General features: G+C 49.5%; 1 protein-coding gene across 5 annotated transcripts; it reads right to left on the bottom strand.

The window, feature by feature from the left end:
• Positions 1-24,705: 24,705 nt before the first annotated feature.
• PRICKLE2 (prickle planar cell polarity protein 2) lies at positions 24,706-131,234 on the bottom strand. Of its 5 annotated transcripts, none has more exons than XM_054838123.1 (9): positions 131,118-131,234; positions 130,700-130,785; positions 56,982-57,165; positions 45,171-45,284; positions 43,265-43,402; positions 42,687-42,890; positions 40,814-41,000; positions 37,713-38,576; positions 24,706-27,476 (listed from the first exon to the last, which is right to left on the bottom strand). In XM_054838123.1, exons 1-9 carry the CDS (start codon positions 131,157-131,159, stop codon positions 26,608-26,610), a joined length of 2,688 nt encoding a protein of 895 aa, XP_054694098.1. In that variant the 5' UTR covers positions 131,160-131,234; the 3' UTR covers positions 24,706-26,607. The 5 variants fall into 5 exon arrangements, with proteins under 5 accessions (XP_054694098.1, XP_054694101.1, XP_054694103.1 ...); XM_054838126.1 differs by lacking the exons at positions 130,700-130,785; positions 131,118-131,234 and adding exons at positions 83,578-83,730; positions 83,825-84,017; XM_054838128.1 differs by lacking the exon at positions 130,700-130,785 and having other exon boundaries at positions 131,118-131,226.
• Positions 131,235-137,628: the final 6,394 nt, after the last annotated feature.

Genomic DNA, 137,628 nt, shown 5'->3' with positions numbered 1-137,628 from the left:
TTTGTGTTTGCTCAGAGACCTATTAGATTTTTTTTTTTTTAATGACAGATGCTTTTAGGTCTCTTGCATATTTTTCTTTTGAATCGTGTCCCCAGCTATATTTCTTGGGCAGTGTGCTCCAGCGCTGCGGTATGCTGTTTATTCTTAGTGTGCCTCGTTTAGGAAGAAAAGGACGTTTGGGGTTTTTTCTGCTACGTAAGGCTGATGTTTCATACGCTCAGGCATTGCACACGCGGGTGAGTGTTCCTTGTGTGAGCAGTCGAGCTGGGATTAGCTCACAAAAATTGAAGAAGAAGAAAAAAAATTGAATCAGCTCCAACGTCCAGTTATTGCAGCCAGTCTCTCCGGCGCTGGGTGGAAAGTATGTGCAGCTCCCTTGTAAGCAGATAACCTGGCTGTCACCTTCACTCTTTTCCTAATCCCTAATAAAGATTGGTTTGCAACCACAGCTAGAGGTCTGCCTCTCTTCCAAAACTCGTGTCATTCCTAACTGTTATAGCTCTGGCCATTCTTACTGTCCGCAGAAATACCCACGCCCTGTCAGCGTTGCTGCGTTTTTGGCATCCCCAGTTCGTCGTGGCAGTAAAAGCCGCAGTTTCGTTATGTACTGTGGGAGAAAAAGTTTTTCATTCTCCCCTTTCTGGATTTGCCACTTTTTAATTGGCCCCAAAATAAGTTGCTAGGTGTGAGAAGAGTAAGGGAGCTGAGTTTTAATTTTCCTGGGTTTGGTTATTGCTAAAATGTTGTGTTTTGTTTTGTAACCATATGAAACACTAGTTAATTAAAAACCCCCTGCATTTATTGTCTGTAAATATTTGCCCACATTTTCATATTTATGTATATTTAAGCAATAACTGGGAGCAAGAGAGCCGGCTACACGCACGTGACGTTCACTGCTAAACATGAAAGGAAATACAGAGAGAATATTTATATCTCAAATATTTATATGAAGAATTAAGGCCTTGTGGTGACTGTAATTCTCACGTGGCCTTACAGCATTCAAAACGATCTAAATGAGTAAATACTTTCTTTTTTTTTCTTTTCCAAAATGGACATTAAATGATTGTTTCCTTCCCAGCAAGATGCAGCGGGGCTGCGAGGTGCCCTATGGTGGCTTTTTAAGTAACTCGAATGATGCTCTTGCTTGGCGAGCGACAGTACGGATATGCTGCAGGTTGTTTTAGTAGCGTAATACACCCTGGTCATCCAGCTGAAAGTAGGAGCCGGCCCCTTTAGCAGCTGGCAGGAGCTCCTCAGCACCTCCCTATGGCTCTGCACCTGCAAAGCACTAATCCTGTCCGCCTTCCTGCTCGCACCAACCCCGGGAGCAGCTCTGGCGACATTCGGGGCATCCAAGGAGGTGTCCTCTGCCAGATGGTGATTTTGGAGAAGGGCAGGTTTGTCAGCCCCTTTAGCCGTGCAGTGAAGCTTAAAAATAACGAAATATGGTGGCATTTGCCATTGACAGGCCAGTGCTGCCTGCCGTGGAGCTGATGGCTGCGCTCGGCTCACAGGGAGCGGAGGTCTGCTGTTCGCTTGTTAAATCAAGGGGTATCGCAGCTCTCGGGTGTCTAAGAGGAGCAGACATGCTGACTTTTCCCCCCTCTAGCAGAGGGCTCCCTCTCCCAGGGCGTTACGGAGGACGGTGCAGACACCACGCTCCCCCAGCAATGCTCGTGCACACGGGGAGGTTTGGTTGCTCCTTACAGTTCCTCGGCGGACACATCTTGCGTGGTCAGTACCCCAGCAGTCACAGGTGATCATGGGCACCCCAAGTAATGCCACCCTCCCTGCTATCGTTTTTGCAGCCGTGAGAGGCCGTAGACAGAGCTGGAAGCACAAATACAGATTTCCAGACCTCCTCCTTCCCCAGAACAGGCGTTGCTAAATGCTACCCAGAGCAAAGTGGCTTTCCATGCCTCTGTGCGAGGTTGCTCCTTGTTGTGTCCTGGCCAGCCCTCGCCCTCGGAGCCGTGCCCAGGCCACCCCGATGTCCAGCGAGATGCATCAGCTGCGGCGCGTCCGACTGTGAGCAGCCACAAGGTGACAGTGTTTCAGAGCAATTACTGCGCCGTGTCTCTGACTGCTGGGTGTTCGGTTTGCTGGGCTTTTTTTCCCCCAGTGTGCATAGTGAAGCCCCGCTATTGCTAAATGCTAACCGAAAGCTTTGGGGACCGCCAGCCTTCTGCAGGGGCACAGCTGGGACCGACCACCCGAAACCTGCCATGTCCCTGTCCCCAGCCTGGTGTCCAGGCTCCTCATGCCCAGCCGGACACTGACTTGCTGCTTGCAGGGAGTCACCGTTATGGCAGCGTCAGGATACAAGCGTTTTGCTTGCGAGTGCCATCGATGGAGCCAGGGACCCCTGCTGTCACCGCTCCCTCTCCTTGCCCAGCCCCGCCGGACGTGGAGGCTCCTCTCTCCCTGCCTGCGGAGGGAACAGCTCACGTCACCTCAGGGTACGTGGCACTTCCAGCAGCAGGTCACAGAAATGCTCTGGTTTCCTCTCCAAGGACGTCCTGTGGCACTACCTGGCTCTCCTGGGCTTCAGAGACAGGGACCGCTGCGGCACTGTGAGCATCCTCTGCCAGCAGATCAGGATCCACGGCAGGGCCCCGGGTTAGACCCAAGCGTTGCTGAATGTCTTTGCTTTCCCAGCACCAAAGGTGTGAAGGGACTGGGGGGCAGGTTGGCGTGTCCGTGCTGTAATGAAGAGCTCTCTGTGCACAACCATCACGCCGTGAGCTGCAGGCTCACCTCAGTAATACCAGTTACGCTTTCTTACCTTGCTGTGATCCTCAGACGTCTTCAAGGCCGATGCATTTGTTTCATTTGCAGGGCTGTTTTAGCTTAATTTCGGAAGAGATGGTACTTGAGTCATGTCTGGCTTCATTCTTCACCCTTCAGTAGTGGAAGTGTTGACAGCGATACTCAGATCTGCCCTAGAGCTGCACTACATAAACCTACAGGTGTTAGGCATTGATTTCTTCCAAAGAAGCTCCCAGAAGTTATCTGTTTTCATAAGTAATTATTGTTGGCATAGATATGGCTCTCATCTCTGCAAGCCTGGCTCTCAGAAATTACAGTCTGTACTAGTGAGGAGTGAAAGGCACAGGGTCAAGCCCTCTGCCAGCACAGCTCCGCTGGCCAGCTGGCATTAAACAAGTGCTGGCACGAGTGTAAGGACACTTAGAAAATGCCCTTGGAGTGGGATTTCTCCATCTCTTGACCTCCCTGGGGTTGTTTTGTTACCCTCGCTGTATTGTTAATTGCATCTGATCAGCCAGGTGTCTGCTTCACTGCAATTACTAGTGTCTTTTATTTATTTATCCGGATATTTTCAAATCAGTAAATCCTTCCTGTTAGCGCATCAGGATGCTTTGAAGGACAACATTTCACGTAGTCCCCAAATTAAGTCTTTTACAGCATTAAAATCTGTTAATTGGGGTGTTCCAACAACCACGTTAGGGAGAGGTTATTACTCTGGGAAGACAGGATGAAACCGCATCATTAATTAGAGATCTGAAACGCTATTAATATCTAACGGCCGTGAGAAATCAAACTGGCAGGTAGGGATGGGATGGCAGTGAGCCTCTTCCTTCACCCCGTACCTGCGGCAGCCCTGGGCATAGGGGAGGGTGCCAGGTGTATTTGGTGCCATGAAAACGTATAGGAAGAGACAGCTCCTGCGTGAAATGGCCTCTAACGAGGGGTGGGAGAGATCACCGCCGGCACGGGGAAGCGATGCGTGCGCCGTCTGTCCCGTCATCAAACCAAGAGACACCGCAATGACATTTGTTGAGATGCATAAATATGTACAGACGCAAATGATTTACGCTTGACCCTTGTAGTTTAGGTACTGTATTCCAGCCTCCCTGCTTTTAGTGCCATCGGGTGTACACGAACGGTGAATGGTCTGTACAAAATGGTAGCCTGCGAGCCTGAATTTTGCAGTGAGGTCTGTTTACTGCATCTTTTCTCCTAAGTACAGATTTACTTTCAAAAATTGGTACTCTAGACTAACCCGCTGGTGCATTTGTTTCAGGCACAGCAGCAGCACCCAGGGCGTCACTGGCGTTTCCCAGAGGAGCGGTGCGAGTATTCTCACAGACTGGTGCTGGATCTGGCCCTTCCTTCCCCACATGAAGCACAACTATTCATACCTCCTCCAGACTGATGGGACAGTTTTTGGGGGGTACCATCCACGGGGTAAGGTCTGCTGCTTTTTAAGGTATCCTTTTGCACGTAGAAATCCGCTAATCTTAATAAAGATTTGTCAGCTCCAGCTGTGTGTCTGTATCTGCCTTTGTTTTTTAGGTAATTTGTGCTGTACACTTTCACCACATGATTGCTTTTATTGTATACGGTTCCTTCTGTTGGGCACTTCTCTGTTGACTATGATTACTACCACATCAACTGAAAATGCTCCTGTACCGTATAATTAACTTTATCTGCTTTGCTACAATGCCTCTCACTGGTAATTACACACACTTCAGCTCTTTCACTACGTTTCTAAGACTTTAAGAAGTGCTGATTACTCTTGCCCGGTCTCTGTCCAAACTGGAGGGTTTTTACTTTTCTACAATTAAATCTTTTTCCTTGCAAGAGCCCTGCTGTAATCTGGATATTGATTATAGTACCTATAATGTGATCTTTAAATAAACCATCTGTTTGGAATTCATTGGGGTTTACATGTGCTGGTAGCAAAAAGCTCATTTAAATCCTCAGGTTGTTGGCCAGTTGATGTGATAGTTACCAATTTACTGAGATAATTTAAAAAGGAGATCAAGGATTTGAAATCTTTGAGTCCTTTGGGGACTTACTCCATTTCCCTTCTCCTTAGCTCAGCCTTGTCAGCCTTCCCTGTGCTGCCTTAATGATTTTTGTCCTTTGATGATTTTTTAAAGCCTCTTTTTCTAAGGTAAGAGCCTCATGCAATTATACCCTCTGCCCATCAGTCTGCGTTTCTGCGCTCTAATGCGTTTGAACCCCTTGGTCAACTTGACCCAAGTTTGGTAAATGTCATGAGCTCTCAATGACATCCAATTCCTTGAAGTTACGTGCAGATCAGGTAGGGCAGATCCAAACTGGAAAGGATCAGCCGTTCTGGCTAACCAATGCCATCCTGACCTGCAGTGCCTGCATCCCAGCGCCTCGTGCTAGCAATGCCATTTGCTCAGCTGGTGCTGAGGGAACGGGGCCAGCAGCGAGGACTGCCGCGTGGCCATCAGAGGCTACATGGAGGGATGGGAAATACGTAGGTGTGAGGCACGTAGGAAGGAAGAGCTGGGAGTATTCCTGGGATGGGGATGGGGATGGGGATGGGAGTGAAGTGGGGAGAAGGGATCCGTGGGAAAGCAGCCTTCATCCATAACTGCTCACAGAGCAGCAGCTGCTGCTATAATTACAAATATTGATGTATTTTCCACAGCTTCTTTTCAAACACACAGCCTCATTTTGTTTTTTTTCCCACTCTTTATAACACAAGTTGTTTTCACATCACACAAAGAAAAGCTCTTGGCTGAAAAGTGTTGTATAACTTGTATTGAGATCTCCTAGCAAACCCGGCACGCGTTTATTAACCAAGGGAGCTGGCATTTGATGCAGACACCAGTGTGATGTTTTAACTTCGTGTTGGCTTTTAAAATAAACCCAATGTGGTGGAGTGAATGCAATCTGAATGTCCTGCTAAGTTCACAGAGCAAGGTACTTCCCTAAAACGTATGGGAATGTAGCTCTGGCCATTGGTGCAGACTGTTGGTGTACCTGGAGAGCATCTACCAAATGCCCATGGACTTGAACATCAATTGAACCGAAGAAACTGCTCTTTTTGCCTTCTGAGTGCGCTATGAGTCCCAGAGCGAGTGGGATTTGAGGGTAGACACAGCACTGTGCTGAACTGCTCTGGCACCAATCGTCCTAAGTGGTGTACTTTTACTAATGGGCAAGTTGCTAGCCTGAGAAACTTCAGTTTGGGTGAAAATAGCTGGATTATTACTTTAGGAGGTTTTTATGTCGGCTTCAATAAGCATACAGAAAATTCAAACCATCTGGAACTGAGAGTCTATCTCTGTGTGCAGTGCTGGAGGGTGCTCCTCAGCCGATGGAAACTGCTTTACCATTGCACAAAGGTGTCTGAGCAACCTTGGGAAACGGGGAACTCGCATGCCCAAGGACCTCCAATATCTTTCTTTCTTTTATTTGGAAGAACTAGCCCTGCTTTTTCAGAATAGGAATATCCTTCATCCGGCAGAGGTGAAGAAAACTCTCCAGATGATTTACATCATGTCTCGAGATCAAACCTTCAAAGGTCAGAGAGAAGGGCCTTAAGCAAGGGAAGCGTGATTTAGCCCTCTATAAATGCTAGTGTTATTAGTGGTATTATGGCAATGTAGGTAACTTTTGGTTGCATATTTAATTTTCTTCAGATGCGATTTGATATTATCGAGTAAAAAAACCCCTGTGTAATTAGTTCCGTTTGGTGTCTTGCTATGTTGCAGCCGCTCAGAAGCAAAGAAGCCTGTGCCTCGACGGTATTTCATAAATACCTGGTTAGTGCCCTGTAAAGCCCCGGCTGCAGCGTTCAGCCTTCGCTGCCGTGGCAGTTACCGCCCGTCTCCACGGCACACTGCTCTGAGCTGGGGCTGCCTTTAACTCGCCTTTGGTAGCTGATTAGAATTGCCTCTTAGTTGGGGGTGTTTTTCTCCTGATTTCTATTTTCCTTTCCCCTCTCCCCTGATTTTCCCCTCCTCATCTCTTGCTCTCTGGACCTTTCTTTTTTACCCTGTTCCTTGCACTTGCTGGCAGCAATCGCCTCCTCTGATAAATGAGATGGTTCTCCCGCTGACACCTCCTTTCGGGGTGCAGTTTGAGTTTCTTATCATTATATTTTACATGGTGTGGATGTGAACAGCTTCTAAAACCTGCCCCCCCCCAACTCATGTGAACCCGGTGCGATGCCGGAGCACTTCTCAGGTACTCGCCCTTGAACCAACCTCTTTTCGTCTTGCCTGCTGAGACGAACCGCTTGGTAGTTACTAGTGCACGGACACCATTTGCTCTCACAGGGTTATTCCTGTTTATTCACTGCTTATTCCAATGTGGCATAAAAAATGGAGTGAGATTATCCTGGCCCCAGCCAGCAGCATGTGCTGGTGAGTGATACAACATATATTCTGCTGCTTCTTGTGTCTTCCAGCTAACATTTTTCCCTGTTACAACTCAATTCTTTCCTCTCTAAGTGCATAAATTGCCCTTTAATGTTTTCCTAGTGTGACCTGCGTGACAGTACCTCCACATCTCATCTATCTTCCTCTGCGTTCGCGTTCCCAGCGCTGTCCCACGACGGTTGTACCTGCTGCTCTGCTCTCTGGGCTGGCACTCCATACTCCTTCCCCTGCGCTTGCAGCTCATGTGCATCAGCCCACCGGCAATTTTGGCTGGAAGAATAAGGCTGTATGTGCCACCGTCCGTCTGGCACGGGGAGGTGTTCCTCACAGCAAAGAAAAGGCACTTTGTGAAATGCAGTTTGCTGCTCTCTTGAGCAGAAACAAAGGTGTCCTGGTTTGTGGCCATCAAATGCTTGCTGTTAATTGCAGAATACCTCCCAGTCAGCTGGAGGCTGTACCCCCACTTTCCGCCCATCGGGGCTCTCTGCAGACACGCTGAGCTCCTTGTTTCGTGCATTTTCTGATTGTTTCAGCTCTTTGGCACCCATCCATTCTGCTGTTGGGTGGCTGGATCTCACCCTCAGTGTGTATTTTCTGGTCATAGCCATCCTTGGTCAGATGCCATTCAGACACCGCTCCAACTCATCAAACAACTTGCTTCCCTGCTCAGGGCCTTGGACTGCAGTCAAATTAACCTCTGAGAAAGCCTCTAGGAAGCATTTGGTTTGTGCTGGCTTCTTTTTTCAGTATTATTTTTTCAGTAATGTGTATATATATAGTGTATACATATATATACACACACTATATACAGTTATATATATATACCTATATGCACACTATCCTGTATATATGTAATCACATACACCTGCATGAGTTTATCTATCTATACATATGTAGGTATGTCTCTAATAAAGCTCGCAGGAATCTTACTTGCATTCATTTTGCTCAGAGCTCTTTTCTCCTGGAGTTTTCGCTGGGTCATAATTTTCTGGTTTGCCCCATTTTGCCCTTTAAAAATCCAAGAACATCTAAAATTACTAAACTGTTTATTCAATTGACTTTTAATGTCTAGAACCTTTGCAAAGAAACATTCCTGGAGCAGCTATTTTCAGCTACCTTTTTCATACCTACTTGTGTTTTGTGCTACTTTACTTCTTGTTTCCATGACAGTTATCCCCAGAGTTAGAGGCAGCCTTGCCCTTGGTTGCTGTTTTGCAAAGCTGCCCTTGCTCTTGCCCAGCTGAGAATCTGACTGCAGAAGTTCATGCTCAATTCAATTTTTTATTTTCATATCTCCTGTATGTCCCGCTAGCACTCTACGGGTGCTGCAGGCTACCGTAACATATATTGCATTCCGCATATTGCTATGGAAATGATTTGGAGGGCAGAGTCATCTCATCCTCGAAAGGAGCAATGTATTCTGGCTGGTGGAAGAGGACACGTCACCCACAGAAGGACTTGTACAAAGGATTATCTTCGCCTGGCGCAAGGTAACCCACCGCCCAGCACGAATTCCCGACAGCGCGGTATAGGCAGGTTTGGCACCCGCTAGAATGAGAGAGGAGGCTGGAAAGAGCAGGTCCAGGCTCTGTGTGGGTGCTGGCTTGCCCAGAGCCTGAGCCCTGCCTGGGTCCTGCCCCACTGCCCCCCAAGACCAGCCACCCCCGGGCACAGCCTCTGCCCAGCCACATCCTCCCTCCTGCGCACCTTTCCCGACGGCTGCTCTCCTACTGCAGAGTTGTCCAAACATGAAAAAAGTATTTTGAATGTTTTGAACTGTATATTGACTATTTCAACAGCTTTTAACATTTTTAGCATCATCTTGGTGTTTTCTTCTGGCTCATTCTCCTTTTCCTTGTTTTCTCCATCCCACCTCAAGTGACTGACAGCCATTCCTGAAGTGCCGAGCAGCAATCGTTTCATACATTATCCATATATATTTCCTTATTATCCCTATCTATTCAGTCTGGTACAAATAACTAAGCTTTCTGTATGATCCCTTCTCAACCCTACCAGTACCTCCTCACCCTTTCTGCGCATTGTTTTTTTTATTTTAGTTGACCGTTTCCTTCTATTTTTCCATGCGTTGCCTCCTTTCATTCTTACCTACTCATGTCCTTCCCTCCCGCCACCCCCGGCTTCCTCTCGTGAATCCACTTAAGTGTAATCTAAAACATACTGCATGAAAGTGGAAGCCCAGAGAAATATTTGCTCTGGCTCTCGCTAGCACCTCGCGATGCCAGTGAGCTCTGAGACAGTGGATTCTCAACCCTGCAGTAAAACGAGCCTTTCCCGTAAGTTTAAAACTTGAGTCTTTCTCACAAACTACAGTCAAAATGATTGTCAGCTTAAAAAGCACCTTTTAACTAAATTCAAAGGAACGCATTCAGAGCAGATTTTTTTTTTAATTTCCACCCTGATCAAACTAATTACAATTACCAGCCTGTTACTGAAACAGAAAACATCCAGAATGCCACAATATTTGAAGTTATATTTTAAGGAACAAACATACCAGATCAGAGAAAAAAGCTTCAAAGTCCGAAGTGATCCTCTTAAACAGTCTTAATTGCTTGCAGGATAAACGGGAGTGAAGAACTAGGAGAAAGAGCGAGCCTCGCAGATAATCCACATGGAGAATGTGATCTGCTATAGCAAATGAGCCTTGTGTGATCCGGTACTGAATCATCCCAAACTACCAGCCCGCCTGCCCAAATGCCACCACCCACCAACTCGGCTCGTAGCGTGCAAGGGAAACCGAGAGGTCCCGTTTCAGGTAGTTATGGGATAATGAATGCCACTGCTGGCTACCCAGAGCAGCTCTTCAAAGCTCCTGAAGTGTTTATTCATCCTCGTAGTTGCTCTTAGTCATCTCATCCTTATTCAGATGAAACGCAGAGTTTTGCAGCCGTGCTGGGTGAATCGCTCTGCCCTGTGGGAACGAATTATCCCAGTTCTGGGAAAAGCTTTGGTGCTTGCCAGCGGTGTGTGGCCCTCCTTGGGTGGGGAGGGAGATCTTGGTGATAAGTCAGATTGAATTGCTGTGTGCATTTTTTTCCAGCTAGCTCAAAAAGTCCACTTCTCCCTCTGGAAGGCTTTTTTTTGGGAAATGTTATTTTTAAATAACTGACCGATTAGAGCCTTGACTTGTTCCACTGTCTGCTGGAGGTGAGTCCACGGGTGCGCTTTGCTAGTCCAATCCTTGCGATACATATTTTTCACCGTCAGGTCTGGCCCAGCCATGGTGGGGTCTGGGGTGATATTCCTTATCCAACGTCTCTCACCAGGACCCAGACACTCCCCGTTGTTTGATGCTCTTTTGATTTCGTGCTCTGCTGTGTGTCCAACCCCAGCACCTCGGGACAAACCTTGGTTAGAACAGCATTTCTGAAATGCAGCCGCTCATGCCGAGATGCCCAGCTGGGCTCCTCCATGTGCGGTGGCCAGTTGCCTGGTTTGCACAGTGTCTATCTGCCCCTCTTCCCGGGCCAGCCCGGGCGGTGGGATGGGCTATGGAGAAGTCCAAGGAGTGGCAGATAAAATTAGAGGAAAGGAAGCAGTGGAGGACCAACGCCTACGCTCACCACCCCACCATGCACTACAGCTTTGCCTCAAAGCATTAGCCAGAGCGGGGCTGGGAGTGGGACCCCTAAAAGCAGGGATGGGGTGAGTGATAGGGAGCAAGAAAGAGAAGGGGAAGGTGGCCAGGATGGTGAGATGGGCCTGGGAATCGCAGCTGGAGCTGTAGCTCCCAAACTGCCTCTTTCCGCACGTGGTTGGACTTGCCACGGTGCCCTGGGGATGTGGCTTTTGGGAGCGGTCACGGCTCGCTGCTTCTCGAGCAGTGGTGTTTATGGCCAGCTGCGGTTTTGGCACATGGTTCCTGTTTCAGCTTCTCCCCAGACGCGTGGTTTGGGTATGACGGTTCCCTGCGGCACAGGGGTCTGCTCCCAAGGTCCGAGGGCTGGGAGGACATTGTCAATGGTGGCTTCCCCAGTGTCCCTTTCCAATGACGATGGAGCCAAGGTGTGACTGCTCTGCGGTCCCCTTCTGTCATTACAAGGCAGCTGATATTTTATTCCAAGTTAGACTAACCATGAAAATGTGCCGGACACTGGAAAGTGATGTCTTGAGCACACAAAGCAGCTTACAAGCCTGAGAAGAGAGGAGGGAATTTTTCATTTGGCAGAATGATATGCATAGCGAGCGCTCTTGTTTTTAATAAGCTCACAAAGCTTTCTTGAAAGCCAGGGATTTTTTTTTTTCCATCCTGAACACATGAGGTATTTTCATTTCATAATGAATGCATGTTATGTCCAACTTCCACAAAGCCTTTCACGTGAAAAAAATAGCAAAGACTTTTTCAGATGCCGAAGTGAACAGGGTGGAAGTAATCATGAAACAAAATGCTGGAATATTTGCTTTGTGCTCAGAGATTGTGTGGCATCTTGTATTGTCTGAAACAGCACCAGATAATAATCATACGTGCAAATCTCTCAGACTGGAGCAACAGGGAGAGGAGCCAATCTCTGTGTCTCCATAGAGCTGGAAGAAATCTCAGATATTTCTGTTTGTCTGCAGAACAGCTGGGGACTTCTCAGACATGAATCTAATTAAGCATATTCCTCGCCACAAACACTTCAAGTCCTATTTCTGAGATCCAAATGTCTTTCCAAAGTGAAGCCTTAGGAATATTGCTTTCATGCAGTCTGCTTTTTTTTTTTTTTTTTTTTTTTTTGGTGTGGGCAAAATTAAATTACAGTTATAGGCTCAGAGCAAAATTTACTGAAGTCAATAATATTGATTGATATCTGGGTATCAGCAGAATGTCATGCATTAATAATAGCTGAATTTAATCCACAGGCCCAAGAGGGCTCCCGGCAGTGATGTGGGTATTGGAATCTGCCAGACTGGGATGACATTTGAAACGCCTGGTCCTCTCCGCTCAGCGACGGGTGTCCTCCCTGCTGCGGGTACCGGTGCCCCATCCCTGCCTCCTGCCCGGCCTAGGGTTTGCAGGGCATCAGGTTAGGACCAAAATTAAAATACTGAGCCTTTTTTTTTCTCTGCTCACTATATCCCAAGCTATAAAATAGAGTATTAATTTTTTGGGGGAGGGAAAAGGGCTTGGTACGGCAAAGGGCTTAACTGGAGCCTTTTCATTCTGCCCGGGATGCAGAGCAGCGCAAGCCTGGCTGCCCTGGTGCAGTGCGAGCAGCCGGGGCTCCAGCCCGTCCCTGCTCCCTCCGGCACTGGGCACCCTGAGCTCCTTCAGCTGCTTTTGTGGCACAAATCCCCTCTGCGTGACTCCGCGGGCTGGCTGACGAGCAGGCAACCGTGTCCAGCTCAGCACCACTGCACCCCCTGCCGAGACCCCGTGGGAGCCCCTGCCCCAGCTCCACCACAGCTCTGCAAACCACTGATTTCCAGTCTTGCAGCCACTTTTTGGTTTAAATCCTGGCTTTCGAATCAACCCAAATGAGAAAGAACATTGCTGCTTGCTTCGCTATCGGCTTGGTTCATTTTGTAGCACAAGATTGCCACCGACCTCTCTGCTGTGTCTGAAAGCCCTCTCTGGATTTCTTGCAGATTTAGAGGAATCTTTTCCTGCTGATATTCCAGGGAATAAATTCATCTGATGAAAATCCCAGTATTGATGCATTACAGTTTTTATCCATCTGCTTTTTATTCCTGCTCTCTTTAATTCCACTCTTAAGCCAGCTGATGCCAAGCACAAGGCTTGCAGGAGGCTGGTTCTGGGCTTCAGGTCCTGCTCTCTGATGCAGATAAAATACAGCGGTGGGAAGGCTTGTTGGCAAAGCCACATACCCTAAGACCATCTAATACAACTGGAATAAACAGATAAGCTTTTGGGCCCATAAGCTCTTCCTTGGGTCTCTTAGATGTAAAGTTATTTTTCTGTGCTTGATTTATATTCATTTGCATATACCAAGTATAGCGAAAACCAGTGAATTCTCCTGGTATGTTTTCACTCCTGTAAGAAACATGATGGGAAGTGGAAGATATGATCATCTCTCTCCCTAGTGGCATCAGTAAATATCACACATATCAGATTAAACCCTTGACATTTTTCCAACAGTGTGAAATTTGCTTGAAGATGTTGGAAAATGAGTTATAGATGTGAAAGCAAGGCTTGGAATATGAATGCAAACACGTTAACCCTAAAACCGATATAATTTGCTTTCCCTGATATCCTGCCGCATAGAGCTGGAGGGGCTGTGGGGGAGAGCTCCCACCACGGCAGCAGAGACGGGGGGTGAGTGGGAGGTGAGCCGTGAGACAGAACTGCCTTTTGGCTCTTGAACAGCACTGAGAGGCTAAATCCTGCGCAGTGATCCTCAGGGATGCGCCCCAGCAGTGAGGTGGGACATCACCAGCTCGAGCAGGTGCCTGGGCGGTTTCAGGTGTATTCCTGCCCCGAGGTCGGGGCGAAACCTCTCCCACGGCAACGTGGCCCCTGCAGAGAGCTGCCCAGCAGCTTGTGCATGAAAATACACTCTTCACTTAGCTGGAAAGACAAAAAAATCCGTCAGGGGTTACTACAGCGCAATAACCCACCTGCAAAAGACTTTGGAAAGGCGAAGGTTGGGGATTCGAGGTGGTGCTGTGGGCAGGGCTCAGTCTTTGACCTAGAAGTTAAGGTCAGGATGCTCATATGTCTTATAATGAAGCTGCTTTTAGTTTCTTATTGCAAAAATGCTCCAGCAGGTTTTCAGATGCTTCTGCCTCCGGTATGCCGCAGTTGAAAGGTGCACTAGGTTAACGATGTTGGATTTTTCATCTTGCGTTCGGGGTCTTTCACGTCCTGCCAGTGAAACCCAGCCCTGGTACAGCGAGCCCGACTGAGGGCAGCACGTCATGCTCGGTCCCCTTCAGCCTCCTCCCTGGGCGTGTGCAGGGCATCGGTGAGCAGCAGTAGCAGAGCCAAAACTGAGAGACGGGAAAAATACGGAGCAGTTTACGGAACAGACTAATTTTAATCTGGGGGAATTGTTGTGGCAATTACACTGTTCAAAGCTGCTCCGATGCCTCTCATTAATTTCCTCTGTTGCCCCCTTGGAGATGACCAAGACAGAACTTGGTTGTAACTGCTGCTTGTGAGTGCGGTGGTTCCTTATGAGCCATTAGGAGTGCAGCATCCGCTGGAGTTGCCATGGAGATGCCAAGGCTGATTGTAAGCCAGGTGAATCACTCCTGCTACCACCACCGGCTCATCCCTCCTCGGGGACATGGTTGCACAGCCCGAGACTTGGCGGGAGGGAACAGCAGCCTCAGAGCAGGCGCTACACCTGCTTGGAGAGATGGTTGTTGAAATCAGAGTGCGGACCAGGTGCTGGGTGGCTTCAGAGGGATCCATGCACCAGAGCGCTGAAGCTGTTGGGAGCAATAGAGATGAACCCGAGACCTACGTCTGCAAATGGAGATGGGCTGACAGGAGGAGTTCACCATGCCAAATCTCTGTCCCAAATACCCTGGGTCCAGTCTTTTGCAGAAGCTTTCAGGTTGGCCTCGCTGACCTGGCCAAGAGCCGCTCGGAGGGAGCTGCAGCCATCGCTGGGTGTTGATGCTCCTGTCAGAGGAGGAGGAAGCTCTTTCTGGGATTGTGTTGTAGCACTGAGAAATCTAGTCTTTCAAAATTTGGCAAGCACGGTGTAACTTGAAGTACATTATTAGCATAAATTAGCTGAGAACACATTTATCTGTGGCAGAGTGACGGTTGTTGTTTGGCAGCAGGTGGCTTACTTTTATGCAACAGCTATTCTGTCTTCACTTAATAAACATCTATCAGATAAAAAGGTGATGCGGTTGACATTCGACTCATCTATTCTTAGATTTGGCATTTGGGAACATGTTTTCACTGCTCGGATCTAACTGGAAGCATGTACCATTTCACAGGCAGGAAGGATCTTCACTGTTAATGAATTTTGACTCTGATTTAAATGCAAGATGAGCGTACGTCCTCTCCGCCCTGGCTTAAGGCTGCAGCGTGTGCTCAGCCACTGCCTGCATTTTGTATGCTTAGGTTTGCGCAGAACATCAGACTTCTTGCACCCAGTGCTGCAGGGTGTGGGGAGCCCTCTCCTCTCAGAGTCCAGTTTTGGGAGGCCCATTGGACTACCGGGGCACCGACTGGTATGTATCTGTTCTATGGATACCATTACTTTATATATATCCTACTTTATGTATATATATATATATAAAAACTATATATGTGTCTCCTGCTTTATAGATATCCTACTCTGACATCACGATTATCTCCTTCAAAATACAAATTTAGAGCAGTCATCTGCGTGATCAAAGTTACAGATCTCAGTCATCTGTGTGAAGGTCAAGAAGCCTTTTTTTTTTTTTCCTTCTTTTGAGAGTGGTAATAGAAAAAATATTACCAGATACAGAAACAAGGTCAGAAAGCTGCGGATAAATGGGGCAGAGCATCAGATGAAGTGACAGGAGTCCTAATTATGGGATTGAAGCTCTATGGGATGAAATAGGTAAAAATCTCACAGGAACTTGTATCTCCTTGTATTTTTGCAAGAACTTGAAATGTTCTTTCCTCTTCTTGCCTGAGCCTTTTAGAAATTTTACATTTTTAGCTGAAAGTTGGAGACAAGGACCAAATGTCCTTGGCATTAAACAGAACGTTTCAGTTGCCCAGGAACAGTGTTCGCATTTCCCTCGTCATACTCGGGATTGAGTGGCTGACCTTGGACATGTGGGTGAAGTCAAGGGAAACAGTTGGGCTTATTTTCCCACTTTTTCAAACTGGAGTTTATAATCACCACCACCACATGTCCAATAGTACTTTCTACCATCTACCCACTTCATGTGCTTAATTTAGAAAGACAAAATTATGTAGTATTGAGATACTACATCATGATTGCAGCAGTAAATTCAGCCTAGCTGCTTGCCTTGCCCAGTTGGGATGGACCACATTTGCAGAGTCATCTTTGCACACCTAGGAGTGAGCGTTCAAGTTTTTGCTCAAGTGCTTGCCCATCCCAAGGCTCAAACTTGCTCGTGCAAATGGCATTTGGCAGGACAGATGGGTCAGCTGGCCATAAACCTCAGAAATTCAGGTCCCTGAAATACAGGGACCCACAATCTGAGGGAGGAAATCAGCAATCAGGTTAAGGTTGTGTTAAGCAAGTGTCCCCACGCCTCGTGCTGTGCTCTGGGAGAAGAATAAGGAGCGTGTGCTCTGCAGGTGGGCAGAAGGCTTGGGATGCTGCTGGGCAGCGTGCTGCTGCTGGCTGGCAATTCATTTCCTCAGTCCTTTGCTGGGAAAGTAACAGTAACGTGTCAGTGAAAGGAAAATAGGAGTTTGCGGGTAGGTAGTCCACTCCCACTGTTCATGAGGCTCTTCCTTTCCCAAGGCGCTATGAATAAATAATGCCGTATGAAAATGAAGCCAATGTGGTTATCGGGGCTATTAGATGAAAGCTGATTTAGATCTGGATATTCTGCCTATAGTTTAATGTAGTGGCTACTGGAAAAAAAAAATCCCTTCTCTGCAAGGCCACGTGTGCCGGTGGGGAGAGGTTATCACACCGGTCCCGGGATGTGCTTATCTCTAGGAAAGAGTGTTTTGGAATCTCACCCCACGTTAGTGAAACTTGATTACTGCCTTATCATTCAGAGCTTGAGGGATATATTCATGCTGTTATTATAATATGTTATTTCCTCACAGTTCCTCATATAAATGATGGAGGCTGTGATGCAGAACTCCATGTGGGTACGGGAGAGGGAGATCCTTGTGCCTCTGTGAATGAAAATCCATCTGCTTTCCATACTGGAGGTGGATGCTCCGTGCAGAACAGGGGCTGCTTGCTTTGGCTTTTGCAGTGAGCAACGGTCAGTGTACGAGCTGGACACACCGGGAATGGGAACTGTTTGAGGACAGAGATGTGGCTCCTCCGGCAGCCCCCCCAGATCCCAACGCTGCCCAAAGCAGCAGCTCAGGGTCCCCTGGACATTCCTGCAGCAGTGCTCGTCGCTGCTTCTGTGGGGAGGCGACAGAGGTGGGAACAGACCAGAGCTGTGCCGGGGCGGGGGGCTCACACTGCCCGGCCGTTCCTGGTCCGCAAGCCGGGACCCCCGGCAGCCTGCTCCCACTGGCTCATGGAGAGACACCGGTCCCAGGCCAGACCCTTAAAGCAGCTTCTTTACTCCCAGCAAACCCAGGGACTTGAACCCCGCTTTGATACAACCAGGCAGGGAACCTGCTGGTGGTGCTGGGGGAGATCCCAAGTCCTCCCAGTCTTCCCAGTCCTTGGCCAAGCGTGGAGCAGGAGGCAGAGCTGGAGGTGCGTTTTTGGTCGGTGGTTGTGCTAAAGCTAGTCAGTCTTCAGCTGCTTCATCGGTGAGAAACGGGTGGGGGGGGGTTTACCGGGAGAACTTTTTGCCTTCTCTGCCAAGAGCAGAGTGACGACCCCCTCGCAGGGACCTGGGGGAACACTGCAAGCTCTCCAGCGGGTTGTTAAAAAATCATTTTCATTAGGAAGCAGAAATCCTGCTGCTGAGAAAGATTGCTTCATGTGAGCAGAGTTGGGTTGCTAACCAGCGTTTTCCGCTTCCGGCCAACTCAAGTCATATGGAGAATGCTCCGGCGGCCTTGCCAAAAGATGGGCCCAGGCCACACCAAGGAGTAAGTGCTCTGTGCGCAACAGTCCTTTTTGTTTTCACCGTGAACAAAACCTCCGACCTCCAGAGTCCATGTGCGCAGGGACAGCAGCATGGTTTTCTCTCCGGAGAGAGAACTTACCTCCTGGAGAGGACCCTGTGCCCGAGCACTTGGCACTTACAGCATCCCTGCGAGCATTTGATCTCAGAGCCTCGCTCGCTGCGTCCAAGCCTTGGCACAACCCACTACTTCATTTTCTATTATTTTTTGCCATTCCTTAGCTTGTTTCATTCCTCATCCCAGTTTTCTCCTGCACATGTGACTGAATCCAATACTGCTCACTGCCCAGTTAGGGAGAGCTGGAATATTGCACTGAGTTATTCGATTTTAAAACTTTGTCACCAGTGGAAAAAAAAATACATTGCATATGGAAGGAAAATAAAAATTAAAACTTCATTGAAAGGAAAAATGATTTTGAACAATTTTCATTTTACTCTTCATGTCTTTAAACTGCCTCAATATTCTAGTAATAATTTTGGGTTGCTTTGACCTGAAAGAATCAAAGTATTTCTTTTCTGACAAGGCTGACAGATGCTTTGACTGATGCTAGCTAAAAATCAGGTCTTTCAGTCTAAGAAATGTTACAACATCATTTGCATACAAACAGGGACCTAGACAAGCACTTGAAAATTTCTTGCACTTGCAAATCCTGACACTTGAGACGAATAAAAGGAATTTTACTCCCTGAGCCCAGCAGACTCTTAGCAATAACGACATTCTCGTCAACATTAGTTTGAAACTCCAAATTATGAAAGTGATACTGGGAGATATTCGCCTTTCTTCCCCTCCCGACACTCTCTTGGCTGTTAACAAGCAAGGAGCATTAAAGGCAGCGATCTCTGGGGCTGCAATAAAGCCTCCGTGGGGAGCGATGCTTGTTTGCTCCAGTTCTCTGTGCATCCAAAATCAACTTCCTCTCTCTGTATCTTTTGCCATAAATGATTACATTCATAAATATGCAAAGATTTTCTTTCTCTGAGCAAAACCCTCCACCGTCACAACTGGGCCAGGTGATGAAGTCAGGCACGCTTACTCCCATCATTGCAAATTCTGAAATAAACTGCTGGAAGCCCAAGTGTCAGGAGAGGAGGCTGCAGAACAGGGCACACACCTCCTGCGGGAGATGCTCTGCCCCGGGGGCTGCCCACCGCTGCTGGGTACCCAGCGTGGGGGGACCTTCCCCCCCTTCCCCCTGCCCTTCCCCTTGCCCTTCCTCTGTCTTCTCTCTTTCCCTTTCCTTTTTTCCTTTTTTCCCCTTTTTTTTCCTTTTTTCCTTTCCCTTCCAGGTTGGGGCCATGCCAGCACCTCTGGAGGGGCCCACCGAGGGACCCCACGCTCACAGACGCTGCCGCGCTGGGGTCTGGCCTCCCCTGGCACATGAAAAATTACCATTTCACCCATGTCTTACCCAAGGACGAGGTTTTAATTTAACTCGTCTGTGGTGGGGGTGTGGAGATGCGGGGGGCGGCACAGGGCAGCATCGCATCTTGCAAATGTGGGGCCAAACCATGAAGATTTTGCGGCAGCTCTGCCTGGGTCCCCTTTCCTCCCCTGTAGCCATGTGAACAGTGTGCAGTGTGATACGCAAATATTTCACTCGGCATTTTTAAACTTTTTTTTTTACAAGAGTCTATGAATTTAGTAAAACTTCCTAAATACTCATAAACTGGTCACCAGCCACATGAGCTGATGAAGGATGGAGCAGGCTGGGGCCGGGGGCGGGGGGGCAGGCAGGGATTTACTGTTTTGAAGAGTCATCACACAAATTATTCAGCAGCCCTAATCTGACCAGCTGTATTTACTGTCGTGGGCCAAGAGCTCCAGAGGCTGCTGCCTCCCAGTGCCGACCAGAAATTTCGCTGTTTTGGCTTTTGGCGGTGAGTCAGGGTGAGACCCGACCAGGCGGGATGAGGCTGGGGGGGGGCGGGGAGCTCATCTGGAAGCATCCAGCCCCAGCAGTGAAAATCTCCATCAGGCCAATCTGTTAATGGCCTTTCCAACAGGCACTCTGTGGAGCTCTTGTGCATTGCGAATGAGCAGTAATAATTACAGAATTGCAGCGTCTCCAGATGTTTTGTATATGTTTCAATCTTCATTTATTTGTTTTCTGTGCCGAGTTACTTGGGATACTGAAAAATGTAAATAATGAATATGTGATGAGCAGCAAGAATGGATCTCTGCCCTGCCTCACTCTTCCAAAAAAGCTAATTAAACCAAGTACCAAAATAAAAACTACTTGAGTCTGCTCCAGCATCAGCCATAAAAGAGTACTCGTGAGCAAATAATTGACAATTAAAGCCTGACTTACAGAACAGAAGAAAAAAAATGTAATCTTGTATACAGCTGAAGCGAGCTCTTTTGAGCAGCGAGGATCTAAGCGAGGGTTGTGCTGATGGGAAAGGAGCTATGGCTGGGGTGGGGGCCCGAGCGTGCTCACACCCAGGTGCCAGCAAAACTGGCTCAAACCCTGAGCCAGAGCCACTGGTTTAAATTAGAACTGTTTTGGCAGCCTCCCTTGTGTGAGGTTTTCGAGTTCCTTGTTGGTAAACACATCACTGTGGTGGAGGTTTGGAGATGGGGAAACTGAGGCACGGAGCACAAGCAGGGGCGGCAGCTGAAGGGATCACTGCGGCTGGGGTGGGAGCAGATTGCTGGGCTGGGTTTGTTAAAAATCAGGGCATGTGCTAATATATACATTGCCTAATATACACATAGCCTGGCTCAGGGCTAGCTTCCTCCTGGGGGTGATGTTGATACGGGCTCTCAGTCCAGAGAACTGCGTATTTGATTGTATGAGTTATATGTGTGTATGTGTGTATATATACACACACATATATACGTGTATGTATGTATATACTGTGATCTGATATGTGCTCTTCAGAGTTTAATGCTTTATTTAGACTGAATTAACTTGTTTCACAGGGCTGTTTGTTTATCCATTTTAATAAATCAGCTCTTTCAGCTAAATCTTGCCTTAAGAGTTGATCATATCCAGAGCCTCTAAGAGAGCAGCAGATATAAATATTTGCTTTTACAACAGGCAGCCTCTCCTGAGAATGCTTTAGCAAATGACTGTGGGTTTGCCTAAAACAGAGAAGCTGGAAATTTGCTGAGTTATTAATAAGAAATGAAAAAGCAGAAAGGTGGAGCTGTAGATCAGGGGCCTTTGGTCACGGAGCTCAGGGACAGCGTGCCATCAGGTGGGTTACGCCTGGGAGCTGGCTTCCTGCTCCTCCCAGGTGAGGATGAAGCTGATGCCGTTACACAGAGGGAGACACATAGCACAAGTGTGCTGATGGACAGAGGCAGCAGACTCAAATAATTTAAACTTTCTAAATTTTTTTTTCCTGCTTGGAGGCCCAGACAGGCATTCTTGGCACTAGAAGTGACTATAAGAGTGTCTTGCTGGCTAACAAATGGGAAAAAAAAAAAAAAAATTTTTTTTTTTGCTTTTTCTTTCAGTATTGTAAAATATTGAAATAGCTGTGGAAAATGAGGCGGCCTTTCCTAAGGGAGATTCAGGCAGGTGCCAGTGGGATTCTCCAAAGCAAAAATACATTTACGGAGAGCCCCCCGGCTGCAGAGCTCCCAGCCTTCAGCTGGCCAGTGTTTGTCTGCAGGCAATTTAAAAAGGAATGGAAAGGTGAGCTCTCACGCTTAGAAAAGCAAAGGGAGCTGATCACACTGTGCTGGTGTAACTCAGAAAATGGATACTGAAAGTGTCGGGGCCGGTGAACTCGTGTGTGGCAATGACAGGGTGGGAAAGGATCGGCTCTCGGCTGCGGATGCTCTGGGTCTCCCGGCGGTGGGCTTGGCAGCACCTCATGGGAGATGGAGAGCTGACACCGGGCTAACAAGACTCCCTCTTCAGAGGCTGAATTAAGATCCAGTTCTTACACGGAAAAAAAAGTAATTATTGTTGGGTACAGTTTATAAATGCACTGGTATTTCAATGTGATGGCTTATAGATGTTTTTGGAAATGGGACCCAGCTCTCTAGTGACTCTCGGACCCTTCGTGTCCTCGGCCACCAATTCCCGTTGTACTCAAACAGGAGCTGAATTCCCAAATAGTTTTAAGGATCTAGGTTGAAAATGTGTTGCATTAAAAAAAAAATAAAAAAGGCATTTAATCTTTAAAATAAAGTCCTCTGAAATTGCTCTGAGCTAATGAGCTTCCCCTGGCCGTGGAGGACGGACATCTAATAGGTGGCAGATAATCTCTGGGAGAATGAGGACAGCCTAGATTTCAAGAATAGCATAATTGTATGCGAATGCAAGGACCAGGGATCTTTTTTTTTTTTTTTAGCCTTAAAGAGCAAATTTCATCAGACAGCATGGCAGCTCCCAGCACAGGGGCCCCGATTAGCTGGGAGCCGGGGAGCAGCGGGGGCAGCAGGGGCAGAGCATTGCCAGGTTTGGTGCTGCTGGCCCCAAGCTGCACAGGCAGGTCTTTTGGGGGCATTAAACTGTGATGCTAAATGCATGCCCATTTCACAGCCTTCATTTAACCATTCTTATTAATTAAACTGCCACCCGATACCGCTGGCTTTAAGCTGCACTTCAGGAGCAACTGCGTTTTCAAACCCAGCGAGCACTTTGGGCTTGTGCGTGCCCCGGCAGCGCAGGCTGCTCGCACTCTCGCCGGCTCCCACGAGTTCGGTGGCGGTCACGTAGCCAGAGCACTTGGGCCATTTGCAAATAGGGGATTATCTGTGTATAACAATTTCCAGATCAGGATGCTTCTGATTATTTCTAACCTCATAGTTCCTATCTCTGTGTCTTTCGCAGAGGATCTGCTCACGTGATTATAATTTATCTGCACGGGTTCAAGGCCGGGTGGCTTTTGCCTTCCCAAAAAACAAGCCTCAATGTGCTGGAAGATTCCCTGCACAGCTCCCGTGGCTTTTGAGCCAACACGCTGCCCACGCAGGGGTGTTTTGGGTGTTGCATGGACCTTACTGAGCCCCCCCAGCCTGCTGGGGAGGGTCGACATGAAGGATGTTGTGCTCCTGCTGCTGCCCACGCTGCGGCCAAGCGTGCAATGTGGATGTTGGCTTTGCAACGGAGGCAATAGGTGCTGAAGGGTTGTGTGTCTGCGTGCTCAGGACCAGTTCATGGAGGCAATGCACGCTCCGAGCTCGATTGCTAAAGGCAGCCGAATCCCCTGTGCCTTGCAGAGCCATGGTCGGCATCGCATGGCTATGCTGGGATGGCCAGGGAACTGCTGAAGCCAGCCCATCCCCTGGGGTCACACCGGGTGGGCCTTGCCAAGGACTTTGTGGGGAAAAAAGGGAAAAAAAAAATATTTTTTTTTTTTATGGACGAAAATTGTGGCAGCAATAGAGCTGATCAGATTTTATTATTTATTTTTTTTTTAAGCAACATTGACAGTGTGCCAGGCTGACGGGCAACACAGCTGTCCAGGGCGCCAGCAAAAAGCTTCCCACTCTCCCGGCCAGAGACCCCAGCACTGTGCCCCGTCCCCCCGCCCAGGAAACCGGACCTGCAGACCCTCATCCTCGGCTTCAGGTGGTGTCACCTGTACTCAGTTCTCGGAGATGTGAAAGAAAATGTCTGTACGTGCCCCCCACTCCCACGGGGTGCTGGCACCCGCACGCAGTGTGCGCAGAGAGGGAAACCAGCGGGGCCAGATGGTGATGGAGCAAAATTTTACAGAGTTGTAGCTCCATCCCTCAAGCTCAGTGGGTTTGTCAGAAATGGTTAATCATACTCCAAATGGGCCAAGAAAAAAAGAATGTGGTTTTTTTTTTTTTTTTTTAAACCATGTGTCTCAAAGTGTATGGGACTTCTGGAGCCCATATGAAAAATAAAAAAAGTTTGGAAGCTGCGTTTGCACTTTTACTGCTGAAATTTGTACCAACTCAGTATTTGCTAGCACTGTCTTACAAAATGTGATCTGAGACTTTTCTGTTGTGCTGGTGGAGCGCCCGGCAGAGGGGAGCATCACCTGAGACACTATTATCTCCCCAATTTGTTGCCCGTCTGTTCTGATTCCGGTGTTGCATCAAAGCTGGGTTGCACATCAGCTGTCTGCAGGGTTGCAGGAATGTCCAGCGAGAACCGGATTTTGAAGAGCCGCTTCTAGCAGCGAGATCGTCCCATGCACGGGGACACCTGGATTTTGGTACAAAATTGCACAGGAAAAGGTGCAGGAATTCTGCTGCAGGGAGTCTTTACAGCATGTTACGTTACCCCTGGGGAGAGGCAGCAGGCAGTTACAGGGGAAAGGCTGGGCATTAGTTTTTTACCGTTTGCCGAGTGATTCAGGCTCCCGCTGTACAAAGAGCAGCTCAGCTGTACCGGAGCTGACAGACAACGTTCATTGTGCTTTTAATCACTGACAATGAATTAAATTGTACATGTTAAATGCCAATTATATAATAACCTGTAGTTATAATGTCATGCTTGTCACTGAAAGCAATACCCCTGCCCGACTTACACAGGTCTGTTTTGGAAAACATGGGAAGATCTGTGGTCTTTCTAAGAAAAAGGCTGTTATTTATAAATTACAGGTTGAAGTCTCCCCCCAGCATAAGCCAAAGGGATTTCAGCTGAGCTGCACTGACTTACACCAGGTGAAGACCTGGCTTTTTTAACACCAAAAAATGGGTGTTAAAACCTGGGGCAGGTGAGTGGTGTGCAGGAGATGCTCATCCGCTGGCTCTCCCTGCCCACTGAAACCACGTCAGGGATGGGGCTCAGCGGGTTCCTGTGCTTTCAGTGGAAGACCAGCTAAATGAAAATCCAGTTTTGTACTCACAATTAAACAACACTCCTTAAGAGCAAAAAAACATACACATGAGACTCTTCCCTTTGGATGAATACTTCCATTTATTCCAACTGGAAAAAACATTTTTCTTAAATATACTTAAGTGTAATTTTTTTTTTTTGTTTTTTTCTTTTTAAAGGAATAATAATTATCACATTGTCCTTTACAAACAACAAAAAAATTCCTAGCAATAGTCTGTGGTATGGAGACATCCATCTTCAAGATTTTCCTGCATCTGCTGCTTTCAGTAGGCAACGGGGTGGCCCCGCAGGTGCCCAGGGGTGCTGGCGCCGGCCCTGCAGCGGGACCCTCCTCCCCGGGGTGCAGGGCAGGGGCCGGCAGCGCGCGGGGCGAGGGCGATGCAGCGGGTTAAACCTCTCAGCCCTCCTGCGGCTCGAAGCCCAGCTTTATCTTAACACCCTCAGGCACTAACCCGCATCTTCGGGTGCCAAGAGCCCCTTTTGTAAACCCGCTCCTTTCCGGGGAGCACCGGGACAACCAGCACGGGCTTACAACGCCCCGGCGCATCCGCCGGCACGCACCGTGATGGCAGTACCCCAATGGTTTAAAGCGTACAGAGCACGAACTCACATCCACCATAACACAATACAGCTGAGCCCTATGGATAGAACACTCCATACGTAGAGTGGGGCTGGCCGAGCTCCGCAGGCAGGGGCTGAGCCCACCCTGGGGACCAGCCCCCCCTCCCCCGGTGACAAGCGGCATCGGAGGGGTGAGGGCGTCTGGCCAGGGCAGGATCAGGCCCGCGGGGAGCAGTTCGCAGTTGTTCTCTTACGTGTTAGGCAGTAGGCGATATTGAGACTTCCACTTGGTAATGAACAGCAGTTAACATAACCCAGGAGACTAGAGCACCATAAGACAAGTCTATATTCAAAACAACGTCATGCTGACATCACACAATTGCACCATTTACACTTTTATTTACTCCAAATAATAGTTCAATGTTTAGTAACTTCAGCGTTCTCTACAGAGGTGTAAAATTCCTTCTCCGGCTTTGGTCATTTACAACATTGCAGACATTTGGTAGTTCTGTTCTTTCCTATTGAATAATAATTAAAAAAAAAAAAGTCCCTTTTGCAGCTGTCAGGATTCCTGTATCTGACTGATGGAGCGTACCTGAAAATCACAGGCGTGAGCAGACTTCAAAATGCCACTGAGGCCTCTTCAAGATTTAATGAATCAGAAAATGTTCTCTTTTTATTTACCAGGAACAAAACAAACGAACAGAAAAAAGGGTTAAAAAAACCCCCCAAAACAGCACTCAAAACAAATGAAAACTCAAACTCTCACTGATATACTTCAGAAATTTGATGATGAAATGGAAAGGGGGGGGTCCAAAGTACTGTTTGGTTAGCTCTGGCTGAAAACAATTCTGAATGTGCATGCATTTTCCCAGTGACTCCTAAGATATAGAAATTCCTCTGATATTACAAAATACAAAAATATTTTCTCCAAACTCTCATTTACATTGCATTTACAACAATCACGGAAATAACTTAGGCTCCCACACTGTCCGAGAGGGACAAATTACCTACCAACATGGCTAATGGAAAACAAAAACGTGGTGGAAAGCAAAAGCTACCGGCAAACTGATGCTGAGAGTCAACAGTGGTAACCAAAACGTACGGACAAACAGAACTCAAAAGGGTGGCAGTATTTGGGAGAAAGAGGAAAAACTACTGGGTAAATATTACAGGCTAAAGTGAACTTTTTTGTTTTTTTTTTTTTTTTTCTCCAAAGTAAGATGTGCAAAATATATTCACCGTGCCCAGGATTATGACTATTTAGAGAAGCCACTCCACAACCTTCTTACAAATCCCTTCTCTTGGGGTCTTTTTTTGTTACAATAAAAGCGCTTACATGACCTAAAACAGTGCAAGTTTGTGAGTTAATTTACATTCTCCCAAGGTGCCTGGCAAGGATGCCATTAGGATATGATACAGTTTTTGCTCTTCTGTCTTTTCCGGCTGTGCAACTGTCCCCTGCCACCCAGCGTGGAAGACTTGGGCATGCTGTACGAGCCGTACTTGTGCAGGAGCTCCTCGCTGGTCACGTACCGGAGGCGAGCGGGTTGGGGAATCGGCTCCCCGAGGAAATAGCCCTCGTTGTCAGACTCCGAAGAGGAGGAGCAGGTCGAGCACCAGTCGTATTCGGCGAAGTAGGGCCCCCATCTCTCGCCCAAGTGGTTCTGCAAGGCGAGATCCGACACCGTCCGGGGACAGTGGCCGTAGATGTCCCTGCGGGGACCCTGCTCCACCGTCTCTCTGCAGCTCCTCTGGTGCATGAACTGGTCGTAGTCTTCCCTGGCTCGCAGCGAGGGTCTCTCCTTCAGCCGGCAGCACTGCTCGCTGGCCAGGTGCAGGGCGTTATCTGACCGGGAGCGTCGAGACCGCCGGGGCCGGTGCGGGCGGTAATGCCGGTCATCGTCCCGGAGGTTAGTTCGCCGTCGCGTGCGCTCGCTCATGGGGGTGTGCCTCGAGCCCTCCTGCGCCCCCAGCTTGCTCCCGGGCACCCCGCTACCGTAATCGAAGCTCTGGTGCATCCGCCCGTGGGACGGCCGCTCTCGGTACCCGAGGGGGCTGGCGAGGTCATGCAGGTTCGGCTCCATGTCCTGGTACTGCTGCACCGACAGCAGGCTGCGGACGGACTCGGCGCTTCGAAATTGCACGGAGGAGTTCAGAGTCCCCATGTTGCTCATCTTCTCTGAGACGTTCATGCCTGAGTCTTTGCTCAGGTCAGGCATTGAGAATCTGGAGAGATGCTCCTGGCGCTTGGCTCCACCGTCTGCAGAGAGGCCTTTGCAGGGAAAGGGGAAAGGAAGGGGGAAAAAAAAAAGAGTTAAGAAGGAGAATTTTCTATCAGCAGAGATGGAGGGAGAAGGCTGCGTTTGGCCCGAGACTTTTGCTTCAAAAAATAACTCGGTGGTTTAGATGCTGTCCTGAGAAGCCCTTCAAGAGGATGATTTTTATTTTTTTTAAAGAGCAGGCAGTTCCTCCTTTGGGGAAATCACACCAATTTAAGGTGTTTTGAGTTGGACTCCAAGTTGCTTTTCACGACTTCCTTCTCCATATGTCTACACTGCCTGCGACTTGATAGGAATAACTACGGATGCCAGTGAGAAATTATGCATCAGAGGTAACCTGAGGCCTCCTGCACGCTGAGATAACTAGGGTGCCGTGATCCGGCACCCACACCTTGTGCAACGACGACATGTTTTGAAGGACTAAATAACGTCGGGGCAGCTGAAAACAGACCCACTGACTACTTCAGGCTTGTCACCACGCTGCACCGCACAAGTCCCCTGAATGACACCCCTGGGGGGGCTGAAGGCGCAGCCTTGGCCTCGTGCACGCAGTCGGGCTTCCCAGGAGGCCAGGAAACACCCAAGCCCCAGAGGGTCTGCCGGAGCTCCCCGTAAGCAGCGGGACGGCAGGAGGGTCAGGCTATCCCTGCAGATATCCAAGGAGCTGCACGTGGGCAGGAGCCAGGACATCAGCTCCAGCTTGATGGGCTGCTCTGCTTGGGAAGGTGGCCCACTGGGTCTCTCTCACGTGCTGGCCAGCCCTGAGCTCCTGCACGGTGCTTTCCTCCAGCCCGCAGCTCCTGCACGGTGCTTTCCTCCTTTCCTTAGCCGGGCAGCAGAGAAGTGGGGTGTCTGCTCAGCACCTGCCCATCAATGAGAAACTCAACGCACCCCACATCGCCCTAGTCCCCGGCCTGTTTTCTGGGTGTTCTCTGACTATTTTCACTATCTCCGTGTTGGCCTGACAACTGGCAGCAGTCAGCACTTGCATTGCAAGCTCAGGACAACGTGTTTCGCAAGCCATTTCAAAGGAAATCCATTTCATCCCAAATCAAATGCAAAGTGTTTGCTTTGGCACTCTTCTCCCCATCCCTCTCCAACAACCTCCCCGTGCAGACCAAATGTGGAGAGCTGTGCACCATCAGCAGGATTTTCAACATGACGCACAGCCCTTATGCAATCACCGAGAATTTATGACTTTGTAAATTAATTTAAAAAAACAACAACCCAGCCCACAATTCAAGAATAAACTTCTTTTTCCCCTTAACAAAAGCTGCTTACATTTCATAGAGAGCTCAGCTCCTTCGGCATCAGCCGCTGCCTGCCAAACCTGAACGAGAACAAGGGCTGCTGTCACTAACCCCGCTTATGAGCCACTTCAGGCTTTCTTTGGACTCAGCCTTAAAAAGATCAACAGATTCTGCAAAGATGGGCAAGGTTTTCCAAATCCTCCCCTCGGTGGCACCAGGGAGAGCTTTAGCACTCAAGCACAAGCCGCTGCTGGGTCTTGCATGAATTGGCTTTGCTCCCCGAGTCCCAGCCGCCGCAGCCATTTCTTTCTGCTCCTTTGCTTTTCTGCTGTTAATGGGGATGTTTCTGGAGTTTATGATTACAGAGGCAGGTAAAGCAAAGGGGATCCCTGAATACCACGAGAAAAGGGAGAGGTTAGGGTAAAAAAAAAAAAAAGTTATAGCCATGCTTTGTTTCAAAAAGGACACACTTTTCAAGCCAGCTTCATGCTTTTTTTTTTCCTAAGCCAGGCTGATCTCGAGTGAGCTAACCCAACCCTGCTGACCACCCTTTGGAAAGAGCCCCGCACGGGCTCGCCGTCCCCTCCGAGGACCTGCCCTCCTGTGCTCCCTGCTCCCGTCACGGGAGCGAGTGATTCCCAGCACACACCACCTCCCCGCTGGAGCCCTGATCTTGCCCTTTGATCCCAGCGATGCTGTTTGCCACATCAGGCTCTGCTCCCCGTGTCCCTCCTCTGCCACCGCGGAGGAGTCCAGCAGCTGCCCAGGAGGGAGAAGCAACTCAGTGCTATGTGCAGAGACCTCCTGAAAAGCCAGAATAACAGTGGGATTGCCAGCGGAACTGATCCAAACGTGAACGTTGACAGCCGAACGTGGCCTTAATCAGATCTGTCAGACAATAGCTGACGCCGAAGAAAGTGAGCCCTCGGTGACATTTATGCAACCCTTCGTTAAGAGAACGAGCGCAATAAGAACGAGCAATGGCAGCGCTGTGCAGGAATACAGCTCCAAACGCTGCGGTGTCAGCAGACTGATTTTGGCAGCATCATTTGAAAGGGGTCGTGGGGGCGAGGCGGTGCAGAGCCGGTCGCATCGGACAGCACCCTCTGCCACAGCCACCTCTCTCCTCCAGTCCTGTACCCAGCAAGAATAAAAATGAGCATCTGGGGAGAGGCTCCTGGAAAGGCAGAGCCAGTGCTTCACAGGTTTAGTTTATGCAGGATGGGGGTCTCCAGCCCCTTGCGCACAGCTCCAGCAGACACCCGATTGCTTTGTCTTTTCCTCTTCAAAGCGTTGGCCAGCACAGAGGGAAGCAGTTTCAGACAAGGAACCTGCGATACACGTACGGCTCATGCTCGGAGCACAAGGTTTAATCAGTAATTATTAGGTCCAGGGGATGTTTCTGGCTGTTCATCCAGACGGTCTGATTATAATTAAGCACACACATTTTAAGATCTTGAATCACTGGGAAAACGTGGATTGCAAGAGGAATCCGGCACGGAGCACGTACACCACCGTCGCCAGCACATGGAGCTCTGGGTGTGATGGAGCCCGTGCTCAGGAGACTGCAGCAAAGCCAGCCTGAGCCCTAAACCAGCTTCATTTTTCCATACAACAGAGTGGGAAATGCTCCTTGCTGAGGGCCAAATGCATCTTCCCAGGCAGATTTGGCAGGCTGCAAAAAAAAAGGGCCTTTTTTTGGGAGCCACACTAGCAAGTGACCCAGCAAGCAGTGAGGCCAGGGAATTCTTTTTTTTATCTGCTCATGGTCGCAGCGACGGGTTTCTTCCACTCAGTCAGGAGCAAGGCTGTGCTTTTACAGCATCCCTGCAGACACCGAGAGCTCCGCACAGCTCTTACGGTGCCCAGAGCAGGTACCAGGTCAAGGGCGCGACTTCTAACCGACACAAAACACAAAGGTACCTCCAGGCTTAACTTTTACGTTTACACCAATGCAAGGTGTAAGGCATCATGAGTGGGGGTTGGGCCCAGATTAGTCTTTCAAAGCTTGCAAAATGATCCTGCCCCTCTCTACAGAGCCACAAAGCCTCAGCAAGGCATAGCAGGAGCAAGCCAGGAGCACTCCAGCCTGACTGCAGCAAGTTCAGAGGACAGCAATAACCATTTGTTTAAAAAATTTCATCTAGAAAACATGACCTAGGAATAAATTTTGAAAGAGCAGGGGTTGTTTAGTCTAGAGAAGAAAAGGCCGAAGGGGATATAATAACAGCCTTCAAACATGGAAAAAAAATGCTTGCGAAGAGGAAAGGAATACATTATCCTCCAGGTCTGCCGAACTCCCGCAAGGAAAATTTCAGCTTAGAGAAGAAGAAAACTCTTCCTGTGCAATCACAGCAGAAGATGGCCGGGGCAGGCTCTGGCACCGGAGGGTTTCCTGGGCACCCAAAGGCAGCAGATGCCCGGGCACAGGCAGGGTGGCTCCGGGTCTCCAGCCCCGCACTGCCCTGGACGGGGCGAAGGTGGCACCGAGCCTCCTCTCCTGCGGTCACTGGCCATTTCAGAGCTACGCCATCGAGGCGCAGTCTTCTTGAATTACCAGTATTCATTTGCTGCAGCTCCCCCTTAATGGAGTGTTTCATCCGGGAACACAAGTGATAACCCGAGCGAGCCCCAACCTGGAAGAAAGAACACGCGAGGGGAGATCCCACCAGGCAGCAGGGATTTTTCCTAACCAGGAAACCTGCGAATCTGTTTCCTGAGGCCATCCAAGGGAGCGGGAGCCCTGCTCCGACCTACGGTGCGAGATGGTTTGTTACCACATCACCGACCCTTTCCAAGGGTGCAAAACCCAGGGGTGACACGCTGCCTCTACCAGCTTTTCCTCCTGCAAAATGATGCTCTGAGACACCGAGCGCATCCGTCAGTGGCTGCCCCAGAGGCTCCAGCACTGGAAGAGGAGAGATGGCACCTGCTGCTCCCAGCGCGGTCCGGCGGCTGCCCCATGGCCAGATTGGAGCCAGCACCACGGTGCACGTGGACGCAGCAGGTTATTTTGCTGCCGTTCTCCACTGCATGGGGCTGCCAGGCTCAATATTTCACCCTGGAGCCATGGAAACACACGCCTTTCGGATGAGCACAAGTGAAAGCTGTAGCTCATCTGCGGGCGTTCGATATAAAACTCGAGCTGGCTACAGCGCCGGGAACACAAAGCACGTTTCTGGTTAGCATTAAGGTTTGCTAAGAACATGCTGTACGATCCCCTCTGAAGTCCTTCCCCACCCATATTAAGAACTATGTTTATCCCATAAAACATTGCCAAGGGAAATAACAACTGAATAAGCAAAGCAACGGCACAAAGATATTCCTCGTGAGCATCACCTCTACAACCTTGCCACAACAAAGCACTCAGAGGTGCTTAAATCCCACTGTACGCTTTGCTAAACCGGGGCTGCAAGTTGCATTAATTATGAATTATTAAACCACTCAGCAAATGACAGCAGAGGGGCCACAGAGAGCACGTACGCTGGGTGTGAGCCTGGGAATGAAGCCCCCCCATGATGGGAAGCAGCTCCCAGCCCCCATTAAATGAAACTCCCCACGAAGCTGGGCTAACCCGGGGTGAGGCTCTGCCGCAGGCAGCATCCCACTGCAGAGACAGCATCGTCTGCTTCACCCCGGCGGGGGAATGCAGAACGCCCTCACTTAGGATATTGCAAACAAACAGGGCTATGCTGACGCTTGCTTCTTGCCTTTACATTTATCATAGTGTACACATATACCTGTGCATCGCAGTCCTCACCACCTGAAACCCATACACGTGCCTGCCTGCACCAAATCTCTGCGCCCAGCCGGCCAGTGTTTAAGTGCAGCTATAGAGGCACAGGAGGGGACGGTGCAGCATGTCTCGTGGCCGGTCCCCCATGTCAGAGTGTCTTCTCCCCCATAGCACCGGGCAGGCACATCCCCACCACCCCTGAAATAGGGTTTATTTCAAGTTCAACCCTGAGAACTAAAAAGGAACTTAAGGAGAAACAGCCTGCTCAGGGCTTTGTTTATAGCTCAGCCTTGTCTCCCTTCTGAGCGACCTCGGGGTGTGCAGAAATAAAGCAGAACCCTTATATAACTGGAAATCATGGAAAGTAAACAATTCAGGGGAAAGCAGAGCGCTTGTCAAGCGGGTCGCGGTGCCGACAGCCTCCCACGGCGTCCCCCGTGTGCCATCCCAAACACGTCAGGGTGTATTTCCCACCCGATCAGTCCCTCTGTCCGGCTCGCTGAAAGAAGTCTCCTGTGCTCTCCCCAGACAAGGCAGGATGGCCAACGGGCCAGGATGGGGATGATGCGCTATCGCTTCCCCTGACGTCATCTCCTTCCAGAAGTCCATTCTGGCCCTCCCTCTGCTTTGGTCGTTACCCCGCATGTTTTGGCACGTCCACGTGTGACACTGAAGGGGTGAGGGGGAGAAGAAACATTTCTGCCAGTTTCATAATGTTTTGGCATTGGCCCTTTGGGAAGGAAAACCTCTGTCTTCACATCTTGGGTTTTGAAATGACCTGGCTTGGATTGGAGAATGTTATACCTGAGACTCAAAATTGCAAGAAATCCCCCCAGGGAGCCCATCTTCTGACTTGAAAGCAGTTTTACACTGCCTGTGTCTGGGGGAGAGGATGGGAGGAGCATGCTGGAGAGCTGGGAGCCTCCTTTTTCTTAGAAAAAGTCATTAACAGCCAATGTGTCATTTTCTGGCTTGTGTAACTCAGCTGAAGCACCCGGGGCAGCCCCCCGCTCCAGCCCAGGGGGAGAGGAGCACCACGGGATGCTGTGCCACTGAGGACACGGGAATGGGGACCAGCCCCCACACCCCGCTCACTCTGAGCCCCTCACTGCCATCCCTGAGGGTGTTCAGGAGCTGCTCCAAGCCCTTGGTGCAGGAGAGGCTGGGCCATTGAATGCTTCTTTGGCAAATACGCCCTGGCTCTGAGAAAGAGGGGTTTTCCTTTTCCCCCTCGAGCTTTCAGCCGCTCCTCAGGCAGAGGAAGAAGAGGGGCCTGGAGACAACTGATGCCATCAGGTCACTCTGCAACTCAGACGCACAGCGATCAGCGCTGACCCATGTGCACGTTCATACGGTTTTTTTCTCTCTGCTTTCTGGGTATATCACAGTTGGTTTTTAGTCCTGGAAAAACAAGCTACCTGGGGCCTCTGGGCATCTCGTGACAGGAGAAACACGTGCCATACATGTAAAATCACATTCCGCCCTGTAATGGCACCAGTTTGGCATCTTTTTTTCCTGGATTTATGCCTGTGACAGATGACGCTGTTACCCTCACCTAAACTCATTTTCTCAAGGAGAAATACCTAAAATCTATTTCTCCTTTTGCATAGGACAGTGTCACAGTTCAACGTGACTTCTACCTCCAAAGCACTCCTGCTCTCTGCAAGCTGCGCACAGAGACCGTGCCCAGAGAACAACATTTAGCCCGCAGGTACTTTCTTAAGTGGGCTATTTGACCAGCTGGCATTTTGTGGAAATGACTGCTTGGAATCAGTAGAGATCAGCTCTTGATTTCTAATTTCAGCTGCTAGGCACATACACTGCCTGCAAAACCTTTTTAGAGGGCGATGCGAACACAAGCAGAGCAAGGCAGAGCGCAGGCACTGGGAGCAGGGCTGTGATGGACCAAGTATCTTCTGGGAAGTGATTAACCTCTGGTAGGATCAGGCTCCTCCTCATGAGAGAAGCTTCCTGGACAAACTCCATCTTAGCATCATCCGGATTGCTTAATGAAGGGAGTTATAGGGTAAACATTGCTACAGCATCCGCTGTTTTGTATTGTTGCTAATGCCATAAAAAAAAAAAAAAAGGCAAAAGCAGCCAAAGGAAGTAAAATACAAAAGATAATATAAAATCAGCAAAATATGAGCTCTCTCTTGGAAAATGTGCTGGGAAATATTTTTTGTTCCTTGCCTCTCCATCTAATGGCCATGTCGGGCAGGAGGAAGACCCAGTCTCCAAGAAGCTGTAGTGGATCAGAGTCTGTCGTAGCCTTCAGCTGATGGCAGAAAAAGGATTTTCAAACAGAAACGTGGAAGGAAAGGAGAGGTGCCCTCCACCAGCAGGAAACTCTGCCCTTTGCCAGTGGACGTGTTTAAATCACATCAGCATTTGTGGCAATTACACAAGCACAAACCAGAGGACAGCAGAGACACTCCCATTTAATTCAAACCCCGAAACAAAGCACAAGGAGGGTCACAGCTGCCTCTGCAACTCCAGTGTCTGCTGGTGCACCACTACCCACGGTGACACAGCAGAGACAATTAAGCACTTTAAGGGCAAATGCCCAGGATTAACACGGTGTCACACCTCTTTACTAACCCACGGGGAACTGGCTTTAAAGCGATTAAGTAGAGCCTGGTTGGAAAGGTGAAAACCTGGGGTCTTGCAGGAGACTTGGAGTCATGAAGATCTTGACCCACTCAGTGGGTGACCCCCAATCTGGCACTGAATACATTTTATAGGGACAACATCTGTTCACAGGAGGTGGCCTTCTGGCCAGAGGACAGGGACTACTGCTGCACGCCCTGTGTATTATCTGCTAATTAGTAGTTAAGTTGTAATAGAAACATCACAGCAAAATCTGCTGCCAGGGAGGGACCAGCTTTTAACATGCGCGCTGCAGGTCAGGGACTGTTTGCCCTTCAGCTCCTTATAAAAAAAGAACGTTTTCAGTGATGCCATAAAATGTTAGATGGATGCAGGGTGAATTATTTCACTTTATAAGGTGGAGCAACTGTGCAGCATCAGTAGCTCAAAGGGCCCTTGTACCTGGATGCCTGGGATTTTTCTGCAAAGCAGAGCTGGGGTGTGCAGGGCGCAGAGCATGGGGTGAGTGGGACCCCTGGGATGCACTGGTGGGGAGCTTCATGGGCGTGTTTGCTGGGCAACCTGCTCTCCCTGCTCTGGCAGACCTCAGCCAGGTCACTGAATCTCCCTGTCCTCAAAACGCTGCCAATTAAATGGCATGATAAATGTGTCCTCCTTAATTGCACACACAGCCCTGGGGGAGCTGCCTGTTACTGCCGCAGTGCCCCCAGCTTGTGCTGAGCCAGGTCCCAGAGCAAAGAAAATTATTAGTATCTTACACTAATAAAAATGTTATCACCTCACTCTGCAGAGGAACTGCTTAAATTCGATGCAAGCCCCATCATGCTGAGCATCTGCTCCAGAAAGCAGGGAAGCAGCGCGTCGTTAAGGCAGGCACTGCCCATAAGGAAATTCATACTTTGGCTACATACGGAGGATGGATGCCTTTGGAAGTTCTCCCTCCCAGCATTGTGAAAAAGGGTTTCTAAAATGAAAGACAGAATGATTTTCACTCTAACATAAAGGCCTTGCCACGTTTCTCGTCTCTTGACCTGTATCCCAAATAACTTGTTAAACTTCAGCTCCAAAGCACGCAACAACCACTTCAGACTTCAGGGTTTGCTCATCTGAACTGGATGTTGCTCAAGACTCTTTGTACTGACGGGGTTTTACACAATACAAGTTTTCAGGAACATGAGTGGCTTTGGAAACACGGGGCTTTGCTTTGGAGAATCCTGTTTCAAAGAGCAATTCCCAACTCCCTCGCCATTTCACATCTATTTTTCCTCTGTGTATATCTGAGGCTGTTTGAGCAAACCCCTCTCCAGCTCATTAGCTTCTCCTCTCCCCTTCTGCTTTACCACTCGCTGGTTAGGGTGATCCTGGCTGAACACAGAGATCATTTCACAGCTTGGCACCGGGCTGGCAACTTCCCTAAACAAACACGCTGAAACGCAGGAGCGGGGCAAGGAGGCACGGGTGTAGCAGAGCAAACCTGTCTGTCCAGGGCAGAGGCACAGAGCTCGGCTTCATCAGAGCTCAGCTCTCTGGGGGCCCGGCGATGCTCGCCGGCACATCCCCACCACCCGGTGCCAGCATCCTGTGGGAGACCCTCGGGAGCGGGTACCAAACACCTCGCAGGCTGCTCACTGCTGGTGACAGCAAGACAGACGGACTACTTTTGCAGGGAGCAGGTCCAGGACCTGTCCAAGTCCAAGCAATGCTTGGCTGGAATGGAAAAAAGCTGAAGAGAGGTGAAGAAAAAGGCAGGCAGTGTCTCTGGCAAGCAAACCAGGCTCAATATTTTCCTTTCAGAGAAGTCTTCTGCTGAGGGACTTGGAAGCAAGCAATAGCTGTGCCAGACGAGCACGGCCATCTGATAACGCAAACTACAGCAGGCTGCAGAAGGACAGCGTGCGCAGGGGGCTGAGCCTGCCCAGCGCCGGGCTGCAGACCAGACCCCCGCCACAGACGCGTCTGTGCACACACACCCATCCCCGCAGTCGCAAAATGAAACCCAAACACTTTTGGGGTGAGAAGGCTGAGAAATATCACCCTGAGATGTGCGCACGAGAAACGGGCTCAGCCTGGTGGAACAAGCATCTCGCCTGGCTGTTCCCTGCAGTTTCCATCAGAGGATCGGGGAAGAGGAGAACAAGAGCCAGGCGTAGAGGGGGGGAATTTCTTTTAACGAGTCATGCACTCGAGGACTGCCTAACATGCAAAAGGGGTTAACTGGGCCTATTTCAAAGCATTTAAAAATATTTTTAGCCCCCAAGGGCAGCTGAGAGCAGTTCTTCAAGTGCTGAAGGCTGGAATCTGCCTCTGTGTTAGCAGCTGGCCTTGATTTCCCCCCTCTCTTCACAAAAGGGAGGATTAAAGAGCTTGAAAACATTTGTTTTGAGCTACACAGAACGGCCAGCCATCTATAAAGCCCTGCATTTGGTAAACAAGCAAGCAAAGTGAGAGGGGGCCACCAGGCACACCGGGGCCGGGCAGGCAAACCCCTGGCCCTGAGCGGTGGTCCCCAAGCTGCCGGTCACCCCTGTAACGGGAAGACACCCGCTGTGGCACTGAGCTTGAGCACAAGGGACCCCGTCACATAGAGGAGGTCCTGGAGTGGCCACAGGGTGACAGGAGCAGCGGTGACGTACCTGTCGCGTTGGAGAGTGCGAGGGACTCCATGGAGCCACGGGGAGTCTGCTCGGTGGGCGTCAGGTCCTCTGTGAACTTGAGGGCATTGATGGGGTGCCGGGTGCGGCACTGCGGCGTCGGCATCCCGCCTTCCTCCTCCTCTTCGTACTTGGGGACTTTCAGACTTCCCCTGGTCTCGGGAAAGCTCTGGTTGGACATGTCGCTGTAGCTCTCCTGCGAGCGAAGCCTCCCCGAGTAGTAGTCCTCTCTGCAGTCCTGGATGAAGCTGCCGCCGTGGCCCTTCATCGCCAGCGAGGAGCTCCTCTTTGGGTTGCTGAAATGTTTTGCCCATAAATCCGGCTGCGAGCCCGGGACCTGGCCGGGGTTATAGGAGGTCCTTATGTTGCACTGGCTGAGAAGCTGCAAAGGGCTTTGGGACTGACTTTGCTCCATTTTGCTCCCGTAGTGATAGAGCTCGTCCCTGCTCCTCCACACGTGCTCCCTGTTGAGGCTCGGCGTCTGGCTGGCCAGGCTCAGCAAATCCATCTGCAGCGAGAGCGGGTCCACGTCGGTGGAGAGGCGGTTGGAGGTGACCTGCAGCTGGTTGCATGGGCTGCGTGCCCCCTCCTCGCCCTTCCCCTTGTTCTTGCCGATCTTGGCGCTGCGGCGGGACTCCTTGGCTCGCGCGCTCTGGAAAGCTGAGTCGGAGGAGTCGGAGCCATTGGGGTCGTCGCCGACGCTGCAGGCCCTGGAGCAGAAGATCTGCCCCTGCTTGGGCAGGAAGGGCCGTCCCAGCAGGGACTTCTTGCACTGCGCGCAGCAGAAGCAGGTCTCGGTGGCGTGCCAGTGCTGGCCGTCGTACGTCATCTGGCCCTGGTCGATACCTTGAGGGGGAACACGCACAGCATCAGAGTCAGCCCGCGTACATCACTTTGTGCTGCACTTAACTCATGCATCCCCTACGAGTGACAGGCACCCAGGCTTGCTCTCGAAAGCACTTCAGCAGGGTTTCTCCGACACATGAAGTTAAGCCCATTTCTAATTCCTTGCAGGCTGCAGGCCTTTGCTCGTGAGTTACTCAACGTCGGGAAAGGCAGCAGGACCAAGCCTTGAGCTATTTCGTATTAAATGGGGATATTTCCAATCATAAAGCAAAGGAATGCAAGAAGTTCTCCGTAAAGTCCTTGAAGTCAAAGCAATAATATGCTGCCTACTTAAAAACCCAAAAAGGTTCCAACTGAACCATAATGAGGAATTTGTGCTGCCTTGGTTAAGTATGGAACAGAGCAGATGACATCCCTGTCCCTCGCTGCTACAGCAGCCCCATCCTAACTTCATTTTGGCTACTGGGGCTCCTTCTCCAAAAGGGAGCAGAAAGAGCCGGTCCCAGGGATCTGAGTGCACCCCCTTGCCTCGTACCCAGCCACATTTCCCAGGTTACCCCTTGGGTTAGGTAAAGGAATTGATGCAGAGAGCCTGCGCCCCGCCAGCGAAACCCCGGGGCTGCTCACAGCCACCGGCCAGAGCTGCTGCAGCACGTGCCCGGTGCATGTGCAGCGCTCTCGGTCAGAGCCGTGAGCAAAGCCCCCGAGGTTTCAATTATAACATTTATTCGCCTGTTTAAGCTGCCATTCATGGCAAAAGCTCCTGTTATCTAAGAAACTGCCGCGCATGGCACGGGCTGGCTGGCATGGCACGGCGCCGCACCGCACATGTGCCCTGCAGGTGCTTGCACACCCGCCGCAGCCGTGTTGCTGGGGGGGCTGAATGCTGCCCGATAATTTTCAAATGAAGAGTACATTAACGGTCCGTTTTATTCCAAGCTACGTTTGCCTCAGTGCAATTGTTTTTTTTTTTTTCCTTCCCTTATAATGAGCAAAATGTTTTTATATATAGACTGGAGTGCTACGCTTGTGGACAAAAGTGAGACAAGACAGTGGGTGGGATTTTATCAGCTCCTTTTCCAATGCCCCAAAGCCATCTCGCAGAGGAAGGAGCACAGCCTCCTCACTCGAAGCCTTGGATACCCAACCCAAGCCTTACAAGTCTTAAGTCCCTCCTTTGCTAGAAATGTGCAGACGTGCACCAAAACAGGCATTTTTGCCCCAAAAACCTGACAGTCAGCAGGCTCCAGCCGGCCGGCCGGGAGGACAGCAGATGGGGGAAGCAGGAGAGAAGGGAGCATGCGAGAAGCGTTAACAGCTGCTTCGTCACCGCTCCACAGCTGAGCTTTTGGGAAGGATGTGCTGCAGGTCACAGCAAACACATCCTCCCAAGTGCTTCGCTGAAGCCCTGAGCCTTCCCCCCTGTGCCATCTGGCCGCTGCGCGAGAGCAAAATGGTTTGTTTTTTCTTTTTCTTCTTTCCCTGCAGTGTATGAATTATTTGAACACGTGAGCTCACCTCCACGGACAAAGAAAGGGCTGCCTGCACGCCTGCGAGCTAATGCTCAGCCAAGTGGCAAACAGGATCGGGGAGAGCAGCGAGGTGGCTTCCCAGCCCGCCTGGTTTATCACCCCCCAAGTGCTGGGGGGACAGCTGACCCCCAGAATAAAGTACCTTTCAATCACTGTTCCAGAAACATAGATTGACTCTGATGTGTTATTTCTTTCTGTCTGAGAACATCTATCTGCGTGTTGATTAAAAAAGGCAAACAGAAACAATAATGATGCCTAATGAACAAGCATCTTTCCTCATTAACTCATGCAATCCTTTGGCTGGGAAAAATCCGAGAGTCAGGCTGTTTACAGGAAAATGAGATTTAAAGGGAAAAAAATGTGCATTCTATTAGGCCCAAGAAAGCTTTCCCTAGTAGCAACAGCTCCTGAGATTGCTCTCTGATCGTCCTCCCCTCTCTGACCACAAAAAGGGATAAGCAGTGGCTTAACCAAACAAATTACCGTGCTAGCTCCTTGGCGAGATGCGAGAGGGGCACGAGCCTCTTTGGATGCTGCAGGGCTGGTGCACAACCCCAGCTGCAGGCAGTCCTGCCCGCAGCCCCAGGTCGCTGTCAAAGACCTAACGCAACAGCTCTTGTTGCCAGAAACCACCTTCCAAGCAGAGGTCTGCCCTGCTCCCCTCCCGGCACCACGCTCCCCCGAGCCGAGCGCAGGGGCGCTTACCAATGTGCTGGGCACAGGTGTCGCAGTACTCGGCGTAGAGGGACTCGAAGCAGCTGCAGCAGTAGGGCCTGCCATCCTTCATGATGTACCTCTGCCCCCCCAGCACCGTCTCGCATTCAAAGCAGCAGAAGTGCTTCATGTGCCAGTGCCGCCCTTCGGCCTCGGTGCATTCGTCGGCAAAAATGATCTGGAGGGGTGGGGAAACACAAACGTGGGCTTTTTGGTCAGAAAGGGGACCTGGGACGTGGGCACCAACCTTTGTGTCTCCCGCCCGCGCACAGCGGCTGTTCCCCTTTGCTCATACAACTTCCAAATTTCACAGCGAACCCTCCCATCCTGCACAGGAAAGTCCCGCGGCTTGCCTTGCGGCAGGGGCACCCATCACTTCTTAAGGAAATCCATTAAAATGCAAATACCTGAGGATCGTGTCAGTGCACAGACTCCAAAGCGTTAAGGCAGAGCTCGCAAGCACATCCATCAGCAGGAGGGGTCGATCAGGGTAATAAACATGCTTATATACAACCTATCGATCTGGTGGACTTTTGAAGAACAGCGCAGCCACTTACTAAAACACATTTACTCGTCTCTGAAACAGGGACCTGAGTACAAAGGATGAGCGAAAACACAAGAAGTGGCAGCTCTCGGGAGGGGCGAGAAGGTGGAGCTACCTGGCTCCTCACCATTGCCTCTACCCCACCTGCATGCTTATAAAGATGATCACAGTCACCATAGCAGTGGGGAAACTGAGGCACGGAGCGTTGTTAAGAGTGGGTTGGTGAAACAGCCACCTAAAATGGTTCCAGCAGACGCTTTCTTGCTGTCTCTGCTTCCCATCCCCGTGCCATCTCCACTCCCAGAGCCAAGCTGGGGGAGCAAGCAGTGGGCCAGCTCTGCTCCCTGGCTCTCTGCCCTGGCACAGGTCACAACAAAAGCTTTTCCCCTGCGGTTCCTCTTACCCCTCAGTTACTCTTTCTCGCAATCAGTGCCGGATGTTTCAGGGAAGAAGTGCGTGTTAAAGAGGGAGCTGAATTAAAGACTTGTATGAGAATTTGCAAGGATAAGAAGTACATGAAAAAAAATTTACGCAGCCTAAGCCACAAGGAAATAGGGCCAGTCGAATGGTTAGGAGTTGTTTTTTTACTGGTAACGTTACAAATTTAATTGGATACATACGTCAATGTTCTTTATATTTGAAGTGCGTATAGCCTTGGATATTTACTATTACACACTTGCATAGATGGGACATGGCATTTTATAGTACATATGGTTTTCCACACTATGGTTTTCATAACTTTAAAAGCCAGAACAATTTCCTTCACCAGCCTTTTAAACAGAGATTGACACTTTAGAAATGCTCAGAGGCGACTCTGCATGGTTTTCTATATTTGTTTTGTATTCCATTTGTTCAGCTTCCTATAGCCCGTTGATCTCCTCACTTAAAGCCTGTTTCAGCTCGGCGGGCACTCAAACACTACTGTCTTGTAGGAAACACGGCACTCATCCCACCAGAGGCTTCTTCTGGGGAGACAGAGGAGCAGGGAGGACCACCATGCACAGCTGGGCTAAAATCACACAGCACAGGGGGTGTGCTGGTACTGGAAACGCTCATGGAAAGCCCCCCCAGTTCCCTGCGTGGTGACAAGGACCTCTCCAGAACAGTCCTAGGCAGACTGCAACTAAAAATCCCTGAGATGCTAACCTGCAACCCCAGGAAAAGCTTGCATGAAGCCTTGGCAAAGCCAAACCATCGTATTTTGTGTGCACGCCTCCATGCAGAGGCCAGGGCGGATGGAGGGGAAATACCCTCCAGCTGGCAAGGGGAACCCTCTCGCGCCATCCCCGCGGGCAGCATCCGTGGCGAGCTGGCTCTTACCTCATCGCACGCCGCGCAGCGGGGCTTGAGGCACTCGGCGTGGTGCCTGCCGCAGTAGATCTTCCCGTCTTGGTAGAAGTAGATCAGGTCGACCAGCAGCTCGTTGCAGACGCTGCAGATGAAGCAGGGAGGGTGCCAGCAAACGCCGTGTCCCGCTCGCGAGGCGAAGACAGCCATGTCCCCCCCGTTGATCTGGCCGCCGCACTGTCAGAAAAGCTGGTGTTTAACGGGGGGCAGGCGAGCCCGCTGCCGCCCATCGCCAGCCAGCTGCTTTTGCAACCACGGCAGAGAAGGTGCTAATTCACAGCTCCTTTCTGGTATCTCTTAATCTCTTTTCACCCCCGTTTTACAGCCAAGATATCAACAGCTTCCCCCCCCCTGCAGCCCCGCACAAGGCCAGGAGCCGAAGCGACTGCTCCACATCAAATATCGCGGGGTGCTCTTGGCACGTACCCCAGTGGACCCCAGTGCTTGTAGCTGGCGCGGAACATGGGGCAGGTGCTGCTCCTGCGAGCTTCGCTTAACTTTGGTGATTAAAAAGCCGTCCCGCTCGTGCCAGTTCATCAGCTGCTACCCACCTGCTCGCAGATGGCTCCCGTCATGGTTACGGGGAATGGCCGGACATTGCCTCTCCCTAAATTTTCCCTCTTCCTTTGGTTGCTGAAGAGTTTGAGCTCCCTCTTCTCCTCCTCATCCAATGAATTGCAATAGCGGACCTAAAAACCACAAGCGATGCTCGGTGTTACGGGTGTCCCTGGCTCACCAGCCAGCGAGCCACGGACCCGTGGGCTCTGCAAACCTCTGCAAGGGGGTTACGCAAATGGACTCCGTCCTTGGCTTGGGAGGCTGGAGAAATGCAGCTGTCTGGGCTTCAGTCAGCCCAGGGGCTGGCCAAAATTTCAAGAAGTAGAGATGAGAAGAAAAGGCAGGAGGAGGGTTGCTCTTCGGGTGGTAGGTTTGTAGGAAAGTCTTAAAAGTTGGGTCCTCTGAGTCTTACCCAGACCCAGCAATCAGACTGATGGTCTTTCTGCATTCTCCTTAGGGCAGAGGTCTTACAGCAGTTTCAAAACGTTTTATTGGCGTTCCAGGAGCGCAGCCTGTTTTCCCTGTGTAAATGACGGAGTTCAAGCTATTTGGGAACTCCAGCTATACTTCCAGCGTAGGGTCAAGTTTGCACATATGCAAAACCTCTGTGTCGGAAGGTAATAAGGTAATAAGTAAAATAAAAGGATACAAACAATGAATGATGCAATTTCCCCGAAGCTTATAAAACTCTGAGGTTTTCCTGGCTATTTTCATCCTGCAGGCTTAGCTCTTGGCTGGTTGCATCTCAACGGAGAACATGACTGAAGAGCCAAGGTGGCCACGTGTAGCACCAGTGCCCAACCCAGTCTCCGTTACGTGGGAGAGAAGGCTCACGGAGCCGAGCAGGATCATTCACGTGAGCAACCAACACACCTCGAATTTTCAAAACTGAGCACGAGGGGGAACGGATGCAAAATCTGCCAGTTTGCAGCAAATACATCCAGGCTCGTGCCTCCAGCTTGCAAGAGCACGGGCTGCAGCAGCAGCGTTCGTGTGTATTTATTGCTATGTTCTCCGGCCGTCGGAGGCTGCGGGTTTTTCAGCGGCTGCCAGAGAAGGCAGGCGGGCAGGTTGGGACCCGAGGGGGCACGGGAAGAAGCCCCTGCCCGGTGCCTGGAGCTCCCCCGGTGCTGGCAGCACCGCACTGTGCCCGTGGCACCCAGCCACGCGCAGGCAAACTTGTTAAAATCTGACCTAGATCAAACAAGTTACCTGCACGTATTTTCCAGAGCGGCTTCTTCAGAAAGCAGCACGAAAATAATTTTTTTTGTTTACACAGGGAAATTTTGTGGGTTACCAGAAGCCAGCGTTCTCACTGGCAAGAACGGGACGCCAAAGACCGGACCCTTTTTGCTGCCTCACATCTTTCTTGTGAGACGTAGGAAGGTTTATTTGCTCTGACTGGTCTTGACTCAACCTCCGGCTTGCCAGGCTCTCCCAGCTCGCGAGGCTCAGCCCGAGCGAAACCCCTGCTCGGCACACGCACTCCCACTCCCGAGGTGAGTCGGAAGCAGCACTTGGGAAAAGGCTTTTGCAACTTCGGATCTGGCTCTAGCTGATCTCAACAGCATTTCAAGACACTTTTAATGTGGCTTTGGCCTCCGAGTGCTGAGAAAATGCTTTTATTTCAGAGAACGGAAGGAAGATCATTAAAAAAAATTTAACTTTAGAACCAAACAACTCCCTCCCCACCTCCAGCACAATCCAAGCAGTGAGCAAATATGGCACTTAAATAGCAACATGATCAAACTCCAAGTAAATCCCCCCAAAAAGCAGAAAGGGCTGAGAAAGGACCGAGGAAGGACCAGCCATGCTTCCAACAAGAGCAACCCCAGGAGGTGCGTCCCCTCCCCTCCCGCAGCCCTTACGGATGTCCAGGGACGCTTTTCGGTTACTAACCTCATTGTCGTGCGGCGGCAGCTGGTGCAAAAGCTGTTTTATGCGAGATTTTTCTCCCGGGCTGTTGACATAGGGGACCTTGTCCTCGGGCAGGCAGCTGTAGTACTGGTGCACCTACGGAGCAAGAGAGGGGACTGCAGAGGGGCTCCCCGGCCGAGCCCGTGCCCGGCCACCAGCCACCCCGAGCCAGCGGCGCCGGGCTTTCCCCGATGATTTCGAGCAGGGAAACGCAGCCGTGCGCTGCTTCGGTTTTATTGCCTTTTCTCCACCGAGAAAGAGGGGTGGCAGCCCCGGTGAGGCGGCGGAGCTCGTTACCGTTTGCTCGGTCAGCCTCCATAGCGTTAGCATGTTTCGCTGGCTGCGGGGATGTGTCGGCACCTGCCTTGGCAGGGGAGGTTAAAAAGGCTGCGCCCCGGCAGCCTCTGTGTTGCCGGCTATCTCAGCCTCCACCTCCATCAAAACCCTCCAGGCTTTTTTCTGCAGCAATTTGTGGAAATAAACAGCAGATAAAAATCTGTTGGAAGGCTTGGTTTTTTTTCTTTTTCGTCTCGGAGCGTATAATTAAACCCAGCTATTAAAAAGGCAGCACGGTGGGGCACGGCATGCCCCGGCGCTGGAGGAGCCTGGTGGCAGCCCGGAGAGGAAGCACACCCCGAACCCCAGCGTCTCTCCTCCGACTGCCACACCTGGGACGTGTACTCAAGGGCCGGGCTGGGCACCGGGATGGGACTCGCTGGCTGAGGATCAGCTCCGAAATGGCCATGGTGACGTTGAACGGCTTGGGAAGAAGCAGGAGAAGGTAAAGGTAAGGGAAAGCTCTCACTGCTCGACTGGGATCGGGAGTCTCTGCTGCCTCGGATGTCTCTGGATGCTTGGGCAGGAGCAGCGGGCTGGATGGCTTCCTTAAATCTGCGCTCATCTAGAGAGATGCAAACTTTTCCCAGTGCATACAGCTTTCTGCCTTTGTGTGCTGGGTTTGACCCCCTGAGATGCTCCCTGGGCTCTCACACACTGCAGCAATTCGTTTCAGAGCGGCTGCACTGCCTGCAGCTTTCGCAGGGCTTTTCCCAAACGACACTCGCTTTGCAGCGGCTTCTGATCAGCTTTTTCCCTCGCTGTAAGTTTTGGGCTTTGGCCTAGAAAGCACCACCTGGACTGGCCTTCCCCAGAGAAACCCTCTGTGCCACACAACCTCACAGCATCTGCGGGATGACAAGCTACCGCGGGTCACCGGGAGGGATGGGGATGCAGAGGCAGGTAATGGGGCTCACAGGCTGCTCGGGGTGCTTCATACGGGGAGTTACCTTTAACAGGAAGAAATCACTTTTTATTCCAGAATAAATATCCAAAACCGGCATTATTCAGGAAGAATTACTCTGCATTCAGCTCACTCCTTGGTCTCGTTCAGAGCTACCTGTGAGCAGAGCTGCTCCAGTGCTTGCAATTGCTTTTCTCAATTTATGGTTCCTCCCCAAACTGACCCTAACAGCCACCTTTCCCATCATCAGGTTTTGTGGAAAAGGAGATTTTTTAACAGATTTCCACTCGTAACTCTGCAGTGCTGATGACAAGGGAACTGCTTGGGTCACAAAGCTGAGGAACGCGCTGAGCATATGCCACTGAGAAACCCTAAATTTGTTTTCCTAAGGCGCAGCAGAAACAGACCCACCAGCTATGGAAACTGTCAAAGAAAGAAAGAAAGAAAGACTGCTAAGGATTTTGTTATGTTAAAAAGAAAACAAACTACGTACATTAGAATACTTACTTTGCATTTATAGAGCATCCTTCATCCAGGGACATCAAAGCACATTAAAACCGCTTAAATTCTTATGACATATTACACGAAGTAGTAAATATATGCACTGGAAAGGACTATTTGCAGCATAGTGATGTTAAATGAGCTCCCTGAGTTCAGGCAGCTAGTCCGTAGCAGAGCTTGCAGCTGAAAATCTCCCTGCGATGCCCTGGCTGCCATACCTCTTACCGGGCTGGCGGGCTACCGCGCTGCCATGCTGCACCTTCCCGACTGGTACAGATGCCTGCTGACTTCTCTCAGCCAAATTCCCCACGTGCGGATGGGCTGCTCGTTTTCCGTTACGCTCAGGTTGGTCCTTTTGGGGATTTTTTTTTTTTGTTGCAATGAAGGGGTTTTTTGCCCACTGAGTCCTTGAAGTTGGCAGAGACTAGAAATGGCTTTTTTCTTTTTTGGTCACCAAATTCCATCAGGCTGCTCCGGTCCCTAAAGCAATGAGTGCAAGATGTTCACCCTGGGTGAAAGGCAGGGATGTGAGTTTTTCCTTCGGCAGCCTGGGTGCTGCCTTCCCGGAGCCTGACGCAGCGGGACATACGTGCCCAGCTCTGCTCCTGCTTCCGCTGGGAAGTTTTCCATTTAGTCTCGGCAGGTCCGCAGGAACCATCTCCCATCACACCAGCAACATAGCTCAGCAGGGATGGGCAATTTGGTTTGAAAAGCAAAACAAAATAAATATAACAGGCTCCAACCTGTGTTCTGTTGCCTGAAATAACCCGAAAGGGTTTGCTTTGGATCTGCATCAGCCAGACCTTCTGCAGGGGTGCTCATGGAGGGGATGGAGCGGAGGCAGCTGCCAGTCCTTGCCCAGTGCCCATGGGACATCTTGTGGGGAGAAGACCCATTCCTTATGCCTGTCGATGGCTTCCTCCCTGGGGACACCCATCCCATCCCCCATCCCTCCTGGGGACAAACCTGAACCAGGGGATGCACAGATCCTTCCACCTGGGCATCGCTCCTATCCCAAGAGGTCCAGCCAGAGTGCAGGCGAAGAGCAGAAGGATGCCTCTTGCCAAGGCTCATGTTAATCCAGGCTTGTGCAAATATACTGTCCCATCCATCACTGATTCCCTCTGGGATGCGGCCAGCTTCCCAAACAGGAGAGCCGAAAGGAAGGGGTCACAGGCTGCCAGCGGCCCCCACCCCTGTGCTCAGCCGCCTGCCGACGGCATTTCCCACCCCACGAGCAAGTGGCCGGTGGCTGGGCTGGCACAGCTCAGTTGGGATGCTCCATAAGGAAAAATAAAGGAGGGGAGGGGGATTTCCAGATAAATTTGGCTTTTCAGGGCAAAGGCCTGCAGAAAATATTAACTCACTGGAAAACTAAAACTGCTCAGTCTGCACTTTGCTTTTGTACAAAAGGTCACTGTTTTCAGTGAAAATAACTCCTCCGCCGTCCAGCTCCGCTTTGGAGCACGCACAATCCTTCGTAGCTAGTGAGCCTTGCAGGGCCACTGCGGCCGAAGGGCCTGATCCAGACCCCCCAAGCACCAGCAGACAGCTCCTCACTGACCTTATGGGCTCTGCAACATGAGCTGCATCCAGATAAGGAAAACAGTGTGGGGCAACGACCCAGGGTGGATAACATATCCCTTTTACATCCGGTGCTATCTTTAACTGTTTTATTATTAAATACTTCTGCTGTACAACACAGCAGCTCCGCATCCTGCTATTTCCCCTTGCAACAGATCTGCTCTGCCCATTGTTATCCTAACAAGCATCATTACACGCACGAGCCACATACGGGGCCAGGCTAGGTTTCGTCCTCAGTTTCCCCACTTGTCCCTCTTCGCTCTGACCTCTGCTCACATCTGGATGGGAGAAACCCCAGAGGAATATGGAAAACATCAGGCTGGGTTAAAAAAAAGGCTTCAGACAATGTCAGGGGCCATGTGGACGGGCTGGCCAGTGTGCTGGAAGCCAGGCTGGCTGCGGGTGCTGCGGCACGCCGGCTGGGCAAGCCCTGTCCTGCCCCGGGGAGGTCTTCCAGGTGCTCGGATGGGCTCCGTGCCGCAAGAACCCGGCGCGGCAGATATCCATCTTCCCAGGGTGTTATTCTCACCTTCAAAAGGAAAATGTCCAAATGCCAAGTTTTGCTAACGAAAACGGATACACATTTTGGAAATTATCAGCTGCTCGGAGCTAAAAGGGGAGAGCACAGGGAAGAAGATAGAAATTAAAAAAGAAAGAAACCAGGAGAAAGGAAAGAACGTAATGTAAAACAAGGGTAGGAAAAAGCCTTTAAAGTGGAGCCAACTTTATTCAAAGGCACTGAGTAAAGTAATTATATTAGTTTACAAATGCCTTTGTGTTCTGCAGTCTTCCTAGGTTTGGGGTGTGTTTCCAGTTTAACTGTGACAGTTTACAAACCTCCCCGTCCCTGCTCAATAAAGGCAGGACTGCAGCTTCTCCTGGAGGTCCCAGGGGTGACCAAAGACAACACATGGCAAAAGCCTTACACCTTCTCCTAGAAGGAAAAGTTTGCAAACAAACCGTGAATTTAAGCCATTGATGAAGGATCTCTTTGATCAATGAATTAAAGGAAGTGGTGGGGAAAGACCATGTTTCTTATGCCATGAATTGCTGTTGGGAAGCAGCATTCGGTTGTACTCGCCCCAAGTACACCACCCCTACCGAAAGCACCCACCAAACCGGGCTGTTTGGGATGACTGTACCGCTGGGATGGACTACAAAGGAGCACGCGGTGTCCTGGCGCAGCTCAGCCGATGGGTGCCGACTTGCTCAGCCATAACAGCTCCGGCACATCCAGATGGCCAATCCCGCCTGGCTTTCATGAAACCAAACAAACTGCAAGACCAGCTGCAAAGCTTTTGCCAAGAGCCGTGTGAAGGCAGTACACGCTGGCAGAATGCCTGAACACAGATGTCCCCAAAAAGGGGACCTTGGTGGCTCAGCCACTGCTTAGGCACAGCACAGTAAATCATCACATGCAGCGGAGTCTGTTCAAAATCCAGGCATGCCGACATTCTTCAGCATCCCTCCGTGCCCAGGAGAGCATCGTTTCCCCCAGGACCATGCCAGGGGTCCCACAGCCCCGGCAGCCTGCCCCGTGCCATCCTGGGATGTACCATGTCAGCGTGGGGAGCTGCCTGGGCAATGACGTGCGGAGCAGCGGCTGCCGGTGCATGTGTGTGGACAGTTGCTCGTGGCACTGTCCCCCAGCTCGCTGTGTGCGTGTGGGAGCTCCCACGAGCTTTGGCTGCAGCGGGAGGAAGGCGGCCAGCGGCTCCGACAAGCCTGTGCTGGCCCGGGCAAGCGGGGCTGCTCCGGCAGCTCGCCCGCTCCTCCCCAGCGCTGGCTTTTAACCGCACGTCAAGTATTAAATGATCTTTTACACCAAGCACTTAAAATCAACAGAGAAGCTAACCTGGTATCTTCGGTATTTCTCTCATTCCTACTGGCCTCCCGTGGAAAAGTAAAAGGGAAAAAACACCCAGGCAAGCCACACGCAAATAACCCTCTCAACGTGTCTGCAAAACATTGCAAGTGCTTGTACACGTAGGCTCACACACAAGCTCCACAGATGACAGCACGTGTGAAACTGGAAAACGTTCAGTGTGCTTTGGCCCAAGTCTGGCACGTCCTCCTTTTCCGTGGCCATTAGGATACAAAGCACTTACTTATTTCTTGAAGCAAAACAATCCTCGCAGCGAGGCCAGATGCTTCGAAACAGAGAGGAGAGTGGGAAGTGCCGGCCGGGTCTGCCGAGCGCGGGGATGTAGCCAGGCACGCACCCCGGGAGGGAGCCAGGGTCCCCCCTGAGACCCCGCAGTCCCGGGTGGGAGAAGACCGTTATCACCCCCAGATCCGCCAACATGCTGCGTGCCGACACGCGGCGGTGGGAGGCGGACGCAATCCCCGGCGCCGGGCAGTCCGGCGCCCCGCAACGCTGGGTTTGCTCTCGGAAACCCGCTCCCGAGTCGCAGGGACAAAGGCAGGGAACAAAGGAAAAATAATTTTCCTAAGTGCTATTTGTTCTGGCATGCTCTGCGGCTCTCCACGCGCTTCTCTCCCACGGCTAACGGCAGCCGAGTCGTTTGAGTGTTGCTGCTCACCAGTTGAGAACGACATCCATTCCTGCCAAGCCTTTGCAGCAGCTCTTGGTCTGTAAGAGATCCCGCGGAAACATTGCTTCCTGCTGGCATCAAAGAAGAACATTTGAATGAGGGCGGCACATCCACAAGTTTTAGCCTTGTGAAAGCGCATGCCATGATATTTCTTTTTTAAGCAGAAATTCAATCTGGATTAAAAGGAGCCTGAAACGGTGCTTTCAAAAGCATCTGAGAGTGGTCTTTGTGCTGCGAGGTACTGACCGGCAGAGCCACTCACACCGCTCCGAGTCCCCTGGAGCACCAGCAATTATAACGATCATCTGCTGCATTGATCACAGCTGATAATTCCCCTGGGTCTGCCACTTAAAATGTATTTATAAGGCATGGGGTAGCATACTAGAATAATGCTGCACCGAGGAAAAGCTGTAATTGTATGCTGAAATAAAGCTCCAGAACAAGTTTATATTGTGTAGTCTGGGATTTCTCTGTTTACTTTCCACTCCATGCTCTTCCCCTGCCTCTTACCTCTGCTGCCCACTACACAGCTACTTCAAATTTAAGAACCAAGCAAACCCCATCGGGTCAGTGATTTTGTTTCTGTGGCCCACCAAAAGCAGCTGATTCCCTCCCTGGTAACAAGACTGTTCAAGGATTAAATAATTTTAACAGCTTCCATCAGCTCACGATGATCGCGCAAACACCAAAGGACACAGAAAAGGAGCAAAAGCCCAGACGCATGATTTTGCCACGGGTTTTTTTCTGCAGCACGGGATGCACTCACACCTCCTCCATCCGCTCCGCTGCAGGGCAGAAGGAATAGCTCCAGGACCTCCTAAGCCACCCCAGCTGCCCCCTAGTCACGCAGCACAGGCATCGCACACGGGAAAAGCGATTTGTGTGGGGGATTGCTGCTCCATCTGGCTGGCAAGCGTTCCGCATGGTCCGATGCCTGGAGGCTGGATTTAGACAGCTCCAGCCCTGAAATAAGAGCCGCTAACTGCCAGGCTATTTAGATACTGAAAGGGTTCACTGGGGAGGTGATGGACTTACCGCTACCTCAAAGTGAAATTGGAGAGCTTTTAAAAATGTGCTGAAATGCAGCTTTTGGATAAAATACTACAGCATGCATGTGTCCAAGGGGGTAGAGCTAGAGGTGGCTGCAGCTTCTGGCACCGGCATACACGAGTTAGAGCTCCTCTTCAGCGCCCTCAGCTTCTATCCGGCGTGCTCTGCCCTCAGGATTAGGATCTACCAAGGAAGGTAGAGCTCTTCATGGGACTCTTGTCCTTCTTCTACCTGGCCAAAAATTAGCTTATCTGCTCCCCTTTACTATGCAGCCTTGGGGCACAGGGTTGCTTGGGCCTGTCTTGTTCCCTCCTTGTCGCATGCAAGACTTCGGTCTCCTGAGGAGTGAAACGTTTTGCTGAACTTACACTGCTCAAGAAAGGATGAGAAGATAAAAAGCGCTCGATCGTGACACAAAGGCAGAAGGGAGGCACACACCCCCCAGGGGCGACTGCCCCAGATAATGTACTTTCTACCACACCGAGGTGGTGAAAGTGGGTATCTTTAGGTAAGGTGTAAATGCATGTTCACTGGAGGTTCATCTCTGCTCTCCTTTCCTCACTTTGTGACCTGAAGAGCAACTGATGAAGCTTGGAGGTTTTATAACTCAGGCCCTTGCTATAGGTCTTGCAAAAGATCCAGAACAGGAATCAAAGCATACATTAGCCCCTGAATAACTTCCCCGTGACAGCTACGAGTTTCACACCACACTGCAAAGCTCTTGAGGTCCAAGCTCTAATGGCTGCCTTAGAGGAAAATGGTCCCCTGAACCTTCATGCTACTAATTTTAGCTCAGATGAGATTTTCATAACTTTTTAAGGGACTCAATCAGAGCAACTGTGCTGACAGCAAGAGGGAATTAAGTTCTTATGGCACATACAAGGGTCTTGAATGTTGGCATGCTGGAGCCATGCAGAAAGCCACACCGCATCTGAAATAGAGTCCCATCTTTTGTTTAATTGGAAATCTGTGCCCATAACCAGCTGCTCCTATTATTGAGACACAATAAAGACAGAAATCCTCAAAAATCCCTTGTATTCAGAAATTCAAGCTGGCATGTTATAACCCCTTTGGATTTCTCCAAACCACAGGCCTGAGGAATTCAAAGCTGCACATTCACATGTATTTACACATGCCTTGCCTAAAAATGTGAAAAACACATCATAAAAGTACTTATTTATAAGCATCTGCCCTCAAACTTATGTCAGTGCAAGGAGGATCGGCTGTCGGACTGCCAGCCCCAGCAGACAAACTGGCTCCCAAAATCGCCTTCCTGCGTCTTCGCCGCCAGGCTCGGTCTGGGATTTTGCTTTGCTGAGGACACGTTTCTGTTGGTGTTTGCCCATTTCAAGACTTTCACACTTAGCTCTTTATCCGACCTTTGGATGGCAGGCTGGATAAAGAGTATTTCTCAAAGCCCACAGCCCGAGCTTCTGCCTTGCCTCCATACAGCCGCCTCTCCCATTCCCATCTGTATCTTCCAGAAGAGAAGTCCCTCTTCTGCCATAAGACAACTTCTCATTGAGGTCCAATCCAAGCGGGATTAGAGCCCACAGGAGCCTCTTGGCCATCCTGTGTAGCTGACTGCTATTACAAGAAACCACATTTTCTAATCATGTTGTAATTTATGGAGCTCAGTTGTGGGGTTTTACCCATCGCTCTCCCTGTTGGCAGGTTGCCGCTGAGCCTTACACCTCTGATGGTTTGAAACCTCTTCCAATTTCCTGCCTGAATGCATTCGGAGCCAGCTTATATCTATGTTCTTGTGCCAAAGTTGGAACTTGAATAACTGCTCTTCCTCCTCTAATGCACAGGGAGTGATCATAACCCTTTGATTTCCTAGGCTGAACAAACCAAGCTCTTCTAGGCTCCTCAATGAAATAACACTTCCAGTCTCCTTCCAATTTATACCCCTCTTTCTTGAGCAGAGATGTCATAAATTTTAGCCAGTTTTCCAGGTGAGCTTTTACCATACCTTATGCAGTGGTATAACATTTTTTTTAATATCACTATCTTCATTCCTTTGTTATAAACATATTTAGAAATATATAATTATGGCTGTGGTGTAAAGTACTTTGTAGTCCTGCACACTGATGAGCCATAATGTAAGCTAACTTTTATAAGATAACTCTTCAATGCAATGTCTGGATCACTATCTGTAAACACTGGATCAATGTTTTTTTCTCTTCAAGTAGTGGGCATGAAGCAACCAACATGATTTTCACATAGTTGACATGTACCACAGACCAGCTGATGTCTGAATTAGCGTCCAAGTATCCAGTGAGACCTTGTCGGTTTGGGTTGATTCCCTTGTAGATTATACATAATATTTTAAGCTATGGATTGAAGTGACTCTCCAAATTCTGAAATGACCTATGGAAACTGCCAAAAACCAATGTTGTGTTTGTTCGCCAACTTCCCCGCCCCCCGCCCCGAAATCCTGTAAATTGCTGCGTTGAGTGAGACGTGAACGCTGTCTCCCAAGAATAGTGAGGCAGGAAGGCTGTTGTCCAAGTATAATAAGAAAACTGCATTAGTCTTTCAGGGGACCACTTACCTCCCCAGCTCATACGTCGCATCGAGATTTTAATAAAGTAGAATATTGCAGAAAAAGTTGTTTCATTTCATCTGTTTCATGTCAAAGAATACGACAGTGAAACAGCAGAAGGCACAGAAAAATTCACTGCCTCCAAACCTGTATTTTCAGCCCAGCCTGACGGCAGTGTCCTCAGTCGGAGCGCAGCCCACCAGCTGCTCCACGGCAGACATCAGCCTTCCAGAGGCTCCACATCACGTACGCACACCTGACTCATCGACCAGAAAGCCACACGTCTGTCTGCAGCCCTGCACGGTTCCAGCAAGTTGCTGCAGAGATATCTCCTACCCCCGTGGGAGGCAAAGGGCACCCTCCTGCACCCCGGTGCACCCTGACACCCCAGACATGCAGTAACTCCCAGAGAAATTCAGGGTGCTGCTCTACACCCGGGGACAACCCCCAGCCCTGCATTGTGGCTCTTTCACAGCCAGGAGAAGTCACACCTTGCTTTTGTCTCCTTAGTGGCTCATCTGATGCGTGAAAGGTCCCGAGAGGGCTGGCGGATGAGCTATGCTGGAAGGATTTCAGTGCCTGTCTTAGGCTCTGCTTACGGCTGCTCTTCATCTCCATGGTGATTAGAGACAGGTCTGAAGTGGCAAATCTGCTAAAAGACCCAGCAACGCAGGCAGACGAGTGCAATTAGAAAGCGGGTGTTTGTATCGAGGAGCACCGTGACCTCTGCAAGAAACAGATGCTGGAAGAACCTAAAAATACATCAACCTGGGTAACACATGAGACGTCAGCACCTACTGCTAGAGCTAATGGTCTTTTATTTTCTCCTCAGCATTCCAAACTCCCTGACGGCATGTTATTTCTTAAAAAGCACCTGAAGGATCAAAGAAGCATCCAGGTCTTCTGAAGTATGTCACCACCGTGCCGGAAGTGGGTTTCAACTGCTGTCCATGCCATGCTGTACTCATCAGAGACCATGTCTACCCAGTCAGGTACCACCTGTCACTAAATATCTGTATTTCCACCCAAAGCTACAGGGACATGGGCCAGCTTGGACTCCAGAAGCCATCGACACGCCTGGACAGAAGGCGGTGCTGAGACCAGGTGTCTCCAGCTTGGGTATGGTCCTCCAACGGGACTCCCGAAACCCAACGGATTCCCGTCCACGCAGCATGCAGGACCGGCACAGCTACTTCAGGACCATCTGCAGCTCTCCATACACCATGCCTTGGACCTCCTGGGAGGCACAAAGGGAGCCTCTGACATAAGGAAGGTGACAGAAAACAAGGCTGCTGCCTGATTTGCACGGTTGGATGGCACCAAATGAAATACGTGGTGCCGCGGAGTTTCAAGCAAGCATCGAGCCAGGCTTGTAACGACAAGAAGAAGGGGAAAAAAAAAAAAAAACAAACAACTGGATTTTCTCTAATCAGACAGATAATATTTACAGCCCACGGGTGGTGCCAAAATATTTCAGGAAATGCCTAAGCCCTTCCGAATAAAAGCTCAGGAAAACATAATATTTAAGGACAGCAGCTACAACAGTAAGAATGAAAGCTTTCCACCCTCTCCCAGCCTCCTCACACGGTTTAAAATGATTGCCATAGCAATTATCAAGGCAAAAGCTCATTTTGCAATCTCCTCTGCAAATTAAGTTCTGAGTTGAACATGTAAAAAAGATCAGCATAAAAACCAAACAAATCATGTAAACTGCAAGAAGCAGAAATCAATGTGCGCTCCACACAGACAGCATGCTGAGGTCTAATCCATCCCGTTCAATTCCTGTACCGAGAGACCTGAACTTCATTTGAGCTATTCTTTCCAGAAAACCACAAACATCACGGTTGAAAAATCCGTCCCCAAAGACTCTGGCCCATTTTGAGAGTTATCTACCAGCTCTGACTGTCTGCCCCAGAGGTACTGCAGAGCAGAGTGGTCCAGGAGGGCAGAACATGAGCATCAAGTCCCCCAGGCACACTGGAGCCCCGCCACATTTTTTTCCCATGAAACAGTAGTAGATACGTCTGTATCTGTTCCCTTGCACAACAACAACAAACCCCATCCTGGAAGTATTTTGTTTCCCCCCCTCTCAATTACCAATTACGTCTACAGACGCAGAAAAACACAAGTCCTGCAAGGATCACATCTCTATTTTGTTTCATTAGTGCATTCAGACCAGACCTGTTTCTGCAAATCTCTGTAGTGCACCCAGAAACAGAGCCACATGCAACCGCCAGGAGAAAAATCAGGGCAACTATTTCCAAAGAGCATATTAAACCAATTTATTTCTGGTAACTGGGTGGTATCATCATTACCTGCTCGGGCTTCAGGCCAGGGGGGACCCACGCGTATTCTTCCAAGGCACAGCCCGAGTCGTCGTCAGAAGTTGAATTCCTCTGGAAGTCAAACATGAGCTTTGTGACGGTCTTCTCCATCTCCAGAGGCATAACTGTTACAATGTGCTCTTCCTGGGAGCACTTACAGTGAAGGCAAATCTTCCTGCAAGGTGAGGAGAGAGGAAAAAGAGGAGATGCCCCGGTGAGCAGCACTTTAAATGAGAAAGCAAAGCGATTCCTGCCAGTCGCTGGCCTGCGGATACTAAACTCAACCCTTTTTTATGCTCAGGCGTTTTCTAACGCAGGCTTTGTCTTTCTGACAAGGAGGAAATAAAAGTCCATATTTACTGTAACAATGTTTGGCAATCAAGCTGAGTCAGACTGCCCAGTGTTTGGGGATATGCAATTGCTTGTCCCTTCACTGCACTGCAAGGAGGATTTCCAGGGGCCAGCACAGGCAAGGGCCACGCACCCGCCTGGTGCGGATCAGCATGCCAGCCCATAATTGCAGAGCAGTTACCGAATTTAGAACAGCTGAGCACTTGGCTAATACAGAAAATGGTGGATTGACTGGGAAGCTGTGAATGACAAGTCCCTTTAGCATGCTGATAGCATAAATTTGCTTATTAAAGTAGCATAAAAATTGATTATAGTCTGAACATATAAAGCTAAATTAAATTAAGGGAGGCTACAAAAACCACAGTCACACTACAACGGCATCTTAACCGCCTGGCTCAACGGCACGTGCCGCAGCTCAGCGGCACACCAGCTCGGACGCTGCCCAAGAGCCGGACGGGGTAAGCACAAGAACCACCAGAAGAACAGCCCAAAGGTTGTAATTTAACAGCCATTAGCTCAATTCACTGCAAATATCGCTTCTAAGTATTTCTTTTAAGGGTCTGTTCCCGCAGCTGGTGGTCTGTGGGAGATTCTCTTCATGGACTTGAACCTGAGCATTTATCTGCGTGGCTGCTAGGACATCACTCCCCTTCAGCAGGGCTAACGGTGAAGGGCTGACCCGGCTGAAAACATCCCCCAACCCCATCAAAAGAGGTTAAAGGGATTGCTGATAAATTGGTTTCTATTTCAGAAAATGCAATGCTCTTTTACAATATGGGTCAATAGTATCTATTTTAAAGTAACCACGCAGGATTCTGAATTAATTTGCACTAATGAAACGCCACTGACTTCTGAGGAATGAGATACGGTTTCACTTGGGTAGCAGAAGGGAGACATCTCAGAAAAAATAAGGTACCGCACAAAAGGCAATGGAAAAGTTACCGTTGCCATTGCAGGTTTCTCTGCTATAAGGTAAAGCAAAGGAATTCAGAGGGCAGCAACAGTTAAACATCGGGGGCTGTAATTCTCAAACACCTTTCCTTCTTTTTCACCATTGCGTACAAGCCAGCTAAGCATACCAGTGCTCAGATTCAGATTGGAGTCTAAATTTCCACTTGGCCATTACAGCACAAAAAATGCACTCTAGCAAAAGTCAAGAGGCTCCCTTAAGTCAAGCCAGGGAGATTTGCCAGATTTTCCCATTTCCTGCCTTTCATCAGATCTAAACCACACAGCGACCCCCACGCACCCCTGACGTCTGGTTTGCGTCCAGTCGGAGAGTCTCGGCATCGCCTCCGGCTGTTACCTTAAAAAATAATCACGGCGCCATTTCATGTGAATACTTTAATTAATCAGCTACTGTGGAAGGGCACTCTGCCTCAGCAAAGCCGCTGGTTTCTTCGCTGTTTCCATCTCATTTCACGATATGATTAGAAGCAGCTCAATACGCAACAAGATGCTAAGAATAATTAATAGCTCCAGAGCCCCGGACTCAGCATTGGAGATCGTTATTCTAACAGGGTTTAGGACTTCTTAGTCAAATTTTAGTTTTCAGGATATCCATCACAAGCTTCAAAGGGAGACAAACCCAACAGTCCATGCTCGGATAGCAGCAACACCGGGAGCATGAGCGCTGCAACGGGGAAAAAGCCATCTCGCACCTTTCCGCCCTCCTCCCCGCTCCAGACACATCCCTTCCAGGAGATGGAGGATGGCAGGAGAGTGTCAGAGGTCTTGGCTTTTAATAAATGAGATAAATCAGGCCATCGTGAGGACTTTAAATAACGGTGTTGAAGAGTTAATAGGTGAGATGTATGGCCAGTCAGTCGCCCCACAGGTCACTCCAAGCGACGGCCAGCCTGCAGCTGATACCACGTACAGCTGGGAGCGTGAGGACGGTGTCGGGAAGCGGATTTACACCCACCCTCACTCTTGCTCTGTCCCAGCCAAGCGGGTACTGCCAGCGGGTGGTTTCTCCTGGTCAGAAAAGCAAAGGATGAAAAGGACACAGGTAGCCTGTTTGCTCATCGATGATGTCCCCAGGCCAGGACAACGGGCTCGATAAAAACTTTGCACCATTAAAAACCCAGGCGTGGGGTTTCTGCCACCTCCCTGCACAAACTCTACAAACTTCAAGATCTTGCCCCTGAGATATTCAGTTCTCCTCCTTTCCCCTCATTAAAAGCAGAAGATTAACAGCTTTAATTACAATTATTTTCTTTACATTAGGATGTGCTGTTTCATGGGAACAATACTGGGTATCCTAGGAGTGTCTTTGCACTCCTATGATATGGTTTCCATGACTTCTTCACATAGGTCTCACTTACTCAACTTTATTTTATCATCTTCCAGCTCACTATAATTAAAAATAATTCCCTGTAGTAAAAATTTAATATAAAAATGTACATTTCAAATGTGAGATGAAATTGAAAAAGCAATATCTCCCCACCGCACTCAAAGCAGAGCGGCACGAAGTGAGACGATGCACGTGCCAGCGCTTGACTGCGAGCACAATGGCTGGAGGAACGACAACGCGCCGTGGGGGCCGATGCTACGGCAGAGAGCCGGTGGGTGTTGGAGAGGAGCAGGGCCACGGCTGCCAGCCCACCGGGCTGCTCCTGCCAGCAACGGCTCGTTAGTCATTAACGCGGGAAGAGCGGCGGAGCCTGGAGATGCTCAGGACATCGGCGTGCTGCATACCTTACCATATAAAGGGTGCCGCAGTGCAGGTGGAGCGGCACGTCCTGCAAAGGGAAACCCGTTAGCTTGGCCCTGGCCGGACGCAAGCCTCACCTAACCACCACCAAAACTTCATCAACAATGACTTCTGCTGCCTGCGCAGCCAAGGAGCCCCACACAACTTGAGAAGAGCGTGGGCAGGTGGGGTTTTTTTATGCCAGAAGAAACTACTGCCAATCACTCTCTGGAAATCCCGTCTTCATTCCTGAGCATTTCCATCTTGCTCTCATCCCATCCTTATCATCTCAGGGAAGTACCTGCCCTGTTGATAAAGAGAGGTCTCCTGGAGCATCACTCGACTGCAGGAGCTGAAGGCTACTGAGGAGAGAAACCCAGCGATGTTGTGCTTCCCAACAAAACAAGGAGAGCTGACAGCACAACCAGCTTCAGGCACGGAGGGTAAATAAAGGAGCTCTTAAGCAGCTGTAGCTTGTGGACAGGGAGGAAAGAAGAGAGGGAGCCGGCCAGCAGCCATGCTGCTGCAGGAGGCACGGGCTGGGGAACACCCGGCAGGGCTGCTCGGCACGGAGCTGCACGGAGCTGCCCTGCAGCGGGGCCAGGACGGCGGGAAGCAAATGGGGAGAAAAAGAACATTTCCTGGTGTCAGATTTAGCTGGAAAGGAGCCTGCTTTGAATTGACTTCACATGGTACAAAGCAGCAACGGCTCAAAAACAGATTGAAAAATTTGTTCTACTCAAGGCCCCAGTGCTTCATGCGATGAAGTGACAAGATGGATGTATTTTATTTTGCAATGGCTGCTTTTATGTGGTGCTCTTGGCACGGCGGCCAGCGCTCTGCTCAGAGGAGGCTCTAACCCCCGTCCCTGGTTACATCCCCACCCGTCCTCTGGTGCAGGGGGATGGCGCAAACTGGACCCACGGCAGCCCTCTTCTCTCTGCAGACAAACACAGGCACACAAAGGGAATCTGAAGCAAGCAGGGCCCAACACACCAAGTGCAAAACCTGGCTACCGAGTCCCTCGCGCTTGAGATGCAGAAGCAGCACATTTCCAGCCCATGTCCACCTACACACAATTGACTCGAGCCCAATTGACCTGCGAGGTCTCTGGGACAAGGCAGTCTCTTGTTGTACGCTGCGGTTAGCAAAGCACAGCCTCTGCCATTGCTGGAGCCTCCCGCAGCCCTTTCATCATAGCGATGGCACCAACAATAATTTAAACCACGCTGAAAACACTAGCGCTGTGCAAGAGGCTCTGGAGAGAGCCGCGAGCGTGCCCCCAGCTTTCTGAAGAGAGCTGAGGTCTCCCTGCTGTGAAAAACCAGCAACCGCTCCAAACTGGAAAAGCACAAGCAGAGCTAAAAAGCAGAGGGAAGACGGGACGAGGGACAGCCTGAAGCCAAGGCAAAGCGGGTCTTTGCAAATGGTTCGTAGCTCCAGCAAGCTGGCCTCTCCCAGCGAACAGCCTGCGTGTGGGGGGGCCTGGGGCAGCGCAGGCAGGACCGGACTCCACTGGGCTTGTGAGGGCAGCAGACCCCTGCCTGCAGGAAAAGCTCCTGGCCGCAGGGCTCTTCTCTTCCAGCCACGGCTGCCGGCTTGGCTGGGTGGGCACGCAGGACCTAACGCAGCAAACACCACCAAAGCAAAGCCTGTCCGGGCTGGGCACCACGGATATTTTGAGAAAGGGTGGTGGGAGGACCCGACCCTTCCTGGCAGCAGCAAGATTGAAGGCAGAGTTTAAAGCTGTGGCAGAAATGTTAAAATTCCTCTCAGACAAAGAAGGAACTCGACAAACAGCCCTTATCACTCCCCAGCGCTGCTTATCTCTGCTTCTCACTTGTTTCTTCTGGGATGGAAATAACTGGGCTGTATCAGGGAGCAGCTCCATCTCCAGACAATGCGAGGAGCAGGAATGCCACAGCCCGCACCGAGCCACGCGATGCCTTTGCTGCACTCCTGGCCTGGTTTCAGCTGGGATAGGATTAATTTTCTTCCCAGTAGTGGGTATAGTGCTGTGTTTTGGATTTAGGATGAGATTAATGTTGATAACACACTGATGTTTTGTTTGTTGCTGGGCAATGTTTACGCTGTCAAGGACTCTTCAGCTTCTGATACTGCCCTGGCAGCAAGGAGGCTGGGGGGGCACAAAAGGAGGGGACACGGCCAGGACAGCTGACCCCAACTGGCCAAAGGGATATTCCATACCATATGATGTCATGCTCAGTATATCACCTGGGGGAAGCTGTCCAGGGGTTTAGACTGCAGCTTGGGAACCAGCTGGGCATTGGTGGTCTACAGGTGGTGGGCAGTTGTGCTGTGCATCGTTTTGCATATTCTGTTATTGTTATTATTATTATCTTCCTTTTCTGTCATATTAAACTGTCTTTATCGCAACCCATGAGTTTTACTCCCCCCCTCGATTCTTTCCCCCATCCCACTGGACGGGGGGGGGGAGGTGGGAGTGAGCAAACGGCAGTGTGCTTACTTTAGCTGTCTGCCGGGTTAAACCACGACAGCTCCGTAATAAAGGATTTGCATGCATTTGTGCACACATTAACACGCAAGATTAGGAATCCCTCAAAAAGCAATTGTCTGCTCAGCTTGGATGGGGTGTGTAAAAGCCAAGGGACAATTCCCTTCCCACTCAGCCTAAGACGTACACAGCAGCCTGATTTTTTTCCAGCATTGTGCCATCCTTCTGATTGCAATGAGGCTTTTGGCTCAGTCATCAGTCAGTAAATCACAAGACTTCTCGGAAATGGGAGAGGCTGAGGATTTGGGGCAGCTCATGTGACCCCTGAGCCTCTTAACAAGGGTGCCTTAACATCCCTGCCTGTTATCTCCTCCCCTCATTTGAGAGCTAATGAGGCATCTTCCCACCCTTAGCGAGCTCCAGCTACACAGACCGGTTTCTCCAGACCCCACAGGCAAGGCAAACATTTATCTAAACTGAAAAGTTAACACAGTCCTTCACTCCCCTGGGGAGAGTCTGGTGGCTGGACACTGCTCTCCCATTTAACAGATGGGAAAGCTGAGGGACAGAAGCAGGAGGTGCCCTGGGGCTGTGACTTCCCCATCTACTCCCTGAACATCAGCCTCACCAGAGGAGCCCCAAGGTTTTGCACTCAAAACAGACAGTTGGAGCTGAAGCTCTGACTCCTCCTCCAACTTCTCTTAACACTGTATTTTGAACCAAATGCTCCCAGTAGTCCCAGCAAGCCACTGCCCACGGCCCCGTGTCCCACGGACCTCAGCTACAAAGCAGCATCTCTCTGGACAAAACATTTCTGCAACTTCACAGGTCTTCCAGAGTCACTTCATTTGGGAAAAAAAACTATCAGTGCGAATGAATTGCAAAGACTTTTTGCTACCTGGGTTGAAAAGGAAGCTTAGTGAAAGCTTTTATCTGCCAAACTGGGGTGCAGGAGGCTAAGGGAGGTGAATTAGACACAGGCATTTACAATAGCAGCAATTCAAAGTCTGAGGACAAGGTGCCCTTGGTGGCCCGCAAGGATGGCTAAGGGAGGGCAATGCTCACTTGACCCAAGATGCTATAGGAACAGCTGGCTTAAAAGATCAACATCAAGTGGTAGCAGCAGAGCAGGTAGCACAGTAATGCCAGGAAACTGAGAAAGAGAGAAACAATGCAGCAACCAAATTACTCCTATAGATGCAACACCCCCAGCTCTCAGTGGCCATAGGGCAGCATGTATAGCCACACATCTCTGGAAAGGTCTGCAGTAGGTGGGGAAACACTGAGAGGATGGAAGAGTTGCAAGTCAGACTCTTCTCCATCTTCCCCATCCATCTCTCTTCTCTACCCACTTGATTTGCTTGAGGCAAGTCAGATTTTCAGTGTTGCTTTATTTTTAATCCCCTCTGACCTCCGCCGTGCCAACAGCAGCAATTGCGAAGGTATCCAGGGTAGCGTTGAAGCTTTTATTACAAACCCCATTTCCACTCCTGGAAAAATTCTTCTCTCTGGCTGAAGTTGTCCAGCTCAGTCTCAGGCTGGAGACCAATTTTATTTTTAAGACTCTGTAAAAATTCTTTACCATTGCAAAAGTTATTCTTGCTTAATTAAGAAAGAGAAAGAAAAAAAACCAACCCCAAAACCCCTGAACTACCCCAGTATTCAGTATTGCCAGTGGCAGCCAAATATGAGCAAGAGCAGTCCAGACGGATTTTCCAGTTGGTCTGCCTTCATGGTGAATCAGGACCATCAACTCGAGAAGAAGCGGGTGGAATATCTGCCTGTGGGTCCCCACACCACTGCTTCCCTGCAGCACAGCCCGGGGCAGCCTCCGGGCTGCTTCCAATTTTCCTGTCTGTGGTCTTAGGCACCACGTGGCAGACGACGACTGTCAACGCAAAAGGCTGTGCTCCTCCCAGATGAGACCAAGAAATTAGGACAAAACACAACACAATGTACAAAACCCCAAATCCCCTGTCTGGGCTCTCTTGGTGCCCTCTCAGGCAAACAAGGAACCAGGACCACAGCCCAAAACTGTGGCCAGACCTCTCAGCAACATCCCAGGATGAATTAAAATATGACCAACCTTTCCAATCTGTGGCTAAATCACATCAGAGGAGCTGCGGTGCATCATGGGTCATTTTGGGGAGCCCCAGTGCACCCCAGCGCTCTGCAGTGAACACAGGTCCCTGCTCGGGCTCCAGCTGTGAGCAGGGTAAAAGCCCCAGGGTGCTTAAACACCCTCCTGACCTGAACCACACTGCCAGGCTGCTCCCGTGAGCCGCAACCCCTGACATGAACCATGAAAATTCTGATACATAAAGATGAGATGTTTAAATTAAGGGGTATTAACAACTTGGCAGATCTCAGAAGAACTCTCTGTTTGGAGCTCTCAAGATATTTTGCAGAAGATGCAAGTTGGGTTTTTTTTTTGTACTAGAGGTTAGACAGAGGCGGCCAAAGTGCTATACCCGTGTGAGCTGCAGATCAAGCAAGGGAGAGAGAAAGAGAGAAGAGGAAAAATAAGGTACCATGAGCCCCAGCCTGTGCCCAGCCACGCCACCAGGAGAAAAGATGTCCAACAGGCTGCTCTGTCACATCCAAGACGATGGAGGCAGCCTGCCAGCTCACAGGCTTGCCACTCATCTCAACGTATTTATGTTAGGGTTGGGATTTTTCCTCCTTAAAGGTCCAACTCTTGGCATACAGAAATGGTAACAACCACATATTTTACCCTGGTCATGGAGAAGAAATGCAAACCACTAGTTTTGAAGTTGAAGAGAAGCACAGGCTCGGTAACAACCCCAAAGCCAGTGGGCAAACAATGCTGAAGCCAATCTCATGATTTTGGAAGGCAGGGAGAGCCATTGGACGGGCTGACCTGGGAGCTGTGGACACCCGAGAGGGGTTTGGTGTCCCCTGTGGTAGGACAACCCCAAGCCCCTGAGAGCCCAGTGGGGTCCCTGGCTGGTGGGGATGGAGCAGGCAGCAGCAGCAGGACCCTCACCAAACTCCCTCTGGGCTGAGTTCAGCAGTGCTCCCCACCTGAGAGCCAACGTACGCCTGTGCTACCCCACCAGTTATCTCGTCAGATTTTTTAATTATACCATTCAGTGGCTTTTCAGCCTAACAAGATACAGAGTTGTATCACAGCGGGGTTCTTTCTGCTGCTTAACTGAAGGAAGAAAATCACCTCCAAGCCTGGGGTTCTAGCAAGATTTAAGCTCCACCTCTGCACCCAAAACCAGCTCTCCACAAAGAAGCCTGGCTCTGTTCAGCATGTGGGTCCTCACTGTCTTCTCAAGTTTGCATAAACCTGGTCTCTTCACAGGCAGTATTTATCTTCCTGCCCATCTTTTTCCCCACCCTGGTCCAGGCTTGCAGCCCATCTCTCCAGCATCCGTCTGGGACAGACAGGCTAAGCCGAGCGGGTTCCCAGCGATCTGCCCCGGGCTGTAAGCGCTGTTTTAAGGGACTTCACCAGTTTGCATTTGCAGCATGACAAGCAGAAACCACGGGAAGCAGTAAACATGTTGCAATTCGAGCATCTCCCAGGCCGTATGTCCTACAGGAAAAACCTAGCTGATAGGCAAAATGCTCCGAAGCAGGATGAGCTAGACTGAAAACTGTAATTATTTCAAAAGTTGAGGCTTAGACGGCATCCCCTGAGACAGGCAATACCAACCCGCTTGTGAAAGCAATCACTGCCAAGCCTGATCTGTGTATGTGCCGGCTAAGCCCCAGCAAGTCTGCCAACAGCAAGTGCACAAGGCTGGGGCATTCTGTTAAGCTGAATCTGGTTGGTAGAAAACATGCGACGGGAGAAGATTAAAATACGAAGCAAAATAAAATCTTGTTAGCTGCAGACAGTTTTACTTTACAAATCTTTATCGCAGGCTCAAGCCGGCACCCCTAGAAATACAACGCAGCGATGTGAGACATGTAAGTGCTCCCACAGCAGGTGGAATAATAGCGGAATAAAAATAAGTCAGATAAGTTACAAGATAAGAAAGCTAAAACTGAAAGGATGACACTGCATCTGGTGCGAATAATTATTTTGGCATTATTCTGTCCAGCGCTAATCCTCAACGGCTCGAAAAGATTTAATCAGTGTTTAGCACCGCCAAGGAATCATGACTACAAAACAAAGAGTAACTGGATTAAAATCTTTCCACGGTCACAGGTCATGTCTGTGTCACATCTGCTTAAAATGTTCCTTCAAGGAACAAGGAAAAAAAATAAAAAAGAAAGAGGAAATTTGACTTGAAAAGATTGCACTGAAAAATATCACCCCCAGGTTACAGTTCTAAGATGGTTTGTAGTTAGGCATTCTGGCATGAAAAAGAAGTATGCAGAAAGATTATTACTTTAAAACTCTCTATCCTTAGGAAGGCAAGACGACCAGAATAAACATCTGAACAGTAATGTCCTCATCCACAACACCAGCCTGCACGCAGTCTGCTCAGAAAATGCCCAGGCAGCCCAGGCTTCTGGAAGCCTTGTTTACCAGAGCAATAAAATTAACACTGAGAGATGGGGATTCTTTAATACTTATTCCTATTTAGAGCCAGCTGAGAATTCCTGATTATTTTTAAAATGAAAAATCCATTACAGTGGCATCAGCACTTCTCCCCGACTTCCTGCAGCTGCAGAAATGCAATTTAACAATTAACCTTTTACATCCATAAACAACGAGAACAGCAAAGGCTGGGAAAAAAGTGCAGCCCCCTGTAGATCACCACCAACAGCACATCGAGCAAAGTTAGCGGGCAGCTACGTGCATCCACAGAATGCTGCTTATTCCTCCTCCTCCCCGCTACTTTCTATCCCTCCTAAAAATCCACGACAACTTTGAAGTCGCTGGCAAAACACGGTTTCTTACCTGTTCCCACCGACGACAGCAGCGCAGGAGGAAAAAATCCAGCGGGTTGCTCAGCCGTCCTAGTTGTGCCAGTTGACTTTCGGCTGGCGGGCTGCTTCCAGGACCAGCCCCAGCACCGCAGTGCCATAAAGCATCCCGCGCTCTGCCCACCGCCCCGACACACGCAGCCAGGGGCTTTTGTCGGAGCCTTTCAGAGGAGGCACGCACAGACCGCGGCGCGTCTCTGAAGGAAACCTGGCGCGGAAAAACGTGCCATTCCTGCCCCGCGTCTTAAGCTTTCGCTTAAATTGTCTAGCTGTGAAATCCAGCTCCAGAGGGTGCCCCCCCTCCACTCCCAATCCAAATGAAGCCAGCAGCTCCCCCCCCACCTGCCTTTCACTAAATGACCCTTCGAGGTGGCGAGAGGATGTCCAATTTGCTCTCGGAGCGCTAGGCATTAACGAGGAGAGATGCAGCCCGTGGAGAATAATTGCCGGCGCGGGAGCGGCGCGGGGCTCTGCTGTTGCATTGCTCTCCTCTCCTGCATGCTAATGAGCAATGATGTCAGCAAGCCAAAGTCACCGCATCCGGACCGCGCGCCGCGGCCCGGCCACCCTCCCATTTATTTACATGGAAATCAGCCCGCTCTTAGAAATCAATAAACCCTGTAGGCTGCTCAGGGAAAGGGAGAGGAAAAAAAAAAAAAAAATCCTCGCTGGCTCGCAAGTGCGCGTTTCAAAGAGTTGGCTCTGCACCAGCAGCCCAAATTGAATGGTGTGAAGACACTAATTATCCTTCCCCAACTATCATCTTATTTGATGCTGACCGAATCGCAACTTGCTGTCAAACTTAAGGCACCGCTTCTTAGGTACGTGGGCTATTAAAGCAATGATCCGCTGGCTCTGAGCAACGTATCATTTCTCTCCTGGCTTTCAATGCCCTCTTAATTATTTTCTGCAGTCATTTGCTATGATTCCCCACTGGTTTTTAGACGCAGCATGTTTGTGCACCAGCAGGGCTAAACATTCTGGGAAATACAAGTTATTAGCGTGGCATTTTGGTTACCGCATATTTTAATACATTTTCTTTCATACGACCCCGAGAGATGCCCGATTCGCACCTTTTATGTGTGTCTCAGGTGAGCACCACGAGCCCCAGGAATACAGCACCCCAACGGGGATGCTGAAGCCTCCTTCCCCCGTGTTTCCCTCCCCTCAGAAAAGAAAAGAAAAGGCAGAGAAGGAGCTATGCTGCCAAATCTCTTCTGCTGCTCTTAAAGCCCGTTGCTTGGGAATTAGGTGGTCACAAATGAACCTCTAAATTCAAGTCCACTGGAGGAGAGCATACTTCTTAGCTTTTGCATTTGCAAAAAGTGAGTGAAATTCAAAAACCTAGTTTCTATGGAATCAGGAAAATACAGAAAGCAAATAAAATTTGTCCAACATGTAGCGCTTTTGTAGCACACTCCTGACTTTTGGGGTCTGGCTCTGGATTTCGGAGCCCTTGATTTTGGCAATATTAGCTATGTTTACAGAACACAGGAGGATGCAGAAACTACAGCTGCAAGTCTTTCTGCAGTCTCAAATGCCTTAAATTATTATTATTAAAGCTCATAAATTAGGTTTCATTATATGGAATAACACTCAAAGTCTCAAGGGCGAGATCTTCAGCTGGGACAAACCAGCCCAGCTCCCCCTCAGAGTTGCCCCAACTTACCCCAGCCAAGCAAGACGGATCAAGAACATGCAGAGACCTCATCTAGCTCAGACAAAAGAAAATGTTCAGGGCTGTTGATGAAATATTTGGGCATTTACAGTTCTCTTTTTTTTTTTTTAAATTAAATCTGCAGCTGCAAGTCCAGGAGCTGAGCACTGACCCTGTTACTGCATCCAGCTGGGTCAGACCTTCCTTTCAGGGAGGAAGGAGCAGCATCACCTCCACTTCTTCTGGGGATGGTCAGAGCACTGAGAAGGGTCCCCTCCAACTCATCCAACTACATAGCACAACAGAACTTGCAGGAAAAATCTCCCCGACCCTTCAGCTTCCTAAACTGGCACATTTTGCCCCTTCCAGCTTGTATCGGCACTGCAGGCATGCTGTCAGCTCACCTCTCTGTGGTTAACGTGTCACAGTCCCGAGATGATGTATTTTCTTCTTTAATTCAGAACGTGTTACAACACAAAGAAAATGAGACAAAACTGAATTGGGGAAAAGCAAATAAAGAAGCCTGCTTATAAAAAGATAACGTTGAGCAGAAATGCTGTAGAGCAGAAATTACGCTTGTCTACTGTAACAATCTTCCCTGGAAATGTATTGCTGAAAGCAGGCAGTGGTGACTAGGGGCTGCAGCTGGCACAAAGAATACGTACCAGGTCCTGTAGGTGCTAATTTTCACCGAATATGTGAGTAAAATGCCTGGCTTTATCTGCATTAACTCTCGAGGAGTAAAGGCCCTTTAGCTATAAACACTTGGGAGCAAAGTGTCTATTAGTGCTCCAAGTGCCACTTGAGCAGGACCAGCAGCCAGCCCCGTGCTCAGGGGAAACGTTGGCAGGGCTCGAGCGTCCAACCCCACTTCTTGTACGACGTGCTCTGTTTAACTCCATCTACAGCAGCTTTGATCACCCAGCACCAGCCTAACATGATCCCACCGCAGGGTGGATGGCGGTATCATCCCCATGCAACCAAGCAACCTACAGCAAAGGTGAGCTCTGCTTGGCTGTCTTGGCCAACTGGATCATCCCCAAGAAAGAGATTACACCAGAAATTGCAAACTTTTAAATCTAAGTTGATGCACGAAGATAAAATGGGAGTAAGAATCATGAGCTGATATAAAAGATCAGTAAGGCCAACGCTTATAACATCTCAGCTGCATGGCTCGCTGTGAGTGGAAGAGCTTTGTGTCTCCAAACAGCATGTATAACCGTCATCTCTACTGGCAGACTTCTTGTTCCAATACTTGCAAACCTAAATATCCACAAAATCCAATGAACAGGTTGTTCTGAGAGAAGAAATCAGATTAGAAGCTGCCACGTTTGGACAGACAACCGTCTTAGGAAAGTGGAAATGAGCCTTCCGGCTTTGAAAGCTGCCTGTTCGTTGGCAATTGCTCCGTATTACCATTACCTACTACGAGGCTTGTGAAAAGGTCATGTGTTGGAATAACTCCAGAAGGCACATAAGATTTCTTGACGGATTCTGCACATTATGCAGGTGAAATGAGTGTTTCATTAAACAGCAAGGAGAATACCGAGACGGTGGAGCACGTTATCAAAGGTCACGTGAAGGACTTTCACCATTACGAGGATGGACGTTGACAACTGCCAGCAATGAAGCGCTACTGAAAGAAAGAAAGACCAAGAGCAGGAAGACCTTGCTTCGGTGCAGAGGTGTGAGACATGGACAACTCTTCCTGTAAAGGTAGCCACATCCTTCTGCCCTTTGCTGCTAGTTTTAAAGACAAACACCCAAACCCACTCAACTTTAAACTTTCTGCCATTAGCACAAACTCAACCCTACGGCTAATTTAACAAATCATTGTAAGAGCCCATGTTTCATAAATGCTGTATTTTATCACCTTGGTGTATCGATCAACTGTCGATCAATAGGACTCCACGTGACACTGTTGACTCTCCCCGTGACAATGAGCTACACAGCACGGTCACGCACAGTGACAGCAGACGGGTGTCCTCAAGGTCACCGAGCTACTAACCTGACGAATGTCAGATCAAGTTGCCTTTCTGAATTATTTACTGAGCATCCTCTGCTGCAGCTTGCCACGGCAGTGCACAGCACTGCTATCTTGGGGTGTTATAGAGGCTCCAGCATCCTCTGCCCCAAAATGCTGCCCATGGGGACGAAGGCTGTCAACTGCGCCACGCGCACCACGAGCCTGTTCAGGATCGGTGGGATGGCAGGTCCTCCCCATCGCCAAGCCCGTCCTGGCTCACAGCAACAGGCACAATAACAGATTACTTTCCCGTTGCTATTTCTACCCACAGAAATGCAGAATTGGATACTCACAGTGGTTTTTTTTCCCCCTCTGTTCCCACGCTCGCCCCTGTAATTTGCAGAGAAATCTCTGCTCGCCGAGCCAGCGCTCCCTCCCCAGTGGCAGGACGGGCCGTGCCCGGCACGGTCCCCAGGCTGGGGACAGCTGGAGCTGCGCTCCCATGGCCACGGGGCAGCGATAAGCAGCAGAATGGGAGGCTGGGGAGGGCACGGCTTTGCAAACACCGGTGGGGAAAGGCAAGGTGATTGATTGCAAAAAGCTGTAGCAGAGAGCAGGGAAGGGAGAAGACCCTACGTGGCAGGGTCCAGCCTCACTCCTCCCAGCCAAATGCCTGGCTCTTCAGGAGACACATAGGGACGTGCCTAAGGTATGGGGAAAGCTCCCTGGAGAACTCGAGTCACGAAATACAGGTCAGGACATTAAATGAGGTTGAGCTCTCTTTTTTCTTCTTTTTTTCTTTTTTCTTCATTCTTTTTAAGCAAGGCAGCAGACCCTCCCCATACGTCTCAAGGCCAGAAGCAGGGATATGTTCTCTCAAAGAAAAATGGGATGGAGGGAGGGGCAGAGACACCAACATCAGATGCAGATCATTAATCCCAAAAACTTGGCCTCCTCCGCTTTTCCTCAGGGCTGCCATTTGTACCTTCACGCGGCTGCTGCCCGAGACCACGTGAGGCAGACCCTCTCCTCCTGCTGTCACCGCTGCTGCGTTCGACTCATTCTCCGCAGAGCCACGGGTAAGAATCTGTGCTGTCGGTCTGCAAGGAAGAATTTAGTTTTTAAAAGACCATCGAGCCCAGCAGAAGCTGACACAGAGGGGGAGGTACAGCCCATATGCGCTGCGGCTGATTTTAGAGACAATTTTCTGTATTTCCTACCAATTCACCCAGCGAGACAGGCCTGACCCTCGCCGGCGTCCTCCGGTGCACAAGCAGAGCGCGCGGCGAGGCGGCGGCTGTGAGCGCACCCTGTGCCGTCCATGTCCTCTGGCAGCACCCAACCACGCAAACACAGGGGTGACGCCGCGGGAGGACCCGGCACGCTGCGCTGGCGCTCCTGAGCATCGCTGCCCTGTACCCTGTCCCCCCATGCCAAGGCACCCCAAAAGGACCCTCACCCCACACACACCCCCGGCTCGCAGACCAGCACCGCACGCTCCGGTGCGACACGCGGAGCACGCCGCAGACGGCGTTTCAATCAATCACCATATCTCTTTCTCTCTCTCTTTTTTTTTTTTTAATCACCTTAATGCAAGAAGCTTTAGAGAGCTTAACAACAATAAGGCTTTTCATAGCCTCCGGCTTTAACTCGGCACTACTATGTTTTTTACTTTTGTATGTTGAAATCAAATTTCTAACCTAATGCGAACAACAATCTGAATGCTCATGTGGTTTTCTCCCCTTTGCTAGTCTGATAGTATTCTTATCTGAAGACTTTTTAATAGTGTCCTTTAATGATGTCTAGAAAAGCCTCATTAAAGCACTGTATCGTAATTTAAGCTAAATAAACTCAACAGAGTTATTTTTTTAATGACATTTTTCTTGGGGCCTTTCCACGAACAATAAAGCATTTGCTGAAAATATGTTACGAAGGAAACGCATAAATCTTCAGCTTATCTGGTGGTATGTTTTCCAAAGATCTAAACCTTTGATCAGCAACAAATTAATTTTCCATTTACACAAAACAGAAGATGTATTTCCAGGATAACCAACTAACCCTGCAAGTCTGCATTAACATGTGCCTTGGCAGCAGCTCAGGACTCCCTCGCTGCCGCCCTTCTCGCTGCCTGACGCTGTGTGGGTCGCTGTCACGTTAGATGATTTTTATTTTATTTTTTAGCTTCAGACCTGTCTAACAGGGTGTTTTGGGTCAGTGGTTATGCCCTGGGGATTTCTTGCCTTTGCTAACAGAGTTCCCCTCTGCACCAGCCATGCACCACCCGGTGTCCCCCCCTCAAAAGCCGTGCGTCCCCCAGGACCAGAGCACAGCCCTCAACCCTCTCTGTGCTCAGAGCCAAGTCTGCAGGCAGCCCAGAGTCCCGGCCAAGCGACACAAGTCTGCACCGTGCACACCCTCTCTGGCTGCCGGCGGGATTTCGGTGCTCCCCTCGCCCTGGCCAGGCACCACGAGAGCCCCTGCTCCAAGCCAGGCACCGCAGGCAGGTCCTGGGACTGCACAAACCTCCGTCCAAGCTCCTCAGAAACCAGCGATGGTTTAAACAGCCGTGTTTCTGCTCCCACCCAGGACAGACACAGCTGCCTGCTCTTCGCCAGCTAAGAGAAAAGACCTGCTTGCCACTTGTTCCCAAACTCTGTTAAATGCAGGGAGGTGGTAACTCCAGCACATTTTTTGGATCTACCCGATGCTCCTGTGATATGCTGCACTTGTATGGGAGGAAGTCACGCACGTTGGTCACGAATAGAAATGGACTTTCACGATGGCTTTGAGGCTCTTAAATTTCCCAGTGTATTTGCAAACGCAGGGAGATTGGCTGCGGTCAGGAACGTGCCTGGGTCCTCACGCTGGGATACCCACAGCCTCCTAACCGCTCAGTGGGAAGAAAGGTGCCAAAACGGGTTTTTATGTCATACCTGCTAGTATGAAGGACACCTGGATGATATAAAACCAGCCACCACGAGCAGAGGGACTGGCACACATTGTTTCGGTCCACCCCAAACTCCACCCATTACAAGACTTCTACAACCCAGCTAACCTTGATTTTAAATAAAAAAACCCAATAAAATGATGAAAAGTGGCATCTCCATTTAGGCCTGGGTGCTTCCCCTGCCCCAGCCCCCTTAGGACCACGGCCCCGTGTCCTGCCTGGAGTGCACAGAGCAGCCCACCGTGTCTCAGGCTGCGGCGAGGTTTGCAGCCTGGCTGTCCCACTGGCTGAAGCTGGATGGAGCTCAAGTGTCCCCGAGACAGCCTGGCACTGCATGGAAATGACAAGAGATGTTTGCTATTCTTCCCTTTGTTTTAATTAGTAATAACAATTTGTTATCATGGCTTGACATTTGTTCATACTTAGGAATAAATTGCTTTCTCGAATGATATGCTGAGATTACAATGGGCTTTCTGTGTTTGTGTTGGTTTTAGTAGCTCATAACAAACCATGAAATTCATTACTCTTGCCACAAGCACCCATGAGATGTGCCAAGCAGGGTGTGATTTATACACAGCTCGACTCATGGAAATTAAAAGGTTTTAATGTTGCCTGCGAGAAGTCAAGGGTTTGAAATTTTATACAGCTGAATTAAAAAAAAAATAAAATAAAAAAAAATCTGAGGCACAAGCTACTGCACTGTTTCATCTGCCTAAGGAGCCTGAACATTGAGGTCCGGGTAAAAATAAGTCACTAAACATTAATTAAGCATATAGTTTGAACAGCCTTTTCAGTGATAAGCTTTCTGGCTGCAAGTTACTTGGTTCTACGAAAGCAAGATATTTAAGAGTAAAACTTCTTTGCTACAATATAATTTGGCAAAATGAAAGCAAGCACTGGCAAGCAGGCTGTGCCTCACCACCCCTAATGGGAAAGGGCTGTCAGTCATACCCCAGTCCCATTTCTCCACGCTGCGTCAAGCCTCGTACATCAAACCCAATATACAAATCGCCAGCCCCATCAAGATCATTAGAGCCCCTCAGCCCGTCAGGGAAAGGTCAGCACGTCGCTGGCTGACGGCTGCCTGCTCCAAACGCAGCATCAATCACAGCCCTCATCAAAGGCGGCCGCGGTGGCGAGAGCGCGCAGCTGGAAACCCGCATCCCTTCCTCGTATAACCTGTCATCTTCTAAACCCGCTTCCCTTATTGTAAAACATGGCCACGCTTTTATCTTATCGTGATCTACAGGGAAATGCAACTAAACCGGCTGCCGTAGAACAGGGGGGAATCAGGACCTGCAGGGAGGGATTAAGACCGTATCAGGAGAGGGTCGGCCAGAAGCGTGTCCCCTGGCTCCGGCGCTGCTCCCTCCTCCGCAGGGTCCCAAGCTGTCCCCGCTCTCCGGGATGGGTCCCATGCAGGCAGTGTCCCCGGAGCATCCCTCCTCGCTGCACAAGCCCTGCCCCGCGCACCCGGTCGCAGTCTCTAGCGAAGGGTCAAAGCCACCCTGCAAGAAGCTGGTTGCTGCCATTGTAGCCACACCGAGGCATGGCTTGCAGATGTCCCCAGGCAGGGGACTTCAGGGGTGCCCTGCACTCGCAGAGATACCAGCATCACCGCGCCGGGCTGCTGCTGCTCTCCACCAGCCTGAGCCTCAGGCGTGGTGCTCCCAGCTTGTACGAGCCCACGAGGGCATCCTGCCCACAGCTCGAGCACCAGGAAACCCCATCACTTGCGTTTAACAGGGGGACACCGGCATTATCGAAAGCTATTGCTCCTGTCACCCATCGCTCATTAAACACGCTCAAAACCACAGGCCATGTCTTCCTCTTTTTTTTCCTCTACCACGCTGTGCTGCATGCAGCATTATCTTCAAAGGGCGAAGCAAACATGTTTGCTAAACACGAGCAGACTAAATACATCAGCCTTTTAGAAGCAATTATTGCTGCTACAGATTTAGTGAGCCTCATTGTCTCGTGGTTCAGAAAGCATGTTGCTGGCGGCTTTGGAGTGGGCTGTTCCTTCAAAGCGAGTGTCCTGTGATGACGAGTAACCTCTCCCCAGTGAAATAAAAACCAGGTGGGCATCCAAAGGAGCAGTGCTTTCTTTTTGCTGACATTTAACTTACAGTGTCTCCTTGCAACAAAAGAACAGCAGTTTGGGGGTCAGCTCAGCTGCTGCCAGCGGGTGCACTGAAGGCAAGGTCAGCCAGCCTCCCGCAGCAGAGGAGCAAGGACGTTTCTGGAAAACAACGGATGTTCTTTCAGGTTAGAGCTGGGAACCTTCCTGCAGTGTGCACAGACTGGAGAGGATTGCTCTGACCAGTATTTAGACTGGTTGTACCGGTACAGCACAGAAAATAAAATATGGAGGGAAAAAAGGCAATGAGGCAAGTGTTGGACATCATTCTCTTCCCTTCATCCCAAACAGGTTCGGATGTTCCTGACCAGGGTGACTCACCAGGCCGAGATCCCTGGCAACGTGGAGTTGCACAGCCGGCGCAATGTTCACCTTTCTGGGCCTTATTTCAGGGCAAACAGCTCAATCCCAAAAATTCCTTCTCTGTGCAAACCACGATCATTCCCTTGTATTAGCGCGGCGAAGCGGAGGGGGAGTGCAGTTGGGCTCCCTGTGGTACATAAGCCCTTCAAACACGTATCTCAAAAAGATGAGCAACCATGGATGGCCAAACAGACAGATGGGGGCAGGAGAAGGGAAGCTCACAATACCAATGAGACTATTATAATTAGTGTAATAAGCAGCAATCACAGCTCAACAGCTGCCTTCCCCTCCCTGAGCGTCTGCTACACACACCAGCACAAACCCATGGCCAAGAAGGATTTTGACTCTTGCTGTACTCTGAACAGCTCCGCTTCAAAACAAAGTTTTGACTTTGGTAAACTTTTCGTTCCATGTAAGATGCCGAGAAGAGCACGTTCCTGCTTTCCCAGCCTCTCCACCTTCACCTGAGCAAGCAGCACCCTGTGCTTACAGAAGGGTCATGAAACTGCATTTAGTTTTGATGTCAACTATGATTTTGCATGTGGCTTAAACAAACAAACAAAACCCAACCTGGTCACCTTTAAGTTGAGGCAAACCTGCCATACTCAACTTTCTGAAGTCCCTGGAGCATCATGACATGAACCATTCTACAGAAAATGGCAAAACATGACAAAAATCCATTTACCGTGGGCATATATCCATCCTGCTCTGATGGGCACATGTCCAACAGCCTTCTCTGAAGCATCTCTAAAGATAAAATTCCTTTGAAACACACTTGTCCCCATCCACGCCAGGGTTGCAGAAAGTTGGCAGTGAGCATATTGCACAGAAAAATTACTTTACAGCTCACCAAAATCCAAAGCAGCCCCGCTTTAAAAAAGGGGAATTCTCAACAGGAGAATATTTTAGAGGACTGGAAAGCAGATGTAGTGATGTAACTGGACTGCAGTGATTTTTTTATACCAACGGTTAACTGGTTTGGAAGCATATTTAAAATGACAGGGTAGATGTTCATTTGAAATCAGTTGGGGATTTAGGTGAAAACACCGCTTTCACAGGCAGGCATCTCACCGTGCCGCGGTGCCTCCCCCGCGCCGCTCCTGGTTGTGGTCACAGCTCAGAACAGCCAACATCAGATATGCCTGCTGCTCCGCTTCAGATTTGTGCATGTGTTACAAAATTCACATTAACCTTCTCCAAATTTGGGGGAGCTGAGGACTAAGGTCTCCAAAACATCCTCTGGTATCTCGAAAAACCACTTCGTGCTGCTTTGCTTGTTTTGGGAGCCCACTGCAAGGGAAAAAAGGGACCTGCTTCACTTGCGTTGCTCCACCACCCTCACCCCTACCCAGTTTTAGGGGCTGGATCATCATCCACAGCCAGAGCAGGGTTTGCAAAGTCACTTACATGGCAGGCTATGGGCCCTAAACTGCAAAATACGCTGCGGCTTAGACCCAGACTAATTCTGAATCATTTCTGGTGCTCGCGCTCCAGGAGGGATTGCTCTTCTCGGTTCCTTTCTGCCGCCCCTCGGTCTACAGAGGTGGTCAAGGGAAGCAGTCAGACGTTTGGGCCTTACTGGATATTTTGGCTGTAGTTAAGGATTCAGCTCCCACAGATTTTCAGTGGGTGTTAGACACTGAGAACGTGTCTAATGTGAAGATGTTCGGAGGTGTGAGCTCTAAGCAACAGACTGTTTTCTTAAATGAAAAAGAAAATGCTTAAGTCTTTAGGGAAATGAGAACATAGAGACAACAAATAAGGACAAGCTTGGAAAGCAGAAAATGTTTACGTTGAAGAAATTTAACCCCTCGGTGAAAGAAGCCCCAGCCAGTCTGGGCAGGAGGTCGCAGGAGTAACTGCAAACAGGCAGTGGGTGATCTGCTGGAACTGGGATGGCAACAAACACCACGCCGAAGGGTTAAAAACCATGACGTGTGACGCCAGAACAAAGATTCCTTTAATTTCCCAGTGCAAAGAAACACATTTGTACTTCCCTCACAAGCGGCATGTCAAAGCAACAAGAGGAGCAAGACCTGTTTGCCGTGACTCTGATCCTCCTCGGCCGGGACCCGGCTCACCACGGGGACCACCCGCAGCAGCTCCTGTGCCTTCCCTATCCGCACACCTTACCGACCAGTTACGCAGCCAAAAGGTAAGCGGTGAGCTAGCCAAAGCCATCTACGCGGGGTGCTGCAAGGCATCGCTTTACGCAAAGCGACAAAACGCGACACAGCAGAGGCGGAGGCGCGGTGAGAAGCGCTCCGTGCTGCGCGCCTGGCACGAGCCGCACGACCCTCGTGACTGTCATCGGGAGCGACAGGGCTCCTTTCGCGTGCACAGGGGGGAAAAAGGTATCAGGAAGGAAAGAGCATGGGTACGGCCGAGCCTTTCGCTTGCTGCTCTGCTCTAAGGTGCCAATGGAAATTAATGGGGCTTTCAAGTACATAAATGGATTGCAGAGACATCTGCAGTGAGTCTATTAGCTAATTAGTCAAGATTAGCATTTATTTTATCCAACAGGCATTCGGGTAAAGGAGGTAGTTCTCTCATATCTGTATATGCCCCTTTCGCACACGTTAAAAGTAGAACAACACTCTCCCAGCGCAGTAATACCAAAACAAACTTTCTGTCCCCCACGGGGGGAGCCTGAGCTGGGCACGTTTCTTGCTGTGGCTAATGGCACAGGATGGGGCCAACATCACGGACACAAACCTTCGGCTCCAAAGCCCAAATCTGGCAGACTGGTGCAACCAGTACAGCCTTTGGCACGAGCCCGGGGCCAGTCTCAGGCTCACACTATGATCTAGAACAAGGTATCCTAAAATCTGACACAAGACCCTGTCTCATCTCAAAGGAATATTTAATCCATCAGCCTGCCACTGCTTCAGACCTTCCTCCTACTGCTATGGGAAGTCTCATGTCCTGTGCCGTGATCCTGTACCTGAGGATGCAATGGCTGGCAAATAAACATATTTCAACCACTTAAGTAGCTTCCCTTAATAAACGTTAAGAAACGCTTTAGATTTATAGCACCAGAGTAATTTGATACCTTCCACCCTGTTAACGAAGCAAGCATTAATGCCATTTTGTCATCGGTCCTAATCTTCCTGGCACCATTTCATGCCCCTGGATAACTCACTCCGTAAGTTGGTACCTACAGTGGCTGTTGGACACAGGCCCCCAGCCGATTTCCAGTGCCCCGAGAACTCCAATCTCTGCTAATCCCAGCCCTTTACAGCAACTCAGACCTGAGAAATCTGAAAAGGAGACACACGAAGTCACTTAGGCTCATGTCTCTGCTTGCAAATCAGGGGTTCAGCGTCAGCCACTTGCACTCACATAAGACACAGCAGTCAGAAAAATCAGACCCAAAGTATTTACCTCGAGCACTTTTAGAACTCTGAAATGTTTGCAATTCTGCTTACTACTGCAACTCCAAATGCAATGCTAGCTCCAAGGAACGCATCGGGGTAACAAAGCAAGCGTTCATGCCCTTCCTTTGCTGCAGCTCTTTTCGAGTCTATGGCTGTGTAACACAGACTCCAATTCTCTAGACAGCTTTCCTGCACTGCCCAGTGCCAACACAGTGAAAATGTTAATGAAAACCATCCCATAAATATTTAATGCCCATTTTCCTGCGAGTCCTGCTGTGATTAAATAGCCACCTCATTACCCAGGCCCACCTTTCTTTCATTTTTATCTTTGTACAAAATACCCAGAGTTGGAACTATACCCATACGAATGAACTGCTGGAAACATCGCTGCATAAACCAACACCAACAGGACAAAATCCAAACACAAACTTCCACGGAATGTAAAGAGAAATTTAACCCTGTCAGAGCAAATATTTGATCTCAGCTACCTCCTCCCAGGATTTGCAGAGAAAGAAAAGCAGAGGGGACAAGCCAGCAATATACTTTCTTTTTGAGTGCAGTTATTTGTCTGGTTTTATTGTATTTTGCCATTGTATTTGGAGGTCCTGGTCACAGTGGGGTCCACTGGACATACCGTCCAGATACGGGCATCCCTGGGTACCACCCCAGGGCTGGCTCTGCTCCGACACCAAGCCCTGAACAGCTGCAGCAGGAGCTCTGCTGCTCCCCCCCATCTGAAACTTGGAGGATGTCCATGATTTGTCCGAGGTTGCACAAGCAATCCAGGACAGACGTGGAAGGGAACATGGATCACCCAGAGGCGTCACCGCCACTGCTCTGGTGTTGCAACATCTGTGACGCTCATCCATGGCGTCCAAAGCACAGTTGACCACACGATCCAGCACGCTCGCATCTGCAATGTCACGACAACCATTTAAGAATCATGATATAAAAATACTAGGATATTGCTTTCTGAGCCATTACAAATAATATATTCGAGTCCTTCCCACCAACCCTCAGCTGAGAAGCTATTTTGCAAACCAAACCAAAAGCTGCAATTCTCCTGGGATCACCCGAGACCACGAGAGGAACGCCGAGAGCCCAGAGTCAGCCAGCGCAGGCAGCAGGGCTGGCAGCACCAGGTACGGGGTTTGTGCACGCTGCCAAACGCGGCACGTGGCATTTTGACCGCTGCCATCCAAGCACGTCCCGGCTGGAGCGAGTGCGGCGCTGAAGACACATTTGTGCCACTCCCCGGGGCTCTGCAACACGGGGCGATGCTCTGGCTTTCACACGGCCATGGGAAGGGTTTCTTCCGAGAGAGAAACACCGTACAGTCCAAATTCACACCAAAACTGCTAAAAATGTAAAAGACCTGAAGGAATAAATCTCGCGTATGTCAGAACTTTTGGTAATTCCTCCCAAATACATAATTTTTTGGCACAGATGCTGAAATGTAACTGCAGGGCAAGCATTTAGTTCTGTTTTAGCTGGGAGAGTCCCAACTTACGTCTCTCCAATTTATATACGGAAGCAGGCTCATTACGCAATATGTGTTTCAGCGAGTTCTGCATCAGGGAGGGTGTGAAGCTAAGGCTAACGAGGGGAATATCATTAAGAGTAATAAATGGTATAAAAGCATGAACAAATAGGCTCGTGTGAAGCACTGGCTGCTGTTACATGCATCACAAGGAGTCTCCAAAGGGATAAATTTGAGTCTACTCTGAGATATGGGAGAGAGGGCAACAAACGGTGTGCGTGGGCAAATCTGGTGAAGAACTGGTGCCAAGTGGTGAGGCCGCTTTCGCAGCGCTGTGCAGAGACACTGGGTGGTCAGCGCACCAGGCGCTAATGCAGCGCAAATTTAAAGGCTGCTGGAGATTACAAAAGGTACATTTTTTTCCTCCAGAACTGGCCCTGAGATGCCACCCTGTCCCCAGCCTGGTCACTACACACAAACAGAGCATTCAGAAGACCACTTTGACATGTTTTGTTTGTTTGCACAACACTGATGCCGAGAATAAATGTACATCTATACTGCCACATTTAAAATTCACCGCCACCAGAAGAGCCAGCCCATCACCAACACCCGTCTCTCGGCGTCACATCCGCAAACACCGACACATTTCCATGGCCAGCCTGAAACGGCTGGCTGCATTTATATGTCACCACCTCCAGGAATAAAGCGATGGTGCCATTGTGCTCAGCCCCTGGAAGCGGTTTGCTTCCAGCCCCCCCAGAGCATCTCTGCTGGGGAAGGACCTGGCGGTGGCAGGCAGGATGCTCCAGCACCGCTGGCACGGTCCCCTCGTCACCACTGCACAGACCCCTGATGTGGCAGCACCGGGGAAGCCAGCTCATCTAAGCTCCCTTATTGACCCAAGATGACAGCTGCCTTTTGGAGAGGAAAAAAGCCTTTTAAAAGGGAGGGGGGTAAAAAAAAAAAAAGGAGCTTTTTTTTTTTTTTTTTTTTCTCTCCTCTGGGTGAACAAATAGACTCATTTAAGGTATAAGTAGATCAAGTAGCTAATTAAGGAAATAACCGATAACTTAATCAAGATCATTAGAGGAATCAGCATGTTGCTGCCATTATTTAACTGGTAGCAGAGCAAAAATATGCTCGTGCAACCAGAGCCTTCAAAACCTCCGGGCGGCCCCATCTACATGCTGGGAGGCTCCCATGTCACCCCACTGCTGGTGCCAAAGCCGCTGAGGAAAATATTCAAATCTCCTGGTAATTTCCCGCAGACAGAACATTTAATCATCCCCCAGCTGCCACCGCAGAAGTCCTGAGTGAGTGATTCTCACGTTGAGAGAAATTTGCCATAAGAAGCAGCACGGTCTTCTGCCCTGGGATGCAGCCCCTGCCCGTTCTCGGCAGAGGAGGGGGAACAACCCCTTCACAGAAATAAAGTCAAATACATTGGGCCACATGCATTTTGCTTTTGGCAACTTGTGCTAATTTTGTTCCTCAGCCGGCTGCTCCCAGGACGCACTCTGTGATTTCTCTGACCCCCCCAGAAGGGGTGTTTGCACACCACATCTCTCTAATTACTCCACCAGTTGCACAAGTAAAACATCTGCTGGAAGAATGAAAGAATCCTAAAGCACACAAATAATCTGCACTGCCTAAACAAAGGCAAACAGAGGATGCTGTTAAACACCCCCAGCCAGCAAACAGCCCCAGGACCTCTGCCCAGAGCGGGTGTCGGGCAGGCCGTGTGCTCCTCTGCCTTCTCCGGCAGGACTAAACCCCTTTTTCCAACCAAACGTCTTGTTTGTCACTAACGCAGCCTCCTATCTGCTTAATTCCTAAAGTATCCAAAAGCAATTGAATTGAGCAGGTTTGATTAAGTACTTAGAAATCTTTGTTTCACTTAAAAGAATCCTTTGTTTTGCCTCAAAGGAATTGGATGTTTTCTCCTGAATTCATGTGAACAAAGACAAAAAAAATCCAAAAGTTAAAAATAACCCTTTATCCTGCATTAAACACAGCTGCCAATGCCAAAATTTGCATTTTGTCATTCTGCACAAATCCTTGCAACAGCTGAGAAGACACACAGCGCGTTTGGAAATCCAGAGCTGAAGATAAGCTCCAGCCTCCCACAGGGTTTTACTCTTCGGAGGTTTTTCAACAGAGTAAAAAAAGCAGGAGCGGCTCAGGGGCTGGTGAGAGAAGTCACATTTGCATCAAGTAAAAGTTTTACCGAGTCCTCTGGGTCAGATATTAGCAAGGGAGACGGCACATCGCTGCTCCGGGGGGGCGGCGGGGCTGTGCCTGGCCCCCGGCAGCCCCTGCCTGCCCCTGGGCTCTGCCTGCAGCGAGAAGCGGCGCTTGCAAAGACAGGCAGGAATTCGAGCTGAAAAAGAAAATAATTTCCCAATGCAAACATTTGTACAGCGTTTAAAGCAGCTTATACTTTCGTAGGCTATAAATCAAGTGCGTTTACTTACCCAGGCCAAATAGGCGTTCACTTTGCAGGCTGGAAAACCCCCATGTAACGGGTGAAGGAAGGATGGGCAGGATGGGCAGCGGCGAGGCGAGCGCCTTCGGTGCTGTAGGCTGTGGTGCATCCTCCGTCGGCGGCGGTGCCCGGGTCGGAGGCTGCCTGCGCGCCGGCGGGCGGCTGCGGTCATCCGGGGAGGGAAAGCTCCCCGGCTGCTGCCCCAGCTGGCGGAGTGACGCCCATCGCAGTTTTAGCTTATTGGTGAAAATCGTAAGCCCTAATCCAATCCTGTCCCTTTATCCAAATTTAGCTCTCCACGGAGCCAACATCCCTTCCAGTTTTGACTAGCGGTATGAAAGCAAAGTTACCTTGCCAATATATAAATCACGTAAAGAGAAGCAATAAAAACACCCCACACTCCATTTGCTTCTCCTCTTTCTCCCAAAAGAGTTTCTTATCTACCTGCTTTGAGGGGACCACAGCCTTGCCAGTGCACTGAAGATGACCAGCAACTCCCAGCACATAACACCGGATCGAAAGTCAGGGAAATATCAGGATGCCAATAAAGCCGGTATTTATCAGAATGCCTAACAGTACCGCTCACGCATCTGGGTCAGGATTGTATTGCATAAGGAGGAGGGTTTATAGAAACGGTTAGCGCACAGTTCCTAAAGTTATACCAAATTTCACAAAGGTAACTACTGGATCATAAAGCGTCGCTGGCAAACAGCCTGGCGCAGACGTTAGCTGTAGAGACATGGCTCCCTTCGCTGCACGCAAATTTAGATGCTTGACCACAGCGTTTGCTTCTGACGCTCGGGCTAAGGTGGGGGCTACTGGCAGCAGCTCGGAAACCACAGAGCTACACCGCGGGCAGCGACCTAGACCCCCGCCTGCACTGGCAAACAAGGAATGGCCAGGGATAAAAGTCTCTCATGCAACTGCACATTTCTGCACTAGGTTACAGATGTGCAACCCTGGAGCAGCTCCAGAACGTGGGCTGGCGTTTGGGTGAGCTTTGAATGCGTGCACACAGCTGCCTCCGAGCAAGGGAGCTGGAGCAAGCGGAATGTGCTCCAGGTGTCCCGGCAGACAGGCGGCAGGATCCAGATGCGGGCAAGCTGCTCCGTCCTTCGCAGAGGCTAGCGATTCAATGAGGTCTATTCATGGAGGAGCGAGCAGGGCTTCCAGGAACGCAGAGGAAGCATTTCCGAGCGGTATTCCCATTGTAAGTCTAGTAAGTCCCTTTGCATTTTAATCTCCCCCCCGCTTCACAAGCTTTAAGTACAGAAATAAAACATACATTAAAAAGAAGAATTTGTTTTGAATTGGGCAGTGTTGATCTGAGAACCATCCCGCTCGGGAGCGGGGCTCGAGCTGCCCGGGCAGCCTCGGGGAGGGCTGAGCCTGGCTCTCCGGGAACAAAAGCAGCTTACAAACCAGGTTTGCCACGTGAGAGCCTAATTAGAGACCGAAGCCCACACAGCAAACAGACAGACTACAGAGGAAATTGGAGTCTAATTTACATGGAGAACGATTACTTACTGCAACCAATTAGTGTCAAGCTGACTGACAGACTACCCAAAATATGTTCTCCCCACCCTCCCCTGCAAGTCTGAGCTTTCCTTCCTGCTTTATTTTCCCTGGGTTGTTCAGTCGGTGCAAAGTAGCACCTCACCACTAGACATCGGACGGCAAACGGAAACCTTTTGAGCTTCCCCGTAACAAACACAGCGTTAGAGCCACCCATGTGCCACCCAGCACGAGCCTCAGCCGAGCCAGGGGTAGCGACAGTGGAGAGCAGCGCGATGTACTTTCTTTCCTGGTCTTAAATCCTTACACGACATCCTGAGGGTCCCAACAAGAAATTAATTATTTCCGAGAGGTGTTTCCCCTTTCCTGGACACGTATTCCGCGTGGGGGCTTTCTCCTCCTGGTTTGCAATCACGTAGGAGACCCACAGGTAAGGGTTGTGTTCACGTAGCGATCACCTTTGCAAAGCGCTCAGGCTGCAGGTCTCGGGTCCCGACCCACGCTGCTGGCCTCTGCCACAGAAGGAAAGCACCATCCCACAGCGTCGCTGCTGCCGCAGGGCAGCGCTGCCAGCCAGGACGCCCAGCTCCAGGGACCTGCTCAGCCGCTCACAACACAGCCCGTGCTTTGCAGACCGGTCCCTGTCCTCCAGCCGTGCTGCTCCCTGCACGCTTGCGGGATTGTCGCTGCTCAGCGGGGAAATGGGGAACCCCGCTGCTGCCGGAAGGAGCCGACGGGGACGGAAAAACTCCTCCTTGGCTGGCACGGCACAGGGGTGCCCACAGTCCCACCAGTGCCTGTGCTGGGAAGGACATCACCTTCGCTCAGGGCTTTCCTCTCCGGCTGCCCTGGAAGAGGACAACTTCATCATGTTTCCCAAAGTGCAAACCAGTTGCTAATTGTGCAGGAAGCCTGCCCCTCCTCCATATCGAATTAGCCCAAAAACTGGTGAACAGAGTTTAAAAATTCCTGAAGTGCACACATGGAGGTGACCAAATGCCATTTATCTCCCTTTTGGTGTTAAAGAAGAAATGACTCACTCTGTCATCATCGTTCTCCCCTTCCCAGGAACATGCTCCTTATTAACAGGACTGTCTACTTACTGTCCTTTGCTCCAAACCCCGGACTGCATGTGCATTTTGAATGCAGAAATGACCACAGCATTTCAATGCAACTGGCTGCGTTATTCTTCATAAACTTCTCAGAACAGTCCCTCTGAGCAGCCTCCCTGACTGCTCCTCAGAGAGCTCTTGTGTACGCGTATTCAAGCACATAGGGATCACATTTGGGATATTTAAGACCAGGCAATCAACCCTTCCTTTGAGAAGCACAAATATAAAGCATATTTAAGGACTTTATGGGTCTTCTGTATGGATGAGATAAGCTATTCTTTTAATCTCTGCAGGCTAGATGGATATATGGCATTTTAAAATAAACTTCCTAAGAAGAAAACTCAGAGAAATTGCTTCATGAAGTATCTAACAGCTGTTTGGTAATATTTGGACACAGCTAGAACCTCAGGTGATGTAAAGCATCAGCAGGGATCCTCTGATTTCAGTTCACGTCAATGGTGCTAAACCAATTACCACCACAGGAGCACCATCAAGAGAGGGTAACGCAGGACCATCTTGCCTGGGTCTCCTGCAGCTACAGCCACCACAAGGCTGCAAATCCTGGTGGCCCTAGACTGCCTCTGCTCCATGCCCCCCAGTTAAATTAAAAGTCTCCCTTAATTACCGAGTGGATGCAATGAAAATGCACGTGTGCTCACACTCCTCAGAACTAGGTGGTTAATCTGGTGTTTATACTCCTGGAGTTTATCTCCTCCACACTCCCCTTCTCCCCTGGGAACCAACTCCCTCCACTTTATCTGCAGCTCTAAGGACAACACACGTTGCTTCGTTTTTAAATTCCCCTCCAGCGCTACGCCCTGAGCCAGCTCTTCAGAGAGGGGCCTCCGCCGGCTCTAATTCCATTAATTCCTCTTATGATTAACAGGTCAGCTCTCGCCACCCTGATGACAGTGGGCTTCGGAAGTGCGACTCTATCAAAATTATCTATGCATAAAAGACGATCATTATAGGAGCAAATGCCTCGCTGAGACTTTTATCAGCTGCACGCTTGCTGCTTGCTTTTGTGCCGCTAACGACTTTATAGAGAGCAGGGAAGGCTTCAGCCTCGTTGCCCTGCGGTGTCTCCAGGCAGAGGAACCTCTCCTCTGCGGTGGGCGAGATGCTGACTATAAAGCCGTGGAGGCAATCACTCCTGGAGGGGGGCAGGGGCAGGCGGGAGCACGGGAAATTAGAGAAACCTTCTTCCGAGTGCATCCCATTAGCGCTGGTGGCAATTACGCGTGCTGATCAAGTAGGTGGGCTTCCCAGAGCTCCCTCTGAAATTACTTGGCGAGCAGGGAAGGTGAGAAAAAGAAGGAAAAAGGAGAATAAGGGAGAAAAAGCAAAATAACCCTCAACGACGGTGTCGGCATCACCCCAGCTGCTGGGGAGCAGGGCCCAGAGGAGCAGCCTCCTCCCCACGGGCATCCCCGTGCTGGTGGTCACTCAGGGGAGACCCACGGAGATAAAAGGCAGTAAGACCAGTTGTAAAATACTTGTAAAAATGCTAATGGTCTCAGGTCCTTTGAAGCCATTGTGAGTGCTGCTAAATCACTTCTTTTATTTGCTTTCTGGCTGTGATTTGCTTAGGTTTGAGCTCACCGTGCTTCTGCTGAAACGCTGTAAATCCTGGCGCACGGGTCAAAGTCGGCGTGGACCCATGAGCTGACCCACGCCGCAGCGATCACTGCCAAGCTCTGCAGACCATCCTTCCCCTCGTCTTTCCAGTTTTTTCACTAGTTGCACGGGGAGAAAAGAAGAAACTTAAAACCGTCTTCCTTTGAATATTTGCTAACAGGAGCCACTGTAATAATAAAAACCAGAAGGAAAGGCGAGAACTTTAGTTGCGAGCACCATGCAGCCTTGCAGTCCTGACCCTGAAACTCCTGACAAGGTGACACATTATTAAGAAATATCCATATTAATCCCAACTGTAAAGCGCTATGTTCAGCCAATTAAACCGGCTGAGCGCTCCCAGAGACCTTTGTACTCTCCTTTTTTTCTTCTTTTTTTTTTTTTTCTTTTTAAATGCCCTCTTAGGGAAAGAAAGGAATGGCTTCTGCAGAGCTGAACCACCTAGCTCCTTCCAGCCTCGCCGTGTGTGTGTATGAAATGTTCTTGGCTGCTTTCAAACACTGCACATTAATCTGCGCAATGGAGCCTGTCTCCTTCAGCGTTCGGATGATTTCTCTTCGAGGCGGGTAAGACAGAGCTGTTCCACTTGGCATCACATCCCCTCCCTGCCCCCTTCCAAGCCTTTTATTTCCCTTTTTTTTTTTTTTTTTGGTATTGCCAGAACAGCTCACAGGCCATCACCCCAGGCATGTGCAAACCTGGAGAAGAATACACTGCCGTAGGAGTCCACAGAATATACAAGACAGCCAGCATGCTCAGAAACAGAACTGGAAGATTACTGGTTTTAATGCATCAAATTATGAAAAATACCACCACTCCCTTCCTGCAGCTTAGGACACATCACTTATTTCTCTCTCAGCCATTTCTTTGCCTGTGGCTGAACCTGGAGTGACAGAAACTGTTTCTTGAATTAAGGGCTGCTGGAAATGAAACCCCCGAGAGCTCTATATGGGTGGTGATTACTGGAATTTGTTCCCAAGCAATGCCAACCCCACTGTCCCACCTCCCTGTGCACCAATAAATCAGAGCATCCCTACCACGCGAAGGGCTGTCCGGTACAAAGTCTGGCATTTTTATTAACATCAGCAGCACACCTCGCGTTTTGGAAGCCGCAACAGGAATGCCATGAACTTTCCCTTATTTCCGAGCATCCTCAAATCCCCATCTCCTGGCATTTCTGCAATGATTAAACACACAGTTCTCAAGACTGAAACCCCATAAAAATCCATACGGTGACTGCCACTGCAAACCAGCCGATACCTGCCAGCAGCTGTAATCTTGGTGCCATCAGATCTGCACAATAAATGAGTCCATTTTACTGGGGCTGGGTTTTTCTACAACTAAAATGGAAACCAAAATTGGCTTCCGAAGATGAGCGATGCCTGTGATAGTTTTTTGCTGCACTTGATTAAATACAGCACACAACAAACCCATTTTTTCCTCCTTGACTGATAAACTTGATAGTTTAAAATTAAGCCCAGCAGGGTAAGTAAGATCCTGTATAGATTTCAAAAGATATCGCAATTTTTTTGGAAAGCTTGACTACACTGTATACACACTTTGCAAAATTGCTCAAGTACTTCTGGCACCAAATATAAACACAGGGAAAGCTAAAAAATCATGTAGTGTTTTTATCTTGATACAGCCTATACCAGAGAGTACAGCCGTGGTTTGCCATTTCATGATAAACCAACTCTTTGCTTTTGAGCATTTTAGTGTGTAACTGTGGCTGTACGATAGTATCATAAAAAGAAAATGGGAAGAAAAAGCCCAATCAAAGTAGTACACCAACCTGAACCACACGCTCCCCCCACCAAAGGGTGTTTGTAGATACCAGAATTACCATTTCTCTTCAAGACAACTGATCCTTTTCATGAAAATATAAGAAGCCCTAGAGAAATTCTGGTTGGTTATTAAATGGACAGGCCTCATGCATTTTTTTTTTTCCAAGAAAATGACTGAAGCTTGGCTTTAGCATAATCCTGAAGATTATTTACATCTTCTGCAGTTTTTTCCACTGCTGCTGAATAATCAGGGCTCCTTAGAAAACCATTGCCAGAGAAACATAAATCCTTTTTTTTTTTCCCCTCCTTTCCTCTCTCTCTTTTACCTGTTTTTATACATTCTTCCTTGCACAGGAGTGGTAAGGAGGCTAAAAACCCTCGGGGCAAGCAGGCAGGAGAGAAACCCCCGGGGAGCGGCTGGGAAGGGCCAGCGTTACCCCGCTCGGCAGCAGGGCTGCTGGGGCAAACCTCTTACCTCTCCTTCATCCCCGGCCGCCAGCACCATCTGATGAAATGGGGGCTTGGGTTGCTTTTCAAACACTTCTTTTTCAGTTTTCTTTTTCTTTTTTTTCTCAAGAGAAAGGCCTGAAAGAGGAAGAAATTGTGGCTCCTCCAAAGGCAATGGGAGGAGAAGCCGCCTCTCCTCTTTGGAGGAAAGGTCTCCGAAACACTGCAGGTTCCTTGAATATTGGGATGCTCTGGGGAGGGAATCTCACAGGGATGCTTCAAGACAAGCATTTTGCTTTCTACTTCAGCGTCCTTATTGTTTCCAGTCACACAAGCTCCCTTCCTCTCCTGCTTTTGCCCTACCCAGTACAAACGGCTGCACACAGGGACTGAAAACAATTAAATACTCTTCAACAGGCAGGGCTGCAATTGGCATGGTAATGAAGCCATTATGCTTCTTAACGTGCTTTCTAAAAATAAAATTACATCCAGGTATACAGATCTCCTGGCTGCACCATGCCCAAGGAATCATCTCAATGCAAATTCTCTAACAGCCTGGCTTGGTTTTGTTGTTTCAAAGCAAACCCGGCCCCATCAGGACAACAACAAGGGCTTGGAGGATGTGCAGGGTCCCAAATTTCATCTCTCACGTCAAGGGGAAGCCAAGAGAGCTGGCAGTCTGCACGGCCGGTCCCTGTGCTAGAGCCGAGGGTCAGCTCTGGACACGCAGGGCACAGCCAGGCTGAGGGACCTCTGCCCACAACCGCACGCCGTCAGGGGTCAGCACCGACGCCTCGCCCCGCTCGCGTGACACGCTCCCCTGTCACTGTCGTGGGCGCAGACATCGCCAAGGTCTAGCCTAGGAGGGATCCCATCTGGCGAGAAGCGTTGGTTTGAATTACACAGCAGCCTGTGCTGCAGAAGGCTCGTTTGCAGTAATTAGAAGCATCATGCGGGCACACGGGAGGACTTCAAAGAACGCCGGTAGCCTTGACGGCACAAGCCTCTTTTTTAGCGGTCAAGAGGCAAAAACTCCCCCGTGCCCTTGAGCATCTCTTAATAAAACAAAATTATACAAAACTCTTTTTTTGGGGGGGCGGGGGACGGGGACGGACACACCAGACAGGTCACTGCAAAACTGCTCCAGGGAAATCAAAAGCTCATATTTTTTACGTATCTTTTAACACATGCAATTCACATATGCGCACACTTTCCCCGCCCAGACACCCAGCCATACGTGCTGCTTTGCTTCTGCTGGTCTCCCAAACTGAACACAAACAAGGGTTCATGTATATTGAAATCTGTAGGAAGCTTAACATTTACTTGGCTTTCGTGTAAACACTTACGTGAATTACACAAGCTTCAGCCGAGAGGCTCGGCACCCTGCCGTGCCGAGCCATATAATTCATTACAATTAAAAGCAGAGAGCGAGGCAATCAGGCTCGCCCGATGCTGCGCTGGTATGGATTTGCTCTTCCAAATGGTTTCCAATTTGTCTTTGCAGCAGCTCAGCCTCTCCGGGAGAAGCCCCACCGGTGTCTGCCCCGTGCTGTGTGGGGATGCTCCCCGTGTCTGTGGGCTTTGCCGGCTGACTTGCACCCACGCTGCTGAGAAACCCACGGCAAGAAATCAGTATTCCCCAACTCCAGCCGAGCCACGGGCAGCGGAGGGGATGGGTGGACCCAGGACATGTAGATGTCCCAGCCACAGCCTCACCACGCCAAACCATCCTTCGGTAACGCCACCGAGCCAGGACATTTTCGGCCGTACCTTTGCCCGCACCATCAGGCTGCTCACCGCGACCCACCTTGCAGGCAGGTGAGCGCTGCCCTGGGTGCAAGTTTTATACATACAGAGCATCACGTCCTGGTAAAAGCACTTGGATAATAATAATGAACAAAAGAACTCCCCCATAAATACGTGCGTGCCCCCAAAAAGCAAGACAGCATCTATTCCCCAAGTCTCTGCCTTTCTTACTCAGTATTCATAATATGCTAAGCTATTAAACTATCCTACGGAAAGTGCTGCGGCTTACAGTGCTGCAGACAAGTGGTGTTATCATTTGGTATTTCTTCTTTTGTTATTACAGTGAATCTTCCTACATCTCTGAAAATAATCCAATTATTGCTCACCACTGGTAAGGTCACTGTTGCTTTGAACAGAGATTTGGGTAATACTCTGATTACTCTTAAGCAAATATTGCTGGGACTTGGGCAGAAATTTCAGAGAGATTGAAAATCCATTTTAGTGGAAACCACAGATGGAAAAATATTCACACTCTAGAGGATATAAACAAAAAAAAAAGGTATCATTTCTCCACCTTATTAGAAAAATATTGGTTTATCTGAAATCAACAGCATATATATTCAGCTATTAAAACAATATATAATTTCTCCTATCATACAACCTTCAAAATATGGCAATCATCGAGTCTTTATTAAATGTTCCCATACAGGCTCCAAAAGGTATTGAACTACTTAAGTGGAATATATGGAAAACAGCAGAAGGTTTGTATCACTTGTGGGAATAAAAGAGCTCCCAGAGAAAAGCAGATATCAAAGATCAATCCGTAATAAGGAAAAGGAAGTTAACATCCCTTACAGCGGCCTCAGAGATAATTTTTCTGCATTGAGCCAACAAGGTAACAGCGAAATCACGCAAAATACAGATGATACCAAGAAAAGGTGTCTATTACATTTCTTTTGGTGCAATTAATCACGAGTTCTTTACTGTCAGGCCATCTTTAGGTAATGGCAAAACAAGGGGAAAAAATACCCAATCCTTCCCCCCCCCCCCCGCCCCAAGAAGGAATTAATCATATTGTCACTGAAAGATGGTTTTTCTGACATCACTTTTCTTGTACTGGCCAACTGATATTAAAAACAAAACACTGCTAGGGATTGCTGTCCTTCTGCTGAAAGAGTGGAAGGATGCTCAGAATTAACCCCTGAGTGTCCTGCCAGTGGGAACGAGCACATTGCAGTGATACCACCACAAAACGCAAACCGGTGTCTCTGGACCAGTGGAAGGATGACAAACGCCAACAGCTCCGCGAGGCCGGCCAGGGCTGCCTGACCCACGGATGGCTTCGGCTTCTCCTCCTCCTCCTCCTCTCCTCCCTGCAACCGCATCGCTTGCTGGAGAGTTTCCTCCCAACGCCCCCCATACACCTTTATCCCACAGCTGGGATCTGTACCAGGGTCCCGGGTGAACCCCCGCTCAGCACTGACGCGTTTGGCACAGCGACACCCCTATGCCCTTTCCACAGCTGCATTTTTTTCCCCCCACTCTTCCAGGCTCACGAGGTTTCCAGCACCGCCAGCCGGTGACATGCCACCGGGACGGGCGAGCAGGCACCACGCTGCGCCGTCTCTCTCCTAGGAAACCTCCTCCGCCTGTCTCAGACACGCAGACATCCCGAGGGGATAGGGAAGAGTGGAAATTGCATCCAGAAAACCTGTTTAAAGCAATACCCCACTATCACGCAGCAAAGGCAAAGCGCGAGCGTGCCTCAGCCCTCTCAATGACTCTGTTCGCTCCGGTGAGCTGCCTGCCAGCGCACGGCACACCGCGGGGCTGGGGGACGTGCCCGGCACCAGCAACACGGCAGCACCATCGCAAAGCCTAACCCTGCCTTTGCCTCCTGCCTTCCCATCTCGGACCAAGAAGGGTCCAAGAAGGCTTGGAGAGCAGAGGACCACTGCTGGGACAGCCTCTGCCTAGAAAGGATGCCCAGGGGACGAGGATGCCCAGGGGACGAGTGAGACCCCAGATGAGGCTCGTTACCCAGTGACAAGCTTAATGAGCACCGTGGGGTGCCCACACACCTCCCAGCACTGGCCTCGCACCTCTCTCCCACCCTGGCCAGGAGGCAGCGAGCGGCCGCACGAGGCTTCAGGCATGTTTGGCAGCGGGAGGCGATGCTCTCATCCATACGCTTAAGATGTTTGCTATTTTGAACCTCAGTTCAGTGCCTTTCTCCTGTTTGCTTCTTAATGCTTTACTTATTAATGCCCACAACCTACTCGGAGGCGCAGACACCTGCACACTTTTAATTGCTCCTGGATTGCCTTGATTAGACAGCTTTTAGGGACCTTTGGCTCTTCTCTCAAGAGGTATCCAAGAGACGGGCTGTAAGCAAACAGTGCCAATCCAGATTGCTGGGCTTTATTTCTTCTTGTATATACACACCAGCCAGGGCTTGGGCATTGCTGAGACCTGCCCTGGGCATCTACAGTGCTATGAAATCAGAGTGCAAAGGGTACAAAATAGTGTCTAACAGCAACTGCACTGCCACTGGGCTAAAGACTCGTGCCCTGTGTGTTTACTCCTACAAAATCATAACTAAGTTGCCAATTAATCTTCTCTTTCCTAAGTTATAACTATATTTGCATTTTTTTTTTTTGCAGCACAAGACCTGTTTTTCAGAGAAAAAGCAACAGCCCGAAAAACTGAAAACTGAATAATTAACAAATAAATTGTATCTGTGCCTTAGGAGGAGCATTGGCTATTTTAAGCACATTAGATTGTTAGGTTCAACGTCAGGAAACACAGAAAGAAAAATACTGTTTTGTGCTCCCCGGTAGTGGTACTAAAACCCAGCACATGGGAAAGCCTGGGGGACAGGATTTTTTAAAACCATTCTGTGAGCTGCAGAATAACCTTCAGGTTAAAGGTGCATTAAGACAATTATAATCAAAACATCCCTGTCACCTGGCAGTGCCTTGTACAACGAGCAAAGTCCTGAAGCCGTGCTGGCAGAAAAGGTGTCTGCCTTCCCAAACCAACATCCAGGGATGGGTTTAGATCCCCAGCGAGCCAACAAAACCAAGCCGCACCATTGTTCTGCTGCCAGCTGCAAGAACAAGTTATCCCGGCCGCCTCGCCAGGGCCGGCATGGGGACCCAGGACCAGCACGGGGACTCAGGACCCATGGCTATGGGATGCAGGATGCGGGTGCTGCGGGGGAGCCCGGCACACTAAAACGCTCACATGGCTCCTTGCGGCAACCCCCTTCCAAAAACTAGCCTGGGTGAGACAGGCTGAGATCTAAGAGGGGATGGATGGGTCTGAGATAAATGAACAGATGCACCATCTGAGGAGAAGCACGGCAAAACGCAGAGCCAGGTAGCAAGCAGTGCCCATGATTATCCTGGCACAGTGTGGCCTTGATGCTGGCAGGCTTTTCAAGGAAAAAAATTTAAAAAACACACACACCCCCCCACCCCCAAACTCAGCTAGCAGACTGCTCTTTAGAGAGGTTTTCACAGATTCTGGAGGAATATCAAAAAATAATTGTGTTTAATATTGTCAGTTTACAAACAGCACCCGATAGTGCTGACTGGGTACGTGACCTCCCAAATAAACTTCTGAATCGGGAGGACCAAGACATGATCATTACGCTCGCATCTGCACTGCTACTTTGAACCAGGGTTGCTTAAACGAGAGGAGCCCAGGGAGGCCAGCAGCACGAAGAGAAAACAGTACGGGAGGATTTCATGCAGAAACCCAAGACGGCTCATTAGTGCGGAAGCGAGCGCTGTCAAAGAGCTCGTGTCTGCACCAAAGCACCAACCTGGTATAAATGAGCTATTTACCCGAGAGTGAATGAGACTTTACCGCACGCGGTGAGATGAGAGGCTGACACAGACCCCGTTCTGCAGGTACCACAGGGAGGGGACGGTGGCCCCTGGCCACACCTGCAGCCCGGGGTGGCACAGCATCACCATGCAGACCTATCGCAGCCCAAAACAGCCAGCAAACACCACGTATGGTGGTTTTTCATAAATCTAGTCAAATAAACAGTTGCGTAGAGCAAATAGGTAACACCACTCGCACTATTGAGGTTCTCATCAGGGACAAGTATGTCATGAATCACTGCTGAAGCCAACATTAAAATGATATTGATGTTAAGAATCCCAGGCGTCCCATTTGGTGCTCATATAACATATGGCACATGTGAATTTTATAGCTTTTGTATTAATCTGCCCAGAATGCCATCACTTTGCAAGATTTCATGAAATATTAAAATTACGGAGGATAATTTATTTTACAACTCTAGGCAAAGGCCCTGGGAATGATGAGAACCTCCCCATTAAACTCACACAGGTCTGTGACTTGCAGCCCTAATATCTCGCATCTGTTTGCCGAGTGAAAGACGCGATGCCTTTCAACTCGCTTATTTGATGGATCAGCCTGAATTTGCTTATTAAGGTTTCCACAATCCATTATCACTGCAGGAAACAGAGGGAGGGATGACAGACTAAGCATGTTTATCAAACCATGTGGAGTCCAGAGAGACACTCAAAACAAATCTCTACAGCCACTGCAGGAAAGTGCCGGGCACCTTTATCGACAGCCCAACTGTGAATTGCACAGTTGGCTTTTAAAAACCCAACAGAAGGCTATGACGTATATAAGGACAGTATAGAAAAAGACTGAATTTTCATCTCTCATTATAAATATAGCACCGCTAGAAGCATTTCTAAAGGAGTCCGGTCACCTGCATGCAAAACAGTATTTAAGATATCAGCAGGTGGCCAAAACGCTCCTGCACCAATGCACAAAGCCAAGCCAGTAACGGATGGCGTTAGAAAGCAGCCGGGGCCAAGATATTCCCTGCTATAATGAGTACTGCAGAAGAGTGATTTCTGCAGTATGTATCAGGAAGATTTGAAGCCAACAGCTGCTGGGAACTTTGAACAACCACAGAATTCAATAGTAAATCTCCGATGAATGGTTAACACCTTGCAAATCTCTTTTCAAGAGCAGGGAATGGTATAAAACTAGTAGCCTGTTGCAAAACTATGTGTGCACAAGATATAAAGTCAATATTTCAACCAACTAATCACAAAAAAAGAAGAGCTCATGCAAGGTCCCTCAGTCCAGCCGCACGCCCCAAGGGGTGGGTGCATTGACTGCGTGGGTAACCACGCACGTCTCAGACCTTGCCTATGTCCATGCACGCAGGATGTGGCAGCAGAAGAAATCGTCTGCAGCATCACATTGTTCTGCACCGGTGTGTAACAGCCCGGGTTGTGCTGACATCTGAACAAACAGTAATTCTTGTACCTTAAACACAGCACACGCAAAATTCTGTAAAATTTATTATTCCCTTATTTCTTATCGCAAATTGGGCTTACTGAAATCCTCCAAGCCTCGCGACCAAACAAATCATCCTATTGAACACGAACTGAAGGGAACGGGTGGAGATGCATCTGCTTAAATGAGCACACAATTGGTAGTTACTGAGCATGCAATTATGAAAACTTGGATCTGTTAACTACAGAGATGTTTCCCATTAAAAACCATCTTGTAGTACCAAATACTCTTGGACCACTTCTCCACAATATAAAAAATCATGTGCAAAAGTACATTCTACTTCCAAGACACCATAAACACGAAAAGCAGAAACCAGTATTATGAGAAAGGATCTTCAAAGTTTGTGTTACTGCCCCAAAAGGCTGCACTGCAACCAAATGCCCAAGCAGCACCATCAACAAAACAGCCATCATCTGCCCAACAGCAGCCCACAGTCAAAATCACAAATGATAAGGACAATGACAATGATAAATGAAGTTGGACCAACAACAGCTGCGCTCTGAATTACCCTTTGATTCTATTATTTCCAGCTCCTGCGGCACATATGCTAAATACATTGAGAACGTATCATGGTGACACGTGGATCTGCACATCGATTTCAAAGGTATGTGGATTCACATAAACGGAGCACGAGCGTGTACTCGCTCCAGCCAAGACACTCGCTTATTCTTCAGATGCATTTACGGGTGGGAACGGGCTTGTCAGCATCGCTGCTCGGTTCATCCATAATTAACATCTGTATGCCAAAAGAGAATGAAAGCTGACACAAGACTCGAGTCTTACAAAACTTTGGGAGCTCTCTGAATCCTTGAAACCCAAACACGGAATTGAATAAGATCTCTCTCAACCCGTAAAGGAGGATTTTCATTTCCAGTTTAAACATGTGCTAAATTGTACAGATGCGTTGGTCCAGGGTGTTGACCCTATGTCTCAGCTGCTGACCATGTTGTAGCTGTCCTGAGAAATAAGGAGGCATTTCTCCAGGGCACAACCTTCTCATCAGGTCAGTTCCTCCGGGAAGCCTCTCAGCAGGGCTTGGCTGTCCCCAAGTACAAGCTAAACCCCATTGCCCATCCTTTCTGGAGGCTTGCTTCAAGTCTTCAGCACCGGAGGTCCAGCCGCTGTGATTTACTCCAGACAGGGCTCCCTCTTCACAGCACTGCTTCTTCACTGCCCCTCCACCAGAAATGTGTTATGCCACCGTGACCATGCTTACGATGCTCCACAATTACAGGGTTGTTTTCAGAGATCCTGGCTAGGTCTTAAAGGTTTATTGACCTAAGGTCAAAGCCTCAGCCATCACCTTTGCGGTGCAAGGGCTCTCAAACCCACGTTATGCACCAGTGAGGTGTGATTATCCGTTGGTATAACCGAGACACAAGTAGACACGATCCCTGCTAACACCTCGAAGAGATGTTTTCACCAATGCTTCTTCAAATCTAGGATGAAAGAACATTTCAGCTTATCCTGAGCAGATTTGCCTCTCCTGCACTAGAGAGGATGCCAACACAGGTCTTTGAGATACATTTTCTCATCCTCCAAAAAAAAAAAATTATTAACCATAGTACTTGTGGCAACTTACATTTCAATTAAGAACAGTACCACTCTATGAATAAACCCAATTATCACCTACCAAAATCCAAAGTTACCTACAAGAGGGGTTTCAGCAAATGAGGAAAACAAAGCCTCACCTGCTATTAGCAGAAGAAGGATCCATCTTTACCTTCCCGGATGCTCTGGACATTTGATATCACAACCACAATGCAGTAAGTCAGTATATATATTATATATGTTACATTTTTTCATAAGTATATAGATATATCAACACTCTGGGTCTCCAAAGGGACAGGACTATAGACCACTCATCGACAGCAAAGCTTATGCGTGCTATTTTCCATGCAGTTCATGCTTTCAATGAACTATACCTAGCGTAACTGTCTCGGGTGATTTAAATAAGAACTGAGAGTCTTCCCAGAAGACTGAAGCAGCACCATCGAATTTGTAAATACCTTGGGCCCCACAGAAGGCTGTTAATGTTAATACAGGGAATCTGTTTGATGCAAATGAAAAAAGAAAAAAATACTCATTACAGAGTTTCTAGTAATGACAGTGTTCAAATATAACCACAACAGTCTGCTTTTGATTAGAGCAAGCCATTTAGTACCGCGGTTATTATTTGTTGTTTCTATGGTTCCTCGGGCACGCATCACTCTTCCCAGACAAACACGGAGAAAGGCTCAAACACTTCTTCACTGAAGTAACAAATCCTGCTGGATTTCAGCGAGGTCGAGCCCCTTCGCCCTCCTCCTGGCTCCAATATGGCTTTCTGTAATTTTTTTTTCCTTTTTGGAGCAGGAGTGGGGGTCTCTTACGCATTCATCCGCACTGGGAACGTCCCATGTTCTCCTATCTGCTTCCAGAGGCAAATGCTCCCATTTTTATCACATATCAAAAAAGGTCCTTCCCACCTTAAGGAGAACTGGGGTTCACTAAATCAGCTCAGTGACGGTCCCCATCCAGCTGCCACCAAAGCGCATCTCCTACACACAGCGTTGCACGCAGCAACGCCGCCGGCTGGCAAAGCCATCTTCAGCCATCACAGAAGGACGCTTTCCTTCAGACTTCTCAACATGAGGCTTAGTTTGATTTTCTTTTTAAAGGAAAAAAGCCCAACAAAACAAAAACCTCCAGCAATCTGTCAGGTCAGAGGGTTAGAAAATGGAGTCCAACTTTAATTAGCCGATGGTGGTTAACGGCCCCATAAGCATGTCGCATGCCCAGATTTGCGACCTCAGTTCCTTGGCAGGCGCTTTTGTTTGGCTGCAAGAGATGACACCAACCACACAAAAGCGCTGAACAGCTACAGGGTCAGTTTGTGCAGTATTAACGAAGCAATATAGATGATAAGATATCCAGCCAGTGTCTGGATATACTGTATGCTCAGGGGAACTGGACTCATATTAAACAGCAAAATAGTGATCTATTGTGTAGGATGCATGTCTGAAAGAATGGTTTCCAGATGGGACCACACCACTTGTACACAGAGATTGTGAAAAGCTCTCTTTTTAAATTAACTGGAATAAAAAGAATAGTATATGTACATACAGTGTATAGATATAGTATACATATATATCGCACACATTTTTTTCCAAAGAGACTTTATAACAGCTCCCCTTTAATTTGTGCCTCCTTTCTACCTGGAGTCCTTTTTTGAGCTCAGGGTGTTTTATCCACACAGAATGGGACTTTCTACTTTAGAAGAGCAGAATTTAAATGAGCATTGCCACACTGCTTTTGCCCCGCCAAATTCTTCTCCCAGCTCTGGATAGCTGGGATGGATTGCGAGGCTGGAGCTCAGACAGCAAGGAAAACAAATGTAAAGTTGTTTTAATTTTCATAGTACTTCCATGTGCAGTACATAAACCCCTACTCAGAGTAAACAAACCCACTGCGGAGCTGGAGGGGGTGATAATCAGAGTACACAGATCCCAATAAATACGTCAAACTATCAAACTGTCATACTTGGCTCTTCCCTTTGCTATTTGAAAGGGACCAAACAAACACTTGAAATTAATAAAAAAATCATTTAGAAAGGCCATATAATAATGAGGTCGGTAATAAATCATGTCAGCGAAGCATCCCGGTACAAACTGGCACTTTTGCGTTGGAGGAACCGATCTTGGAAGAAAAATGCCATTCTCCACCCCTCTGTAAACATTATTAAAAACTTGTTTAGCTGCCATTGACATATTGTTCCCAAAGCTGTTGAAAAATTTCCTGCTCACCAGTGATTTAAAGACATGTTCACCATGGGTTGAAATTCCCACCAGAAGCCCCCTCAGGTTCCCGTGGGGCAGGTCACGAGTCCCCGCTCCTCCATCCCTGGATGCCGGACCAGAGCCAGAGGGGAACCAGGACACTGAACAGCCAGAAAACTATTTTACTTATTATTACAACTCCAACATTTGACTTCTACTCCGTTTCTCGCATCTGTTTGCCAAACCCAGCTATTTGCTTATCCGTTTAATTTAAACATTATTTTCCTCTTCGATATAAACAGTTTATCGCTGGAGAGCTACTCCACACCAAACGAGGGCTGTAAGCAATATTCCACCCTCTTACTTATGTAAATACTGTTTGTTAACGGCAGGCACGAAGTGCAATGCCTGAACTGAGGCCTGCGAGGCTTTGCACTCATGTTTTGGCAGAAAATCTGAGAAATATGGGAAGGTTTGATGGGGTACAAATCAGAGGGAACCCCAGCCTGCTGCCGGAGCTCTAAGCACCTCGCCAAGGCTCGCCGTGCGCCGCAAGCCACCCAAAAATGCAAAGCCATTGTCTGCAAGTCCCAAGCGGTTCTGAAAAGGCATATTTTTCTGAGTGGAAATGTCAGATTGTGGCAAAGTCGGGACAGGTTTTTGCTTTGTGTCACCATTTTATCCCAGGGTCAGATGGAGCTTTGCAAGAGGAGTCGACCGAAATGACAGCTAAAATATTATGGCAACCGATTTGTACCACGGATCAGCTGCTGAGGTGATTTAAAAGAATATTCCCCAGTAAAATGGTATTCCTTGAATGGCTGACCAGGCAACTGATACAAGATCGGTGTCAAAAAAAAAAAAAATTCCACAGGAAAAATTATTTCAAACCCTATCTAATCCCTGTTTACTTCACTAATGACTCCAAACTCTTTCACTACTCATCGGTGTTACTACTTCTGTTTATCAAATACTTCAATAAAGAGCTTTTTTTTTTTTTGTTTTTCCTGTTTACTTTTATTTCCTATTTAGAGATTTCAGACTTCAGCTTTGAACATCGGCTCCAGTTTGCTGCTTTTCATCTTCCACGCAAGCTGACTTGCAGGCGACGGAAATAAGGTAACCTCTCCTCCACCTGCCCCTGGGCAGAGCCCAAAGTAGGGTGCAACTCCCTGGATAAACGCTCCATGAGTCACTTCGTTACTGAGGCTGGGTGCAAGCTAAATTAATTGGCTCTATATGTTCCTCTGCAGTCTCCCCAGAAAGGCTGGCTGCCTCGCAGTTAAGACATTCAGATGTTATAAGTTCACGAGCCAGAATCCGTAAACATGATGCAATTATAAAAATAAGTTGATGTGGAAAATCAACTTAAAGGGTCCTCGAGAGAAAAAGCACTTCTAGATAAAACGCCTCATAAAAATGCACATAATAGCATCCTGGCTGCAGCACAAGCAGCGACCCGGGATCACATTTTATTTCGTACTGGGCGAATTACACCCCGAGACATCTCATTCTGCCTTTCCCATCGCAGCCGTGTCTCGGAGGTCCGCAGCCCCGGACCCGCTCCCACTCCCCAAGCCGCTTTGGCCAGACCAGACCAAGCACTCGAGCGCACAGCGGGTAGGAAGATGGACAGAACGGGTCTTCCCCTGTCGCGCTTCTTACTGTTTCCCAGGGTTTCTTTTTGATTTTACTGCCATGTTAATTCCCCTACAATCCTATGATAATCACCGTTAATCCAGCTGCCAGGATCCCAGCATTTGTTACCTCTAAGTAAGGTGTGAAGCTTCTTTATCCCACCGGAGTCACAGACAGATGAGTTTCTAATTGCAGAACCCTTCCCAGGTTCCTTGTTTCTACTTGCCAACCAATTTCCACGTGGGAGACGAGAAAGCCTTTGCACAAACCCTGCACTTTCACACGGTCAGCACATTTTATTGGCTCTCCTGGCAGCTCACAAAACCACTGACCACCAGCTTTACTGTCCTTCTGCAGGAACGGACAAGAGAGGACAGGCTTGTTCATCAGTGGCTTCTTCCTTTTTCAGAGATCTCAGGAAATTTGGGTGGGCAAATCTCTAATCTCATCAGAGGACTCCTGTGAATCACGGCCTCTCACTCACAGTCTGAGGTCACTGAGATGCATTTTTGGTTGCAAGACCATCACTTCACGGTGCTCTGCCCTACATCTCCAACAGCTGGCGCACAGGCTGAAGGGAGGGCATCTACACCTTAGGAGAAAACCCAGCTGCAAAGCAGGCACCGTACAAACACGTGCCCAGGGTGATATCTCTACCCTTAAGACCTCATAACCCTCTTTAGGAGGGAACAGGTTTATCATATTTGGTTGCAAGGCATAACCCAAAAAAGCAAAAGCAGTTAGGAGTGCTCCTCCCTGTCACCTGTACCAGCATCTTCTAAAAGAGTCCTGTGAGCACCGTGGGGAGCCTCACCTCGCTGGAGCCAGGACTACACCCTCCTTGCCCACAATTCGGGAAGAGCTGGCAGAGTGCGTGCAGGGAGACACACTGATACGATGACTGCCTGAGCGCCGGTACGGCCATGTAGGTCGGGTTGGTGTGACCCCAGGGGGGTCCTGGGGCAGATGCACAAGGTTTGGGGTCTCCTGGTTGAGAAGCACCCCTGTGCCTCCTCCTCCCGACCCACCCCAACTCCCAGCGCTCTCCTCCTCCTCCTCACGCCGAGGAGCCACAAGCTCTTTAGGGACCAGGACTGGGGACATCTCCTTTCTCCCGGCTCCAAGCGATGAAACAAACCGGCTGAGCATTTGGGCAGAGAGCTAACGCAGTGCTCATGCCAATGTGTGCCAGGTGCCATGGCAACTGGTGCGCTGAGCTAATTACGTCCAGCCACAATGCTTAATAACGAGGCATTATATCGCCTCATTAGAAGGGCTTTGCCTGGCTCCATCCCTGCTCCCCACGCTGCCTGTGAGGGGAAGGGACTGCTCCAGCCATCGCTCTGCGGGGCCCTTCCCACCCTCCTTCCAGCAAAAAGGGCTTTTTTCGTGACAGGTGCCACTTCGAGGTGGTGGAGCCAGGCCTGGCAAACTCTCCGCTGCTCTTATAGGAAAAACTCTGTGTCACGAGAAAAATAGAGATGTGCGAGCTGGAGGAGCGATGCTTTCCCTTGCATCCAGCACGGCCCCTTTGCCTCTCCCCACCTCGTGCTTCGGGCAGCTCGGCAAAGCATCCCGGACTCGGCACCGGCTCCCACCCACTGGTACCCGCGCGGGACCCTGCTCGGCTGGCCCGGCCAGCACCACTGCTGCGGGTCTCTGTGTGTGGTCCCTGTTTAAGCACCATCTGTCTCGAGTTTAGCACAACAACGCCGCAGCCCCACCAATTAAAACAGGCTGCTGGAGTTAAATTCTGAATAAATGCAAAGTTAAGTAAATGATCAGCAGTGAAGATACATAGCACGGGGATGGGTCTGATGGAGGGTGGGAGCTGGAGGAGCCAGGGCACCACGGGAGGCGAGGGCATGCACCCCAAACCGACCCCAGGTCGAGCCAGTCCCCTTCCCGGCCCTTAGACTGGTGACAGCGACATCAGGACATCGCTCGCTGTCTGCCTTTAATGCAGACTTAGCTGTTCATTGACGGCTGCGTTGCACCTCGCTACACCAGTATCATGACAGGGAGAAAGCAGCAGAACATTACAGGTGAAAATGCAATTTACTGCAGATCCCTGAGCGAGGGGAAAAGCACTGTCAAAGTGCAAATCCCTGTTTATTCAAGGGTATAACAAGTTGAACGGCTGAAACGCCAGATCCAAGGGGCATCCCCTGCATGTTCTCCTCTCTTCACTGCTCACCAACGAGAAAGCCAGCAGCGACGCAAGGCAATTTAAAACCAACACAACCACACGTGGGCACACCATGAAAGCACAGCCCTGGCCTTCACTGCATTAGCAGAAGTGACCAGAGCAATACAACATGAAATGATACTCTCAAAAGGTGAGTAGGGAGTGGACCATCTGCGTGGGGTTGGGAGATGAACTTCCCAGTGTTCATCATCACACTCATGTTACGGTTTGATGTGGTTTCCAGAAACCCTTAATAAAATCCAATGTGCAGCTGACCTTGATTATTTGCTCCTGCTTAAAAAAGAAAATAAAAAAAATCCAGAAACAACAATTTCATCCACAGCTCTGTGAAGCCTTGAACAGAAAAGTAAGAGGTTATTAAAATGAGCAGAGGGTGGCTGGGGCTTACAGACAAGATAAACAGAACACGTAAAGCAGCGATCACAAAGCGCTGAGCACCAGGCTGACCTGCCAGCACCCCACCATCACCCAGCCCCTGCAAATCAAGCATCAAATGGAAAATATCAACCGCCACGTGCTACAAAGTCTGCAGACGAGCACACCTCAGTCCATATACCAGAGAGTCCAAAGGCTGCTGGCTCCCCAGCTAACTCTCCGTGCCCTCGACCCACTGCGTGCAAGTGTCAAGAAAACTTTGGTACGCTGCAGGGTGCTTAGGCGTGCAAGGATGCACATACACACAACGGTAAATGCTGCACAGACATGCTAAAGCATGAATTTCCCATATACGTCAAGACCCTGAGCCACTCGGCGCCTGGAAACCTGATTGCGGTAACAGGAACGATCTCCATGAGGAACGAGCCGTGGTGAAACGGTGTCAGGAAGCAACAAATTTGGCAAAGTACCACGGGACCTATTCCTGGCTGGTGTAACTGAAGCAAGCAGGAGATGAACCCGATAGTCTTTACTCGAGCGAGGCTCCTCCGGCAGATGGCAAGACGTCCTCGTGCTGCAGAGCGGGGATGGTGGGGAACGCTGAGCCAGCCCCTCTTGTGCCCGCAGGCGTTACAGCACATTGGGGCCGTTGGACTGGTCAGAGGAGGAACTGGATCTGGTTTGGGGTTTGTTGGGAGTGTGTGGAAAGTGAATTAGCGCTCGTCTTTCTTGTCCTGTCATTATCCCTCCACCACCCACCGCCAGGTCCTGGCACGTGAAGCTCCCGTGGTCCCCACCACCCACGCGACACAAGGCTGTGTGCGTGTGGATGGGAGCACTTTCCTTGGCTGTCTCCACCAGTACAAGCTCTGGATGCTGTGCAAGCGGGTGGAAAACACCCTAAAGCACCCAGCCTGCCTGGCATCCTCCCCATTTCAACCCTGGGCCACGTCGTACCAGAGAACAGGGGCGGATCCTCCCAGTGCCTGCATCCAGCCCCAGCTGTGCGCGACAGCCTGTTTCACGCACCGAGCCCTGCAGGTCCTGCCTGCTCTCCCAGTACCACATCTACCAAGGATTTTAGGAGACACAGGAGCTCTACAGGTGCTCTCAAAGGAGCAGCCCTGCACCATGCTCCCAGCGCACCGGCTGCCCAGCTCAGCCCGTGGTCCCTCCACCCCACGGGCAGGACAGGACACGCACCCTTGCAGCAGCACAGCCCACTGACCCCACGGGAGATGTCCCGCTGGCTCTGGTGGGAACAGGACCACATCCTAACCCAGGGGATGCAGGTGCAAGCTGTTCAGTGGAGATGGTTTAGATAAACATCATATACGATATGTTAAAATAGCCAAATCCCTGATTCCTGTGCAGAAATGTATCTGCTTGTATTTACCACCCACATACTATTTTATTAAGATATAATCTCAAACAAGAATTGTTGCCATTGCTGAAATTTATTTTAACATATGGCTAACTGAGCCTAAGCAAAACATGTAAAATACATTTTAATGTGCTATTCTTGCCTAATGGTTTTTATAATTTTTTTAATGCCCAATATATATTTATACATTCCAAACATGGGGGGGCATGTATGTTAAAAAAAAAAAAAAATCAGTCACATGGTGACTGCTAAATGAAAAGAGTACTGTGGTTCCTTTGTATTAGTCCAAACCCACCAGTGCTGTTTTAATTTTCAATAGGCAAAAGGTAATTTGTGGTTTCATAAATTCTGTTCAAGACATCATAATTCTTACCTGGTCACAGCTGTCAGACATTGATACGCTATACCACGGTGACGGGTTTTTAAAACCAGAGATGGATGTCTTGTAAAAATCCCGAGGCATTTAAAGGGCAGAAAAATACTTTCAGCCCAGAAAAAGCCCAGCTGAAGTCCTGGCTGGGGTTAGCTGCTTTCGCTACAGTTCAACGAGGCACTTAAACGCACGCCTAATATTAAGCACAGGAGCAGGCTCTGCTGCCTTTGATAAACCATCCATGTACAGAACTTTAAGCGCACAATTTGCCACATAATCACGGATATCAAGACACCATTAACTGGAGACCATTTGCAGAATGAGCATCCCCGGGGTCTCCAGCTCCCTCACCCCATTTGCACACATGCGAGGTGCGGCCGCCCATCCTGCTCCTGCAAATGGGAACGCCGTTTGCCTCCCCGCTCCCAAATTATTCTCCCAGGTTTTAGAAGAGTGTGACGGTGCCAATCATCCCCGCAAAAGCGAATTGCAGTAACACATCGGACTGACCGCTCTTGGGCTGGCGCGGGTAGAAAGGCATTTCCACAGGAAAGCAGCCCCTCTGCCCGGGTTGTTCAGAGCTGCTCGTGCCGCCGGAGGAGCATCCCGACGAGGGACTGGCGTGTGTCCCCCAGTGGGAGCGATGGCTGTGCCTCCGCAAGGTGCAGTCCATGGAGAGAGACCGCAGAGCAGCCCAGGCTTCCCCTGATGAAGTGGCTGGGCTGCTGTGGCCCTCCAACCCTTGACAGCTTGGTTTCTCATCCGTACCATGCAGATACTGATACACCAAGCAACGGTGGCAATCGTGGAATCATTTAGGTTGGAAAAGACCCTTAAGATCATCGAGTCCAACCCTAAACCCAACACAATGAGTCCTGCTCCTTCCATGAAGCCACACAACAGGAACACGCCAGCTGTTCTCATGTGGAGGATGAGCTCCCAACTCATGAGCAACCATACCCAGGGCTGAAGAAAGCCCTCGTCACAAGCGTGGATGAAGTTACACCAAAACACCCCCCTCAACAGTCCCTGCTTTTCATGCTCGGAGGAACATGGCCCTAAATGTATTTATCCTCATGTGAAAGCCCACTCTGCAGAATTTAATTGGATATATTCTAAAATATCAGCTTTGTTTCTTCACCAATAAACCAGAAAGCCACTCTCTCACATGTTTATTTGAAATAGGGATTTCGCAAGTATTAAATGCTCTCCTCTTAGCTATGGTTCCAGGCCAGGATTTAAGTATCTGTGTTATAAGATGAATTTGAGTTTTAAACCGCAGTAAGCACATTCTAAAAATGGAATAAAATAATCAATTCCATGTGCGAATCTCTGCCCCCCCGGTAACCCTCCTGACCCAAATACAACCGATGCTCTGACCCACGCGGGATGGTGTCCTCACCGCCTGCTTAAAGAAAAAGAAGGCAGAAAGCCAAGACAGAAAACACTCCCCAATTTCTGCAGCTTTCAGCTGATTTCCCTCAAAGGACAGAGCGATGGGGAGGATGAACTCCGAGACCACTTGCAAAGGCCACTTTGCACACACACAGCATTCTTTATACAGTATTTACATATTGACTCGCATCCTGTTTTGATGTAAACCGTAATGCTATTTCACCGCTGTCTGCAAAACAAGCAAATTCCAGCAGATCTGGCAAAACACTTAAGCCACCGCTTAACTTCCAGCCCAGCAGCTGCTCAATGGGGCTATTCATGGGCCCAGCACAGACCTTAGTCCTTCCCGCACCGAGAGGTGCTGAGCTCTTTTCCTGGCTGCAATCCGGAGTTCCCGGCAGGAGATATTTCACCTCTGCCCTCTGGCTTTATCTCCTTTCTTTGTGCTGCATGTGATACAACGGCAAAAAAAAAAAAAAAAAGAAAAGAAAAGGAAAATCATGCAATGCAATGACTTTGATTTGTTTTCAGTGTTAGCCTGAAGGCAGCCATGGTTCAGCACAAGCAATGGGCAGCAAGGATGGTATTGCTCATCTCAGCCTGGCTCACTGTTACAGATGTAGTAGTACTAGTATTTTGTATATTTCTGGGACACCATTCATATGGAAAACACTTAAGATTAACCTTACGTCAGATATGGGGTTATCATTTTATGATATGTCTTTTTTATTTCTACTTTTTTAAGAGAAAAAGAAGAATTACAGCTTTTTACTTCCAGTGAATCAAACTCCTTATAATTAGGGCTGTCGGTTTCCACGGTAACGAGGATCCAACTCCATTTTATGTGAAATAAAAAAAAAAAAAAAAAAGGAGAAAAAAGGATAGCTCCACTCCAGCTGTTGGTGTGGTCTGGGCACCGCAAGCCAGCAAAGGGATGGTGCTGCAGACATGGTGGAGCTCAGCAGCGCCCGGGGCAGATCTGTTCTGCTCCAGAGCCACCGTGAGAGAGGAGGGACGGGCACTGAAACACTCCATCTCCATCTGGCCAAAACCACGGACATGGGCAAGAGGCGGATGGGGACTTCTCCACCTTTCCCCCGGTGCTCACGTCCCCCTGCCCCAGGACACCACCACCACCACCACTGCTCTTTCTGCAAGAGCAGCATCGCCCACACCCTTCCCCAAGGGTTACAGCCTCCTCTGTGATGACTTCACCTCTAATAATAACTTCCAGGGCCGCGTGGACTCCAGAGGAAAATAAACTCAAGTTAGTTTTTCCTTTTACAGAGCTCTTATTTTAAGAATTTGATGTGGGTGTGAAAGAAAAAAAAAAGACACACCTATCGTAGCTGGAATAAAGCGCTGTGGGTATGATGTGACTCTGGAAAGCATGAAAGTGAATCACACGAGTATCTGCGCCGACTTTCTAAAGCAGTAATTTGCCTGGGCCAGGCTTCCGTAACAGATGTTGCCATTTATATATGTAATTTTGTGTTGCTTTTTCAAATATATGAGAAAAAAAAAACCCACCCAGCAATATAATAATCCTCACTGGCACGCCAGCACCGCTCTGCACATACACGCCTGTAATACTGAAGACGAACACATGTGAAAAATAAAATGCACAACGAATGCCTGCTGGTGCGGAGAGGCAGGCGTGCAGCAGCAACGCTGCCTGCAGGCAGCCGTCCGTCTGCCGAGGATGCGGGTCCCCACAGCGCAGCATCGCTGCAGACCTCAGTTTGGGGAAAAGAAAGAGGGTTTTACAGAAAGTGGGTGATAACTGACCATGCAGATATACAGTCTCGGTGTCACGTCGCTTGCAGTCTGCCGTGAACTCTACGAAAGCCACGTGCAATGGGAAATCGATGCCGGCATTGACTTTCTCCATCAGCTTGCGGCAGATAACGACGGCGTCGCCCGAGCCCGATTTGATTTCACAAATCAATAGCGAGTGCTTAAGAAGGGAGCTGGCTGGAAAAGGCTTTGCGTGCGGGTTTCCACGAGGAAGAAATGGGAATTTTCTGTTATAATTTCAACAGTGACATTTTGAACAAACAAGCCCTTTTCTTTTGCCCTCCTTTCTTGGAGACGTTGTGACACACACACGGGACGAGGGGTTCGAGGCTTCCCCGGGCTGGGCACTGGGCAGGCAGCATCTCCTGCAGAGCAGCGGTGTCCCCAGGGACCGAGCCCCTTGCAGAGGAACAGGGTAGAAGAAAAAGAATAAAAATAGAAGCTCGTTACAAAAAGCCACCACTTCTGAACCAAGAGCTGGGCACCTGGAAAGCTGAGATGACCTAAAGACCACAAACCACTTTGGAAAATGCGGACCTGGTTATTTTCTGGACGGCTTCTCCCTCTCCTCCTGCTTCTGGCAACCCAGTGCCAAAGCCTGTCTAGAGAGCAGCTCAGGGGACACCGCCTGACAGGACGGTCCCTCTCACCCACAGCTAGACTTCGTGCACCCCACGTAATCTGGAGGGAGCTCCTGGCCTCCATCTGTCACCAAAGTTTGGGAGTTCCAGTCAAAGCACCACGGACTCATGCAGCCCTCGTTATGTTGTGCTCCAGTGGCAGATGTCAGCCCAGAGTTGTTCATGCAGTCAAAAAGCCTGGTTACATCCACAAACCATCCGTGCTAACAGGATGACTCTTAAAAAAAACCCAACCAAAACCAATTATTTGCACAATGCTGCTGAAGAACGCCTGTGATTTTTAAATGCTTTCCAAGAAAAACCTTTTCCTTTTTTCACTTTACCTTCAGTCAAAAAGCTTTTTCCCTATCAATTAGGAATCTTAATTACAGATAAATCAATGAGAGGATCAGTTTGGCTGTAGTAAATCTGCTACCGCTACTGCACTATAAGCCAAAGGGGACGCAGATGTGACTTGCTCAAGCTTCCATGTGCTGCTTTGAGAAGAAACGTGGCCATCAGGCTGGCACGGACCTGTGAGCAGCCTGGGAAGGTCTTTCTGTGTCACTCGTGGGATTCCCCACTGCAGGCTGAGGAAGGGGTGACCTCGCTGAAGGAAGCTAACCAGGTTCAAAGCAACCCAAGCGAGGTGATCCCCCACGCACGGGCACTGAGCCACGGCAAGTGATGCTGCGGATGCCTAAAGCTCGTGTGGGCTCAAAGGGTGAACGGCTGCTCATGGGACAGGAAAGCACCTGGGGACACCCAATACCTAGAAATCACGTCTGGCTTAGAAAGTCCCCGAGCTGGAAATACTTTGGGTGTGGGAGAGCATCGGAGAGACGTTCAGGCTGTTCTCTAACCCGTGCTGCCACAAACCCTCCTGTTTACCTGACTCACCTCCTCTACTCTGCTCTCAGGTTGTGTTCAGCTTCGTTCCAAGAAGCATCTCGTAAACCACCAAATTATTGTTTGTTTGGGTTTTTTAGTAGAAAGAATAGAAATGCTACATTTGAGTAGTCATCCCTTCTGCTTCCAGACACTCGTCAGACCTGTTTTTTCCCCCCAAGCTTTAGCAGGTTACAAGCACCAAGGAAGTTTTGCCAAGGAATTTTTTCAACCTAAGCCTAACGTTAAATAAAGCTCAGATTCACGGGACACTCTACATAAACCCAGCAGGGACATAATGTGGCACGAGGCATTTGCAAAATCCACTTCGGAAACCCACAGAGGTGCTTACAAAGATATCTACCCCAATCAAAGTGATTCATATTTTTCACAAGTGAGCAATTCGCTTACTGGGAAAGAGACAAATTTAATTTTTAATTTGATCTCCGTCAAAACAATATTTTCTTGTTGCTATGACAGCTGAAAGGAAAACCTCTTACCTCGGCGACGGCCAGCTAACGGCACTGCCGCATCTCCCCCAGCAGCAGTAGCTCGGGGAGGGAACGCAGCCATGTGCATCATTTTTGGCTCTCGCTGTCTTTGATTTGATGAGGATTTTTAAAAGGACATACTGAAGCCAAAGACTAGAAAGCCTCTTTGGAGAGGCCGAGGGGAAATAGCTACAAAACACGGGAGCATCGTAACGCCTGTGGGACCGAGGACCCACCAAAGCCCCGTGGGTCTCTCCAGGGACCCCCTGGTTTCACATCAGGCTCTGGGGACCAGCTGCCCTGCACCATAACCCGAGCTGCACCTCTAATCCAAGATGCACAACGCTGGGAGGGGGAAGAAAAAAAAAGACATCTGCTGACCATCAGTAGATATGGCAAGAGTCCAACAACAATAACAGAAAGGGCTTAAATACATAACCGTTTCTTTTCCTTACACTCCTCCTCCATGGCTACCAGCCTCGCAGTACTGAAGAAGTGCCCTGATGAATAAATATCTTCTTTCCCTTAGCAACAGTTAGCAACAGAGTCAAGGGTTTTTTTTTTTCCCCCCTTGCTCAAAAGAAACACATCTCAAGCTAACACAGACGATTAAAATGGCAATAAATATAGGACGTGGGTGTAATCAAAAAATCGCTGAAACGCAAATCGCACTTTTTAGCCTGGGTTATTTTAAAGCATGAGCAGAGCTGCCAATGATCTGTAGAAAGAGAGGGGAGAGGGCTAGAGGGGAAAGGAAAAACACAGCAAGATTTTGGGGGAGGACAGAAAGATACTGTCCATTCCTCCTGAGCAAAGCCCAGCCCAGGAACAGCGATGATACCTTGACATCTGCCTTCAGCCTTTAGTACAACTTGAGTTTCTGCAGCAGATTTTTCTGTCTACAAACTGCAAAGGTCGCATATAGTCAAAAATCTGTTAAATGCATAACCCGGCACACAGCAAACGTATTCTTTTCACAGCTCTATTCCTTTAACAGTTCATTTAAGACGTCTGCCTTGCATTTTTCCATTTGGTGTTGGGAAAATGTTTTCTTTCACCTGGCATAGAGCCCGATTCAACAGAAAAAGAAAGCCCTCCCCGTTTCCATGGGGCCCTGCAGTATAAGACATAGAACTAATTTTACCCTTAACTGGGCACTTTTCGGTTCTGGCACCAGGTATTTCGTACCCTTCGCTTTTGCCCAGGCTCTTTTCCTCCCCATGCCATTTAGAGGATGACTTAATATTCTGCTGCTTCACATCACCCTTTCCCTGATGCCACGGGCGAGGGCAATCCCCGACCACCTCCTCTGCTCCTCCACGTGTCACCACCCCGCCCCCCACCAGTGCCCATGCGAGCCCTCTCCCCATCCCACCTCTCCAAGCCTTGGTCCCAAAGACAGCAAACCTCTGCTGCCACCATCCCAGCAAAGGGCCATGAGACATGGGTCTAGCTGGGGTTTTTGGTAACACCTCACTGCTCTTTCTCTACCACGAGAAATACTCCCAATTTCCATACGAAAAAATATTAGGAATCACAGCTAGACCACAGAACGCAGCCTGGTTTCTACCCAAAACTGAACAAAGCCAAATATTCCCAACTGCAAAACAAAACCATGGTGTGGTCCTGCTGGTAACGCACTGCCGGGGGGTAGCGGGAGGGCCCGGTGGTTTGATGGGGAAAACTGGCTCTTTGGGATGCCTGGCTCCCAGGGATACAGGGAGGATGGTGAGGAGATGGTGATGGAGCCAGGCAGCTCCAAGGCGCCCAGATTTGATTTCTCTAGAGACCCAGAGAGATAACAGCATTTGGTTTCTGCTGTCTGAGTTTTTCAGGATAAAAGATTGCTTCAATTTTACTTATTTATTTGTTTGTTTATTGTAAATTGAAGCTGGAGATGGCAGAAGGCAACTCAGCAGCTGAGGAAGCCCAGCTCCTCTGGCTGACACCGTGTAATGCCACATCCCCTTCTTCACCCTGTTCTACTCCGGTAGTGGAAACCCAGCAGGTGCTTTTCTCTGAACAGCTATCAACTCCAGAGAAGAAGCCCTCGACTCGGTGACGAACTGAGGGCTGATTCCCATCCCATCCACCGTCAGGACAAGACACCACGCTGTAATGCACGTTGCAAGGCCATGATGTACGGATTTGTCACTAAACAATGCCGGCTGTGCCAACAGAGAATTGGGCTGCTTCATGTTTATCTATAATACGTAGATATTTAAATCCCTAAGCCTGAAGTAAAATAATTTAGAAGCTCCAGCTATAAAAGATCTGCTCCCAAATCCTCATTGCTTTTCAATCCTAGTCTCCAACATATTATATTCCTTCTGCATTTAATGTGCCCTTAAGGTGGGGATTAGGTAGGCATTCGATTATGCCTTTTATGTTTATAGCAATTAATTTCCAAACCTTTACAAACTTTAATTAAATGCTACATTTTTACCGCCTCATCCTGAATTGAGAGAGAACAGCAGAGAAAAATCTGTCCTCAAACAAAATTTACATTTCTAAAGCACCTTTTTCTGTGCAAGCACCTTGGGGCTACTGCATAAAATCATCCTGAGCTGCCTTAAGATGTATCAGTGCAGACATCAAAGCAGCTCTAATACCGAGCCTCACGCAGACCCGCAGACAGCTGAGATCACTACATTCGCAAGCAAGAAATAAAACAACTCCTGCCAAAACCAACCATCGATCCTCTCAAAAGGTGGCCGTGGGGAAAGCGAGAGCGGCAGCCAAACTCCAGCAGTAAAACTCAACCTTCGCCTTGGAGAAAGCTCGCAGGAAGGGGCCCAGTAGCCAAAAGCGTGGCGGTGGGCACAGCACTTGATCCAGCCCCACAGCCTGTTTTTTTGAGCACCGCTATGCACAAGAGGAGACGCCGCTGTGCTCCCGTGATGCCAAAGTGGAGCTGAGCACCCCAGCAAAGAGGAGAACTCTGCACAGCCAGCTCCCCAGAGCTGGAAATGACCAAGCCATCCCCAAAGGTAATCCACCTTGACCGTAAAGACTTCCAATGATTAGGAAATGTCACGCCATTTCTTTAAAACCTCGACCCTTCTCTTAGAATCGGTTGCAGTTGGCGTCACCCCGTCCCCGGCTTAGTGAAGGGCCATGCTCCGGCATGCATCGTCATTTCGCAGAGAGGACACAGTCCAAAATTTGTCGCTTTTCAGCATTTAGGAGCTGAGAAACTGGATTTGAAGCCAAATTTTGATTGCAGGTTGGAAATGGGGATTTTGCCCCATTTTAAAATCTGGGTGCAGCAGAAACTGCGCTCTCAAACTGTCAGATCAAAAAAGACACAGATCTCACAAGATTAGCTGACCTCTGCAGCTTTGCCCTGTGGAGCCAAGACAGAAGAATGGTATCAAATTTTTATCAGCTAAGAAATTCAAGCCTAGCTTGAACACCACCACATCTCTGCAGTCCATCGGAATAAATTCAAACTGCACAAGGAGAATACTAAAAAGATTTAGTTAAACATCTCACAGGTTGAGTAGCATCAAGGTCGAAGCTGCAGACACTCCTGCGCACAGACATATAAAATGTTGAATCGGTAGCAAGATCCCCGTTTTCTCCTTTCCTGCAGCCCCCTGCCTGTCCCTTCAATGACACAAAGGGGTTCAGCCTCCAAGGATGCTGCGCCTCGTTTGCTGCCTCCCCATCCTGTGGGTTTCAGGGTAGCACAGGGAGATGAGATCTCCACGGCTACGGACGGTGCATGAAATCCACCCAAGCCGGCACGGCACCCGAGCTCCCTGCACCACAGCCCATTTCAAGTCCTTTCAACAGCTTGGGGCGGGGGGATTTAAATCATTGATCAGCCTTGCGCTTGCCCTCTGTGCTGGGCTGAAATTTCACTCGTTGGGTTACCACGGTTAGAAACATCGTGCGTGCGTGCACCATCCCGCTGCTGCAAACTCATTCATTGCTCAAATCCAAACAGCTTAAATTTTCCTGGATCGCACAAAGGCATTTCCCAGCAACAACCACGGTCAGGCCAAATTTTGGCCTTCTAGCTGCAGTTGTTGCCATCGAAGAGCACGAAGAAGATGTAAAGCTGTATTTTACCTTGCCTAAAATGCTCCACAAAGGCCAGACAGCTTTTATTCAAAGGCTGTCATCACAGGTGTCGCGCTGGAGATCACTTTCCAGGTCCCTGGGAAATTCATGGCACGTCTCCCAGTGACTTCCCCAGGGCCAGTATTTCACCCCAAACTTGGAAGAGCTCAGGCCAAAAAGAAAGCTTAGACAGTTGCTCCGTGCACTCAAAGAGAGCGGCTGGAGCGGAAAGCCAGCGTTTAACAGTGCTAGCAGCCCTGCAAAATTTTACAAGACACAACCCTCACGTTAGAGGATCCATTTCTTTCTTCATAAAATATATTGGTCTTTTCCACAAACTCCTTTTATTGGTCCATTTGGCTACTCACTCCTTTTATGAACTACTCGAGTTCCCGGATCATGTGGAAAAGCCCAGGAAGACGGCCGATCTGAACCACAACGATGTGCTAGCCATCGGTAACAACCTCCTCTGCTACCACGGCTTGGGCACCGCGCATGAAAGCACGGGAGAGAAAAGCCAGCAGACGGGGCAGCTGGATTTCATCACCTGAAAGGAAGTACACAGCATCTTTTTAACCCATTTCTTCTTACTGTCTACAAAGTTTTGGATAGAAATACCCCAAAACCAGGTACCTTTCACTTCAGCCCAAAATCCACTTGGCAGCAAGCAAGCTGTTAATGCTGGGAGTTTTTTTTACCAGCCTCCTATATGTCTTCCATGGGGGTCCTTTAATGGATACAGTTAAAGAGCAATCTTGCACGGAGGTCCACATGCTAACATAACAACATATTTTAACTGTGTATTTAAGTAGTTCCATTTCTATTGACATTGGCTAAGGTGAGTCCTGAGGCTCACCGGTCTCTAGCACAAGGCTGGGCTGCCCACGAGCGCAGCCTTTCGAGCTATGCATTGCCAAATCTCCTTTAACGATGACAAGCTCCTGCAAAACATTTCATAACCGTCATTTCCCAAGGAGCCGGTTGCCTGAAGCACTCGGTGCGCTAAGCCCGGTGTTTCGCAGCGTGGTCAGCGCTGAATACAGACCAGCGAAGCCCTGCGAGAGAGGAAAAGCCAAGCAGCACCAGCAGAAACGTGTCTGGCTCCAAACGTCTGCTCCTGCCCAAAAACCTGGGGCCGGCGGGGCAGAACCAGGGTCCTGCAGACCAAGCTGCGGTGTTGCATCTTGCTTGTTGTCCCAATCCCAGAGCTGCAAGACTTTGTCCCCAGTAGCGTTCCCCCAGGACCTCCCAGCCCACCAGCCCTGGGCAGGAGCATCTAACTGGTGGTGGCAGCACCAGGCTGCTCTCACAGCTCCAAAACGTGCAACGCAGGAATCGCCATAATGGGTCAAACCACCCCGTCCCAGCAAGACCTCCAGAAAAACAATTACCCAGGCACAGCAACATAACAGCTTTTTTATCCCAGCGAGAAGGTGCTTTAGAGCACGCAGGTCAGCTTGTACCCTTGAAATTATTCACGTACTTCATGTCTTAGCTGTACCGAGCTCTTGTGAAATAACCAGGCAAGGGTGAACGCTGCCCGCGACAATGCTGCGGAGAGGCGGTTTTAAGCCCCATAACGAGGAGCGCTGCTGCCCTCCCAAATAGCAGGGGCTATTTTAAAAACCCTTACTATTGTAATCTTGGATTACTCCCTACCACCCAAATCCATTTCATCTTAATTAGCGCCCATTATTATAAGGCCCCTCCAACATTTCCATATTTCTGTGATCATTACAGTCCACAGATACTCAGCAGCAAAATCCACCCAGCTGTGTATTTTGCATAAACTGGTTATCTTGAACCACATGCCCTCTCACTCGTTACCAGCCCTGTATTTTATACAACAGTGTTGACACTTCCAGCCCCTTTCGGGAGTATTGCTTTGAGAGATTTAGATTAAGCCCAATCCAAGCAGCTTGCTGGGGGAGACAGAGGAAATCTGAATTCCTCTTGAATTAATGACTAAAATCTGAAAATTCAGCATGGCATCTTATGGTTTCACCAGGAAACACACTGCTCAAAGTACGGCACAAAATCCATCTGCCCTGAATGTTTTAATAGTACCACAGCAAAGCCAAAAGCTGAGCACGTACTTGGCATTGGGGTTCTTTATTCTCTCTCAAAAGAAACACAAGGGGCATTAAGAGTTCAATGAGGAACATGTCTTGGTAGTGTCTTTGCAATTAGCTACACGGAAAAAAAACGAAAAACATTCATTTCTGTTGGAAAAAACCTTATTACACAAGGTGAGGCCCCAATTTCCACGAGTGGCTCTGGAAAATTAAGCACCCACCTCTACCTGCAGGATGTGATCCCTCCCTCACTAGCAAGCAGGCGCTTCATCTTCCAACTAGTGATGCTCCAGCCAGGGTCCAGCCCTGCTGCCTCGCCCCTGGGGCCAGAGCTGCCTCCTGCTCCATCCACCAAACTCAATATTTTAAGTTTCCTTAAACAGCTGGTAACTTCTACGATGGGGATAAGAATCATCTCAAGGAGTTTCGCAAGAGCCCTGCAACTCCATCAGCTTTGGTGCTGCTGGGAACGAGACCACAACACTGCGAACTCCAGTGCAAAACTCATAATTCTGCATATCCCAATATTATCCATCTTTCCGGGCCTTTCTTTGACTTGGGGTAGTTCCCAATGTCGTAAGATGTCTGCAGACTCTGCGTCTTTGCAAGGAGGATGAAGATTGCAACCCTTTGCTAGTCGGGGCCTCTTTGTTTTCCCCTCTCAGCATGCTTCGATCCCCTCCGAAGCTTAGCGTAACACCAGGCTGAGCATTAATCAACACAACATGCGCTTCATCCAACTTCAGAAACCACTACAAATATTTAAGTTTTATATTATGTGCTAGGATTATTTTTATATATATGCCACCCTGTGTCTTTTTATATACACACTCACACGCATATATAAGCAAACACACACACACACAGAGTATTTCATTTCTGCAAAACATAATTTAAGCGCAGTGATTTTTTTTTTTCTCCCTTCGGGCAGCCCAGAGCAGCAGCCTCCCAGCTCGGCGATGCCGAGTGCCCTCTGCTGTACACAGAGACAAATGCTTCTTTGTTTAGAGAAGATTTTTTTTTTTTTTAAATACTTATAACTTTACTTTGGACAAAATATTTACTAAAATTGCGTTTGATCATTTTGAGCGCAACATGTAATACCAATGCCACAAGATATCTCCTGTCAGACTGAAAGATTCCTGTCTCCTATAGGTTGCATCAGCAGAAAATAAATAGTCTGGGCTGGAACTACACGGGGTACAGTGCGAAAATGTTTTATTTATACGTTTCAAAATAGCAAAGGGAAATCAGAACAAACAACACAGCTTTATTATTCAGGTATTTATCAGATAGCCTTCACACTTCAGCAAATCACACATCTATTAGAGGTACATGCTGAAAGTATCACATGGCAACATGAAATCATTTTTCTTTTGTAAAGCAGCATTGTTCCTGCTGCTGGAAGGAAAGATAATATTAAAGCCTATTCAAATATATGTATTTGAAACTGCTACAACTTGTAATAAATTATGCACTTGATATTAAAAATCCGAGCTACACTGCACAAACCTGACTTAGGAATATTAACTTTTATTGTCTTCCATGTCTCAGCTCTCCTCAAATCTGACATTTAAAGGGGCTGCATTTCCAGCACGTGGCCTTTATGGCACCAAATGCAGATTTAATACGGCACGGGTGCAGCTCCGTGATGAGCGTTCCCGTTTGTTTGGCAGGCAAGAAGAGAAAGGGAATCAGCGTTGTCCCTGCCCCACTGCCACTTCTTCAAATGTTGTGTAATCGTAAGCAAAAGCCTGACTCCTGTAAGGTTCTGGGTTTTGCAAAAACAGGGATTAAATCACCCGCAAAGAGTCAGGGCAGGTTACGAGACAAGAAGCCCAGCAGCATCGCTGCAAAGGGGTTCACCTCCACCCAAGGCAGACGGGTCAAAGACCGACCAGGTCCTCCCCCACGGAGCAAACCCTGCCACAACGAGCACCCGATGGCTTGGGGAGCACGGAGCAGCACCGCGTGCTACGCAAGCATCAAAATCACGGTTACCGGCACCTACAATGTATTTTTTTCCCCTTTGCTTCACGCTCCTACAGAAGGAGACTTCTTTTTTTAACCTGTCTCTGTGCAACACCTCGGCTCCACAAACGGGGCCCATCGGCTCTGCAAAGCTACGTGGGCACACCTCCGCACCGCCCTCGCAGGGCAGAAGGGGTCCGTAGGGTTGGAGCACCCATGGGTGCAGTCTCCGGTGATGCCCAGGCCCCCCCGGGTGCTCCCATGCAGCCGCCCCATCCTTGTCGGTCGATGAGCTGGTTGCCGAACGGCACGGCCGCACCGGCACAACTGGTTCCCCATCCCTTCCAGTGACTCACTGCAAAACGTCTCCATTTCCAGCATTTGTATTCGTTTCACAGCTTGGATTTCCTAGAGGAGGCAGTACCCAGGAAAACAAGCCTCCTCTTATGCCCGCCTGTAAACGCATCCACATGAAGCTGATCAAAAATACTCCAGATTATTTTTTTTTAAATGAAATCTTTTACCAGCATTTTTTCCCAACAAAATGTTGGTATTTTTTATAACTTTTCATCTTGCTATTCTCAGGGATTCTTGTCCTAGATTCCCCATCTTGGTTGAAGGCCAAGCATCCCTAGCTGAGCCAGAGGGAATATAAAAGTATCTTTCTAAGACTCTGTAGAAAGGAAGAAGAATTGGACCCTGGGAGCCAATTCACTTTCATGCCGTGGGTATTTAAGGATCAAACACGCATTTGTGAGCTGACACAAGGTAAAAAGGTGGCTTTCAGACTTTACGGCGTCTAAAGAAGCCTCTCAAAGCATCTTTTTACCAACTAGAGTGCCAGAGAAAACGAGGAGCAGTGATGCATCCCAGAGCGCGGCTGCCAAGCCCCTGGGGACAGCCGGCGGAGGGGACAGCCGGGCTCACCGGCCACTCCTGGTGGCACCACGGGCACGGAGCGCTTGCAACCACTGCTCCGCTTGCAAAGCAAACAGCTGAAGGCAAGGAAACAGGAACCACCCAAGACACGCTGGGGAGGTTTCCTATGGTTACTGCTGCCATGGAAATATTTTTTTGTTGGCTTGATCTAAATAATATCTGGCTCCTCGGCTGCAGTATGCTTCCCGCAAGGTTGGGTTGGATCCTTAGACCTGTACCCCGCTACGGGGTGCAACCGCATGGAGCACCGGCTGCCTCCGAGCCAGGCCAGGAGCATCTAGCACCCAAACTGCCGAGGGCTTTCCTCCCGGGGCCCATGGCTTGGTTTCAAGGAGAAGAGGAAGAGGAAAGAAAGTGGAGGGGAGAAAAAAAAAAAAAAAGAAGACATCTTTTACTAATTGCTCACAGCTGTGGCCAAGCAGCTCCCATTTCGGCTGCCAGGAGCTGCAGCCAGCGGGGAGTGCGCTGGGGCGAGCACTCCTGCTCTCCCCGACGGGCTCTGGAGCAAGAGAAACCCCCGCAGGGAGAGGGACTCTCCTCCATCCATCCGCAGAGCCTGCGGAGGGATTTCAATAATTATAGTTACATACTCCCCTTATCAGCGAGAGCAGCCATTATGTCTTTTATCACACGGCGGCAGCATCTGCACGAGGGCAATTGATAGGGGATGAAATATTTGCTGCGATGGCTGAGCACAAAGTGCCTCCCTCCACGGTAAGAATAATAATTGTAATACTTAGCTCTCGAAGCATTAAGCTCTGGCATCAGGACCCTGCCAAGAGCAAAGAGCCTCACACAGGGGAAGAAACGGCCTCTCCAGCACCCTGAATTTTATATACACCTCTCAGCCCTAGCACGGGTGACCCTGAGAAAGGCTCTGGCCATCGGCCGCCTCGGGGCTGCACTGATGCGTGCCCGGAGCCCGCAGGGATACGACAACCCACGAGAAAAAGGCTCTTTACAACCATGCTTGCGAGGCTTACCCCCAAATTAGTTTTCCTCGCATCAGACAATTCTGCTAATGTTACAAATTCCTCTGACATTAGATAGCGACCGCAGAGATGCTGTGCGCGCAGGGAAGAGTCCCCAGCCCGGCTTTGCCCCGCCACGGCTGGGAGATTATTCATCAGAGAAAAAAAGCAAATATCCAAATGAGCATCGCAAATTGCAAAACCATCTGCCAAAGGTCTCAGCTGATACTATCGGCAGTCCTTAAGCGCGGTGATAGACTTACAAGCCAGACAATGAAAATGCAATTGATTATTTGAAGAGTGACTCACTGGTGTAATAAGGATGGATTACTGGGGGGGAGGAAAGAATGTCTTTGAAAAAAAATAAAAGACTGCAGATTGACTTTTTAAAGGCAAACAGAAAGGGAACAAAACCCAAGAAAAACTCTTGAAAGCACTGAACAGCACTCTACAGCGGAGAGCAACAAAGAGGAGGGCAGTGCTCAGAGGGCATCAGCCAAATAGCTGCGCCCGGCCCCCTCCAGCTGAGGATCTCGGGTACCAGCCTTTTTCACCTTTCTTTCCAAATCAGTGGCTGGGAGCTTTTTCTTTCACGCCACACCACACTCGTGACAAAGGTTTGCAACACTGCAAACTCTCCGTTAAAGGAGTCGGAGTTTTCCCTCCCCGCCGAACACGTGCCGCGTGCCCCGGGCGAGCGATCGCAGCCGCAGGTGGCACCGCGGGGCTCTGCAGGACACGTCCCGCGGGCAGAGTGGACTCTGTGCGCTCCTGTGGAGCCAGCAAGGAGGACCGAGAGGGCTGAGGCTGCCGCGGGGCAGCAAAACTCAGTAAGCAGATGGGGGTGCCAAGGGCAGGGATGACAGCCCAGCTTTGCGTGCCATGGGACCGATGTGACCCTTCCTCTCCCACCTCCTCCCTCTCATCAGAGGCTTCCACAACCGATTTAACCCATTACCCTGGGCTCGGGGGGGACGCACAGGGTGTTCAGGACCTTACGCATGCAGCGGCACTGAGCTGTTAAATCAGTTCATCATGTCCCACTAAATCACACCCTGCACAACACCCAAACCCATAACCGCAGCCTCCAGCACCGATAGCTGTCTGCTTGAAGGAGATGCCCACTGCAAGCCAATCCATCCCGCTTCCCAGTTTTGGGGTCTGTCTTGGGCAATTCCATCCCAAAAGGCTCCGGGAGGGAGCTGTGCTTTGCACAGCCCCGTGGTCGAGGCACTGGGAAAGCGCTTGCCGGCCACCGTTCTGCCTTTGGGATGGCAAAGCCCACTCGCTCACACCAGGCAGATAACATTTCACTCTTTGCATACCAAGAAGCAGCTGTAGTCATTTTTTTCCAAAAACTTAGCGCAAAAAAAAAAAATCCACCAAATTTTAAAAGAGAATTGTTTGGTCTAGGAGTAAAATCAGGTAAAGTCAGAATTCAGTGTTTCTCTGCTCTGCCCCCCCATCATCAGTGTTGTTCACAATCACTCCAGAAACAGAATAAACCCCCCAAACCAGCCCAAAACCCACAACAGCTTATTAGTGGTTTTCCACCCCATTCATAAAACTAGAATCGCACAAGGCTGCTTAAACAGACGGAAAAAGTACCCACACTACCTTTTTTCTCGGAGAAATTCTGCTTTTTTGGCTTTTGCCAGCAGCTCAGCTGCGATGGAGCAGGGCAGAGCCCGGCTGCAGAACAACTCCAGTTACACCAGCTGCAGACTAGGGCTCTGTGTTCAGCTGAAATTTAATCAAGAAGTGTCTCAAACTCCTTTGAGTTCTTGCAATACAATCCTGAGCGGCTTGTAAAGGACTTCAAACAGGCTCCCCGGGCTTGCCCGGAAACAAGTACATACCTCACCTGCTCTTTTGTACATCGTATACAAAAAATTAAAGAATTTATTTTAGGCTTTTTGCCAGGGACAACACTGCCTCCGACATTGTAATGCTCTGCTAAAGTGGATATTGTGTCTCCCAGCCAACACAAACAGGATACCTTATCAGTCTTGGCTGGTTTAAGTGCTGTTTCAGCAGCAGGGCACGAAGATGTGGAAGGGACAGGCCAAAATATTGGTTGGGAGTTCCTTAAATGCAACTGTGCGCTCCACATTCATGAAAAGATAGATTGTCCCAGGGCAGGGCGAAGCTGATCCCTACGCTACAACCCACCCAAACTCCCATCCTGACGGCCCGGCTGCCCCTCGACAGAGACGCTGTGGGAATAGCGGCAACGGCAGGAGCCATCACTAGTTACCCTGCTCTTTCCCTACTGCCACGGGGGTTCAAAACTCAAAGGAAAAGTAGGTTTTTTCAAACACTTACACAAGTGTTTAATCTCACAGGTGTGAGTAAACAGGACAGCTGAAGTCATTTATGCCAAGCAAAGCGTATGCTCCAGCATCCTCCTGAGCTGAGCTTCAGCGCGCACAGCAGCCGCCAGTCCCAAATCCCCCTGGGCACAGAGGCTGAAGGACACTGACGTTGTCAATGAGCAACCTGGCAGGGAATGACTTCTCCTTCCTGAATGGCTTACGACAAAAAACCCAAACACCTACACAAGCTAACGATACCAACCCTTTTATGAACAGCTTTAAAATCAGGAGACAAAACCCACCTTTAATTATTTAATTTTTTTGCATCCCCTCCACTAGGATGACAGCATCCTCGGGAGAAAGATGACTCCTGCCCACCCCTGGGGACAGCATCCCGCTTGGCCCCTCTGCGGTCCCTCGGCGTCTCACCTCCGGAGCACCGGGATGGACCGCACCGGCCACGTTTTGCCTATTTCAGCAGGTTCATTACAGAATGAAAAATTTGCTAAAACCCAGTGGGCCCAGCACAGTTCGCCATGGCAGCGATGCGAGCATAAGCCCATTCAAGATAAGGTATTGCTATTCTCACATCTCCAAAGCCTTTCAAATAAACATGCAAGGAAGTATGGAATATCTGGATCCTAAAGGAGAGAGAGACACAAAGCACGTTATTCATGAAAGGGAAAAGCTGGGAGCGCGTGTGTGAAAGATACATAACCTACGAAAAATGCTGAAAACATATGGAAGCAATAATCTGTTGGTTTTTTTTTTTTTTGAAAGTAGAAACAAATGCTTCAGAATTCGGTGTTATTCGTTCACGTGCTGCGTTACAAATATTATTGTTTCTGCTCTCTGGATGAGGCACTGGGCATCAAACCGGAGACCCAAACATGCCCTGGGATGCAGACGTGACCCTGCTGGGATGTCCCTCCTATGGGCAAGGCCAGCGCCCGGCGAATGCAGATCGAGGCTGCAAATGGACGGAGAGTTGGTCATTGCTCACCACACATGAGCAGACAGCGTCCACAGCACCGGGCACTGGACAAACGCACGAAGAAAACAAACAGCCACTGCCACTAGCAACTCCCTGCCTACAGTCAACAAGGCAGAGACGGGAGCTGCAGAGCGACCTGTCCACCATCACCCTGCAACCTCCAACATCTCCAGGCTTCTGGTCAATGACCTCATTTACCAGGTCACCCTCTCATGACACACATCTCCTCTTTTTCCTTGTCCATAGGTTTTTGTGGTCAATCCAAACCCTTTGGGGTGATCCTGTATCATCTGGGATCTCCAGGTGGTGTCTCCTGAGAAGCTGAAAAGTTTCTCCTTGCAGATGTTCCCAGACCCAACGAGGCCAGATGAGATCAGACTTCTGTGGGACTGGCTGCAGTAGATTATAGCGAGGTACTGAGTTACGGAAACAAATAAACGCTCAAAAGAATTGTATGCACCAAAACTTCACTTGTTAATATGCAATATTACGTCAACAGTCACGTAAATTTGCCTTGGAAGGAAAGGGCCAGGCGCTATGTGCCGTACAAACACACACCCCTGGTATTAAGACCGTGATGTGTGACAGCAATGCATGAAGAGAAGCAGATCTCTAACCCACCAAAACGTGATTCCAAGGGACAAAGATTGCACAGCACATGCAAGAAAAAAAAGAGACTCCAAGAAAAGATGTAAAACAATCTCACACTGAAACTAAATCCTCAGTAAGCTAGTCTTTGTCTTTATGTCATGTTTATTACTGTTATTTAAATGCTTCTGCAAACCAGAAGAATAACTATGGCAACAAAGACTTCTCCAAAGGTTTTCAGACACTATTTTTAAAATTATCTTATCTGCCACAGCATCTGAATGCCTTCCCTCTGAAATCAGCCGCACGCCATTGCCTCTGCAGGCTTTGCAAACCAGGTGGTACGTCCCCTTCTCCTCAAACCAGAGCTCAAATACCGTCTTAAAATCTAGGTGTCCCGTATCTACGGTTTTAGCTGGTGTTCTTGGAGGAGAAGGTAGAGAACAAGGAACAGCAGGGTCTGCTGAATTGCAAGAGTATCGTTTTTTGCAAGGCTTTCTCAAGGAGCAAACAAACCATGCCTCTGTGTGCTAAACACATGCCAATCTCCCAACGCGAAGGATCCGTTATTTTAAATACAGTACTAAGGCTGTAATTTTACTTCGCCCAGAGTAAATCCGAAATTAGTTCTTCACAGTAGGCTTAACAGCAGCAAAAGCCACTCTCCCTTCCTGGAGCTGCCAACCATTTGTCACCTTTAAGGTTTGCATATTCACACTAATTGCACCAGGACTAGGTTATAAATTCCCTTCCCTTCCCTCCTCCCGGACCACCTCCCTCGCAGGCTTTTCTCTGCAAGACATTATGCAAAAGACACTCCTAATGGCTATTCATTCACCAAACTCCAGTGACAGCTTTATTTAATGCCAAAGCTTGTTAACAAGCTGAATGGCACACAGTTTAATGTAATGCAGATCTGATTAGAAAACAGCAACGGGGCTCCTAAGGAGTTGGGAGATTTTTATTGAATTTGATTTCACTTTTTCCGCACAAAGCCACCTTTCAAGTATCGACCTGTATTAATGAGGATTTAGTTATGTACACCCAATTTCCATCCTCCAGACCGCAGCCCACACAGATCAACTTTTCAGTCCTTATGTACTTTACTGACAACCTACCATAAAAGAAAGCGATGCAGTTAGAGGAAGGAGTCATTTTGCTGTTCAGGTCATGAGAAATTGGGGGTTATACTGGTTATAGTTTGATAGCAGACTTCACGCCCAAGGATGATGGAATTCAATCTTCAGTCTTTTCAGACAAACCACTTACTTTCTCCTCTTTGGGGCTAAATGATTTAAAACTGAAAATTGAATTTCTGCCTCACAACAAGACGCAGAGGTCTGTGGCACGCAGGAGATTTGGAGGCTTCGAGGGGGTAAGACGCGGGCAGTGGGCTCCAGTTTATCTGTGTGACATGGGGGGGTTTTCAGTTCCCTGCTTCCACCAAAATAGAATTAAATACGCTGACACTCTTACAGGATAATTCACCCACTACCTTGAATTTGAGATTATAATTTCAGAGCAAAATTAAGAAGGTTCAAAAAACAAACTCTAAAACCAGGGACGTTTTTTAACTACCTAGCAATCCCCTTTCATCTTCTTTTTGCACATCACCTACAGTACAGAGACCGGTTTTATTCTGAAAAGAAAACAGTTCTGCAGAATACAATTTACTTTCGAGTGGTTTCCCTGGCTCGGGAAGTCTGCATGAGCTTCCAAGAATGATAAATTCACACTCAAAGCCATCTCCCCATCTGAGAAAAGTGGCTTTTAAGGGAACGTACGGGCACAGAAATCTTTGGTGTCTAAAAAAGCAATTTGCCTGCTTGATGGAGTAGCTGCACTGATCACACCTAAAATCACAGGTAACTAGAAAATACACAATCCTGCATAATTACATATATGACAATGCCTGTATAGCAATGGTCTCAATGCCTGCAAGCTTATCGATTCTTTTCCATCTCCCTAAAGCATATCACCAGTACCCATCTTTGAAGCAAAAAAAAGTTCTATTTAAATTTATCAGCAAAACTCTGCTATTAAAGGATTATAAAAGGCTTACAAATCTCTAGTGGTTAATTGATCCGAGTTTGTATCCTTAATCTGCGGATTTCCTTGCAAATCCTTGTTTTCTTCCAATCTCGCTCTGCACGTTAAGGTGTCACTGAGCATCCCCAGCAGGAGCTGGCTACACCGCCCCGTGCACACAGGGCACGGGCTCCTGAGCATATTTCAATATACAAAACCACTATTAACAATTTGCCTGCTTACACGTCCCTCGCCTTAACAGACCACCGGCTAGTAAAAAATGAATGTGCTTCCTCTTTATTGTGTTCTGGCAAACAGGTTGCCTTTATTTAATTGCCTAATTACTCTTATATCAAGGCAATTAAATGTGAATGTGTGCGCAGGAGGGTTCTCAGCTTGTCCAGTCCCTGGTGTAAGGTAACTTGGTGTAAGTTTGAACTTGGCATTGCCTGCTCAGCAGAGTGCAGGGATGCACACCCGCAACAGCCCTGGGGCTGACCCCCACCCAAGGACCCCCATCCTTCTCCTGCTCTGTGGGAGGTAACCCCTTCCTTCCTGAAAAAAAGGCTGCTGGAACAATCCATGCTGTTTTAGCCAAAATCCTTGCCCATGTCCGGGGTCCCTCAGAGAAGGGCCGCCAGGAGACAGCTACGGGTGGTCCTGGCAGGCTGGAGCCTCCTGCACCACTTCTACCTGCACGCAGGGTTTTGCAGGACCCAGTGCAAGAGACACAGCAAGCCAGTGCAGAGGGCACAACCCAAGCAGAGCTGCGATACCACCTTTCACCTGATGCTCCCCAAGCAGCTGGGTGCCTCTTCTGGTGGGCCACTTGGCCTTCAATGGAATGCTATCAAAAGCTGCTGGATAGTTGCACCCTCTGACATAATAAAGCTGAAACCGCACCACCTCATAAGTCCTTGCAGCAGAGGACAAAATAGCTGTGATGCCCAACCTTTTTCTTCTTATCCTACAGTCGAAAGTTCTCCTTGACACTTTTAAGCATCATGAAGCACCTCTGTGACAATGCCTGCTACCCCAAACTTCAGCTGTGAGGAAACCTGGGACAGCTTGGGAAAGCACTTAGAAGCCCTGAAAAGAAGACAACTCAGGGGTGACCTTATAAATCTATTAACACACACGTGGCAAATTCAGACTACGGGGAGGGCATCAGGACACCACAGCTCCTGCAGCCTGGGAGAAGGAGACACCTTCACCTTCCGAAGGTTTGAGGTGGAACATGGTGCACTCAGACGTGCCACCGGCACCTGCGGAGGGCCAGGCTGGAGGACCACAGCAAGCCCCACCTGCCGCCGTGCATCTCCTGGGGCAGACCTCAGTCCACAGATCCCGTCCCACCACACCTTGGAGCGAACGGCACCAGGACGATGATTTGCAAGGCTGAAGCTTAAGATACGACTCAGCGTGAATAACTCAATCCCCCTCCTCGCCCTGAACCCGTGCTTTAATCTGCTGAGATGCAGCTCTGAGAAGTAGGGCAGAGACCGGGAGGAGTGCCGAGTGCGGCAGATGCTGGAGAAAAGGGTATACTCTATAAAATAAGGTTAAAAAGTCGCCAAGGGCTCCCTGGCCTACTAAGACTGTGTACCAGCTCCCGGAGCCCGCAGCCCAGATTTAATATCGCCACATCCCAGATCGCCCATGAGCAGGGACTCATTTCTAGACAGCACAACACGGGGAGGGGAGAAGGGCTGATTCAGCATGAGGCCAGGGTCCTCTGTGCCTCCTAGGCACCAGCACTGCCCATTTTGGAAAGAGACACAACAGAAATAGCCAAAAATACTTGTTCACTTGTTCATTCTTACACACGCCCCATCCATTTTAATAGCTAAATCTCTGCTTGGCATCACTGAGAGGGGAAAAACCCCACCATCTGATCACAGGGGAAAGCAGGAGCTTCACACAGCGGTTTGGTGCAAACCACCCAGATCCCCTTCTGCCCCTTCCCATCCCACCCCAGCCCAGCCTGCCCAGGCTGTCCCTGCCAGGCAAGGGCGGCTTCAGCCCCCAGCACGACCCGGGGCAGCAGGAAGAACCCCTGACCGCAGCGGGGAGCGGATCGGCTGCGAGGTGGTAATTAGCAAACCAGTTACCCCAGTCCCGGGTCTGGATCCTGCTGCACCTCGCACCAGCACCAGGCACACCTGCGTGCTGCTCGGTGGGTCTGACAAACCCACCCGTGTCTCAAGAGCCACCAGCCAGGGTGGGGAACACTCTCAGACCAACACAAGTGCTCCTCAGAAAGCCCTGAACGTGCACAGAGCTGGGAGGGAGACACAAAACCCTGCGAAGGGAGAGCCGGAGGGAGATCCAGCGGGATCCCGCTGCCCTCGGGGGGACGGGGTGAAGGGATAGGGGGTCTCGCCGGGCCTTACCTCCACTTGTGCAGGGCAAAGCCGGGACACTGGTCCCCGCAGGTGGTGCAGGGCTGGCCGCGCTCCGGCTCCCCCGACGCCGTCAGCTGGAACAAACCGCAGAGCTCAGCCCCGGCCCCCAGCTGCGGGACAGGGGGGGTGCCTGGGGGCAGGGGGCACGCACCTAGGGGTGGGGGGCACGCCCGGGGCGAAGGGGGGACCCGCACGGCCGGGAGAAGCAGCAGGGGAGGGAGCCCGGCGGGGCTGGAGGGGGGACGCACCCGGAGAAAGGGACCGCCCGGGGGCTGCGGCCGCACCGCACCGGGAGCACAGCCGGAGCGGGCGGCGGGACGGAGCCACAGGTTGGAGCGGGGCGGGGGCGCGCAGCCCGCCGGGACGGGACAGGGGGTGACGAGAGAACCCCCCCCCCAGCACTCACCGACCGGCCGGAAAGCCGCTTGCGGGAGCCGCGGCCGAACATGGCAGCGCCGCACCGCGCTCCGCGGAGCCGAGCGGAGCCCAGCCCGAGTGCGCGGCAGCGGCAGTCCCGGCCCGCCCCCCCCGGCGGCCGCCCCTCCGCCGCGCCGCGCTCCCGCCCCTTCACCCCGCCCCTCGGCCCGGCAGGCACCGCCCCGGGAGAGGCCACCACCTCCCCCCCCCCCCCCCCCCGCCGCCCCGGCTCGGCTCGGCTCGGCCCGGGCCGGCGGCTTCTGCCGCCCTGCTGCACCGCAGCGCCGGCTGTCATCACTCCGCTTCAGAGTTAACGACCCTGCCCGGGTCCTTCCCGGCGCTGGCTGTTGTCCCGCCGCACACGGGAGCACAGCGCTCGGCCAGCTCTGCCCGGCAGTGCAGTGCGCTTGTAACACTCCAGAACATGGGTGTTAATAAAAAACCTGAGCTCCAGAAGAGCAGAGATGGGATTCTGCAGCGCGGAAGGGACACGCGCTGAAGTTACAGCTCTGAGCGCATTGCAGCCTGCGCTGCACGGGGGGCAAAGGCACAGGCAAAGGCAGGGAACAAACAGCCCAGGTCCCTGCTGTTCCCCCTCCTCATGAAGGACAGGTTTAGTCCACAAACACAAGCAGGGTGCAGGAGAACCATAGTCATGTGAAATATATTTGCAGCCTGAGGTGCCAGGCTGGGACACAAAGCACCTGTTACGCCCCCGGAGCTCATCGTCCTCCCAGAGCTACATGTGGGCCAGCGGGGCCAGGAGCCGTGGGGCTAGGAGCTGTGGGGCTGAGCCCGCACATCAGCCTGCTCTTGTCATTTATACAATGCACTACAAAGGGATCCCCACGGCCAACAGCCAGCCCGTACCCCTGGGGTTTTGCAATCAAACGGCACATCTGGCACAAGGCAGAGCAAAACGAAACACAGGGAGAAGGGGGAGCGGCAAACATGCTTCGCGGAGCACAGGGGTCCTCGGAAACTTGTCCCCAGTGGGGATGGAGCAGCTTCGCCATTAGCATTTCACAGCTTCACCTCGTGGTTGTGGTTGTTCGCAGATCCTGTCATCTTCCCCTCCTTCCCTGCCTCTTTGTTCCTTTGCCTTGCTGCCTCACAGCTGGTTAAAACTGTAACGCTTTGATAATTTTTTTTTTTCATTTAATCAGTTCTCATTTTTGTCAATTTTTCACTTGTACCTTCCTCTCTAGGAGACTGAAATGAGGCTGGGAGCTGTGTGGTTGCCTTTTGAAGAGTCTCAGGGAAAAAGTTTCAGGGAGATTTTCATTCTTTCCTCCCATAAATGTTGGGCTTTCTTAAAAAAAAAATCAAACGAACAAACAAGGAATTTTATCATGGAGAAAATACTCTTGTTTACAGGCTTTCTTCATGTCAGTGGGAAAATATTTACATCCCTCCCTGCTCTGTTTTTCTGTGGTTGTTATATTTACCCTTCCAAAACCCTCCAGCTTCTCTCCATTGCTTCCTTCTGCTACATTTCCTCATCATTTTCCTTCTTGGTTTCTCTCCCAGTTTCCAGCTCATACAGCGCTGCACGAATATGTTATACACTCTCCAGGGAGGAGGTGATCTCTTCAAATACACACATTTCACCACATAGTGGGCAACTGGTTGCAGACTGGGGTTTGACCTCATATTAAAACATCCCTACCTATAAGCTGTATCTAATGTCAGATACAGAAATATGAGGGGCGTTGAGTTACTGTTATCTCTACTGAAGGTCAACAGGATTTCAGGGAACAAGTATCGTGCAAGAGAGGGCCTGAAAATCTCTAGCACTTTGGGTGTCTTGCATAAGATTCAGAATATTTAAAACTCCAATTAAAACTGCCGAAATAAAAGCATTATTGGATACAGGACTTATAACAAGATTCAACGTGCTGTGGGAAATGCTTTAAAGGTGACCTGCAAATCCTTTTTAATTGCTTTGCTGTTGCAAGAGATGCTGTGTGCCCTCAATAACAGGGCTGGCGAGGACATCTGCTATAAGTTTAAAACAGCAAAAGTAAGTCAAAGTTGGAGGGTAAATTCCTTGGAGGTGTGGCTGTGCTGAATCATGGCTCCAGTCTTCTGATGAAGAGGCAGGTTCTAAATTGCTTCTTAAAACAAGGCAGGTTGGTGCCCTCCCTCCATCCCAAGCTGTCCATGGGGTCACCAAACATGCCTGCCACCCTACACAGCTTGTATCCTCCAGCCTCATTTCAGTAGATACTGCAGATGCTGGTGGGCGACTCCTCAATACACAGGCCAAAGGCAGGGAAGGCTTTGGGCATCGAGACTTGCACCAGCGTGTTTGAAAGGAGAGGGAAGACGAGGGCTCAACCTGGGAGTGCTGAAGATGCAGATAAGAGGATTGCTCACTGCTTCTGCCCTGGTGTGCCTGGAGGGGGATCTGGGGAAATCATGTACACACAGCCATAAAAATATTCAGGTCCAAAGACCCCAACAGAGTCAGTGACTCCAAGGCATCTAAATATCTCACGGGGACAGCAGCGTCCCTCTGGTCCAAGGCATCCAGGGCAAATGAAGGGCTAGTCAAGAGGACTCCATCCACATTTTAGGGATGCTCAGATGCTGCTTCTACATAAGGAGACAGTCAGGCCAGAACATCATCTCTGGGATGTATTTGGGAAAGGGAGGGGAGACATTATGTCACTGGCCTGAATGCTCCTCTTCTTTTTCCTCCCCCAGAAAAGCTGCCAAGAGTAAAGATCTCTCAGGAAATAAACTCCCACTCCCTTGTTCTCACCATGTTCAAAGGGGATGATGCACACATCCTGGCATGGCTGGGCAGGCAGGGGACAGCAACGCAGCTCCAGCCTTACCTGTGCTACCATGAGAGGTACTTTCAAAAGGGGCTTTTGTATTTTTGTTTTTATAAACATGTAGATCTTCCTCCTGAGAGGAGACAGACTCAGCTTGGAGGTGGGGGGTGTCAGATACTGCTGTCAAATAGGCTTAGAAACAGAGACACATGGATAATATATGCCAGACAGTTTGTCTGACAAATTATTGTTTCTGCTGTCACTTAAATTGTTCCATAAGTCATCTTCCCCTCCCATTTCTCTTTCAACCAAACCTGCCTAGAGATGACACTTCTTCCAGCCCTTCTCGTGACTAAACCAGTTTAAAACCCAGTTTGCTCCATTTGTGCACTGTGAGATGGACCCTTTTCCCTTTCGAAGTTATGGATGGCTGAGAGGAGGGAAATGACAGGGATGCTCTTTTCCTGCTCCCTGTTGTACCTGATGCTACAGAAATAATTATGATTAAAATCAGAGAGCTCAGGAAAAGGTAAAATTCAGCTCCTGCATTAGCTTTTGGTCACAGATAGGCAGTGCAGGGGCTGATGCGGGATCTGTGTGGGAAAGTGGCCCTGGACGCAGGACAGGCACTGCAGTGGCCGCAGTCTCCCCAGGCTGCATTAGCCCTCGTGGCTCAGCAGCTCTGGTCACAAGCCCTGCAGAACATCTAGTCCAACATGCACCTTGTGCTATGCCTCCTGGTCAGACAAATGCACTTCTTCAAGCAAATTCAGCCTCTGGCAACAGAAGGTGGAAAGAAGAAACCCATGTTGCTGCAGAGCTGTTCTACTTGCCCAGTCCCAGCGTATGCGCCCAACCTCGCAGCTCTGCCGAGTCTCACCTTGTAGCGTGCCCCACCACTGCACGTGGAGGAAAGGAGATGCCATTAGGGCTCTGCTCTCCCAGTGATCTGCATCCCCTTTTGGACACCAGCATGAGCATTAGCAGCAGTGAAATCCCTTATGTCCAAGCCCAGCGAGCAGTTCTTACCACCCAGGAAGAGGAGCTGCAGGTCCACAGCAGTAGCTGCAGCCAGTGGATGGGAAATATGGAGATGACTTGTGCCACCAAAGACTATGGAGCCTCTGCTTCCAGCACTTCTGGATGGGAGTTAGCTGGCAGACACAACGTTCCTGTGTATGGAGCAAAGAGAGTTTGCTAGTCTTTCCAGGAAAGTGCCCCCAGCTCTTCTCCTACCCTGCAAACCATGCCTCATGTTAGGAAATCACCTCCTAAATACCTGCAGAAAACTCTTAGCATCCTTCCATCAGCTCTGACACTCCTGTGCCTCCTACAGTCCAGCCCTGACTGTCAGCACCGGGGCAGCAGTACCACCAAGAGAAAGCACTGGAGTAAGGCAGAAAGAAACTCTGATTTTGTTGGCTGGACTCGTGCATTTCTTCCCTCCACCGTGTCGAGGTGAATTTGGCTGTTACGGACCGAGTCAGTTCCCTCGTGGTTCCTCCCGCCAGCAGCCTGTGCAGGTGAATTACAACTCAACGTGAATCCTGTTGCCATCTAGTACCCTGAAGGTAATAAATGTCTGACTGTTATGAAGCAGTTATTGTCTGAAGCCTTTCAACAACAAAAGGAGGGCTTGAAAAATGCCTCTAAGTGCCACAGCTGCTGAAGGAGTGTGCTGGGGACCAGGCGTCTATTTTACTGCATAGTTCTTCCACCAAGCCTCCTCCTTCCTGGGTGAACGTGCCCTCATGAGGGTCTTTTAGGAGGGAAACAATTCAGTGTTTCCGCTCATTCCGGCTTTGAGATTCGCAATTACTGCAGGCAGAAAAGACTGTGCATAAACTCCAGTTTGAGGTGGGGATATGGAATTTCAATCTGTGCTGTGCATAACAGGAACCCAGGCCGGGATGAATCATGCTATGTTACTTCAGTTTTAAATTTTTTTTGCACTGCGTAGGTTTTTCTAGGGCATATTCCATCAGGCACATACCGGTCAAATTCACTTTGAACATTTATTACACTGTTAGTCTGCGGTACACACACTTCAGATGTCAGAAACAGTAACAAAGTGGGCTTAGCAACTTAACAAAACCCTTCCATCATTTCTGCAGATCGCCGTACATTTTCCGAGTGATCTTTATCACAGCCATTTGACTACTATTTTTTGTTAGATTTGTCAGTTCTGAGGTATTTTGATTAAAACCGCACTGAGTAATTTCACCTTTTTTCCTTCATCAATACAGTAATTTGTAAATATCCCAGGAATTTTTTTTTTGTCCTCCCACCCAGGAATGCAAATGGCCATTATGTGCTCCCCAAGGTATCTCCAAATAACCCTTCTCCTTTTAACCTTAGGATTTTATTGTGTTAGTTGCTAGGTAACTGAGTAAGATTTATAGCCATCTATTGTTAATTTTGAAGGCAGTCTTCAATTTCCCTGTAAATAGCATTTGGGAGTTGGAGTCCACACCAATAAAAACTTGCAGCCCAGTCCCACTCCATGGAGAGGAGCACCTGCTATGAAATGTGGAGCCAAGTGGATACGTAAAGCTTATTCCCCCCCCCCCCCCCCCCCCAAAAAAAAAAAGGGCCGAGCCCCTCTCAAACCAGGCAGCCTGCACATCTCTGGGGTGCTGGGGGGGACTCCGGGCTCCCCCAGCCTCTGGTGCCAGCACGGCGAAGCATCGGTGCTGGGGCATGGGCTGTGCTGGACGCTGAGAGCATCCCAGCTGCTGCCCCGCTCCCCTCCCTCCTGCTCCTCTTTCCAGCCCCCTCCTCATCCTCGCAGGCTGTTACTCGCTCGTTACCCGAAATGACAGTGCTGCAGCTTTTTCCCAGAGCTGGATTTCTTTGCTGTCAAGCTCAAGACTCCCCAGGCGCGGCTCTACCTCGCCTCTCTTAGAGGAGAGGTGGGTGGTAGATGGCCTTGGTTCATGCAGTTCCTGAATGCTTCTCAATTTGAGGCTAAACAAAGCAATCAAGTGGGGCTCTGCCAATTTGCACAACACCTCCTTGCGCTATAGCAACAAGTAATTTTCTGCTATCCCCCCCTCAATCCCTAGAGCTCTCTTGCGATCCAGCAGAATTATTTGCTTTACGCTGTAAATTCACTCTCCTTCCATGCTACTTTTACTTTTCAGGACTATTCCTGAAGATGAGAAAAAACAAACCTGTTTGGGGCAACTTGCAGAGAGACAAGTGTCAGCTGCCAAGGCAGGAGCCGAGCTGTCAGGAGTGAAGCCATCCTGCCCTTCGCTGGCAACGGCACTGGAAGCACCACAGATGCTGTTCAGTCCCTCACATTAATCATGCATTTGCCACCCCACAGGTGGAAAGGTCCTTTTATTTATTTTTTGTAAAGCTGCTTTATTGTCTCTTCTCATTGGGGAAAAAGAAAACAGCCTTTTTCTTCCCATTTCACAGGACTGAAACTCTCTGATAAATAGGGGAGCGAGATACCTGACAAAACCAGGCTGCCAGTGGTTGTGGCGGGGCAGTAGCTCAAATCAGGCAGAAGTTAGGTAGCTGCTCTAAAGGAAAATTCGGAAAACTATCATCTTTATGGTTCCTGAGATGCCAGAAATGGTTTCCCTTCTGGCCACTATGTTGTCAGGTTTTACATTTGTGCTGTTTTTACCTGCTGGAGATGTGGGTTCGTTGGCCAAGGCAAACAGCCCGGGATCTACCAGCTGTCTAAAGCTTCCGATGCTCCCA

Source organism: Grus americana, chromosome 11 (genome assembly GCF_028858705.1).
Source record: "Grus americana isolate bGruAme1 chromosome 11, bGruAme1.mat, whole genome shotgun sequence".
NCBI lineage: Eukaryota > Metazoa > Chordata > Aves > Gruiformes > Gruidae > Grus > Grus americana.
This window is presented reverse-complemented; position numbering and strand designations above follow the sequence as displayed.

Coding starts and splice junctions, on each gene's coding strand:
- PRICKLE2 (XM_054838123.1), bottom strand. CDS start 131,159: ATGTTCGGCCGCGGCTCCCGCAAGCGGCTTTCCGGCCGGTCG. Junction 38,577..40,813: donor CACCTGTGCCCAGCACATTG/GTAAGCGCCCCT, acceptor TTCCCCCTCAAG/GTATCGACCAGGGCCAGATG. Junction 27,477..37,712: donor CGCACTCTCCAACGCGACAG/GTACGTCACCGC, acceptor TTCCCTGCAAAG/GCCTCTCTGCAGACGGTGGA.